Source organism: Oncorhynchus gorbuscha, linkage group LG18, assembly GCF_021184085.1.
Source record: "Oncorhynchus gorbuscha isolate QuinsamMale2020 ecotype Even-year linkage group LG18, OgorEven_v1.0, whole genome shotgun sequence".
NCBI lineage: Eukaryota > Metazoa > Chordata > Actinopteri > Salmoniformes > Salmonidae > Oncorhynchus > Oncorhynchus gorbuscha.
This window is the reverse complement of record NC_060190.1, coordinates 37,410,190-37,554,368: the sequence shown is the minus strand read 5'-3', so window position 1 is coordinate 37,554,368 and position 144,179 is coordinate 37,410,190. Positions and strand designations below refer to the sequence as shown.

General features: G+C 43.5%; 4 protein-coding genes across 7 annotated transcripts; 1 reads left to right on the top strand and 3 right to left on the bottom strand.

Annotated features, from left to right (window-relative positions):
- Positions 1 to 26,458: 26,458 nt before the first annotated feature.
- LOC124004274 (prolargin-like) lies at positions 26,459 to 32,297 on the bottom strand. Its single transcript, XM_046313056.1, has 7 exons — positions 32,141 to 32,297; positions 28,733 to 29,168; positions 28,427 to 28,612; positions 28,103 to 28,260; positions 27,640 to 27,836; positions 27,343 to 27,421; positions 26,459 to 27,194 (listed from the first exon to the last, which is right to left on the bottom strand). The coding sequence occupies exons 2-7, from the start codon at positions 29,162 to 29,164 to the stop codon at positions 27,104 to 27,106; spliced, it is 1,143 nt and encodes a 380-aa protein (XP_046169012.1). The 5' UTR covers positions 29,165 to 29,168; positions 32,141 to 32,297; the 3' UTR covers positions 26,459 to 27,103.
- Positions 32,298 to 70,462: 38,165 nt separating this feature from the next.
- Positions 70,463 to 94,353, bottom strand: zgc:113307 (uncharacterized protein LOC553753 homolog). The gene is made up of 8 exons (XM_046312932.1): positions 94,292 to 94,353; positions 87,394 to 87,459; positions 86,883 to 86,894; positions 77,296 to 77,437; positions 76,617 to 76,941; positions 76,279 to 76,429; positions 75,658 to 75,824; positions 70,463 to 71,217 (listed from the first exon to the last, which is right to left on the bottom strand). The coding sequence occupies exons 1-8, from the start codon at positions 94,351 to 94,353 to the stop codon at positions 71,066 to 71,068; spliced, it is 1,077 nt and encodes a 358-aa protein (XP_046168888.1). The 3' UTR covers positions 70,463 to 71,065.
- LOC124004051 (fibromodulin-like) lies at positions 87,977 to 102,891 on the top strand. Of its 4 annotated transcripts, none has more exons than XM_046312807.1 (6): positions 87,977 to 87,998; positions 99,882 to 100,311; positions 100,458 to 100,580; positions 100,893 to 101,033; positions 101,161 to 101,428; positions 101,813 to 102,891. In XM_046312807.1, the coding sequence occupies exons 2-6, from the start codon at positions 99,940 to 99,942 to the stop codon at positions 101,962 to 101,964; spliced, it is 1,056 nt and encodes a 351-aa protein (XP_046168763.1). In that variant the 5' UTR covers positions 87,977 to 87,998; positions 99,882 to 99,939; the 3' UTR covers positions 101,965 to 102,891. The 4 variants fall into 4 exon arrangements, with proteins under 4 accessions (XP_046168763.1, XP_046168761.1, XP_046168762.1 ...); XM_046312805.1 differs by lacking the exon at positions 87,977 to 87,998 and adding an exon at positions 98,821 to 98,965; XM_046312806.1 differs by lacking the exon at positions 87,977 to 87,998 and adding an exon at positions 98,885 to 98,969.
- Positions 102,892 to 126,436: 23,545 nt separating this feature from the next.
- On the bottom strand, positions 126,437 to 130,395 carry LOC124003608 (acidic mammalian chitinase-like). The gene is given in 12 exon segments (XM_046312009.1): positions 126,437 to 126,864; positions 127,022 to 127,160; positions 127,486 to 127,608; positions 127,819 to 127,961; positions 127,964 to 128,003; positions 128,163 to 128,286; positions 128,415 to 128,539; positions 128,904 to 129,069; positions 129,154 to 129,210; positions 129,595 to 129,796; positions 129,945 to 129,974; positions 130,303 to 130,395. Coding segments are annotated over 12 exon segments (1,473 nt in total). The 5' UTR covers positions 130,343 to 130,395; the 3' UTR covers positions 126,437 to 126,580.
- Positions 130,396 to 144,179: the final 13,784 nt, after the last annotated feature.

Sequence of the window (144,179 nt, the reverse complement as noted above, 5' to 3'; positions counted from 1 at the left end):
TCTGGAGTAAATTCCACACGTCCGACTCATTAAAGAAAATGTTTTCATCCAGTTCAAGGTGAATAATCGCTGTTCTGATGTCCAGAAGCTCTTTTCGGTCATAAGAGACGGTAGCAGCAACATTATGTGCAAAATAAGTTACAAACAATGCGTAAAAACAAACAAAATAGCACGGTTGGTTAAGACCCCATAAAACGGCAAGTCTATTTTTGGGTGCAATGTTCAAACATTCACAGAAGTAGCAACAGCATACACAATCATTCCAAACCGGAAAATGTAAGCTACATTAGTCATAGCGCTAACTGAAGAAAGATTTCTAAAACACAAGCGGCCATATTTAGATTACTTTTGGCTGACAGAAACCACAATATGAATTAGCTAATAGCAATGGCTATTTATAATTAATCACATCACGGGTAAGCTCATCATTGATTGAAATAATTGAGTAAAACACTTTCTAGAAATCTAAAGTAATCCAATGATGGGTAGATTGTGCATGCCGCCATGTTTGTTTTTTCCGCATCTACCAAAGATAGTAAGAGGAGACAAGATGAGTTTTGTCTGTTTGCAGTATGCATGTTGAAGGGGGTGTGTCGTCTACAAACATTCACTTCCTTCATTCACTTCCGGGAAGTTTACCCGAGAGATGAGCGAGCCATTCCTTCACCACATTACAACATCTTTGATCTGACAGACATTTACGTGACACCCAGGGCTACTAGCTTAGCATTAGCTTATTATAATCAGTGCAAACGTCAAAAAAGTATTTTACACACATCATAGATGTCCATTACGATCTATGAAATAATTGGAATACATTATTTGTCACCAGTACTTGAAAACATGTGACTAAAACAGTAAATACATTATGCTCCATACATAAATACATACATCATGCTATAGTAGAAACAACAACACGATATACAGAAAATAAGGCACTAACTGTGATGGGAACGCACACATGTCCAAAGCTATTATTTGTAAGGAAAATAACAATGGAGGCAATGCGAGTGCCAGACAGAAAATGTGACAGTTCGTGCAAGACTGCACAAATGTCTGCATACCTGATGTGCGGATAAAACGGGGAAGGGCTCTCCTCGAAGAGGCTCAGTAAAGCCTCAAACATAACACTGAAATGGGCTACTTCTATGTGAAATAATGAGGAGGAAGAACACACCTCAATTCAAACTGCTGTTAGAAAATAAAACTTGTTAGAAAATCATTTGAAATTGACAAGTTGAAACATAGCCTATAATTAGCAGGCAGAGAGTGTTAACTGTCCTGTTGCATAACAGTCACACTGAGTGCATTCTGACATCACGTGCATAAAACAACTCACACTGGACAACCATTAGAGATATTTGGAACTCACGTATGAAAAGGTTTTAAAAAAAACATGTGAACTGCTACTAAGAAACAAAAAATACATATATAATAATACATTAAAAAGAAGCAACGCTCTCGTTAGGCTCTAAGACACTAATTGCTATGGTTGGCTGCTCAGTTGCTCCTAGTGGTTCTCTCTCCATTCTGGGGACCAAATCGAATCATCCATTAAATGTTATAAGAGGAACCACTTAATACAAATGAAGAGTCATGGAACATTCAAGATGGCCTCCAGATTGTGTGTAGAAACACATTTCCATATCCTATGTCCCAGGTGTACAGAGAAGATAGGGGTTATATCCAGAAAGGGTGATTCTCCACACAGAACCTTATTAATGTATTTATATATTTCTTAATTCCATAATTATTTGTGTGTATTGTTAGATACTACTGCACTGTTGGAGCTAGGAAGACAAGCATTTCGCTACACCTGCAAAATATATATATATTTTTAACTAGGCAAGTCAGTTCAGAACAAATTCTTATTTACAATGACAGCCCACCAGGGAACAGTGGTAGAACGACAGATATTTACCTTTTTAGCTCAGGGATTTTATCCAGCAACCTTTCGGTTACTGGTCCAACACTCAAACCACTAGACTACCTGCCGCTGAATAACTATGTGTATGTGACCAATAAAATTAGATTTGATTAGATTTAGTTTTGTTGTTCCTCTGTTTGACAAAAGAGGGCTGATGCAGTAAAGAGGCCAGGTCAGTCCAGTGCGGTGCTTACTAATTAAGACACACATAGGGAGGAGGACTCTCTTTCTCTCTCTGTCTTGCTCTCTCTTCGTACATATCCTGTCAATACTCTACGTTGTAGCTCTAAAGAGCAAAGGCCTCTGGGAATTCAATGTCTCCTTGTGATCCCCATTGTTCAAGGCCTACCAACAGACCACTGCGCGAAGCAGGAGGAAGGTTGACGGTTGCAATACACAGTCATTTTTCCGTAGCTGAAATCCACCACAGAAATCCACAAACACCCAAGTCCACACACATGCGGACACACAGACAAAGATACACATTTGTTTTACTATCCTTGTGTGGACCAAACAAATGATTCCCATTCAAAATCCTATTTCCTTAGTTGTAACCCTAAACCCTTAAGCCTAAAATAGCCTTTTCATGGGCGATTTTAGCATGTAAATCTTTTTTTTTTAGATGCATGCCAGCAATGCCACAACACAACACAAAACAATACATTAATTGCACTATAATGGTGACAAACAGTGCCCACAAATGTCATTTATGAATCAGCACAAGACATTTTTGGACCCCTGTTGTTGTGATGTGTTTGAACAGGAAAGCGGCACGGCGGTCCTTTGTGGGCAAATTTTGTCATCAAAGAGAAAGATGCCGGATTTACAATTCCAAGATGAGAAACTGTTCAAAACGTATTTGCAATGCCAGTTGCAATGCTTGCAGTTAGCCACTGTCACCGATTCCTTACAAACCACTCATTGTTGAATTTGTGATCTCCAAATTGTTTATGTCCAGTGGCCGATGAGCACCATAGCGTTTTATCTATATTTTCTCTTCATTATTTCTATTCATATGACAAGAATTAAAAAGGATTTGCCAGTAGACTTGATTCATGAATCATGATGATGACTGCTAGCTAAGATTGTGAAAGTAAGATTTTGACATGATCAGTCCAATCAAAGCTACTGTACATATAACGTGATTTGACGTAATTTTTGTGGCCAATGACCTTGAGCCTTCTTGGAAGGGAACTTCTAATCTAAGTCTATGGCAGGACACAGGAGGGCTCACATTATTGATGTCTACCCTTACTAAAGGTTGGTGACATAGTGTCCCATAAGTGACAGAACACCGAGCCAATCACGGTACAATATTGAGCCAATCTTGGTGCAAGGCTCCTATTTTCTGCTGGCCTGCCACAACACCACAGGAAGCACTGAGCTAGTCTGAAACACCTGCATTTTGGAGCTGCCTGATGCTATGTAACTTTATTAACTCAATGATACATATATTTTTACATTGTTTTCACACTGATATGTGACACGTATTAATGCCAAAATAACATGCAAAACAGGCAAGCCCCCCCCAAAAAAAGAAATATCCACCTGCCCTGAATGACGGTCGCCACTGAGCCTTTTCCCTTGTGGGGATCGAAATATCTCCAGTTATTCTCCACTGTGTGCCCTCTTATCCAGAATGTGTTGCCAAGTATATGTTTTTGTACTTCCCCATCTATCATGGCTGGGGGAAGCACTGGTGGTTCCTGAGGAAGACAAGCTACCTTATCGTGGCGCATAACTGGTTTGAGACCGTCATCATCTTCATCATCCTTCTCAGTAGCAGGGCGTTGGTAAGAAGGTTAAGGGCATACACACACACGTTTTACTATCCCTGTGGGGACCAAACAATTGATTTCCATTCAAAATCCTATTTTCCCTAAACCCTAAACCTAATCTTAACATTAACCCTAACCTCAAATCCCTAACCCTCTTAACCAAATCCCTAACCCTAACCCCAACCCATAAACCTAACCCTAAACCAAACGGCTTAGCCTAAAATAGCCCTTTTCCTTGGGGGGGACCTGCAAAATGTTTCTACTTCCCCACTTCTGGTCCTCACAAGGATAGTGAAAATGAATGTGGGCACTCGGGTGACTGGTTAGGCCAGGAGGATGACTCAGTGAACAGTTGAACCACGGTTAGATTGTTTGGTGAAATGGAATGAAAGGACACTGAGAATTGCATATTCCTTAGGCTCATTCTTGTTTAAGTTATTCAGCGTGTGTGTTGGAAAACAGGAGCAAAAACAATAATATGCCATAATGCATAAGCCAAATTATCCTAAATATTTTCACATTTCAATAATGGAAAATAAATATGCACACATTTATGAGTAACAATAATTTCTAGAACCAGATGATAATAACAGGAATTCATAAAATCACTCATTTCAGCACTGATATAAGTTAAATCATTTCGAATATAACAATCAGAATTCATCTGAGTAATTTCATAACTCAGACTGGCAATATAAAGTACTAATTAACAGTCATTAATGAAAGCGCTACTAAAAGAGAGCACAGACTCTACGCATCATAGAATACTACAAACCAATTTACCTCCAAAAATGACAAAGGGAAATGTGGTCCGGGAGCTGCATTTATAAACAAACGTGAGTCAACTTAAACAATCACCCGCATCATGGAAAACAGTCAAACCAAAATACATTTATATTTCCTCACATTATGTCTTGGACACACACAGGAATCTAAAGGATTAGGTTGCTGGAGAAAATGGCAGAGATTAAACAACAGTGAAGGTAGAGTATAATGCCAGCCTTTCCTGACAAACTTTTTTTCCCAATGTCTTGACTCGACATTCCACTCCAGGTATGTACTTGGTCACTTACCAACAGGCCACAAGGCACAAGGTGATTGAGGGTCAACCACCATGACTACTTGTCCAACATTCATGTTTTCCAATTCGCCCTGCCATTTCTCACATTGTTGCAGGCCCAGCAGGTAGTCCCTGATAAAACTGGCCCAGAAATGATCCGCCAGGATCTGGCTATGGCGCCAACTGCATCTGCAGATAAGGTTATTGTTGGCAAATATGGCCTGGGGGAGAGAAGAGTCTTGCAGCCCCATCAGGAAAATGATAGGGGCGGTAGGATCCGGGTCTGCGACATCTGCAGAGATGTAGCCAAGGATCTTGAAGTTCAGCATCCTGTCCACTTCAATTAATACAGTGCGAAATACGCTTCAGATACTGTCGGCTCCCCAGGACCACCCGGAGAGTGGTTTTGATGGACTTGCTGCAAAAATGAAGAGCATTAGGGGTGTTAAACTTGAAAATCGCCTGTTGGTCAGCCAGCAGTTACTTGAGAGAAGGCTCCATAGCTTAGTATGTACCCTGCAGCTCAGCATCTTCTCTCTGAAATTTGTCCTCCTGTCTGACAGAACCTAAAATGGGTTTCCTTGGCAGGAAATGAAGCAATGGAGTGACATGAGGAATGCATCAGTGTCAAGTAAATCCAGGTGGACACATCGAGTGGTAAGACATTTGTGGCAGTCTGTGCAGGAGAACTGATGCTTCTGAATGTCACATTGGCTCCTCAACACCCAATAATTCCACCTCATCTCACCCTAGATCCTCTCTGGGCCAGGGTGTAGTAGGGTTTCATCACAACGCTTAATGATGAGCTTGGTGAGAGGATGGTTGGCATCCAGAACTATAATGTGGATTGTGCAAAGTCCTAAGTCCTATGATCAGGCCTAGAGTCTGGTTGAACATTGGAGGGAGGGCATGGAGATGAGTGCTCTTCGGTATGCTCTTAACGATCAACTGAGTGGTTGCAGCCAGCAGGTCTTGGAGCGTTAGATAATGAGAGGGGTCTGAAAGTGTTCGACTTTGCCCTACTGAGACGCTGTAATGCTGTAAATTGGGCAGATTTCTTCTGTGCATTAATCTCTGCCAGTTGATGAAGAGGAACAGGAGGTATTGGCATGTGTCTGGCACTGCCTCCTATCTTAACTTATAGAACATATTCTGGGCGATCTGCCAGATGGTCTTTAGGAGGGGGTCAAGTCATCCCCCTTATATCTTTACCAAGCACAGGCAGGAAGCAAGGATTATTTATGACACTAAATCAAGATTAACATTATCAAGGCCGTCTCTTCCCAAGATATCATTTTTCATCACATTCCATCTTCTTATCAATTGTGTGATTAAAAATCATTACATTTTAAAGGTAAGGATTAGATTTTGGCTTCTATATCAAAATACATCTATATCAAAATATATCACAATAAATAACTTAAACCAGACCCCTCTCACCCACATCACGCCATGTTCTAAATCAAGGAGAGAAGATTCAGGTCTCCCTCTCAAATGTTCACCAGAGGTAATGTGCCTTTGTTTCGAAGACTTTTCCAGATGAAACACTAACATATACTAAAGCGAACTACTCAGAGGTGATCTAAAGAACACTAATGACATTTAATTTGTTATTTTGTGATGTCATTAAGTGTGTAGTATACAGTATGTCAGTATGGGTATTCAAACACAGCTATGTGTGTGTTTGTGTTTGATGACATTCCATTAGATCCGTTCAAGACATTATTATTAGCCGTATTCCCCTCAGCAGCCTCCACTGGCTCCTTCTCCACTCCAGAAGGGATTGACCCTGTTCCTGGCGGTGTAGGTGCGCCCCTGTACCGGGTTGAGTGCGAAATTGTGAAGAATATGACAATTGGGAGGACCGTGGTGGGAATCTGGCACAGAATGGGAGTCACTAAGTGGACTGGCAGGTATATGTGTCAGGATGTGAGTTTGGAATCCTGCTGTGGGTTAGACGCAGGTGTGATAGATGGAATAGGACTATCGGCCATATCACTGTCTTGCCCATTCTATCTTTCGTTCAGGTAAAGCTGCATGTGACTGTTCATCCATCTGCTAACAGATATCATCAGCTTCCTTTTCATCCTCAATTTGATGCTGTATCTCTTCCAAATCCATCCGTTTTATCTTATCCTTTAAAGCAGCTGTCTGAGAGTCACCGAGGGCCACTGAATGCTGCTAGCTGGCAATGCTCTCAGAGGTGCCACTACAATATGTGGAATCAGAAGTGGAGCTCCCACTCTTGAAGTGTCTGGATTTGGACTTGGAGCCCTGACCTGTGTGTCTAGATCCTGAGTGTTCTGTGGAACTGGACCTAAAGGAGGGCGGCCTTGAGACTACTCCTTGTGGTGTGGTATTGGCCTTTGATACCAGTGGCTACACTTCAATGGAATTGGATAAAGGACTAATTGACGGGTTGGACAAGGGCAAGGGAACTCGCCTTCCCATGACCCTGTGCGGGTTCCCCAAAACCTGTCCTGCGATGTGAGCCACTGTCACATACACTTGTCCTTGTGTGTCCTCCTCAAATGTTCCTGAGAGGTGGGTTAGTGGTGATGGGAGGGTTAAAGGTGAAATCAGCAGTCAGAGGATATACTGCCTCATATCCATAGCCTGGGATGTCTAGGTCTCTGCCAGCTCTTGGCAATGTTGCTCCAAAATGATTTGGTAAGGGGGAGGGAGGCGTTTCTCACGTTGGAGCCTTGATAGTCCTCCTGGAATGGACATGGATACATCCTTGGTTCTAGTCCCCAGGGAATGGGTAGTGTTGTCCTCGAGTTGGTATTGTGGCTATGTTTCCATTCCACCATCTGCCATATTATCTTCCTCCATCTGGTTCGAAGGACCCTTGAAAATGAGTGTGGGCACTCGGGTGACTGGTTAGGCCAGGAGGAGGACTCGGTGAACAGGTGAACCACGGTTAGATGGTTTGGTGGAAGGGAATGAAAGGACACTGAGAATCGGATATTCCTTTGTCATCACTCTTCAGCGTGTGGACTTGAAATCAGAAGCTAAAACAAACCTAAACAGCCTATCTGGTGCAAACAAACACAGAGACAGAAACAGGAGGTGCTGAAGGAGGGGGTGCTGGAGATGAGGTGGGAAGGCCACTCCTCTCCCATCGATCCATCCTCTCCATCATTTGGTCCATGGCCGAACCAACCCTATGAAGAACGCTGGTATGATGGAGGACCCTCTCCTCCATCGATGGGAGAGGAGATGCGGCTGCTCCTGCTGATTCCATGTATTTTTTTGCGGGATTTCTGTCACGGGATACTAGGAGTGGTGGGTTGGAGTCAGGCGCAGAGAGCAGGGTTCAGTATATCGTGATTTATTCTCCTCCACAAAAACGGTCGCGCCAATATACAGGGCGCATAGACCAGACCAAACAGTCCGGAGAATACACACATGGAAACCACAATCCAACAGAGTAACAAAAACAATCCCGCACAAAACAAGGGCGGGACAACCTACTACATATAGGGAAGCTAATTAAATTAAAATACACACAGGTAAAACAAATAAGACAAAACCAACAGACAAATGAAAAAGGGATCGGTAGCGGCTAGTAGGAAGGTGACGACGACCGCCGAGCACCGCCCGAATAGGCAGGGGAGCCAACTTTGGCGGAAGTCTTGACACCCTTAATCATGTCACAATCAACTTTTACCAGTTGAATGTACACACAAATATAACACTTTTATGTAATACAATTTTTCTGAAATATTTTATTAAAATATACAAATGAGTAGATATCTCATTAAATATGCATATATTTGTATATCACTGTATGTCAATACATTTTTTGGGACACTGGATGAAGTCAGCCTAAATATTTTGGTTTCATTTTCTTAAGACACTCCAGGACCGATCACATTGTGGATGAATACTTTTCTCATCCTTCTATCTGTAAAATACTCTTTTTGGCATGTATCTAAAATAAATATTTTAAAACATATCAACATTTCCCTCTGGGAAAGTCTGGGGAATATTTCTAAGGATAACCACACAACGTTTGGTGCTTTTGAAGCTGAGAAAAATGTGTTGGTAGCCCTTTTCTGCAGTCAAATTACCAAATCCCCCTCTAGTAGCCTCATGGTTGGAATGCTATTCCTATTTTTCATAATGATTTTGTTATATTTCAGTCTTCTGTGATGTAAAAGTGCCTTCGGAAAGTATTTGGACCACTTGACTTATTCCACATTTTACTACATTACAGCCTTGTTCTAATCTGGATTAAATAAATACAAATCCTCAGCAATCTACACACAATAACCCATAATGACAAAGTGAAAACAGGTTTTTAGAAATTGTGGCAAATTTATTACAAATAAAAAACTGAAATACCTTATTTACATAAGTATTCAGACCCTTTGCTATGAGACTCAAAATTGAGCTCAGGCGCATCATGTTTCCAATGAACATCCTTGAGATGTTTCTACAACTTGATTGGAGTAGACCTGTGGTAAATTCAATTGATTGAACAGGATTAGGAAAGGCACACAACTGTCTATATAAGTTCCCACAGTTGACAGTGCATGTCATAGCAAAAACCAAGCCATGAGGTCGAGGGATTGTCCGTAATGCACTGAGACAGGATTTTGTCGAGGGACAGATTTGTGGGAGGGTACCAAAACATTTCTGCAGCATTGAAGGTCACCAAGAATACAGTAACTTCCATCATTCATAAATGGAAGAAGTTTGGAACCACCAAAACTCTTCCTAGAGCTGGCCACCCGGCCAAACTGAGCAATTGAGCAGAAGGGCCTTGGTCAGGGAGATGACCAAGAACGTGATGGTCACTCTGACAGAGCTCCAGAGTTCCTCTGTGGAGATGGGAGAACCACCCAGAAAGACAACCATCTCTGCAGCACTCCACCAATCAGGCCTTTATGGTAGAGTGGCCCGACGGAAGTCACGCCACAGTAAAAGGCACATGACAGCCCGTTTAGAGTTTTCCAAAAGGCACCTAAAGACTCTCAGACCATGAAAAACAAGATTCTCTGGTCTGATGAAACCAAGATTGAACTCTGGCCTGAATGCCAATCATCACATCTGAAGGAAACCTGGCACCATCCCTGCGGTGAAGCATGTTGGTGGCAGCATCATGCATTGGTGATGTTTTTCAGCAGCAAAGTAGAGAGAGATCCTTGATGAAAACCTGCTCCAGAGTGTTCAGGACCTCATAATTGGATGGAGGTTCACCTTCCAACAGGACAACGACCCCAAGCTCACAGCCAACACAATGCAGGAGTGGCTTTTGGACAAGTCTCTGAATGTCCTTAAGTGGCCCAGTCAGAGCCCGGACTTTAACCTGATCAAACATTTCTGGAGAAAATAGCTGTACAGTAACGCACCCCATCCAACCTGACAGAGTTTGAGAGAATATAGATACTATATAAATTGTAAGGTAATGAAGCACAAGCCATTTCCTGGACATTGTAAAACTGAGTACAAGAAGCCCTCTTTAGATTCTGGGTAGTGAGCGCACTCTAGTATTCTCAAAATGGTGTAGGACTGAGGAAATATCCTATAAAGATTGGAAAAACAAACTTTAGTGTTGCCTGGACATTTAATGGGATTTTTGTAGCAATTTAGTTTCTGTTTGCAAATGGAGGCCCCTGTGGAGTGGATCTTTTAGCCATTTCAAGGTTCACAGCGGGGCATGCCGGACAAAGAGACACAACTACAAATCCAGGCCACTCTGCCCTCTGGGAGATCGATGGACTTCAAAAACAACTTTGAACGTGATCCCATTTATTAATAATTTCACATCTACTTAAGATGCACCTCACACTTTCTCCTCTTCTCCCCCTCTTTTCTCTCCTTTCCTCTTTCCCTCTCCACTACCGTCTTCCCCTCTCTCCTCCCTCTCCTCTTCCTCTGTTCTGTTCTCTCCCACTCTCTCCTCTCCCCTTCTCTTCCCCTTTCATCTCCTCTCTGTTTCTTCTCCAGCCCACCCCTAATGGTGAGATAGCCTTTTCATCTTCGGTCCATGCTCAGACATCAAGTCTGGTGCTAAAATACTCATAAATTGGTCTCACGGAGCCAATAGGGATTGTGTTCTGTGAGGGCTGTTGTTGAATTGTGGCATCAGGATGCATGGGGACATTCTGAGACTGGCGAGTGGGAGTGGGGTGATCGAGGAGTGGGAGTAGGGTGGGTAGTGGAGTATGTTTGTCGGGGGATGGGACTGGGGCACTCTCATCCTACAGTAATAAAAACAAGCATATTGAATCCCACCAAGAAGGTCCTTGAAGATAAGGCTGAATATGTCACATGATATGCCTCTTGGAGGGTCACCTCCACCAGTGTTCCACCACCTCTCTAGAGGTTTTGGCACAATGAGAAACAATCAATCATACCCACAATCACAATCATACCCACATCCTGTAGTGTACTGAAAACCGGTTGAGTCCGTTGTCGCGGTAACATGGACTCTTTACAAAGTGATGAAACTTTGTTGCTCCTTGCTGAAAAAAGCAAGGTATTATAGCGAACAAGTCTTTGGTTGCCAAGGCAACACCCCCTCCCTGTAGTTAGAAGCGGAGGAGAGGAGAAAATGTGCATCTTTCAAACGATTATAACGATGACCATGATCATTTTTCTGACCAATAACCATCATCCAAAATTCCATGACCATCACAGCCCTAGTCATCTCCCTCAGAGTTCACCCCACTTGAAAATCCCCTGGGTGGAGGAATAGTGGTGGGCAGACTGGGACAAAGAGGGAAATCCCCAGCCTTTGTCCTACAATGAGATGTTCAGGTTGTGGAGGAGAGGAGAGGTATGAGAGGGGCTTTACACCTGGTGGTGTAAGCTGTTTGAAGGGAGGGAGGGAGGAAACAGAACAGTTGCACCACCACCGTGTATCTATAGCAACCAGGAGCACCCTTTTTCTCTAAGTATTTTCTTTCCACATAGGAAGTGATTAAAAGGAGAATCCAAGTATAAACGATGGAGAAAAGAAGATTCTTCACTGAACTGAAAACCAACCTTTAGTTTATCCTCTCCTCTGAAAGGTGTGCTTTTGAAAATGTAAAATTCCCCTTCCATACAAAATCAACGGATGTTCTCTGAGTTTCAAACACTATTCCATCTCTGGCTGTGTCTGAAATGGCACCCTTTTCCTTATATATTGTATTTCTTTTGACCAGAGCCCTATGAGCCCTGGTTAAAAGTAGTGTGCTACATAGGGAGCCATTTTGGATGCAGGCACTTTTCTTCTGTCAGCCCCCCACCCTTACTCCGGGTGGCCCAAAGATTTCTCTGGGGGCTTCTGACCTTGGGAACGGGTCAAATCCTAGGGTTTTAAAACTAACAACCTGAGATCGAATAGCAGTCCTAGAACAAAGATGGTGAACAATTGAATTATATAATCTGAAAGTAGTTGGGATGGACAGAAGAACAGTAAGCTGAGCAATAGGGGGCTACGATTGCCACTCTACTGTGGACTCTAGAGCAGAGGAACTTTACCAATCTCCCTCCATACCAGTCAACTGAAAACAGAGGCAGCACATCTGTCTCAAGTGGCCTTTCCCTGTTCCACTCCTCATCTCTTTCAGGCGGAGCCAAGATAACCAGAAAAAAAAAACTCCAAGCCACGGAGTCTTTATGGGGATTGAAATCAACTTCACTGCATGTCCTGGGAGACACCTGAGAGGGTAGGTGCTAGGTAGGAGGATTGGGTATCAGGAAACAGGACTGATCAAACAGGGAGTTTGAGGACCCTGTGCTGCTAACAGATAGATAACAAGAATTTGGAAGGAGAGAGAGGGGGGGGAGAGGTTAACAGAGGTTCACAGTCTTCACACAGGGAACAGTAGTAGGCTGGAGAAAGAGACACAGAGACACCCAGCAGGTTAGTGGATGGTGTTGACACCGCAGCTGGGTGGGAAGAGGAGGAATGGAGAGGGGGCAGCGGGGGTGGACCGAGGAGTAACAAGCAGGAAACCATATTTACATGTGATACAATGCATCACTCAAAACCGTAGGGGACAGAAGCTGTGTTAACATAGACATTGATTTAAAAATAAAGGAGAGCCGCTCACTCTAGGAGCTCAGATGCAAAAAAAGCATTTTATTTCATTTTTAATTTTTAATTTACCAACATTTCGACAGCCAAGCTGTCTTCATGAGGGTATGATCAAAAACACGGCGGGATGGCCCGTTTATATAGTGTCAAGACACACAGGTGTCTGTAATCATGGCCAAGAGTGGCCTAATATCATTGGTTAATTTCTCAAATATTAAAATGGCATAGAAAGAGCAGCATACAAAAAAATACAAATGGATAGCATACGATCATAGATTATTATTTGTTTCTTTAACATAGACATTGATACCTCCTGACAGAAACACACAATACCACAACATCCCTTTCCAGACGTTCTCTGGTATTATTGAGCTTCGTGTGAGACTGACATATCATCACACTTAATGGCTGAGCCCATATGAGACATTTAAAAGCTCAAATTATGATCATCTATATGTGCAAAGGTGAAATCACTTCGAATGACCAACACCACCACTTCTGAGTCTGAGTACGACCTGCACATTAACACAATAGGCTGGTATTTGGTTCAAGGTAGGAGACCTATAGTCCATATTTCTGGCTTTGCTCAGAATGCTTGGGTATGGAATGGATACCCTGGGAAATTGACCATATGCATCTTTTGTAACTCAAGAATAGCTGATTATATGCAAAAAGAAGAAGAAACAATATCAGATGTGGTAATTCCTCCTGGAAGTTATGTTCATGCTAACATATTCCACCCACTCATTTCCAAAGAGGTCTGTGTTCTTTCTGATGGACCAGAGCCGTACTATTATCGCCATCTAGTGGATAATGAAGTAAATTACAAATCCAATCTGAAAATACACCCTGGTAGCAAAGCTTCGTACTTATAACTAACCCAAGATAGGTCATCTGCGTTGTTTACAATGGGAGCAAATTAACACAGTGGGCAGAACCAGCAATGATGTGAGCATGTACAGTGAGCTCCAAAAGTATTGGGACAGTGACAAATGTATTGTTTATCTGGCTCTGTACTCCAGCACTTTGGATTTCGATTGATAGAATGACTATGAGGTCAAAGTGCAGATTGTCAGCTTAAAGAGGGTATTTTCTTCCATGTAGGGAGAACTGTTTAGAAGTTACAGCTTAGTTCCCCCATTTCCCCTAGTTCCCCCACTTAGGTCCCTGGTCATTTGCGTGAACGTGCTTTAGGCATGCTGCAAGGAGGAATGAGGACTGCAGATGTGGCCAGGGCAATAAATTGCAATGTCCGTACTGTGAGAAACCCAAGATAGCGCTACAGGGAGACAGGACGGACAGCTGATTGTCCTCGCAGTGGCAGACCACATGTAACAACACCTGCACAGGATCAGTACATCCAAACATCACACCTGCGGGACAGGTACAGGATGGCAACAACAACTGCCCGAGTTACACCAGGAACGCACAATCCCTCCACCAGTGCTCAGACTGCAAAAGGCTGAGTGAGGCTGGACTGAGGGCTTGTAGGCCTGTTGTAAGGCAGGTCCTCACCAGACATCACCGGCAACAACATTGCTATGAGCACAAACCCACCGTCGATGGACCAGACAAGACTGGCAAAAAGTGCTCTTCACTGACAAGTAGCGGTTTTGTCTCACCAGGGGTGATGGTTGGATTTGTGTTTATTGTTGAAGGAATGAGCATTACACCGAGGCCTGTACTCTGGAGCGGGATCGATTTGGAGGTGGAGGGTCCGTCATGGTCTGGGGCGGTGTGTCGCAGCATCATCGGACTGAGCTTGTTGTCATTGCATGCAATCTCAACGCTGTGCGTTACAGGGAAGACATCCTCCTCCCTCTTGTGGTACCCTTACTGTAGGCTCATCCTGACATGACCCTCCAGCATGACAATGCTACCAGCCAAATTGCTCGTTCTGTGCATGATTTTCTGGAAACAGGAATGTCAGTGTTCTGCCATAGCCAATGAAGAGCCCGGATCTCAATCCCATTGAGAACGTCTGGGACCTGTTGGATCAGAGGGTGAGGGCTGTGGCCATTCCCCCCAGAAATGTCCAGGAACTTGCAGGTGCCTTGGTGGAAGAGTGGGGTAACATCTCACAGCAAGAACTGGCAAATCTGGAGCAGTATATGAGGAGGGAATGCACTGCAATACTTAATGCAGCTGGTGGCCACACCAGATACTGACTGTTACTTTGGATTTTGACTCCCCCTTTGTTCAGGGACACATTAGTCCATTCCTGTTAGTCACATGTCTGTGGAACTTGTTCAGTTTATGTCTCAGTTGTTGAATCTTGTTATGTTCATACAAATATTTACACATGTTAAGTTTGCCGAAAGTAAATGCAGTTGACTGTGACAGGAAGTTGATTATTATTTACTATATAAGTGACTGCAAAATGACACAATACATTATTTCCAATTCATTTCTTTTGGGCACAAAAAATCTGAAACTCAACCAAAACTAATTTCAAATGCATCCAATAAATTTGTAGAGTCATAAGCTTAATGTAGTCACTGCTTGCTATGAATTTGGGACCAGGTACTTAAAGAGAAACCACTAGACACTATTTTGGTGTTTCTCCAGTTACACTACATCATTTTGAGTGATGATGGTGTTTCAGACATAATTATGCACTATAGCTGGGAGAGTTGAGCCTGCTGTCGAGCTAAAAATGAATGGAGTCATGTTTTGTTGCAATAATTATGGCTTTTGCATTTCGCCGATTGCATGATCACGCTATCACATGAGAAGATATGGTTATCCTTGTTTAATAAAGCCATTGTACTTCTGCCAGGATCTGCTAGGATATTGCAGCATATCTAGGTTGACTCATTTCCCCGGGCTTTGTAAAGAGTAAATGCAACCTGACGGGGGCCATACTTTCTTGTATCACCCTAGAAGGCAGACTTTTCAAAACAAGGGGGTGGTGCAAGTTTACAGATTCACAGGAGCTATGTTCCCGTGCATTGTCTATCCGAGACTGCTATATAATGAGGTACAATCGCTGCTTCTAATTATTCCTCTTTCCAAGAAGAGCTGGATGACTAAACATTTGTTTTATGTTAATTTACATTGGAACATACAGCCCTATTTATTTGAGCCAGAATACACTGAATAGGTGTTGAGACAACGAGAAAATAATTGTGAGACCAGCAAGAAGCGGCGGCAGCCTAGACCAGCTGGACCAGGACTAAAAAAGGTAAATGACAAACGAGTAAGTTGTTTTGGTAAGAGCTTTTCAAAACGGGGCTTACTAGTGCCAAGCTGTTTAGCTAATCTAGCTGTTTTGTTTGCTATACCTAAAATGTACTGCAGTCTAATTGTTATAGCTAGCTAGCTAGCGAACTAGCCTAGCTAGCCTCAGCGCCTCTCATTATGAGCAAATCTGGAGAAATGTTTTGATGATGACGGCCGAGAGTAAAGGAATGACTTTGGCTTGATGACTCACATAAATCTTGGAGTAACTATACTTGTGTGTTGTAATTAACTATCTAACATATGTCTCATATTTTACACTATGCTGCTACAGTAGGAATGCAGACAGTACACAATGATTGCCCATGAATGTGTAATAGCGTTTTCGTCTTCCTCTCACAGACAATACCGCTTGCATACAAAGAAGTTGATTACTCTCAAAAGGAGATGTGGAAGGTACCATAATAACTCCAAAGTGACTCGGAACACCTCCCTGCACCACCCAAACACACCATATGCATGTATTCCCTTTGAAGAACTGTAGAACTTACAGTGCCCTGCGAAAGTATTCGGCCCCCTTGAACTTTGCGACCTTTTGCCACATTTCAGGCTTCCAACATAAAGATATAAAACTGTATTTTTTTGTGAAGAATCAACAACAAGTGGGACACAATCATGAAGTGGAACGACATTTATTACTTTCAGTGCAGCAAACTCTCTCCAGAAGTTCAGTGAGGATCTCTGAATGATCCAATGTTGACCTAAATGACTAATGATGATAAATGCAATCCACCTGTGTGTAATCAAGTATCCGTATAAATGCACCTGCACTGTGATAGTCTCAGATGTCCGTTAAAAGCGCAGAGAGCATCATGAAGAACAAGGAACACACCAGGGAGGTCCGAGATACTGTTGTGAAGAAGTTTAAAGCCGGATTTGGATACAAAAAGATGTCCCAAGCTTTAAACATCCCAAGGAGCACTGTGCAAGTGATAATATTGAAATGGAAGGAGTATCAGACCACTGCAAATCTACCAAGACCTGGCCGTCCCTCTAAACTTTCAGCTCATACAAGGAGAAGACTGATCAGAGATGCAGCCAAGAGGCCCATGATCACTCTGGATGAACTGCAGAGATCTACAGCTGAGGTGGGAGACTCTGTCCATAGGACAATAATCAGTCGTATATTGCACAAATTTCATATTGCCTTTATGGAAGAGTGGCAAGAAGAAAGCCATTTCTTAAAGATATCCATAAAAAGTGTTGTTTAAAGTTTGCCACAAGCCACCTGGGAGACACACCAAACATGTGGAAGAAGGTGCTCTGGTCAGATGAAACCAAAATTGAACTTTTTGGCAACAATGCAAAACGTTATGTTTGGCGTAAAAGCAACACAGCTCATCACCCTGAACACAACATCCCCGCTGTCAAACATGGTGGTGGAAGCATCATGGTTTGAGCCTGCTTTTATTCAGCAGGGACAGGGAAGATGGTTAAAATTGATGGGAAGATGGATGGAGCCAAATACAGGACCATTCTGGATGAAAACCTGATGGAGTCTGCAAAAGACCTGAGACTGGGACGGAGATTTGTCTTCCAACAAGACAATGATCCAAAACATAAAGCAAAATCTACAATGGAATGGTTCAAAAATAAACATATCCAAGTGTTAGAATGGCCAAGTCAAAGTCCAGACCTGAATCCAATCGAGAATCTGTGGAAAGAACTGAAAACTGCTGTTCACAAATGATCTCCATCCAACCTCACTGAGCTCGAGCTGTTTTGCAAGGAGGAATGCGAAACAATTTCAGTCTCTCGATGTGCAAAACTGATAGAGACATACCCCAAGCGACTTACAGTTGTAATCGCAGCAAAAGGTGGAGTTACAAAGTATTAACTTAAGGGGGCTGAATAATTTTGCACGCCCCATTTTTCAGTTTTTGATTTGTTAAAAAAGTTTGAAATATTCAATAAATGTCGTTCCACTTCATGATTGTGTCCCACTTGTTGTTGATTCTTCACATAAAAATACAGTTTTATATCTTTATGTTTGAAGCCTGAAATGTGGCAAAAGGTCGCAAAGTTCAAGGGGGCCGAATACTTTTGCAAGGTACTGTATTATAAACATTCATAGTATATTTTTATTGTCATTTGTATATCTCATACATTGCCATGACTGTGCCTGCACACTGCTATGTAAACTCACCTCGGTCTCCAGAGCAAATAAATGCTGTCTTGAATACAAGCCATGTCTACTTACTTGTCATATTGACAGATTCTTCTATTGTTTTATTAATACATGTTTACTTGCCAACAAATTAGTTTAAATGATACTCATGCAGAGAAAAGAAACATGCATCTTTCTGGTAAGAAGAGGGGCGGGGGGGGTATGTCTTATTATTAACGAGATGTGGTGTGATCATAACAACATACAGGAACTCAAGTCCTTCTGTTCACCTGACTTCCCAATTAAATGTCGACCGCATTATCTACCAAGAGAATTCTCTTAGATTATAATAACAGTATATATTCCCCCCTAAGTAGACATATCGTTGGCCCTGAACAAACTTTATTTGACTCTATGCAAACTGGACACCACATATCCTGAGGCAGAATTGATTGTAGCTGGGGATTTTAACAAGGCTAATCTGAAAACAAGACTCCCTAAATTCTATCAGCATATCGATTGTGCAACCAGGGCTGGTAAAACCCTGGATCATTGTTATTATAACTTCCGTGACCCATATAATGCCCTCCCCCCGCCCTCCTTTCGGAAAAGCCGACACGACTCCATTTTGTTGCTTCCAGCCTACAGACAGAAACTAAAACAGGAAGCTCCCACACTCACGTCTGTTCAACGCTGGTCCGACCAATCTGATTCCACGCTTCAAGACTGCTTTGATCACGTGGATTGGGATATGTTCAACATTGCATCCAACAACAACATTGATGAATACGCTGATTCAGTGAGCGAGTTCATTAGAAAGTGCATCGGCGATGTCGTACCCATAGCAACTATTAAAACATTCCCAAACCAGAAACAGTGGATTGATGGCAGCATTCGCACGAAACTGAAAGTGCGAACCACTGCTTTTAACCAGGGCAAGGTGACCGGAAACATAACCGAATAGAAACAGTGTAGCTATTCCTTCTGCAAGGCAGTCAAACAAGCTAAGCGTCAGTATAGAGACACAGTAGAGTTGCAATTCAATGGTTCAGACACAAGAGGTATGTGGCAGGGTCTACAGTCAATCACGGATTACAAAAAGAAAACCAGCCCCGTTGCGGACCAGGATGTCCTGCTCCCAGACAGACTAAGTAACTTATTTTCTCGCTTTGAGGACAATACAGTGCCACTGACACTGCAGCCGACGTGAGTAAAATATTTAAACGTGTTAACCCTCGCAAGGCTGGAGGCCCAGACTGCATCCCCAGCCGCGTCCTCAGAGCTTGCACAGACCCGCTGGCTGGTGTGTTTACGGACATATTCAATCAATTCTTATCCCAGTCTGCTGTCCCCACATTCTTCAAGAGGGCAACGATTGTTCCTTGCGTGGTAATTTCCTATATTACTAAGTGAAAGGAGAGTTTACAAACCACACATAAGTCAGAGTTATACTTTAAACTCCATATTTTAATAATATGAGCTTCACCATAACCCTTTGACTCTCAGATCAATTCAGTGTCTAAAAATGAATTCTGAGAGTGTCAACATAATGGCAACTGAGATCTTTTATAGCAAAGACCAATGGCACATATCAATTGTCATTTATAGATAGTCCCATCTCAAATACCTCCCTCCTGGATAAACTCAAGGAGAGTAGTGAGCCTCTAGGTCATATACCAAATCAAGATAAGTTTTGACATCAGAGGGGACATACAATGGTTCCAGACACTGCCCTACTCCCCCCACCCCCAATGGAAAAAGTAGGGAGTGACTGGTGACTGGTGACTGGTGTACAGACACTGTGGTTTAACAGATACCCTCACATATGAAGACAATCCTGACCCCTCCCCTCTCTGGGCCCCAAGTGACCTTTCCCTGGAGAAGAAAGCGGAAAATGCAACTGCCAACAGTATTATCCAAAAGAAGACATTCTAATGACAAATATCTCACATAAGCATTATTATGTAAATAAAACATCTTATTTATCAATGTTACCTAACTAATTCTGATTCTGCTTTGACATCCTGTTCCCAAGAAGCTAAAGTAACTGAGCTAAACGACTCAGCACTCACTTCCGTCATCATGAAGTGCTTTGAGAGACTAGTCAAGGACCATGTCACCTCCACCCTACCTGACACCCTAGACACACTCCAATTTTCTTATGTCCCAAATAGCTCCACAGACGACGCAATCACAACCACACTGCACACTGCCCTAACCCATATGGACAAGAGGAATACATATGTGAGAATGTTGTTAATCGACTAGGGCTCAGCATTTAACACCATATTACCCTCCAAACTCGTCGTCAAGATTGAGTCCCTGGTTCTCGACCCCACTCTGTGCAACTGGGTACTGGACTTCCTGACGGGCCGCCCTCAGGTGGTGAGGGTAGGTAACAACATCTCCACCCCGCTGATCCTCAACACTGGGGTCCCACAAGGGTGTGTTCTGAGCCCTCTCCTGTACTCCCTGTTCACCCACGACTGCGTGGTCATGCACGCCTCTAACTCAACCATCAAGTTTGCGGATGACACTACAGTGGTAGGCTTGACTACCAACAACGACGAGACGGCCTACTGGGAGGAGGTGAGGGCCCTCGGAGTGTGGTGTCAGGAAAATAACCTCACACTCAAAGTCAACAAAACAAAGGAGATGATCGTGGACTTCAGGAAACAGCAGAAGGAGCATCCCCCTTATCCACATCGACGGGACAGTAGTGGAGAGGGTAGTACGTTTTAAGTTCCTCGGCGTACACATCACGGACAAACTGAATTGGTCCACCCACAAAGACAGCATTGTGAAGAAGGTGCAGCAGCGCCTCTTCAACCTCAGCTGCCAGGAATAGAATCCCTGCCATTTATTTTTTACACTGAACAATAGTGGGCAAGTATCTGCTCTTGTATGTAGTGTGAGAAGTGACTAGAGGAAGCACAACTCTCTGGCTGATGTTTTCCTGTGAATTAATAGATGGATGGATGGATGGATTGATGGATGGATGGATGGATGGATGGATGAGCCATGAGTGTCTCATTCCAATGCTTATATGCTCTTAAGGTACTATTTATAGCTGTTAAATTGACTTAGATTTTTTTTTATGTAGTTGTGCCTGCAGGACATTATGTGGCTCGTTTGCCTTTTGTTCAACTACTGAAGTGCATTCTGGTACGCTTTCATTCTATCACAACAATGTATTTTAAATACAAATGTTACATTTTGGGGATTTTGAAAAGTGCTTTATGAATGGAATACAGTTATTAAATAATGAGTATTTAGTCCGTGTCTTTCAAATGAGTGATCTACAAATGTCATATTGTACACTTGTTCTGTGTTAAAACATTGTTAAAACAATGTTTCAACCCAAATGTAAACCATTACTGTATGGCAAGAGCATGGTGTATGTGTGCCTTCACCTAAGATAGCCGAAGTGTGTCAGTGAATGTGAATATCTATTGATTAGCTCTGGCACTGTCTGATAGACAGATCTGTGTTAATACCACTTAAGTGGTTTCATTAACACTTTTTTGGTTACTACATGATTCCAAATGTTTTAGCGCTTAGTGTTGTTGTCTTCACTATTATTCTACAATGTAGAAAATAGTAAAAATAAAGAAAAACCCCTGAATGAGTAGGTCTGTCCAAACTTTTGACTGGTACTGTATGTATGGAGCTTAATGTATTTACACATGTTTTCAAGTACTGGTGACAAAAAAAAAATTCAAATTATTGCATAGATTGTAATGGCCACCTATGATGTGTATAAAATACTTTTGTTGTTGTTTTGTTACACTGATTATAATGATTATAATTGTACGGATTATAATGAGATAAAGCTATTTGCCAGCTATGTGTGGCGCCGTGTTTGTTGACATTATACAAAGCATTATGGGTGTCACGTAAACATCTGTCAGACCAAAGATGTTGTAATGAGGTGAAGGAATGGTTCACTTATCTTTCAAGTAATCCTACGGAAGTGAATGAAGGGAAGTGAATGATCGTGGACGACACACCCTCTTCAACGTGCGTACTGCAAACAGACTAAACTCCTATTGTCTCCTCTTATTGTCTTTGGTAGACGCGAAAAAACAAACATGGCGGTGTGCACAAACTACCCATCGTTGGATTACTTTTGATTTATAGAAAGTTTTTCACTCAATTATTTCGATCAATTTTGAGCTCACCCACGATGTGATGAATTATAAACAGTAATTGCTATTAGCTAACTCATATTGTGGTGTCTGTCAGCCGAGAGTTAAATATGACCGCTTGTGTTGCCACGGATCTTTCCTCAGTTAGCGCTATGACTAATGTAGTCTATATTTTCCGGTATGGATGTTTGTGTATGTTGTCACTACTACTGTGAATGTCTGAACATTTTATCCAGAAATAAACTGGTCACATTCAGCACATAACTTTGTAAGGAACATGTTTGTGCAAAATGTTTCTGTGAAAAAAACAGTGTGCCTAGCTCAAGTGCTGACTGTTGAGTAAATCGAAACGGGATGTTCTAAATAAGCATTCTAATCACACCGGTTTGAGCGTAAGTTGCAGGGACCACTGTAGAATGATCTCACCCATTTGTAGGTACGTGTGAGAAGATTAAAAGTAGGTGTAGCTGCATTCCACTTCGTAATTCCATGATCAGAATACGAAAGCTGCATGAACTATCAAGTCTAGGCACGTTTTGTTTATGCATGTGATGTCAGAATGTACTCACTGTTCCAAGATATAATAGTTACGCAGCAGGACAGTTAACCTGTGCCGCCCTCAAACCTGTGCTGCCTGCTAATTATATAAAGGATTTGTTTCAATTTGTCAATGTCAAATTATTTTCTGGCAAGTTTTATTTGATGTTTTCATGTTTTCAAGTATTGGTGACAAACCATGCATTCCGATTCTTGCATAGATTGTAATGGACATATGATGTGTGTAAATACTTTTTCAAAAGGTTGTACTGATTAAGATGAGCTGAAGATAAGCTAAATGCCACCTATGTGTGGCGCCATGTTTGTTGACATAATACAATGCATTCTGGTTGTCACGTAAATGTCACGTACCACTATGTGATGGTACAGTCGACTGACTTAGAGTGCAACTATCGTTTCTCGGGTTTGTCAGCTCAGACCCTCCCCCCTTTCCAGGGGTTTTATTTCTATTTAGCTTACAAACTGTTTGTCCCAAAATTATTGATAAATTCAACATCATAGTAAAGTTTCCTGCATCATACCCCTCCATGATACCTTCCCCCATTTCTACCCCCCATGGACTCAAAATGAAATTCCTCCCACAAACTGGTTAAAATGGTTTCACCCATATCTGGCAACCCTGTTTAGCTTTCGCACAAGGGTTAGACTAGGCAGTAGGCTTTTATTTGAAGTGTTAACATTTTTTGTGCATTGTGATTTGTCAAAAACTGTAAACGACTTGTCAAGTCATGTGCTCCGGTTCCTGTTTACACTGTTACAAGTACATCGAAGATTTGCAATATGCTGAAAGTGGCCAAACCAAGTATACATTTTCAGGCAATGGGCGGAGCCATCTTTGACTTTGTTTATTTGCGTTTTATAGTGAATGGCATTCTGGGATTAGGACATTTTCCCTTGTCAAATATAAACAAACATGGCTTCCATCATAAAGAATGTAGCTGCTGTTAGTTTAGCTGACACGCATCTCTTTTCGAAACAAAATTACATTTCTCCCTGATTCTCACCAGAGATATGGTATATGTTGTAAACAAGTCTAGCTGTTAGGTCGCTAACTTATATTTGGTTTATTTGTCAGCGCAACCTGATATTTAGACTGGTTTATGGAATGAGTTTGGCTTTGCAATAAAAAAAAAGAAAGTCGCACACTCATCTCTTACTTTGTGGATGTATTACCAACGGTTCGGCTCAATAGCCTCCATCCCTTTGTAAAATCCACAAGCAAGGAGAGAAGAGAATGCAACTCTTTTTCATTGCACAGTTGTTCTTCCATCAGTAAGTACCTCCCTTTGAGGGTGTGCGGGTCTTTCAATTATTTTTCAGTGATGTAATACATGTCCTAACCATAAGAGGTCAGCATTACAGTGTTTATTTGAGCGAGTTTTGGTCCCCCTGGATAAAAGGTCCTAGGCCCCACCGTGTACTTGTACCCCGTTGCAGCTGGGAGAGATTGAAATCTCCTGATTAGAACTCTCTCGGTCAGTTTTGCAGAACCCAGATTGATTCAGACTCCTGGACTATAAAAGCACGTTGGTTACACTGTATTTGACAGTGTCACTGCAACATGGAAACGAAGGTGCACGTCTTAGTGACACCGTCAAATGAAGTGTAAACCAACACTTTCATGCATTTACCGTAATGTCTCCCTCTAAACTCAACAAGTCTTCCTCTCAGAACCGCTTTCCCGCTGTAGACTGTTTAAGCCCTAAGTTTCCTGGAGTGAACGAAATGTTTACAGTAACTTTTGCTGATCATGTTATTTCCAGGACTCCTGCTGGATCATCTAGCATTTCTTGACATTTAATAGAATGTTACATAACTTGGCAAAATATTATGGCAATGACACAACAAGAGAGACGAAAAGTAGTCTCTACTGTTTTTTTGACTGTTGAGTCAAAAAATGGTGTGAGTTCATTTCATTTTCGCTGGCGTGTCTTAAGGAATGTCATCTATTGCACACATTATGTGGATCGGTGTGTGTCTATGCTTACCATTTGTGAAAGGTGTTTGTGGTGGTTTACATTTGCAAACTTATAGAAAGGATATTTTTTCTCCTTTCCTTGTAATGTAGTCTGACCTACGTTTCAGGTAAGCAGGGATGGGCATGAAGCACTCAATTTCGGCAGTCATTTTGACTGCACCCTTTTCAGCACAATGAATGGTCCGGTATGAATGTAAAACTTTTATGATACACATATGCATCGTCAACAAGGACTCACCCTTCCTTCCAATGTTTATTTGCTGATGTAACCTGAACCTCTCATGACTGCGTATGCGTGTTCTTCTCAAAATAGCTCTTTCCAAAATATCAACTGTGTCATCGTCTTGTGTATGTGTGTGTGCGTGCGCGCCTGTATGTTTACATATTCTGTACATACCGTATGGTTCGACAGACAGACAGGTGGATATGGAGATAATAATGTACATCATATGGCAGGAATGGGTCTGCTATGAACAGGGATCACAGGGATTATAGCAGGGGTGTCCAATTTTGCACACCTGATTCTACTTTTTAGCTGCTTATCAAGACCTTAACTAGCAGAACCAGGAACTCAGATGGATAGGAATGATGTGGATAGGAAAGGATGCATGATTCAACTAGCTGAACCAGGAACTCAGATGGATAGGAAGGATGTGGATAGGAAAGGATGCATGATTCAACTAGCAGAACCAGGAACTCAGATGGATAGGAAGGATGTGGATAGGAAAGGATGCATGATTCAACTAGCAGAACCAGGAACTCAGATGGATAGGAAGGATGTGGATAGGAAAGGATACATGATTCAACTAGCTGAACCAGGAACTCAGATGGATAGGAAGGATGTGGATAGGAAAGGATGCATGATTCAACTAGCTGAACCAGGAACTCAGATGGATAGGAAGGATGTGGATAGGAAAGGATGCATGATTCAACTAGCTGAACCAGGAACTCAGATGGAGAGGAAGGATGTGGATAGGAAAGGATGCATGATTCAACTAGCTGAACCAGGAACTCAGATGGATAGGAAGGATGTGGATAGGAAAGGATGCATGATTCAACTAGCAGAACCAGGAACTCAGATGGATAGGAAGGATGTGGATAGGAAAGGATGCATGATTCAACTAGCAGAACCAGGAACTCAGATGGATAGGAAGGATGTGGATAGGAAAGGATGCATGATTCAACTAGCTGAACCAGGAACTCAGATGGATAGGAAGGATGTGGATAGGAAAGGATGCATGATTCAACTAGCTGAACCAGGAACTCAGATGGATAGGAAGGATGTGGATAGGAAAGGATGCATGATTCAACTAGCTGAACCAGGAACTCAGATGGAGAGGAAGGATGTGGATAGGAAAGGATGCATGATTCAACTAGCTGAACCAGGAACTCAGATGAATAGGAAGGATGTGGATAGGAAAGGATGCATGAATCAACTAGCTGAACCAGGAACTCAGATGGATAGGAAGGATGTGAATAGGAAAGGATGCATGATTTAACTGAATCAGGAACTCAGATGGATAGGAAGGATGTGGATAGGAAAGGATGCATGATTTAACTGAATCAGGAACTCATAAGGATAGGAATGATGCGGATAGGAAAGGATACATGATTTGGCAAAGAGCAGATTTGATTTATTTTATTTGTACACAACTGCTTTATACAAGAAACAAGGATATAATTTTATATTTTTTTTATAAACAAAGTACCTCAAAAACACAGATTCCCCAAGGGCATTTTAAACTACATGGTAGTAACTGCAGATACATCCATGCTTCAAAGATGTAGTCAATGCGACGGCTTGGTTCTTAGTTTTATAAATATTTGTTTAGACGAGTGAAATATTCCTGAAGTTGTCAAAGCCGTACAGCTAGCATTTCACTCAGGTTATTTGGCACCATTTCACCCATCTGAAATAGTCGTGTGTGTGTGTGTGTGTGTGTGTGTGTGTGTGTGTGTGTGTGTGTGTGTGTGTGTGTGTGTGTGTGTGTGTGTGTGTGTGTGTGTGTGTGTGTGTGTGTGTGTGTGTGTGTGTGTGTGTGTGTGTGTGTGTGTGTGTGTGTGTGTGTGTGTGTGTGTGTGTGTGTGTGTGTGCGTGTGTGAGTGTATGTGCGTGTGACTGCGTATGGGCAAGCATGTCTGTTTGTGTCCGTGCGTTGCCTTGCGTACATCTGCGTAGGTTTGCTGCCGTTTGCTGACTGTGTCTGAGTGCGCGTGTGTGCATGTATGTGTATGCGTCCTGAAGCAGCCCCTGACTCCAGGCCTGGTTCTAGACAACGATGGACTTGAGGTGTCTGAAACACATGATGACATCTAGAGGGACAGGAGGACTCAGGTGGTTCCCATCCAGACGTAGGTACCTGGTGGGTGTCAATTAATCAATCAATCAAGCAAACAAGCAATGAATTGATCGATCAATCATTCAATCAAAAAATCTAAGACACAATTAATCAGTCAATCAATCAACCATGCCTATTGTGTTATGTACTGTATATGAAGTTTTATTACCTGAGCCTGGGCATCAGAGCTTCATCAGTCAGACTCTCAGAGGACAGACTAAATGGACACAGCTGGGTCCCATTAATACCTGACACACGCACACACACACACAAACAAGTTACTCACTCTCAATGCTGCTGTGGTTACGTTAGCTACTTGTGGTTGTACTGCCATTGTGTGTTACTCACTCGCGATGCTGCTATGATTGTGATGTGTTTGGAGTCATGATGTGTGTCGTGTTACTCACTCTCTGAGGTGTTGATGTCATGTTACGGACCTATTACAGCCTTATATCAGGCTACTCACTCTCGATGCTGTTGTGGTTGAGGTGCAAGTGCTCCAGCTGGGGGTTGAACAGGGGGACGGAGGTGAGCTGGTTGTGGGCCAGGTGAAGGTCTAGCAGAGTGGATACGTTGAACACAGCCTTAGGGACTCCCTTATCACTCAGCTGGTTGTAGTTGAGCCTCACAAACGCCAGGTTGGAGAAGCCTTGGAAGTAGTCCCTGAATGGAGAAGACAAGCGGGTTTATTTAGAGGGTTCTTACTTTAGCACGCTCATGTATTATCCACATTGTTGAAAACAACGTTTGTATTCCAGGTGCATCGGGGATAGAGAGTTGAGCACAATGTCATTGATGATTTGTTGTAGCTCACACCAACGTTTTCGGTCAATAGATCATGCGTGTGTGCGTATGTGTGAGCGCGTGTGTGTGTGTGTGCATACGCGCTTGCATGCTTGCCTCGTGCTCCCGTGCCTGAGTGTGCTTACTTAGGGATGTTGTCAATGTTGTTCCTGTCCAGGAATAGCTGTGCGATGCCGTTGGGGATGTTAGCTGGCATCTTCTTCAGGATGTTGTGGGCCAAGTTCAGCTGAACCAGGTTCTTCAGGTCTTTAAAAGTGTTCTTCCCCATGTCACTGTCACTCAACTAAACACAACAGAGAATACACAAAGTGTGGGAGTGTGTGTTTATATGATTTATGTGTGTATGTTTCTACGTGCATGCACTCGCGTGTGTGTGTGTGCTTGCGCATTTGTGAGTGTGATTGATTGATTGCACATGTGTGCTTGCTTGCATGGATGTGTGTGTGTACCTTGTTGTGGTGCAGGTCGAGCAGAGCGAGGTGCTCCATCTTGCCGAAGGCTCCAGATGGGATCTTGGAGATCTGGTTGTGGCTGAGTCTGAGCTGCTCCAACCCAGCTGGCAGGTCATCAGGAACCTCCTTCAGTTGGTTCCTCTCCATGTAGAGAAACAACAGACCAGGTACCTTCTCAAACACCTGAGAAAGACAGACGGACGGACAGACATATAGAGCAAAAAAAATATATGAATGAATATAACTGAATACATGACTAAATTCATCAAATACTAAAGAAAGAAAATCAAATAAAGCTCTCACCTGCTTGTCCACTTTTTTAATGCGGTTGTTGGCCATGTTGACCCATCTCAGCTCTGTGGCATTGTTGAAGGGTTCCGCCGTTACCTCGGAGATGTAGTTGTTCTGCAGGTATAGGTATTGTACTCTGGACGGGATCACAGGGACCGTACGGAGGTTCCGGTTCTCGCAATAGAGGGCATTGGGGAAGGATGGGGGGCAGAAACACTCCCGGGGACAGTCAGAGAACATGGAAGGGGGGCCAACAACGGGAGGGGGGAAATCTGTGGGCTCCTGGGGTTCTGGTTCCTTAGGTGGCGGGGCAGGCTTGAAGGAGGGGCGCTTGCTGGGCTTTGGAGGCTTAGGAGGTTTCTTAGGCCGTGGTCTCTGTAAAAACACTGTCCCCATCAGGAGACAGAGCACCAGGGCAGTGTAGAGTCCCACACCTGTCTTCATTGTCCTGGATGGAAAGAGCGGATGAGGATGAGAGAAAGAGGGGATGGAGGAGATATATATATATATATACTGTATGTAAGAAAATGTAAAACTAAAGGGGTAAGAAAAGAGTTATACCACATTTGACATTTGGTAAAGCACAAGATTTCAGGAGACAATCCTTTATGCAGTATGACTGAGCATCTACCGGTAGGTCTTCTAAGTTACGAAGGCATCATTATGCCCTAAATGTTATCAAGTGGTGGATTGCTTGCTAGCAACCACTACAGTCATATTTTCCTCTAGCCTTTTGCAGGGACTTTGTAAGCAGCTTATATAAGGTTGAGTTGAGTGAAGTGACCTGTGCAGGCGAAGGACACAGACATGGTTCTCATTCATGTCTGGGTAAAGCATTAGCTTTTCCTTTACGGCTGTTCAAAATAAGAGGGAGAAGGAGAGAGAGGATGGGTGAGAGAAAGAGAGAAAGGTGGGGATAGCGAGAGGTATAGAGAGGAGAGAGAGGAGTTAAAGAGGGATGGAAGGGAAAGGAGAGTGGATGAGAGAAGGAGAGAGAGGGGTACAGAGAGAGAAGTTGGAGAGGGGGTGGGGGATAAGGGAGTGAGAGGGCGAGAGAGAATGGGGAGGGAGAGAGGATGAGATGGGGGTAAGGTAGAGAGTGGGAGTGACAGAGGGAGGTATCGAGGGAGCTGAAGGATAAAGCCTCCATTGTGTGTGTTGGTCCAGAGAGAGTTTCTTCCTAACGAGGGGGAACAGAGAGGGCTGTATGGGAAGGGCTGTAGCTCCAGAGCGGCTGGAGTTCTGAGACGGGCGGAGGGTTGGTTGTCTAACAGCATAGAGAGACCCTCACTCGGAATCTCCATATACATCTTTCTCTCTCTCTCTTTCTTTCTCTCCCCCTTCTGTCTTTTTCTTACTTCTCTTTAGTAGTCGAACACCTAGAAGCCCACTGCAGATCAGAGGAAAACAGTCGTGGGTAATTCGTTTGAGGCTATTGACCGAGTCCTCAGGATAAATATGGTTACTGTGACTCTGATCCAGGCATTTTTATGTCAAGCTTTCTATTGCCTACTGGCAAAAAGACAAGGTGTTGTGGGTCAGCATCTTACAACAGTGTGGGATTGACTGTGTGTTCCTATGCTTTGTTTATCGTGAGAAAGCCTTCTGGCCAGTTCGATAAATATATGAGAATATCATGAGTCATTAGACAACTATTCCCCCAGCCTAAGTATGTCCAGGCCAGGATAAACATCTCTGAACTTCCCTTCCTTTCAAACTAATCGTGCTCTCTCGCAAGGCCACTCAGGCCAGAGTGGGATTTCACTTTTCTTCTTCTTTTCTTCTTTTCTTCTGTCAGTAGTCCAGAACCCCAACAGCAACAACATCAAGATGTCAGTACTTCAGTATAGAGTCAGGGCTGTTGTTCGACAACGAGAGAGAGGACAGTCTATACCATAGTCACAGCTAAGCTGCGAGCGAGGGTTGTAAAATCAACAAGAGATATATGTTGAGACAACACTCCAATACTCAGGGATCAGCACACCTGGGTCACAAACTGTGTTAGAGTTATCCACTTGCTCCTTGTTCATCCAGGAAAGATTATAAGAATCCTTCAACGATATGAACTTTTCCATTGTTGATTTAATTGAGTCACGATGAAATATCTCGGAAACACTTTTACAGCAGGGTTGGAAACTCTATGGAGACGAGATCTAAAGACGAGTCAGAAATGGGACTGGTAACACGTCAACGTTGCTGGGCTTTGACTCGCCGAAAGCGTTTTAAAGTTTTGTTTTCTGACCACAACAACCCTGTATGATTGTGTGATGTGATGCCCCATTTGGAAAATACTGAGAAAGACAGAGCAGGGGCTGCAGACAAGCAAGGAACAACATTGGACTGCCTGCACTGTTAAAACTACATGAGATGGCAGGCAGACGTATAGCCCGGCTGTCTAAACCTCTGGGTGCCCCATATTTTTCAGGAAATCTTGCCAACTGTCAAATAAAAAACTGTCAGTTCTTTTGGCAGAATGATGTAGATGCTTTATAGAAAGTATTAGACAGCAAATATACGTTGTTCGAACCACAGTGATCCATTTTCACAATGTTCTCCATGCAGCCTGGATTCTTGTCAATAATGAATTCCATTGACAAAGTTTTTTTGTTGTGTAAAAAAACAGATCCAATCCAACCAAACCAGACCAGACCACAGCCCATTATGAAGGAATAAATGTTCCTGAGAATGTTTCTGGAGATTTCAGAAAGCTTTTTCTCTGTTTTGGAAGACTTTGATAAACAAAACTCTGCATATAATTGTGACCTGCCAATCCTAGAAGCTACATGTATACTTTGTCTAGATATGTGACATGTGGCAGAACAGACAGTTGCACAGAGAGACAGACATACGTCTTGACAGACACCAGGACAGTTGTCAAGCCCTATGTAAAGCATAGAGTTGTAGAGGATAGAGTGATACAGTCTCGCCTGCCCCGGCCAAACACAGCACAGCAGTGTTTTCATAAGCCAGACTGTGAAAAGGATCAACTCTGCTTTCTGTTCATTAGCCACCCAGTACAACGCTTCCATCAACTTGAAATAGGAAATCAACATGATTAGCTGAACAAAGGTGAAATGGATAGGTGTGCTGTGTGAGAGAACGTTAGCCGAAGCATCAAGCATTTCAGAAGCAACAAGCGTTCTACAACAAGCTCTCTCTCTGGGAAGAGTTTTCAGCACCGCTCTCATTCCGCACCTCTATAGAAACACACACTGCCAGGCTCTGTTCACGTCCGCCTCTCTGCCAAGACATGCACGCACATACACACGTACACACACACTCCTCGTCCCCACATACACCTCACATATTCTGAGAGACACACACTCTCTCCTGGCCTCACTTTGTTTACATTCTGTTATCAACCGTGTCACATCTATAAGCGCCCCCCCTGGAGAAAAGAAACAACAAACATTGTCTTACCTGCCAATGGTACCTGCCCTCTTTTATCAAATCGAGTTTTCTGTCTCTCTGCTTTTTGTCTCTCCCACCCTTCTCTTACGCCTCCCTCTCTCTCCCCCTCTCTCCCTCCTCTCCTTCTCAGTGGACAAGCCTCCTATTGGGTTGGTTCCCTGGCTATCTTTCCCTCTGAAGGTCATAGTGTTTCCCCCTCTCCTCCACTCCCTCCCTCTCTCCAATCCTCTCGTCTACTCTCTCTCCCTCCTTCCCTCTCTCTCTGACCCTCCACAGCACATTTCATCTCCACTCCTATCCTGTTGAAGGAGGATGTATTCTCACCAGACTCTGTGTGTGTGTGTGTGTGTGTGTGTGTGTGTGTGTGTGTGTGTGTGTGTGTGTGTGTGTGTGTGTGTGTGTGTGTGTGTGTGTGTGTGTGTGTGTGTGTGTGTGTGTGTGTGTGTGTGTGTGTGTGTGTGTGTGTGTGTGTGTGTGTGTGTGTGTGTGTGTGTGTGTGTGTGTGTGTGTGTGTAAGTGTACTGTTACCTGTGCATGTGGGTGGGTGGGTGGGGGAGTGGACAGGTGTCTGTGATAATATAAAAATTTGTTCTGACCCCCATAAAAGCCCTCTCCCATTTGGTCTCTCTCCCAGTATCCTAGTCTCCCTTCCACCCACTCTCTCTATTGTTTGTTTATATAATGTATCAGCATACTGCTTTCTCATGTGTCTTCCATTAGAGTTCTCTCTGCTGATTGTGGCATGTTCCTATGTACTTGTGTAGCGTTCTGGATCATTCCCAAATGGCACACACACACACACAAACACACACACGGGGTGGCAGGTAGCCTAGTGGTTAGAGCATTGGGCCAGTAACCAAAAGGTTTCTAGATTGAATCCCTGAGCTGTCAAGGTAAAAATCTTCTGTTCTGCCTCCGAACAAGGCAGTTAACTCACTGTTTCTAGGATATCATTGTAAATAAGAATGTGTTCTTAACTGACTTGCCTAATATTTTGTCCAGGATTTTTTTTACTCTGTGTCCGGGAAACCGCCCCACTGTGAGTCCTGTGATTCTGCATCAACACACAGGAAGACAGAAGCAGCACGTGTATTACTTATTGAGTGCTGTGTGTTACGCTGAGTACTGTTAAGCTTTGTATTATGTGAGGGAGTTTATTGCACAGAGCAGCTGTGTGGTTAGTGCAATGGGGAGTCGTATTAAGTGTGTGTGTGTTCATGTGCGTGCAGTCATGCGCATATGTGTATCAGGCTGAGGTTATAGACACGTTAACAGTACATTCCTGCAGAATGAGCAGCACGCAGCTCAGGGTAATGAGGAGAACACATGTGGAGAACTGTTTCACACACCCCTTCCTCTCCCTCACTGTCTCACTCCCAGGCTCCCTTGCTCAATCCATCTCACCCCTTCCTCTCCCTCACACTCTTATCCCTCAGCTTCTCCCTCTCTCTTACTCCCTCCCTTTTCCTCCTTTCTTTCACCCCTCCATTTCAAATCAAATATATTTATATAGCCCTTCGTACATCAGCTGATGTCTCAAAGGGCTGTGCAGAAACGCAGCCTAAAACCCCAAACATCATGCAAAGCAGGTGTAGAAGCATGGTGGCTAGGAAAAACTCCCTACAAAGGCCAAAACCTAGGAAGAAACCTAGAGAGGAACCAGGCTATGAGGGGTGGCCAGTCCTCTTCTGGCTGTGCTGGGTGGAGATTTTAACAGAACATGGACAAGATGTTCAAATATTCAGAAATGACCACCAGGGTCAAATAATAATAATCACAGTGGTTGTAGAGGGTGCAACAGGTCAGCACCTCAGGAGTAAATGTCAGTTGGCTTTTCATAGCTGATCATTAAGAGTATCTCTACCACTCCTGCTGTCTCTAGAGAGTTGAAAACAGCAGGTCCGCGACAAGGTAGTATGTCCGGTAAACAGGTCAGGGTTCCATAGCCGCAGGCAGAACAGTTGAAACTGGAGCAGCAGCACGGCCAGGTGGACTGGGGACAGCAAGGAGATATCATGCCAGGTAGTCCTGAGTTATGGTCCTAGGGCTGAGGTCTTCCGAGAGAGAGAAAGAAAGAAAGAGAGAGAGAATACTTGAATTCACAAAGGACACCGGATAAGACAGGAGATGTACTCCAGATATAACAGACTGACCCTAGCCCCCCGACACATAAACTACTGCAGCATAAATACTGGAGGATGAGACAGGAGGGGTCAGGAGACACTGTGGCCCCATCCGATGATACCCCCGGACAGGGCCAAACAGGCAGGCTATAACCCCAACCACTTTGCCAAAGCACAGCCCCCACACCACTAAAGGGATATCTTCAACCAACAACTTACCATCCTGAGACAAGGCTGAGTATAGCCCACAAAGATCTCCGCCATGGCACAACCCAAGGGGGGCGCCAACCCAGACAGGTTGACCACATCAGTGAATCAACCCACTCAGGTGACGCACCCCTTCCAGGGACGGCATGAGAGAGCCCCAGTAAGCCAGTGACTCAGCCCCTGTAATAGGGTTAGAGGCAGAGAATCCCAGTGGAGAGAGGGCAAACGGCCAGGCAGAGACAGTAAGGGCAGTTCGTTGCTCCAGAGCCTTTCCCGTTCACCTTCACACTCCTGGGCCAGACTACACTCAATCATATGACCCACTGAAGAGATGAGTCTTCAGTAAAGACTTAAAGGTTGAGACGGAGTCTGCGTCTCTCTCACCATTCCATAAAAATGGAGCTCTATAGGAGAAAGCCCTGCCTCCAGGTGTTTGCTTAGAAATTATTGGGACAATTAGGAGGCCGGCGTCTTGTGACTGTAGCGTACGTGTAGGTATGTACGGCAGGACCAAATCGGAAAGATAGGTAGAAGCAAGCCCATGTAATGCCTCCTCCTTCCCTCTCTTCATCACCCCTTAATTTCCCCATACTTACTTTTACTGTACCCTACACCCATATTCCAACTGCAACCACCACTGTTACTGTTTCTGCATTCTAAACCCACTCTATCCCCACTATTAGAGTGGTGACAGTACAGCAGCTGTTTTCCAACCATAGGTCAGTCATAATCAGGCCAGGCAGGAGGGGTAGTCTGGGTAAATGTGCTGCAGGAACGTCCTGTTCCATCATTTAGAAGATGACTGGGATGATTCCACTGTTTAGACCGCGGAGCTCAGAGCTGAAGAACTTAGGCTTCCTCAGTCCCAAATGACACCCTATTCCTTATATAGTGCACTACTTTTGACCAGGGCCCGTAGGATTATTTGGGACTCAGACCTTCGAGTCTGGTGGGTTAGACCCAGAGACCTTAGAGATGCTTGTCTATGGAAAAACACACTGACTGACGTACAGCCAACACCACAATATTCCCACTGTAACTGCAGTACACAGCAATGTGCCTGCACACTGGATACAGCTTTAAAAGAACATAGGCGCGTGCTTAATGTTTATTACCAAAGTATCATCAATTGTGTTCATGGTAAATATATGTTAATGAAGCATAAACACTCCCCATCATCACTCCCAAAGACACAGAACTGACATCTCTAAAGGGCTATGAAATTAAAGTTGACAGTCCAAGTCAGAACAGCCATCAGATTTACTGCTGAACAGGTAAGTACGCATGCTGTTGGCATTTCTACATCACAACGCTTTACAAAGTTATCAAAGTTATCTATCATTTAAACCCTGGACCTGAATCAGCAAAATATATACTGAAAAGTGATGCCAGGCACGTGCACAGATAGAAGTCTAAGCTTGCCTGAGCTCCTGCCCTTTTGACCTCCTATGAGAGAAGTGCCCTTTCAGGTAGGTGGCATTTAAAAATATATATATATATTTCACTTTTTGTCTAATTTCTCTGTTGTTGTTTCAATGAATTGCCCATAAAACTAGATAATTTCCCATTGTTTTATCTTGGAACTTCCCCCTCGCCTTCCCCTCTGCCCCCATGTGAGCGTGCATTGCACTCGTCCTGCAGGCAGAAGCTACCATCACCAAACAGCAGTGTCGTAGTTGCTACCTTTTGAGTTGCATCTGTCATCTTACTGTCAGGAACATGGTTGGCTTCAATTCCATTTTTTGTTAGTAGGCCTAAGAGGCAGAGGTCAGCAGCAGAACAAACTATAATCACAGGTAAAGACTAGATAGATTGTTTCAACAGAATAGCTAATTAGCTAGCAGTGGTGGAGAAAGTACACAATTGTCATACTTGAGTAAAAGTAAAGATACCTTTAATTAATAGAAAATTAAAAGTAAAACTGAAAGTCACCCAGTAAAATACCTCCTGAGTAAAAGTCTAAAAGTATTTGGTTTCACATATACTTAAGAATCAAAAGTCTAAAAGTGTAAAACATTTCAAATTCCTTATAGTAAGCAAACCAGATTGTGCAATGTATTTTTTATTGAACGATAGCCAGGGGCACACTCCAACACTCAGACATAATTTACAAATGAAGCATTTGTGTTTAGTGAGTCTGCCAGGTCAGAGACACTAGGGAGGAGCAGGGAAGTTCTCTTGATAAGTTTGTGAATTAGGAACATTTCCCTGTCAAAATGTACTTTTGGGTGTCAGGGAAAATGTATGGAGTAAAAAGCACATTATTGTCTTTAGGAATGTAAAGAAGTAGAAGTAAAAGTTGCCAAAAATATAAATAGTGTACAGATACCCCCCAAAAACGACTTAAGTAGTACTTTCAAGAATTTTTACTTAAGTACTTTACACCGCTGCTAGCTAGCTAGCTAATTAGCTGATTCTGTATTCGCTATGATCAACTGATAGTCCATCCCTCTTTGCCCTCTCTTTGAGCAGTAGGCTTTAAGCTTGCTTAAGGTTGGATGAGTATGATTTTGCAGGAAAAAAATGTTAAAATTTGGCAACAAGAACATTAGATAATATGTTATGAATCTAAGAAATGAAAGTCAATGTTTTTTGGGGGAGAGGGAACCCTTTTTTTGTGCACAGACCCCTCGAAGTAAATCCATTCAAAAGCAGCCAAAGCATGGTAAAGGGTATCCAAAAGTTTGGAACCAACATCAAAGTCCATACGCATGCAAGATGGGTGAGCCTGCTGACGGACCTCCCACTGCAGCTCATCCATCTATACCACAGCCAGACAGAGGGGCGAGCCAGCCACGTAGGAGGACAGCTAAAGACTTTAACTGACTGACTTACTCACTTAATTCACTTCATTTATGGAGGAACATGGGGCTTGTACTAATGTTTCCCAACTCTGCTTCTGGCTGCTTCCTTTGCTTCTGGCCATGACAAATGGATCTTCTTGAGTTCTACATTCAGACATCTGGGCCAGGTCTTCTGCTGAAGGCTGAAGGCTGTAAGACAGAAGAGAACTAATCATGTGCTTCAAGTGTCAGGAGCTCACCACAGACAATCAATCATCCCTCATATTAGACACAACCAGACCATGACCTAGAGCCGTAACACGAGATAAAAGATCGGACACATAGACAGACAGACCTAGAGCAGTAACACAAGATAAAAGATCAGACACATAGACAGACAGACCTAGAGCAGTAACACAAGATAAAAGATCGGACACATAGACAGACAGACCTAGAGCAGTAACACAAGATAATAGGTCAGACAGAACTAGAACAGCAACATGATAATACAGGTAACTGCTAAAATAAAGCAGTCAGAACAGCTTCAATGTGTATTGGCATATATTCTACAAGTGTTTGTAACTCTATTGGAAGGATGCAACCATTCTTCCACGAGAAATTCCATAATTTGGTGCTTTCCCAGCTAGCACAGTGGATCTGGGCCGATTCTGGCTGAGAGTCTGGGCACCTGGCTGAGAGTCCGACTCGGCATACGTCATGTGACCCAAGTCTGGGACGCGTTCGGCAGTATTACTTATGGCTAGGATGCGGGGATTGAGCTCGGGCTGATTCCAGTGTGAGTTATCTGGCCCAAATGTATTAATTGAGGCTTGGGCCGATTAGTGTCTACTTTCTGGCAGATGATTACACGGGCTGCTTTATATAATTAACATTTCACTATTTATTTTTCCATATTTTCTCATTGTTTCTGTCATCAAAAAATACAATTAACATTTCAATTAAATTCTTGAAGAGTCGTGTATATATTTCCTCCGACACAAAATGCTTTTTTGTTGCTGATAATAATTTGTATGTATAAAATGTATAATAGTCATATTTCAAATTACTAAATCGGGGTAATTTTGTATACGTTTATTTAAATTTGCATCAGGCCACTTCTGGGGGGATTCTGGTAAGATGCGGGCGAAGTCGACTGAATTCCGGAAGACGGAAACGGCCTGATGTACTTGGGTCGATTCTGGGCAGTCATTCAATTTGACTCCGGGCCGAGTCCGACACCCAAGTCCGACACCCGATCCCGTGCCGATTCAATCAATTCCGGCCCCACGGAAGAGGGCCGTTTCTGGGCCGATTCCTCATTGCTAGCTGGGTTGTTGATGGTGGTGGGAAACGCTGTATCAGGGGTGCTTCAGAATCTCCCATAAGTGTTCAATTGGGTTGAGATCTGGTGACTGAGACGCACACACACACCCTTTCAACCCCCTATGATCCTTTGAGACCTCTCTTGATAGTCACTGAGATCGCATCTTCTAGCCATGGTACTCAAAATAATGGGCAACTGGGTACTAAGCAACATGACACTAAGCATGATGGTATATTAATTGCTTAATTAACTCAGGACACCTGCTTTCAATATACTTTGCATCCCTCATTTATTTCCTTTATTTTGAAAGTTACCTGTAGATCATACAGATAGACGGACAGACTTAGAGCAGTGACACACGATAGTAGATACATTTTCATGCAATTGTTTAATTCAAATTGAATGTTTTTAAATAAAACATTTTTTTTTAAATCACCTTTATTTAGACCAGGTAGGCAAGTTGAGAAAAAGTTCTCATTTACAATTGCGACCTGGCCAAGATAAAGCAAAGCAGTTCGACACATACAACAACACATGGAGTAAAACAAACATACAGTCCATAAAACAGCAGAAAAATAAGTCTATATACAATGTGAGCAAGTGAGGTGAGATAAGGGAGGTAAAGGCAAAAAAAAGGCCATGGTGGTGAAGTAAATACAATACAGCAAGTAAAACACTGGAATGGTTGATTTGCAGTGGAAGAATGTGCAAAGTAGAGATAGAAATAATGGGGTGCAAATAAGCAAAATAAATACATAAATACAGTAGGGAAAGAAAGAGGTAGTTGTTTGGGCAAAATTATAGGTGGGCTATGTACAGGTGCAGTAATCTGTGAGGTACTCTGACAGCTGGTGCTTAAAGCTAGTGAGGGAGATAAGTGTTTCCAGTTTCAGAGATTTTTGTAGTTCATTCCAGTCATTGGCAGCAGAGAACTGGAAGGAGAGGCGGGAACTGGAAGAATTGGTTTTGGGGGTGACCAGAGCGATATACGTGCTGGAGCACGTGTTACAGGTGGGTGATGCTATGGTGACCCGCAAGCTGAGATAAGGGGGGGACTTTACCTAGCAGGGTCTTGTAGATGACCTGGAGCCAGTGGGTTTGACGACGAGTATGAAGCCAGGGCCAGCCAATGAGAGCATACAGGTCGCAGTGGTGGGTAGTATATGGGGCTTTGGTGACAAAACAGATGGCACTGTGATAGACTGCATACAATTTATTGAGTAGGATTTTGGAGGCTATTTTGTAAATGACATCACCAAAGTCAAGGATTGGTAGGATAGTCAGTTTTTTAACATTTATTTTACCTTTATTTAACTAGGCAAGTCAGTTAAGAACAAATTCTTATTTTCAATGACAGCCTAGGAACAGTGGGTTATAACTGCCTGTTCAGAGGCAGAAGGACAGATTTGTACCTTGTCAGCACGGGGGTTTGAACTTGCAACCTTCCGGTTACTAGTCCAACACTCTAACCACTAGGCTAGCCTGCCTCCCCGGCTTTGTTGCGAAATAGGAAAGCAATTCTAGATTTAACTCTGGATTGGAGATGTTTGATGTGGGTCTGGAAGGAGAGTTTACAGTCTAACCAGACACGGAGGTATTTGTATTTGTAGTTTTCCACATATTCTAAGTCAGAGCCGTCCAGAGTAGTGATGTTGGACAGGCGGGCAGGTGCAGGCAGCGATCGGTTGAAGAGCATGCATTTAGTTTTACTTGTATTTAAGAGCAATTGGAGGTCACGGAAGGAGAGTTGTATGGTATTGAGGCTCGCCTGGAGGGTTGTTAACACAGTGTCCAAAGAAGAGCCAGAAGTATACAGAATGGTGTCGTTTGCGTAGAGGTGGATCAGAGACACCAGCAGCAAGAGCGACATCATTGATGTATACAGAGAAGAGAGTCGGTCCAAGAATTGAACCCTGTGGCACCCTCATAGAGAATGCCAGAGGCCCGGACAACAGACCCTCCGATTTGACACACTGTACTCTATCAGAGAAGTAGTTGGTGAACCAGGCGAGACAATCATTTGATAAACCAAGGCTGTCGTGTCTGCCGATGAGGATGTGGTGATTAACAGAGTCGAAATCCTTGGCCAGGTCAATGAATACGACTGCACAGTATTGTTTCTTTTCGATGGAGTTTACGACCTTGAGCATGGCTGAGGTGCACCCATGGCCAGCTCTGAAACCAGATTGCATAGCGGAGTAGGTATGGTGGGATTCGAAATGGTCGGTAATCTGTTTGTTATTTTTAGATATAGGTCTGTAGCAGTTTGAGTCAAGAGTGTTCCCCCATTTGAAGTGGGGGATGACCGCAGCTGCTTTCCAAATTTTTTGGGAATCTCAGACGACATGAAAGCAAGGTTGAACAGGCTAGTAATAGGGGTGGTAACAATTTCGGACAGATACATTTAGAAACAAAGGGTCCAGATTGTCTAGCCCGGCTGATTTGTACGGGTCCAGATTTTGCCACAGTTTCAGAACATCAGCTGACTGGATTTGGGTGAAGGGGAAATGGGGAAGGCTTGGGCAAGTTGCTGTGGGGGGTGCAGTGCTGTTGAATGGGGTAGGGGTAGCCAAGTGGAAAGCATGAACAGCCGTAGAAAAATGCTTGTAGAAATTCTCAATTATAGTGGATTTATCGGTGGTGACTGTGTTTCCTATCTTCAGTGCAGTGGGCAGCTGTTCTTATTCACCATGGACTTTACAGTGTCCCAGAACCTTTTTGAGTTTGTTGCAGGAAGCAAATTTCTGCTTGAAAAAGCTAGCCTTGGCTTTTCTAACTGCCTGTGTATATTGGCTTCTGACTTCCCTTAAAAGTTGCATGTCACGGGGGCTGTTCGATCCTAATGCAGAACGCCATAGGATGTTTTGTGTTGGTTAAGGGCAGTCAGGTTTGAAGGAACCAAGGGCTATATCTGTTCCTGGTTCTAGATTTCTTAAATTGGGCCTGCTTATTTAAGATGGTGATGAAGGCATTTAAAAAAATAACCAGGCATCCTCTACTGACGGGATCAATATCCTTCCAGGATATCCCGGGCCAGTTCGATTAGAAAGGCCTGCTCGCTGAAGTGTTTCAGGGAGCGTTTGACAGTGATGAGTGGAGGTCGTTTGACAGCTGAACCATTACGGATGCAGGCAATGAGGATGCAGTATTCGCTCAGATCTTGGTTGAAAACAGCAGAGGTGTATTTAGAGGGCAAGTTGGTTAGGATGATATCTATGAGGGTGCCCGTGTTTACGGCTTTGGGGTGGTACCTGGCAGGTTCATTGATAATTTGTGTGAGATTGAGGGCATCAAGCTTAGATTGTAGGATGGCTGGGGTGTTAAGCATGTTCCAGTTTAGGTCACCTAGCAGCAATAGCTCTGAAGATAGATGGGGGGGCAATCAGTTCACATATGGTGTCCAAAGTACAGCTGGGGGGGCAAAGGGTGGTCTATATCAAGCGGCAACGGTGAGACTTACTTTTATTTTTAACTAGGCAAGTCAGTTAAGAACAAATTCTTATTTTCAATGACGGCCTAGGAACAGTGGGTTAACTGCCTGTTCAGGGGCAGAACGACAGCTCGGGGGTTTGAACTTGCAACCTTCCAGTTACTAGTCCAATGCTCTAACCACTAGGCTACCCTGCCACCCCTTTAGAGAGGTGGATTTTTAAAAGTAGATGTTCAAATTGTTTGGGTACAGACCTGGATAGTAGGACAGAACTCTTCAGGCAATCTTTGCAGTAGATTGCAACACCGCCCCCTTTGGCCATTCTATCTTGTCTGAAAATGTTGTAGTAAGGGAGGAAAACTTTCAGAATTTTTGGTGGTCTTCCTAAGCCAGGATTCAGACACGGCTAGAACATCGGGGTTGACAGAGTATGCTAAAGCAGTGAATAAAACACACTTAGGGAGGAGGCTTCTAATGTTAACATGTATGAAACCAAGGCTATTACGGTTACAGAAGTCATCAAAAGTGAGCGCCTGGGGAATAGGAGTTGAGCTAGGCACTGCAGGGCCTGGATTCACCTCTACATCACCAGAGGAACAGAGGAGGGGTAGGATAAGGTTACGGCTAAAAGCTATGAGAATTGGTCGTCTAGAACGTCTGGAACAGAGAGTAAAATGAGGTTTCTGGGGCGATAAAATAGCTTCAAGGTATAATGTACAGACAAAGGTATGGTAGGATGTGAATACAGTTGAGGTAAACCTAGGTCTTGAGTGATGATGAGAGCGATATAGTCTCTAGAAACATCATTAAAACCAGGTGATGTCATCGCATGTGTGGAAGGTGGAACTGAAAGGTTGAATAAGGTATAGTGAGCAGGGCTAGAGGCTCTACAGTGAAATAAGCCAATAAACACTAACCAGAACAGCAATGGACAAGGCATATTGACATAAAGGAGATGCATGCTTAGCCGAGTGATCATAAGGGTCCAGTGAGTAGTGAGGTTGGTTGGGGTCACGGCGATTCAGACAGCTAGCCGGGTCAATGTATAATTTACATTAAAGTTAGAGTTACGCTGGCAGATCTCCAGTAAACATTAAGCCCAGACTGCACAAGGTCACGCTCCATTTCATTTCGCTCCTATCTTCAGCTGACTCTTACATAAGACTGCCATCCACCTGACAGGTGTGCTGATCTGGATAAATAAGGGGTTTCTCAAAATTGCTACAACTGCTCTCTCTCGCACACACCATACATGTACACAGTTCAAACTACCCATCTAACAACAAACATTCCCACAACTTTAGGTAACGTTTCCTTAAGATTCTCATTGGGTCAATAACTAACTTTTTCATAGGAATGTCCCCATGATGTGCAAGGAATATTTCCAAGAGACCGTTCCCTTAATGTCAACTAGAACTTATCCAAAAAGGTGGTTGCCATGTTCTCAGAATAGAGTATATTAATGTTCTTGACACGTTTCATGGGAACGTGGCAAAAACATGAATGTGTCCATTTTTCTGTTGGTTAGCAGAATATTCCATCAATGTCCAACCAAACATACACAAAACATGTTGCCATCTTCTCAGAATATTGTTCTAGAAAATGTTTATGGGAACATTGCAAGAACATTTATGTCTCCCCCCCAAACAATGTCATTACACATCACGTCTTGTTACTGTTGCCGAGCCAATCAAGGCCCTGATTGGTGATCCACTGATTAAAGCCCTGCACATGCATGCATTTTAAGCCTGAGCCCTAGCCATGCCCGTGATATTCAGGCCCTGCACTACCCAGGCCCGATTTCTTTTGGACCTGCCCGAAACCCGCAATAACTTCCTTTGTTAGTAAATCCATTAGCTGCTCCTGTCTGTCACTCGCTCCCTGCACACAGCTCGCTCTGCATGTGCTCTGCTCATGACAACTCTTCTGTCTGTGAGTATCCATAGCAACGGCTCCGCTTGGGATGCTCTGCTCATTGAAGAGGCACAGGAGAGCAGTTAGCTGTTAGCTACTTTTCGTCACTCTAAACTCAGACAAAACTCAAGGAACATTATTATTTTCTGTGAAATCATCTTTCCTGTCTTATATTTGATGAGGTTGAAGCACTTTTGACACCATGTTATGATCTTAGTCAGATATGTCTGTACAGTCGTGGCCAAAAGTTTTGAGAATGACACTAATATTAATTTTCACGAAGTCTGCTGACTCAGTTTGTATAATGGCAATTTGCATATACTCCAGAATGTTATGAAGAGTGATCAGATGAATTGCAATTAATTGCAAAGTCCCTCTGCCATGCAAATGAAGTAAATCCCCCCAAAACTTTTCCACTGCATTTCAGCCCTGCCACAAAAAGACCAGCTGACATCGTGTCATTGATTCTCTCATTAACACAGGTGTGAGTGTTGACGAGGACAAGGCTGGAGATCACTCTGTCATACTGATTGAGTTCGAATAAATGACTGGAAGCTTCAAAAGGAGGGTGGTGCTTGGAATCATTGTTCTTTCTCTGTCAATCATGTTTACCTGCAAGGAAACTAGTGCAGTCATCATTGCTTTGCAAACAAAGGGCTTCACAGGCAATGATATTGCTGCCAGTAAGATTGCACCTAAATCAACCATTTATCGGATCATCAAGAACTTCAAGGAGAGCGGTTCAATTGTTGTGAAGAAGGCTTCAGGGCTCCCACGAAAGTCCAGCAAGTCCCAGGACCGTCTCCTAAAGTTGATTCAGCTGTGGGATCGGGGAACCACCAGTACAGAGCTTGCTCAGGAATGACAGCAGGCAGGTGTGAGTGCATCTGCACGCACAATGAGGCGAAGACTTTTGGAGGATGGCCTGGTGTCAAGAAGGGCAGCAAAGAAGCCACTTCTCTCCAGGAAAAACATCAAGGACATACTGATATTCTAAAGTCATTTTCTCTGATGAATCGCCTTTCCGATTGTTTGGGGCATCCTGAAAAAAGCTTGTCCGGAAAAGACAAGGTGAGCGCTACCATCAGTCCTGTGTCATGCCAACAGTAAAGCATCCTGAGACCATTCATGTGTGGGATTGCTTCTCAGCCAAGGGAGTGGGCTCACTCACAATTTTGCCCATGAACACAGCCATGAATAAAGAACGGTACCAACACATTCTCAGAGAACAACTTCTCCCAACCATCCAGGAACAGTTGGTGACGAACGATGCCTTTACCAGCAATGGAGCAGCTTGCCATGAGGCAAAAGTGATAACAAAGTAGCTCGGGGAACAAAACATCAATATTTTGGGTCCATGACCAGGAAACTCCCCAGATCTTAATCCCATTGAGAACTTGTGATCAATCCTCAAGAGGCGGGTGGACAAACAAAACCCCACAAATTCTGACAAACTCCAAGCATTGATTATGCAAGAATGGGCTGCCATCAATCAGGATGTGGCCCATAAGTTAATTGACAGCATGCCAGGAAGGATTGCAGAGGTATTGAAAAAGAAGGGTCAACACTGCAAGTATTGACTCTGCATCAACTTCATGTAATTGTTAATAAAAGCCTTTGACACTTATGAAATGCTTGTAATTATACTTAAGTATGCCATAGTAACATCTGACATAAATATCTAAAGACACTGAATCAGCAAACTTTGCAAAAATTAATATTTGTGACATTTTCAAAAACTTTTGGCCATGACTTTACTGCGCAACAGAGCACAAGCAAATGGCTCAGCTTTAAAATGTTAGTGATCAATTTAGTGATAGACGAGCCCTGCCCATACCATAGATATTGATGAAAAAAAGCAAATGAAGGACTTTCTGTATAGTTGCCTATTGTTGGTGGGGAATAGTAACCTGTTTAAATGATACTCCTGAATCACTATGATCAATAAAATATGTTCTTGATTGTGATTTTATTAACAGAGCTGAGATTTACTTCAAAGTGCATTCCATAGAGAATGATAGAGAGAGCATCCCTATATAGTTCCCATTATGGCATCTATGTGTGCCCGGGCAGAGAAGCAATCTCCATTTTGAAGTAGTACATTTTCTTCTTCACTGATCCGTTCTGATTACCAAGTTGGACCTGACTGTAACAAGGTGTTCACGAGGGATCAGCCAATGAAATTGGAAGTCCCACCCAGTTGACTACATTAAAGTTGTGGTAGCCATCAATGGCGCTGCCCATGATAAAATTACATTTTGGCCACTAGAGGCCTCTATCATTCTCTACTGTGAATTTACCCTATGTTGTTTCAGATCTTCTCAAGTGCCTTAGAGAGTAAGAGTTTCTTCTGGACAGGACCCATAGGCACGGGACGTAGTTTTGGGGTGGAGGTGCTGTGTTTTAATTTTTTTTGTATTAATTACTCTTCAAGGAGGGTGCAAAAAAATATTTTGGGGGGGCAATACAGAAGCTATATCGGTCTGCTAATACAGCACTATTAAAGGCCCAGTGCACTACTTTTTTCAAAATATTTTTTGTTATTAATATTTTTTATTCTGATTTTCTAGGGGGTGCTGCAGCAACCTCAGCACCCCTACTTCCCGCTTCTATGACTGGGTCTAACACTACTGGCCAAATAAGTACCTGCATTAGAGATATCCATTATTATACAACGGGTGGGTCTAATCCTGAATGCTGATTAGTCAAAACCGCATTCCAACCGGTGCCTATTCCACAAGTTACCAATAGCAAAATCTATGATGTTAAAATGCCTATTTGCTCTGTTCCATCTGACTGCGCTGTAGTGTCTTTACTATGGATAAAATTATATGATATGCTATTTAAATAATTAAACTAGTCATGTAAATGTAATGTAATGTAAAAGTCAGAGCAACACGGAATAATGTTTAAAGAGCTGTTGTCTTCCGGAAAAACTCTTAAAGACCTGGTAATATGTTATATCAATAGCAGTCGATTATTAATCGTCACCTTATTCAGTCTCATCTGAATGTCGTAAAATTATTGGCTAACAAGTTGAATCAGCAATAAAACATTTGGTTTAATTGTTTATTTACTAACTACCTAAATAATCACACAGAATGACATATACACAGGATGGATCATACATTGATTACTAATTATGTCAGAAAAGAAAACGTCCCTAGAGGATGAAACAGATATGACGGCTGGTTACACAAAAAAAGGGGTTGGGTTTGAATGAAAGCGCGGGAAGACTGAGGAACAAAAGGATTGGGTTTCTATCGGCCCTTAAGAAGCTATGCTACTGTAAATACAGAATCTTATGCATTCTGATAACCGCCCATTCGGAAAAGGAAAATGCAAAATACATATTTACTCTGAGCTGAGCTTCGATAGATGGGTCGAAGATGGAAGACAGGTTTTCCCAGAAGAGATCGATATTGTCCTCTGAAGAATATTTTTGGTCTTACTGTTGTGGCGTGGATACATTGAAATACCCTGTCATTCTTAGGAGATTGTCTGTCCTTTCCTAGGCCATGTACGTTTAAAGCTGCAGCTGATAACTCAACGTCTAGGATGTATCTCTTCTTTAGTGAATAACAGTTCAAAGTTCATACCAAGTTGCCGTAATTAGTTTGTGCTGTATTCCGGCTGGTCTAGTCAAAAGTGACCATTCCAGCGTGGTGATCATCATCATCTCCACGTGATCTGGTCTCATGTAAATTTTGGTAGATAGAGTAGTCGTTCAACCATTCGCAACCACAGCCCACGGGGGCTTTTGTACTGGGAAAGAGAAGGGCATGTTTCATCCCTCTCCAACCAATGTCTGTTCACTTGGACTTGGCCACTGAGTGAGCATAAGTTTATTTATGAAAACAATTCTCGCATTTAGAAGCTAAAATCAAATTTTATCTTCTCACAAACAATGGTATATTTAAACATTTAAATTGCACAGCAATTCCATATGAATCTGATCATCACATATAATGTCCCAAACAACAACTGGCCTGACATCCTATTCTTTAGGTACAAACGAAGACTTTCAACTGGTTGAGAAAGGGACATATTATTCCATTCCCCAACCTTTTGATGTTACCATACTTTCTCTGTGGTAACACAGGGCTTTCCAAGAGTCCATTCTGCAGAGTGGAGATAAGTTCCCAAGTTCTCTCACGTCACCCCGCTCCTCCGCTCTCTCCACTGGCTTCCAGTTGAAGCTCGCATCCGCTACAAGACCATGGTGCTTGCCTACGGAGCTGTGAGGGGAACGGCACCTCAGTACCTCCAGGCTCTGATCAGGCCCTACACCCAAATAAGGGCACTGCGTTCATCCACCTCTGGCCTGCTCGCCTCCCTACCACTGAGGAAGTACAGTTCCCGCTCAGCCCAGTCAAAACTGTTCGCTGCTCTGCCCCCCAATGGTGGAACAAACTCCCTCACGACGCCAGGACAGCGGAGTCAATCACCACCTTCCGGAGACACCTGAAACCCCACCTCTTTAAGGAATACCTAGGATAGGATAAAGTAATCCTTCTCACCCCCCCCCCCCCTTAAAATATTTAGATGCACTATTGTAAAGTGGCTGTTCCACTGGATGTCATAAGGTGAATGCACCAATTTGTAAGTCGCTCTGGATAAGAGCGTCTGCTAAATGACTTAAATGTAATGTAAATGTAATAAAAGGGGGTAAGGTATTAATGGGGGTGGCATAAACCTCACCCAACAGGGCAAAGTCATGACAGTCCCCCTTTGTTGGGTTCGATCTTGCAATAATCCTGCATGTTGCAAACCAACATACAAATGACCGTGGTTTGTCTTGGTTGTGGACCATTGTTGTGGTCCCCCTCTGGTGGTTGACCCGGGTAGGGTTTCTGCGAAAGAAGCAAACCGCTCCAAGGCTGGGCAGCGGATGTCCAGTTGGTGATCACTGTTTTTATTTATTTATTTTACATTTATCTAACTAGGCAACTCAGTTAAGAACAGATTCTTATTTTCAATGACGGCCTAGGAACAGTGGGTTAACTGCCTGTTCAGGAAGATCTGGGCAGTAACTTAGGCAGATGTTAACAACGCGCACACACTCGTGAAATGAATAACCACATTTCCTCCCAAATGAGCGGCGTTGTGGCACTAACTGATGTTTGTCTGGGGAAGTTGTTTATGGTTCTCACTTCCTAAGTGTCAAAGCAAATTAAACAAAATGAATAAAAGCCTAAACAAAAAATAAATACAAAATATAGTCCTCACCTCTTAATCATCTCATATTCTATATACGTCCAAGGTCTTGGCAAAATGACTTTCATGGCATTGTCTCTAGTGTCATGTCTAGGGTGTTCCACATTTGGGGTGTGTGTTGCTTAGGTCTCTATATTAAATTAAAAACTACATGATTAATCTACATCTGTAAGGCACTCGTTTTTGGGCAGTCTGCAAGAATGATCTATGGACTTCTGGGGGTAAACTGGTGAGTACGGTAGCTGTAGGGTCAAAGGCCTCAGGGTAGATTTTCAATTTTACCCATGCTGGCGTTTTGCTCAACCCTTCAGTGATCCAAGCATAAATCCTTATTGGATGTTCCATTGTACATATGTGTTTATGCTTACACAAGCCAGCCTGTCAAGGGCAGAAAACCAAGTATCCTGGTAGACTACAACTTCTTCAGAATGAGTCTGACGGTAATCAGATAATTATCAGGTCAATGCCTGGAGGTCAGTCAGAATTGGTGTCGAGGGAGTCTGTAGTGGTTTTTACTACAAGTCACTGTGTCTTCCACTATTAAAGTGGCGATAGGTATAAAAAAGTATATTTCATAGCTATGTTATCCACGGAGGAGATAACCCCACAATGGAAGTATGCGGTGTGATCATGGTTCATGACTTCTAATAACTTTCCTCCTGAATGGAGGGTTTGATACTGTTGTTGAAAGGAGAGGACCAAGGTGCGGCGTGGTGAGTGTACATTTTCTTTTTATTTATAAAAATGACTCCGAACAAAACAGTAAACACTATAAAAACAACCCGTGAAACTTAAGGCCAAGTGCCATCAAACAAAGTCAACTTCCCACAAAGAAAGGAGGGAAAAAGGGCTACCTAAGTATGGTTCCCAATCAGAGACAACGATAGACAGCTGTCCCTGATTGAGAATCATACCCGGCCAAAACATAGAAATACAAAATCATAGATAACAAAACATAGAATGCCCACCCCAAATCACACCCTGACCAAAACAAATAGAGACATTAAAAGGCTCTAAGGTCAGGGTGTGAAAGGGTTATATTTATTAGTGGCATGTGTGTTGACCATCAGAAGAGTGTTCTGGAGATCTCCTTACATGTGTTGCAATCTGTGTGACTACTAACTACCCTGACACTATTATCAAAAGCAATTTAACTTGGGAGGTCTCTAATCCTCCTACTGAATGTTGCTGGACTGACTGTGGTATTGGTACTGGTACTCAAGGGGACCAGTTGTCCTACCGATTTATTCTGAAATGTTATCCTAAAGGAACACATGATTAGAGCAATTTACTATTTGTATTGTAGTTGAACCTACACATGGCAAGACATGACAATTTTTGCCATTTGTTTTGGAGGTGTAAGTCCACTGGACTTATTTTACGACCAGTGTGGTTAAGTTCTAAGATAATCCCTATCTTGTGGCCTGTCTGATCCTCACTGTTCTCATAGCGGAGAACCGGCCTCATCATGGGTCTGGGCTATTATTCCCCCCTTTGTGTCTCTGGACCTCCCCACCAGCGGGTGGTGTTTGTATCTGAGGCACAAACGAAAAGGTCCGACCCTATGTACAAGTTATCAGCGACTGCGTTATGAGAATGGCTGTAACCTTTCAACCAAATCTCCTGGTGTTTGTGCTTTGAGGCCTGTCAGTCACCATATCATCCACGTGTGTCAACCTCTTCAGTTTCTGCGAACTGAGACAAGGATATCTGTCTGTGATATCACAAAGTGTTTGGTCTTTGGGTCAGTTGCTGGACTGACGCCAATAGTGTCATTGAAAGGGGTGACAGTCCCACACAAAGCGAAAGATATATCATCGGAAGCAAAGTGCCCTCTGCACATCACTTTTTTTCTTGCTGAGAAGGCCGCAGTGCTTGCGGAAGTGTGCGAAGAGCAAGAGAAGTTCATCTCAACTACAGTATTGCACGACTTCAAGGAAGAGAAAGGTTGCTCATTCACAGAGACTGCTGGCTCGAAATCATGAAAATAATGGTCAATCAGGTTGGCTGATGGGATGTGTCGAGATATTGTAATAACTCCTTGGATCGGATTCTGCACCAAGAGGTTTCGAAATGTCTTTTTCCCCAAGGGGTGCTTTCCACAGATACCCCTCCTGGATGACTACATTGCAGCTAGCGTGAGGGGAAGACAGTGTGGTCAGTGGAGGAGGCACGGTGGCCTGTGACCATACAAGGTTGGTTTTCCAATCCATCAGTGGGAGTAACCGATCCATCAAGTCTGCTCTGAGTAGCAGGGGTTCAGATTCAAGGCTGGTAACATACACAGGGTGAACGATCGATACGTCTGGGAAGTGTAGTTTCATCATGACTCTTAATGTGAGAGGCAAGGTAGTCAGAGTGAAACCTCAAAGTGTAGTGTCGCATCATTCCACTTTTAACCAACGTTTATTTGGCTTCAAAGCCCTTTTGAGATCATTGAACAATGTTTGAGAGATGAGCGATATTGTCGCGCCCGAATCAATTAGCACATGACAAGTTAGTAATCCCCTAGGAATGTTTCTAGGTATGGCCGTTTTAGAGTCGCGTTTAGTGGACATATTCCTCACAAAGTGGAGTGGTCATTCACAACGACGTGATGTGCCATTTCTGTTCAAGGTGAAAGCAGATCGACTTTTCGGATTTTGAGTGGGCTTGGCTTTAATGAAGCTTTTGACCTTTATCATCGCAACCTTTGTATCAGAGTCTACAGACAAAGCCTGTGAGCTTGTTTCTTGGCCATGCCGGCCCTGGATAGGGTCTTGAGTGAGAACGGGAGAAATTGAATTTTTAACATCCTTGATAAGGGATGTTAATTCTTGCGGATCTAGGCCTTCTGACTTATCATTGACCCTTTTCTCAAAATGTTTTCACTTTAGGTCTTCACGTCGTGGAACTTCTAGAGAACATTGGTCTACGTTTTGATAATCTTTTAACCCTTTGTTACCTTTGTGCTCTGACACTTGGTGTGAGTTGGGTGCAGGAACGCAGGGAACCGGTCGATTGTAGCGGTAGTCGTTTCGATGGCGACATACTTGAGTTATTTTGGCCACGGTGGTTATGGGATTTGTGGTAGAAACCGTTGTTGTGCGTAATCTCTCAATGCTACAATACCTTAAGATACTGTTCTAACTTTAAACATCATCCTAAAAAGGTTCTCAGAAGGTTTTTCCTAACATACAGTGCCTTCAGAGAGTATGCATGCCTCTTGACTTATTTTGTTGTGTTACAGTCTGAATCCAAAATGGATTAAATGTATGTTGTTCTCACCCATCTACACACAATTGTCCATAATGACAAAGTGAAAAGATGTTTTTAATTATTTTAGCAAATATGTTGCAAATGACATACAGAAATGTCTCATTTACATTCGTGTTCACACCACTTAGTCAATATACTCTAGAATCACCGATGGCAGCGATTAAGCTGTGGGTCTTTCTGGGAAAGTCTCTGAGATATTTGCACACCTGGATTGTGCAATATTTACATTTTCTTTTTCAAACTCTGTCAAATGTATTGTTGATTATTGCTAGACAGCCATTTTCAAGTCTTGCCATAGATTTTCAAGCCAATTTAAGCCAAAAATGTAACTAGGTCACTCAGGAACATTCAATGTCGTCTTTGTAAGCAACTCCAGTGTATATTTGGCCTTGTGTTTTAGGTTATTGTCCTGCTGAAAGGTGGATTTGTCTACCAGTGTCTGTTGGAAAGCAAGCTGAACCAGGTTGTCCTCTAGGATATTGCCTGTGCTTAGCTCCATTCCGCTTTTTTATCCAGTGCAGCCACCACCATGCTTGAAAATATGGAGAGTGGTACTCAGTGATGTGTTGTGTTGGAATTAATCCAAACATAACACTGTGTTCAGGACAAAACAGTGAATTTCTTTGCCACATTCTTTGCAGTTGAACTTTAGTGCCTTATTGCAAACAAGATGCAAGATGCATATTTTTTAATCTGTACAGACTTCCTTCTTTTCACTCTGTCTATTAAGTTAGTATTGTGGAGTAACTACATTGTTGTTGATCCATCCTCAGTTTTCTCCTATCAATGTCATTAAACTCTGTAACTGTTTTAAAGTCACCATTGGCCTCAGGGTGAAATCCTTGAGCGGTATCCTTCCTTTCCGGCAAATCTTAGGAAGGACACCTGTATCTTTGCAGTGACTGGTTGTATTGATACACCATCCAAAGTGTAATTAATAATTACACCATGCTCAAAGGGATATATTTGTTTTCACCCATCTACCAATAGGTGCCCTTCTTTGTGAGGCATTGGAAAACTCCTTGGTCTTTGTGACTGAATGTGTGTTTGAAATTCACTGCTTGATTGAGGGACCTGACAGATAAATGTATGTGTGGGGTACAGAGATGGGGAAGTCATTCAAAATGACATTTTAATACTATTATTGATCACAGAGTGAGTCCATGCAACTTATTATTTGACTTGTTAAGCACATTTTACTCTTGAGCTTATGTAGGCATTGCTATTACAAAGGGGTTAAATACTTTATGACTCAAGACATTTCAGCTTTTCATTTTGTATTAATATGAGAACATTTCTTAAAACACAATTCCACTTTAACATTATGTGGTATTGTGTGTGAAGGCCAGTGACACAGACTCTGAATTTAATCAATTGAGCACAACAAGATGTAGAAAAAGTCATGTTCTGAGGGCATGAATGTTAGAATGTTCCCCTAACTGAGGGAAAACTGTACAACATTAGGGGAACATTACAAAAATCTTCTCTCTCCCTAGAGTTGTTAGCTGGGACACCATACACAGATGTTTTGTTTTATTTAACCTTTATTTTAGATGCACACATGCATGGTCGACACAAAACACACATGCATGGTCGACACAAAACACACATGCATGGTCGACACAAAACACACATGCATGGTCGACACAAAAACACACATGCATGGTCGACACAAAACACACATGCATGGTCGACACAAAACACACATGCATGGTCGACACAAAAACACACATGCATGGTCGACACAAAACACACATGCATGGTCGACACAAAACACACATGCATGGTCGACACAAAACACACATGCATGGTCGACACAAAAACACACATGCATGGTCGACACAAAACACACATGCATGGTCGACACAAAACACACATGCATGGTCGACACAAAAACACACATGCATGGTCGACACAAAAACACACATGCATGGTCGACACAAAACACACATGCATGGTCGACACAAAAACACACATGCATGGTCGACACAAAACACACATGCATGGTCGACACAAAACACACATGCATGGTCGACACAAAACACACATGCATGGTCGACACAAAAACACACATGCATGGTCGACACAAAACACACATGCATGGTCGACACAAAACACACATGCATGGTCGACACAAAACACACATGCATGGTCGACACAAAACACACATGCATGGTCGACACAAAAACACACATGCATGGTCGACACAAAAACACACATGCATGGTCGACACAAAAACACACATGCATGGTCGACACAAAAACACACATGCATGGTCGACACAAAAACACACATGCATGGTCGACACAAAAACACACATGCATGGTCGACACAAAAACACACATGCATGGTCGACACAAAAACACACATGCATGGACGCATGTACATACTGGAAGGTAGTTGTGTGCTGAGCTGTTTCTTTGCCAGCATGAACTGTCTCTGTGAGTGTGTGTGTATGTGTGTGTGTGTGTGTGTGTGTGTGTGTGTGTGTGTGTGTGTGTGTGTGTGTGTGTGTGTGTGTGTGTGTGTGTGTGTGTGTGTGTGTGTGTGTGTGTGTGTGTGTGTGTGTGTGTGTGTGTGTGTGTGTGTGTGTGTGTGTGTGTGTGTGTGTGTGTGTGTGTGTGTGTGTGTGTGCATGGGTGTGTTACTGTAAGCCACATGTGGTCAACGTATGAGATTGTGTGGGTAGATGAGATCATTTTAGACCATCAATACATTGAGAGAAAAAAAGAAAGAAGCAAACAAATGAAGTTGTGCAGGACACAGAGAGCTCAGCAGAAGTAGAGAAACAAAGAAAGCCTTTGTGACTCCAGTAGGGCGAGGAAGGAAAGGAAAATGAAAAGATCAGTTGATAATGAATCCAAGATGATTTGAGTGTTTATTCTCAGTCAGAGAGACTCCTATGAGGCTCCAGCTGAAACTAGTGATTTAAATCTACTTTCCTTCCTCACATGCATCACTCCCAATGTAGTATACCAATGTTGTGAATTAATTTAATACAATTTTTGTTTAATTTATTAGACTTGTTTTATGTTGATATAATTATGATATATTATAAATACAACAATATTTTATATTATAACTATTAAAGGCCCAGTGCTGTCAAAAACATGATTTCCTGTCGTTCATATATATTTCTACACTATGAAGTTGGAATGATATTGTAAAATTGTGATAATTATGCTAATGAATTTTTAGTGTAAGAGTTGTTTGTAGACTGCCTGAAATCTCAGCCTGTTTCAAGTTTGAATGTCAAGTGCACAAGTACAGTGAAATACCTTTCTTGCAAGCTCTTGCAAGCTCTCAACAATGCAGTAACCAATATCAATCTAGTGCTAAAAAACATAAGGTAGAACAAAACAGATGGGATATACAAATATGAAATAAGAACACGAGAAAGTAAGTCAGCTACAGTACATACCGGGTCAGCTCCAATACCATATTTTCAATGTGCAGGTATACTGGTCTTCCATGATGTCTTCACCATGCGGTAAATTAGTTAACTGACCAATAAGAACGAGAGTTCCAAAGCTCTCGGCCAATAACAGCTAATTTTCTTGCTTGAGATATTGCTAAGCTTCCTTTGCTAAGAAGCTATTTTGTATCTTATTGACCATTTGAATTCAAAACAATCACAGTAGCTCTTAGCTGTGTTGGCTAAGAGTCCCCTGTGGGACAGTTGAGCTAACGTAGGATAATGCGATTAGCCTGAGGTTGTAAGTAACAACAACATTTCCCAGGACATAGACATATCTGATATTGGCAGAAATATAAAATTATTGTTAATCTAACTACACTGTCTAATTTATAGCAGCTATTACAGTGAAATAATACCATGCTATTGTTTGAGGAGAGTGTCAGGATTTGGCCAGGGTTGTTCCGGTATTTGGTCACTAGATGCCCCCATTGTGCCTTTTGACCTTTTGTTTTCCCTTGATCCCCATTATTATTTGCACCTGTGCCTCGTTTCCCCTGATTATATTTAAACCCTTTGTTTTCCTCAGTTCTTTGCTCTGTGTTTGTATGTTAGCACCCAGCCCTAGTACTCTGTGAACTCTTGGTGATCCCGGTGGACTCTCTTGTGGAATTCTGTTTTTTGTTCGTTTGTTTGTTTTTGTGTATCTTTTGAGGCTTTTTGTGCTTTACCTTCCACCTTGTGGATTTACCTTTTTTGTCTTGGAGGATTACCTTTGTTCTTGTGGAATTCCTTTTGAGGTTGTGGAGTTACATGTTTTCCTGAAGAACTTCACTTTTTACTTCATTAAATACACCGTCTCAAGTACTGCTGTGTCTGCCTCATCTTCTGGGTTCTGCCGACTATTCGTGGCTCAGTTGGTTAAGTGACTGTTTCTCACTCCGGAGACCCGGGTTTGTAACCGGGTCCTGACAGAGAGTGCACAGTTTTAAACAAGAAAAGTTATTAATAAACAAATTAGTCACACTTGGGCAGTCTTGATACTTCATTTTGAACAGAAATGCAATGGTTCATTGGATCAGACTAAAACTTTGCACATATACTGCTGCCATCTAGTGGCCAATATCTAAATTGCAGCTGGGCTGGAATAATACAATATGGCCTTTCTTGTTCATTTCTAGGGTGATGGTACACAAATACAAAAACATGTTTTTTTGTATGATCTTTTACCAGATCTAATGTGTTATATTCTCCAACATTCCTTTCACATTTCCATAAACTTCAAAGTGTTTCCTTTCAAATGGTACTAAGGAAGTGCATATCCTTGCTTCAGGGCCTGAGCTACAGGCAGTTAGATTTGGGTGTCATTGTAGGCGATACTTTTTAAAAAAGGGTCCGATCGAGGTTAATATATTTTATGTTGACATAATTCTCCAGATGGTCTGGGTTTTCAATTACACAACATTGTTTTTGTTGAACTAGTGACATTTTGATAGATGTCCCTGCTCTTGTGTTGACAGCCAGAATGTTTTCCCTTACCACTCAGACTTTATGATAGTGTTATGATATAAATACTTCCGGCGTCATGAAGTGTTGTGTGGTGTTGAGGACAATCTGATTAACTGGTATGTTGTCCATGCTGTGAAGTAACAATGAAGGTCCAAGTCAATCACAGGAAGCAGATGTTTGGGGTGCTGTAAACCCATATAATGTCCATATAATTGTCAAAAGCACACATTAAAGGAACCCTGAGATCCGAGTCAGCATTCCTCTGTCTTACAAATGAGATGAGATCCCAGCCTTGTTAAACAAGCCTATAAATCTGTATGCACACAAACAGCAGTGTCTAGCAGGGAGGCCTGAAACATGAGCAGACAGTGTCATTAAGAGCTCATTAAGTGGAAAAAAAGCTCACATCCCACCCAGTATATATAATAATAATATATAATAGTATATATGCCATTTAGCAGACGCTTTTATCCAAAGCGACTTACAGTCATGTGTGCATACATTCTACGTATGGGTGGTCCCAGGAATCGAACCCACTACCCTGGCGTTACAAGTGCCATGCTCTACCCAGTGTAAAGCAGGGTGTTAACAGGTACAGTGTGTTAAAACCAGTGGTAAAATAAAGCAGGTCAGCATTGAACATTGGTCGAAAATTACAGGTGGCGAGTGGCATAAATGCTAACGTTTATGCGTGTTGGCTCTCCACTACATTGCCGAGTTCACTTTTCGAAAATGTTCAACACTGGGGAACTGGTTTATTGAGAGGCGAGTCAGAGCTGAGTGTCTTACTTTTCCAAAGCTGAATTTGGGAACGGTAGAGCTGTGTTTGGTTCTGAAGAGTAACTGCATAACTGTAATTGATTCTAAAGTTATTTGCTTTCTCCATCCCCCCTTCCCCCTCCTTCTCCCGCTGGTTCATTAATTTCCTCTTGGTTCACTCTTTCCCCTGTCTTAAGTGTCCACAAGGGAGCCGCCCTGCTGCCTTAAGGGCTCAGAGGATGGGGAATGCAGAAGCCAGGCCAGGCTAGGAGGATGGAGGCACGGGGTGAGAGGATGAAGGGAGGGCTTGGAGAAGGGAAAAAAGTGGGATGGGTGTGAGGGAGGGAGGGCTCAGGTGTCTGGGGTAAGCGGGGGGGGGGAGGTGAGCAAAGCGGAGGTAGAGCGTGAGCTGCTGGGACTTATACACCAACAGTACAACAGAGGGAACAGCTAACCCAGGATACTAAATAGACCAACACTACAGGCCAGACTCACACAACAGAGGCAGGGAGTAGCGCCACAAATAGAAGAACAGACAGAGATGGTTCCAGGCCAGGGAGACAGGAGCTTAACATTCAATAACTCTGCAACCCAGAGAACAGCGAAATATAAGCCAGGGCTCTAAACACTCTAACACTACAGAGCCAGGGAATGCAGAAACAGGTTGTGTGGAATATACCATGTCGCCTCTGAACCAGAAAACAGAGGAGGCTGCAAACCGGTTCCTGGTATAGGTCCAGGCCAGGGAGACAGTGGCCTTGTTTGAATACCTGTGCTTGCGTTGTAAATAAAAAACAATTCAGTATCCATAATTGTCATACTCATTTCAGTTTGCATCTAGTAGAGTTCGCTGCACCCGTGTGTCTGGCAACAGTTGAAAATCAGCTGAGGGAACGTGCTGTACCAAAACAAAAGAATGGCAGAAATCCATGCAATTGCGCAATGATATGACATATTCTCAGTAGGATGAAATGCTGTTATTTGTTGCTAATTTTTACTAAACTGTATGTTCTAAATAGTATGTAGTACCATTAATACAGCGTATGCAGTTTATGTAAGTAGTAGGCAAGCCAGATTTCAGAAACAGCCAGTATCTTAACATTAAGTAACTCTACAACACATAGAACAGCAAAGCAAGGCCTCAATACACTCCAATAGCACCAGGCCACAAACTTGATGGAAATATGCCTGTGTCCTGACAGGAACAACAGGAGAGTTGAGATGTGGAAAATCAGTGTAATGTAGCTGTTACGATGTTGTGTTTTAGGGAGCGTGTACAAAAATGTGCCCAGGACCATGATAGAACCAAAGCGTTTCCTTACACAGCCCTCCTCCCTCCTCACCATGACTTAATCCCTGCTAGAGTGCAGTCATCGCTGGCATGACATTTCATAGGGCTCTGCTCAAAAGTGGTGATCTATGTAGAAAATTGCATGCCATTTGGGATGGAGCCACAGGCTTTTATGGCCAGTGGCTTGTGTGATGTGTTGAATGTCTTGAGTCAAAAAGTATTCAACCGCTTTCTTATGGCAAGCATAAATAAGTTCAGGAGTAAATTGCAATGACTCTGTGTGCATTAATAGTGCTTAATATGATTTTTGAATGACTACCTCATCCCTGTACCCCACACATTAAATGATCTGTAAGGTCCATCTGTGAATTTCAAACACAGATTGAACCACAAAGACCAAGGAGGGTTTCCAATGTTGTAATGTTGTTCGTCTGCTGTTTGAAGAGAGTCAGACCGAAATGCAGCGTGTAGGTTACTCATGACTTTTAATGAAGAAAATAGCGGTACATGAAATAACTGAAAATACGAAAACAACAAAAGAGTGAAACTAATACAGCCTATCTGGTGACTAACACAAAGACAGGTACAATCGCCCACGAAATACAACGTGCACTCAGGCTGCCTAAATACGGTTCCCAATCCGAGACAACGAGAATCAGCTGACTCCAATTAGGAATCGCCTCAGGCAGCCAAGCCTAACTAGACACACCCCTAATAATACACAATCCCAATTAATACAACCCCAATACGAAATACAACATATAAACCCATGTCACACCCTGGCCTACCCAAACATATAACAAAAACACAAGATACAATGACCAAGGCGTGACAAATGTCTTGCAAAGAAGGGCACTTATTGGTAGATGGGTAAAAAAACAAAAGCAGACATTAAATATCCCTTTGAGTATGATGAAATTATTAATTACACTTTGGATGCTGTATCAATACACACAGTCACTACTAATATACAGGCGTCCTTTCTAACTCAATTGCTGGTGAGGAAGTAAATAGCTCAAGGATTTCACCCTGAGGCCAATGGTGAGTTCAAAACAGTTACAGTGTAGTGGCTGTGACAGGAGAAAACTGAGGATGGATCAACATTGTAGTTACTCCACAATACACTGGCACTGGGAGATGAATTCACCTTTCAGCAGGACAATAACTTAAAACACAAGACAGAATCTACAATGGTGTTGCTTACCAAGAAGACAATGAATGTTTCTGACAATTTTGACTTAAATCTACTTGATAATCTATGGCAAGACCTGAAAATGGTTGTCTAGAAATGATCATCAACCAATTTGACAGAGCTTGAATCATTTTAAAAAGAGTAATGGGCAAATGTTGCACAATTCAGGTGTGGAAAGCTCTTAGAGACTATAATTTTTATTTTTTATTTTTTTCACCTTTATTTAACCAGGTAGGCTAGTTGAGAACAAGTTCTCATTTACAACTGCGACCTGGCCACGATAAAGCAAAGCAGTGTGACACAGACAACAACACAGAGTTACACATGGAGTAAACAATAAACAAGCCACTAATACAAACAAGTCAATGACACAGTAGAAAAAAGAAAGGCATGGGGAGGTAGGCAATAAATAGCCCATAGGAGCGAATAATTACAATTTAGCAGATAAACACTGGAGTGATAAATGAGCAGATGATGATGTTCAAGTAGAGATACTGGTGTGTAAAAGAGCAGAAAAGTAAATAAAATAAAAACAGTATGGGGAGGAGGTAGGTAGATTGGGTGGGTGGGCTATTTACAGATGGACTATGTACAGCTGCAGTGATCGGTTAGCTGCTCAGATAGTTGATGTTTAAAGTTGGTGAGGGAATAAAAGTCTCCAACTTCAGTGATTTTTGCAATTCGTTCCAGTCACTGGCAGCTGAGAACTGGAAGGAAAGGCGGCCAAAGAGGTGTTGGCTTTGGGGATGATCAGTAATGTCATGTTTTGTCTTAGATTGTCTTGTCATTTTGCTTTTCCCTCTGTTCATTTTCCCCCTGCTGGTCTTTTTAGGTTCGTTCCCCTTTTTCTCTCTCCCTTCCTCTCTCTCTTCTCTCTATCGTTCCGTTCCTGCTCCCAGCTGTTCCTATTCCCCTAATCAATCATTTAGTCTTCCCACACCTGTTCCCGATCCTTTTCCCTGATTAGAGTCCCTATTTCTCTCCTTGTTTTCCGTTCCTGCCCTGTCGGATCCTTGTCTATTGTTCACCGTGCTGTGTCTATGTATCGCCCTGTCGTGTCGTGTTTCCCTCAGATGCTGCGTGGTGAGCAGGTGTCTGAGTCTGCTACGTTCAAGTGCCTTCCCGAGGCAACCTGCAGTTCTTGATCAAGTCTGCAGTCTGTTCTCGTCATTACGAGTAGTATTATGCCTTTTGATTGTAAAGTTACTTTACTGGATTAAAAAGCTCTGTTTTCGCCAAGTCGCTTTTGGGTCCTCATTCACCTGCATAACAGAAGGATCCGACCAAGGAATGGACCCAGCGACTACAGATGCTCGTAACACTGCCGTCGAGATCCAAGGAGCCATGCTCGGCAGACACGAGCAGGAATTGTCTGCTGCTCGCCATGCCGTGGAGAACCTGGCCGCTCAGGTTTCCGACCTCTCTGGACAGTTCCAGAGTCTTCGTCTCGTGCCACCTGTTACTTCCTGGCCTGCCGAGCCTCCGGAACCTAGGGTTAATAACCCACCTTGCTACTCCGGGCAGCCCACGGAGTGCCGCTCCTTTCTCACCCAGTGTGATATTGTGTTCTCTCTCCAACCCAACACATACTCTAGCGAGAGAGCTCGGGTTGCTTACGTCATTTCACTCCTTATTGGCCGGGCTCGAGAGTGGGGCACAGCTATCTGGGAGGCAAGGGCTGATTGTTCTAACAATTACCAGAACTTTAAAGAGGAGATGATTCGGGTTTTTGACCGTTCAGTTTTTGGTGGGGAGGCTTCTAGGGCCCTGGCTTCCCTATGCCAAGGTGATCGATCCATAACGGATTACTCTATAGAGTTTCGCACTCTTGCTGCCTCTAGTGACTGGAACGAGCCGGCGCTGCTCGCTCGTTTTCTGGAGGGACTCCACGCAGTGGTCAAAGATGAGATTCTCTCTCGGGAGGTTCCTTCCAGTGTGGACTCTTTGATTGCTCTCGCCATCCGCATAGAACGACGGGTAGATCTTCGTCACCAAGCTCGTGGAAGAGAGCTCGCGTCAACGGTGTTTCCCTGCTCCGCATCGCAACCATCTCCCTCCTCTGGCTCAGAGACTGAGCCCATGCAGCTGGGAGGTATTCGCATCTCGACCAAGGAGAGGGAACGGAGGATCACCAACCGCCTGTGCCTCTATTGCGGATTTGATGGACATTTTGTCAATTCATGTCCAGTAAAAGGCCAGAGCTCATCAGTAAGCGGAGGGCTACTGGTGAGCGCTACTACTCAGGTCTCTTCATCTAGATCCTGTACTACTATGTCGGTCCATCTACGCTGGACCGGTTCGGGTGCTACATGCAGTGCCTTGATTGACTCTGGGGCTGAGGGTTGTTTCATGGACGAAGCATGGGCTCGGAAACATGACATTCCTTTCAGACAGTTAGACAAGCCTACGCCCATGTTTGCCTTAGATGGTAGTCATCTTCCCAGTATCAGATTTGAGACACTACCTTTAACTCTCACAGTATCTGGTAACCACAGTGAGACTATTTCTTTTTTGATTTTTCGTTCACCTTTTACACCTGTTGTTTTGGGTCATCCCTGGCTAGTATGTCATAATCCTTCTATTAATTGGTCTAGTAATTCTATCCTATCCTGGAACGTTTCTTGTCATGTGAAGTGTTTAATGTCTGCCATCCCTCCCATTTCTTCTGTCCCCACTTCTCAGGAGGAACCTGGCGATTTGACAGGAGTGCCGGAGGAATATCATGATCTGCGCACGGTCTTCAGTCGGTCCCGAGCCAACTCCCTTCCTCCTCACCGGTCGTATGATTGTAGTATTGATCTCCTTCCGGGGACCACTCCTCCTCGGGGTAGACTATACTCTCTGTCGGCTCCCGAACGTAAGGCTCTCCAGGATTATTTATCTGTGTCTCTTGACGCCGGTACCATAGTGCCTTCTTCCTCTCCGGCCGGGCGGGGTTCTTTTTGTTAAGAAGAAGGACGGTACTCTGCGCCCCTGCGTGGATTATCGAGGGCTGAATGACATAACGGTTAAGAATCGTTATCCGCTTCCCCTTATGTCATCAGCCTTCGAGATTCTGCAGGGAGCCAGGTGCTTTACTAAGTTGGACCTTCGTAACGCTTACCATCTCGTGCGCATCAGAGAGGGGGACGAGTGGAAAACGGCGTTTAACACTCCGTTAGGGCATTTTGAGTACCGGGTTCTGCCGTTTGGTCTCGCCAATGCGCCAGCTGTTTTTCAGGCATTAGTTAATGATGTTCTGAGAGACATGCTGAACATCTTTGTTTTTGTCTATCTTGACGATATCCTGATTTTTTCACCGTCACTCGAGATTCATGTTCAGCACGTTCGACGTGTTCTACAGCGCCTTTAGAGAATTGTCTCTACGTGAAGGCTGAGAAGTGCTCTTTTCATGTCTCCTCCGTTACTTTTCTCGGTTCCGTTATTTCCGCTGAAGGCATTCAGATGGATTCCGCTAAGGTCCAAGCTGTCAGTGATTGGCCCGTTCCAAGGTCACGTGTCGAGTTGCAGCGCTTTTTAGGTTTCGCTAATTTCTATCGGCATTTCATTCGTAATTTCGGTCAAGTTGCTGCCCCTCTCACAGCTCTTACTTCTGTCAAGACGTGTTTTAAGTGGTCCGGTTCCGCCCAGGGAGCTTTTGATCTTCTAAAAGAACGTTTTACGTCCGCTCCTATCCTCGTTACTCCTGACGTCACTAGACAATTCATTGTCGAGGTTGACGCTTCAGAGGTAGGCGTGGGAGCCATTCTATCCCAGCGCTTCCAGTCTGACGATAAGGTTCATCCTTGCGCTTATTTTTCTCATCGCCTGTCGCCATCTGAGCGCAACTATGATGTGGGTAACCACGAACTGCTCGCCATCCGCTTAGCCCTAGGCGAATGGCGACAGTGGTTGGGGGGCGACCGTTCCTTTTGTCGTTTGGACAGACCATAAGAACCTTGAGTACATCCGTTCTGCCAAACGACTTAATGCCCGTCAAGCTCGTTGGGCGTTGTTTTTCGCTCGTTTCGAGTTTGTGATTTCTTACCGTCCGGGTAGCAAAAACACCAAGCCTGATGCCTTATCCCGTCTGTTTAGTTCTTCTGTGGCTTCTACTGATCCCGAGGGGATTCTTCCTTATGGGCGTGTTGTCGGGTTGACAGTCTGGGGAATTGAAAGACCAAGCACTCACGTCCGGGTAGCAAAAACACCGCACACTGTTTGTTCTTCTGTGGTACTGATCCCGGGGATTCTTCCTTATGGGCGTGTTGTCCTAGTAACCTCCTTGTCCTAGTTCCTGTTTCCACTCGTCTGGCTGTTCTTCAGTGGGCTCACTCTGCCAAGTTAGCTGGTCATCCCGGTGTTCGAGGCACTCTTGCGTCTATTCGCCAGCGCTTTTGGTGGCCGACTCAGGAGCGTGACACGCGCCGTTTCGTGGCTGCTTGTTCGGACTGCGCGCAGACTAAGTCGGGTAACTCTCCTCCTGCCGGTCGTCTCAGACCGCTCCCCATTCCTTCTCGACCATGGTCTCACATCGCCTAGACTTCATTACCGGTCTGCCTTTGTCTGCGGGGAAGACTGTGATTCTTACGGTTGTCGATAGGTTCTCTAAGGCGGCACATTTCATTCCCCTCGCTAAACTTCCTTCCGCTAAGGAGACAGCACAAATCATCATCGAGAATGTGTTCAGAATTCATGGCCTCCCGTTAGACGCCGTTTCAGACAGAGGCCCGCAATTCACGTCACAGTTTTGGAGGGAGTTCTGTCGTTTGATTGGTGCGTCCGTCAGTCTCTCTTCCGGGTTTCATCCCCAGTCTAACGGTCAAGCAGAGAGGGCCAATCAGACGATTGGTCGCATACTACGCAGCCTTTCTTTCAGAAACCCTGCGTCTTGGGCAGAACAGCTCCCCTGGGCAGAATACGCTCACAACTCGCTTCCTTCGTCTGCTACCGGGTTATCTCCGTTTCAGAGTAGTCTGGGTTACCAGCCTCCTCTGTTCTCATCCCAGCTTGCCGAGTCCAGCGTTCCCTCCGCTCAAGCGTTTGTCCAACGTTGTGAGCGCACCTGGAGGAGGGTGAGGTCTGCACTTTGCCGTTACAGGGCACAGACTGTGAGAGCCGCCAATAAACGCAGGATTAAGAGTCCAAGGTATTGTTGCGGCCAGAGAGTGTGGCTTTCCACTCGCAACCTTCCTCTTATGACAGCTTCTCGTAAGTTGACTCCGCGGTTCATTGGTCCGTTCCGTGTCTCCCAGGTCGTCAATCCTGTCGCTGTGCGACTGCTTCTTCCGCGACATCTTCGTCGCGTCCATCCTGTCTTCCATGTCTCCTGTGTCAAGCCCTTTCTTCGCACCCCGTTCGTCTTCCCTCCCCCCTCCCGTCCTTGTCGAGAGCGCACCTATTTACAAGGTACGTAGGATCATGGACATGCGTTCTCGGGACGGGGTCACCAATACTTAGTGGATTGGGAGGGTTACGGTCCTGAGGAGAGGAGTTGGGTTCCGTCTCGGGACGTGCTGGACCGTTCACTTATTGATGATTTCCTCCGTTGCCGCCAGGATTCCTCCTCGAGTGCGCCAGGAGGCGCTCGGTGAGTGGGGGGTACTGTCATGTTTTGTCTTAGATTGTCTTGTCATTTTGCTTTTCCCTCTGTTCATTTTCCCCCTGCTGGTCTTTTTAGGTTCGTTCCCCTTTTTCTCTCTCCCTTCCTCTCTCTCTTCTCTCTATCGTTCCGTTCCTGCTCCCAGCTGTTCCTATTCCCCTAATCAATCATTTAGTCTTCCCACACCTGTTCCCGATCCTTTTCCCTGATTAGAGTCCCTATTTCTCTCCTTGTTTTCCGTTCCTGCCCTGTCGGATCCTTGTCTATTGTTCACCGTGCTGTGTCTATGTATCGCCCTGTCGTGTCGTGTTTCCCTCAGATGCTGCGTGGTGAGCAGGTGTCTGAGTCTGCTACGTTCAAGTGCCTTCCCGAGGCAACCTGCAGTTCTTGATCAAGTCTCCAGTCTGTTCTCGTCATTATGAGTAGTATTATGCCTTTTGATTGTAAAGTTACTTTACTGGATTAAAAAGCTCTGTTTTCGCCAAGTCGCTTTTGGGTCCTCATTCACCTGCATAACAAGTAAGATATACCTGCTGGAACGTACCCACTATGGGTGGGTGTTGTTATCGTGACCAGGGAACTGAGCTTTACCTAGCATAGACTTATAGATGACCTGGAGCCAGTGGGTCTGGCAACGAATATGTAGCGAGGGCCAGCCGACTAGAGCATACAGGTCCCAGTGGTGGGTGGTATAAGGTGATTTGGTAACAAAGCGGATGGCACTGTGATAGACTGCATCCAGTTTGCTGAGTAGAGTGTTGGAAGCTATTTTGTATATGACATCGCCGAAGTCGAGGATCGGTAGGATAGTCAATTTTGATAGGGTAAGTTTGGCGGCGTGAGTGAAGGAGGCTTTGTTGCGAAATAGAAAGAGGATTCTAGATTTGATTTTGGATTGGAGATGTTTAATATGAGTCTGGAAGGAGAGTTTACAGTCTAGCCAGACACCTAGGTATTTATAGTTGTCCATATATTCTTGGCTGGAACCGTTCAGGGTGGTGATGCTAGTCTGGCGGGCGGGTGTGGGCAGCGAACAGTTGAAAAGCATGTATTTGGATTTACTAGCGTTTAAGAGCAGTTGCAGGCCACGGAAGGAGTGTTGTATGGCATTGAAGCTCAATTGAAGGTTAGTTAGCACAGTGTCCAAGGAAGGGCCAGATGTATACAGAATGGTGTCGTCTGCGTAGAGGTGGATCAGGGAATCGCCCGCAGCAAGAGCAACATCAATGATATATACAGAAAAAAGAGTCGGCCTGAGAATTGAACCCTGTGGTACCCCCACAGAGACTGCCAGAGATTCAGACAACATGCCCTCCGATTTGACACACTGAACTCTGTCTGCAAAGTAGTTGGTGAATCAGGCTAGGCAGTCATTAGAAAAACCAAGGCTATTGAGTCTGCCAATAAGAATACGAGTCGAAAGCCTTGGCCAGGTCGATGAAGATGGCTGCACAGTACTGTCTTTTATCGATGGCGGTTATGATATCATTTAGTACCTTGAGCATGGCTGAGGTACAACCATGACTGGCTCGGAAACTGGATTGCACAGCGGAGAAGGTACGGTGGGACTCGAAATGGTCAGTGATTGGTCCACGTTTTGCAGCTCTTTCAGAACATCTACTGTCTGGATTTGGGTGAAGGAGAAGCTGGGGAGGCTTGGGCGAGTAGCTGCGGGGGGGGGCAGAGCTGTTGGCCGGGGTTGGAGTAGCCAGGAGGAAGGCATGGCCAGCCGTTGACAAATGCTTCTTGAAATGTTCGTTTATCATGGATTTATCAGTGGTGACCATGTTCCCTAGCTTCCGTGCAGTGGGCAGCTGGGAGGAGGTGCTCTATAACAAAAACACAGCTGTAATCTCTGCCAAAATGTGATTCTAACATGTATTGACTCATGGGGTTGAATACTTATCTAATCAAGATACATTAGTGATTTATTTTCCATAAATAAAATTAAATGTAGACATTTTTCTTCAACTTTGACATTGCAAAAAGACTCGCAGCTGTAATTGCTGCCAAATGTGCTTTTACAAAGTATTGACTCAGGGGTTTGAATTCTTATGTAAAATAGATATTTCTGTATTTAATTTTCAATACATCTATAAATATTTCTTAAAACATGTTTTCACTTTGTCATTATGGGGTATTGTGTGTAGATGGGTGAAAAATAATCCATTTTATCCATTTTGAATTCAGGCTGTAACACGACAAAATGTGGAATAGGTCAAGGGGTATGAATACTTTCTGAAGGCCCTGTAATTTAGCTTAATAAGCACACTTGAATAATGACACATGGCATGTAGACATATTGAAAATGTTCATTAACTTACTGTTTGGCAAAACAATGTCCTTATACAGGGTACACCAATTTACAAAAAAAAGATACCTGGTAGCTTGCTAGTTAGCTAGCAAAAGATGTTACATTCAGCTGGCTAGCTTACAGCTAAAGCTAATGTCAGTTTACTACCCTAAAACTTGATTTGTTATAATATGCAAACCATAACCCAAAGCAAGCTGATTTTCTTCCAAAATGTTCAACGTGTTAAATGACTTTCTCTGTCTTGTCGAACTGTTGTATGTGACAGAGGAGCGTCTGGATCTGCAAAATGATTAAAGTGTTAACGAGACAGCGCACCTCTTTTATGAACGAAGAGATTAAGTTGCTTCAAATAAAGTATAATTGTATTCATAATATACTGTACTTCGTAAAGGACAAAGATGTAGACTAACAGTGAAATGCTTACTTATGGCCCTTCCCCAACAATGCAGAGGGAAAGAAAATGGAGAGATAATAGAAAAGTTAAACACGTAGTAATAAATACACAATAGCAGCAATAACTTGGGTACCAGTACCGAGTCGATGTACGAGGGTACGAGGTAATTGAGGTAGATATATACATAGAACTAGGAATAAAGGGACAGATACTAAAGGGTAACAGCAGTGTGTGTGATGAGACAAAAACGTTAGTGCAACATGGTAGATGCAAATAGTTCGGGTAGCTATTTGGTTAACTACTTAACTAACTATTTATCAGTCTTATGGCTTGTGGGTAGAAGCTGTTCATGGCCATGCGATAGCTGAGAGAACAGTCTGTGACTGATACAGAGCTCCAGGATGGCAGGCAGCTTGGCCCCAGTGATGTACTGGGCTGTACACACTACACTTTGTAGCCCCTTGCGGTCGGGTGCCAAGTAGTAGCCATACCAAGCAATGATGCAGCCAGTCAAGATGGTGCAGCCGTAGAACCTGTTGAGGATCTGAGGGCCCATGTCAAATCTTTTCATTCTCCTGAGGGGGAAGAGGGAATGTTGGGTCCTCTTCATGATTGCATTGGTGTGTGGACCATGATAGATCCTTCTATGCACATTTTGTTGATCAGTAGGCTAATATAAGTCCCAAATGGAAGGGCAACTGATTGCTTGTCATCTGTAGCACCATGGACTCCACTGAACAGGAAAAATGCTCAATAACTCAATGCATGCACACACTCCTATTGAATACGCATTCATCGGTATTGTGAGTAGGCCGAAGCCACCTTGATTTACCCAGTTTATTAAGATATTTACCATTCAAATACAATTGTGACTATTATTTTGGTATGTAGTTAGATTGGTAAAAACAAAGTCAAATGTATTGTTTGATCTGAAAATGTAACCCCAAAAATTGGTATCGGCATCTGCCCTAAAAAAAATCCATATATAGCCATTTATCACAGGCTTTCCATAAACACACTTAGAGACACAGACACACACACACAGTCACACAGACATACACTCAGCCACAGTTTCCATTGCATGTATGCTGTTGGTCCAGATGTAATACCCCCTGAACGGCTGGGTCTGCAAAGTGCAATGTCGCCGGTAAAATGTTGGTATTGACATTAGTACACACACGTGCACATGCACACGCACACACACTTTCCCCTATAGGTTCAGAGATATGGTAAAGTCATTGGAACACTGCATGTTAAAATTCCACTCATGGGGTAACCTATACCTCTATTAATGTGTGTCTAGGGATAGGGTTATATTATGTGTGGTTTCTAGGTCTATGAAACTGATATTCAGGAATAACAAACCTTATGTTACCATGAATATAACAGCAGGCCGTTATGGGCTGTGTTCATAGTGAAGGTATAGTTGTTGTGTCTCTCATACCGAGCGCTAGCTACCCATAGAGCAAACAGGAACAGGATCTAGACTAATGAGACCAATCTAGGTTTATAGAGACTAACGCTCTGGATTGACAAAGGTTTTGTGTTATATGAAACAGATAGTATTTCATGTCTACGTCACTAGTAAAAACACAGTAAAAAGAATCGATAATGGTGTAACTTTTATTGTTCTGTTCATATGCAAAAAGAATGCGTTACAGTCATACATCCGATAAAGCACATCATTTGACCTTTTAGCAAAACATTGACGATATTGTAAAACTTTACAGTAACAAAACGCATACAATGTGCGTGTTGGATCAGTTCAACTCCAAGTTGACTCTACAGTACTGTGACGTATTAACAAGCCCTGGTGGGTGATGTTTGTGGATGATTTGAATGACTATGTGCTTCATACACTGATCAGACTGTGTTACAGGATGAAGTGGTTACGGTGAGACTAGCAAAACAACATTAAATGAGCCTCAGCTCTACTCCTGGAGGATAAAAAAAATAACAAAAAAAATTAATGTATTGAGTATTGAAGATCTGTTCTGAAGAGCATGTAAGCGCTTGCTTGTGTTTGTGTGTGTCCAAACGTGCGTCCGAGTGGGCTTGAGTGATGTGTGTTTGAAGGATGTGCGTTTGAAGGACATACTTGTGTGCATGTCTGTGTGTTCATTTCTGAATGTTCGGACCTGTGGAATCTTGACAGAATCTTTCCAGGTAAGCTTCAAAGCAAGGTTGTGGCAGGGTCAGGGGGTTAGAGGTACGAGGTCAGGGTTAGATGTATATGTGGTGCAGGACTCGGAGGCAGTAGACCCATTCAGGTGGTAGTAGATGATAGGACATCTTGTTGCCGTCCAGACGAAGGATCCTCATCCTGGAGTACGACAGAGGACCCACCTCCCGACAGAAACTAGAGATGTTAAACTCTGCAATGGACAAAGAGCAGAGCGAGGACAGAGAGGATAGAAATGATAGAGGACAAAGAGAACAGAGGACAGTAATGGTTTTTACATGCACTCACACCCTATACCCAGTAATGGAATTCCCACTCATATACGCTTACTTCACAAAGTATATTTTTACAATATGTGAACATAATTTAAACCCAGTTCCTCCTATTTAGAGTTGTCACAGTATTTTGAGTGTACTGCCATCATTGTTCCTGAAATGGCAGACTGTATGAGGAGTATTTGCCTGATCAGAAGCTGGATACAGCTACAGTATCCTATTCTATTAGGAGCAGAAACCACAACATGCTACAGTAGTTGATGCCAAATCCAAAAAGCAGCTACACCTATCTTAAAAAAGAGGAGGAGAGAAAACATAATCTCCTCTCTACCTCCTGTTCCTGCCTATAGCTATTGGCAGAAGGGTACATTTGGCAGAGGGTAGACAACAGTAGCTAGCTGTCGGGATGCTAGACAGTGAGGTGAGTGTTTTTCTCTCGGTGAATGTCTTGTGTTTAGCTCTCTGTCAGACCAGACCAGACACACATACCAGGTTATTGTGCTGACTCATGTCTCCTGGAGAGCCTTGCGGAAAACAAGCTCACACTCCATCTTTATTTCTCTTGCTTTCTCGCTGTATTTTTATTTCTGTGTCTCTAACCCCGCCTCTCTGTCTGTTCCTCTACAGTTGCCTACAAAAAGTTTTCACACCCTTGACTTTTTCCACATTTTGTTGTGTTACAAAGTGCCATTTTTTGTCAATGATTGACTTAAAAATACTCTGTAATGTCAAAGTTGAAGAACATTTTTAAAATGTTAATAATGGAAAATAAAATACTAAAATATCTTAATTAAAGGAGTATTCAACCTCTTGAGTGAATACATGTTAGAATCACCTTTGGAAGCTGTCTTTCTGAGTAATCTGTGTAACCAACGAGCGTCTGCGTTGCCAAGGGCTTAGAAGTCAGTTCTAATTGTGACGCAGATCGCGCTGCAAGTCCTGCCACTCCCATCTCCTCACTGGTTTATAGAAGCAGGTACCCGCGTGCCATCTCCTCATCGGTTATACCCACATGGGTGACTGAAAGACGAATGAGGTAGGTGGTGGTAATGCACCTAATTTATGAAAGTTGCTAATCGCAATATAAAATCGAGAGAAGAAAAAGCCTGAAAGGAGGAGAGATGAAAAGAAACGATTCGGTTAACCATTTTATGTGTGGATTAATTTTTGGAGTAGAGGACCTTGTGCATTTCAGGTAAAATAACAACTCAATGTTTATGTCCCAGGACAAATTAGATAGCAACAGCAATCAAGCTAAATAGGACAAATTATCTAGCAAGTGCAAGCTAGCTAGATAAATTGCCATAAATATTGAATGCTTTTTGACCTGTCCCCAAATTAATGTAATTGGTTGAGATTTTGTTTTGATATTTTAACCTGCGTGTCGTGATTGCGTTTAGCGTGGTTGGGACAAAATACATTTACACACGATGGAGCACGCGAGCAGCCGGTTTGGGTTCCGTGTAAGTCTCTAAGAGCTTTGCAAACCTGGATCGTACAATCTTTAAAAAATCTTCAAGCTCTGTCAAGTTGGTTGTTGATCTTTGCTAGACAGACTTTTTCAAGTCTTGACATTGATTTTCAAGCCGAGTTAAGTCAAAACTGTAACTAGGCCACTCAGGAACATTCAATATCACCTTGGTAAGTAACTCCAGTGTATAGTTTGGCCTCATGGTGGTTTTCCTCCTCTCCGTAAACTGAGTTAGGAAGGATCTTTGTAGTGACAGGGTGTATTAATACACCCTCCAGAGTGCAATAATAACTTCACCATGCTCAAAGGGACATTCAGTAGATACAGTATGTTTCCATGAACCTCTCCCTTGATTTTTTTGTCGACATTTAGAAAGCTTGCATGGAAAATAGATGTGACAAATGCCTGCTAGGGTGCATTTCCATGTATCTACCTTGTGTCGATATAAACAGCTGGATGTAACAACGTCACAGCTGGACGTAATGATGTTGAATCAAACTGTAGTGTTTCCACTACCCATTTAGGCAAGTTGCGCATTAATAAATTGGCAACAGCCTGTATTCCCTCCCATCTATCTGTTTCGTGTCTCAGGTAGCCGATGAAAGCCAGCATGGGATAGAATTCAAGAATAGACTAGTGTGCAATATAATGTGCCACAATATTGCCACGGTCTGTGCCATTATGAAACTTGCACAGTAAATAATTGGATGTTGAAACTTGCATCCAGCCAACCAGAAAAGCAATTTGAAGCAATTCAACCATTCTTGAAAGTCAGGACAAGGATCCTGCAAAGAAACACTATTTTGATAGTTAAAAAAATGGATTTAGCAGGCATTTTAGAATGAAATGTGGAGTGGAGCTTGTGATGACGTCACGTGCCGCGCGTATCTTCAAAATTATTCGGCAATCATCGTTTAATCGAAAAACACAGTTTCCATCATCATTTGTCGCAATAAAGAAAGATTTCCAAAAGAAAAATCCACCCCTGTCGAATGGATAAAAATGTTGTTGATCTTTAGAAAATGCTCACCTATATCTGCCGTCTCCATTACACATAAACCTGGGTCAATGGAAACCTCCTTACTCTCTGGTTTTTAAAATGTTTTAGCCATCAACCAATAGGTGCCATTATTTGCAAGACATTGGAAAACCTCCCTGTTCTTTGTCTTTGAAATTGTGCTTCACTGCTTGACTGAAGGACCTTACAGATAATTGTTGGTGTGGGGTACAGAGACAGGGATGGTCATTTAAACATCTTCTTAAAACCATTATTGAGGACAGAGTTAGTCAAGCAACTTATTATCAGTCGTGGAAAAAGTACCCAAATGTCATATTTGAGTAAAAGTAAAAGTTAATAAAAAATGAAAGTGAAAGTCACCCAGTAAAATACTACTTGTATACTACTTGGTTTAAAATATACTTATCAAAAGTATATTTTGATAAGTATCAAAAGTAAATGTAATTGCTAAAATATACTTAAGTATCAAAAGTAAAAGTATAATAATTTTGAATTCCTTATATAAAGCAAACCGGACAGCATAATTTTCTTATTTTTAAAATTATGGATAGCCAGGGGCACACTCCATCACTCAGACATCATTATAAATGAAGCATGTGTGTTTAGTGAGTCCGCCAAATCAGAGGCAGTAGGGATGACCAGGGATGTTCTGTGTGAATTAGACAACTTTAATGTCCTGGTAAGCATTCAAAATGTAACGAGTACTTTTGGGTGTCAGGGAAAATGTATGGAGTGAAAATTACATAATTTTCTTTAGGAATGTAGTGACGTGAATGTAAACGTTGTCAAAAATATAAATAGTAATGTGAATAGTAATGTGAAGTTCAGAAACCCTACAAAATGACTTAAGTAGTACTTCAAAGTATTTTTTACTTAAGTAGTACTTTAAAGTACTTTACACCACTGCTTATTATCTGACTTTTTAAACAAAGGGCTTGAATGCTTATTGACTCAAGTAATTTCAGCTTTCCATTTATTTTAATTAATTTGTAAAATGTCTAAAAACTGTGAATACTTTCTGAAGGCACTGTACCTCTACCTCTGTTTTTCTCTCTTGTCATTCTCTCTCCCTCTCTCACTCTCTCCCCCTCTTTCCCTCTCCCTCTGTAGCCCAAACATCCAAGCCAGAACAGGAATCCAGGAATCCTAACAGTGTTTTGTCAAGGAGACACGGCTGAGCGAACGAGTGGCCAATTGTGAGATTCACAGGTTTGTTATTGAAGATGAGGCAGGAAGTTAGATCCACTTCTCATGTGCTGATTTGCAGTTCAAGAGAAGCATTCAAGTGTTCATAATTTGATCAGCTTCGTCATTTGGAAATATTTGGAGGAACAACACGAGGATTGTTTTTCTCAGAGAGAGATGGAAAGAGCATGATATTTGGCTGATCTTACCATCGAGCTCTCAAAGTCTCATGTCAGAATTAGACGTTCATCCATGTTTCTCGAACGTCAAATTCTGCAGTTGTTCCAAATGTCAAATTTTGAAGTGTTTAAGGTTAAGTTTAGGCATGAACTCAACATTTTAAGTTAAGTTGAAGCATTAACTCCGAAATCTTGAGGTCATGCATTAACTCCATTAATTAATGGTTAAGGTAAGTTTTAAGGTTTGGGATAGGCTTAAAACAAAAATCTCAAAACAACTTTTGATCGCCGGATTCGAACAAAAGATGCTTACGCCCCTAGTGGCCGGTTTCCACATCATCTCCCTATGTCCTTCGACATGGATGGACGTCGAATACTGACTTGTTTCACGGGTGACCTGGCTGGATCTTACTCCCCTGGTCAACCCCTCACAGATGTTTTCTCCACTCCTTAGATTGTCTATGTGTGCACGTGCGCGTGTACGGGAGTGTATGTGTAGTCTTACCTTGTATGTGGTTGGCCTCCAAGTACAGGTACTGTAGTGTGAGGGGAACCAGGGGGATGGTTGTCAGCTTGTTGTAAGAGAGATCCAGCTCCACAAGGGAAGACAGGTTGAAGGATTGGGGGTGGAGGGAAGGGCTCACTAAACCACAGCGGCTCAGACGCAGGTACCTACACACACACACACACACACACACACACACACACACACACACACACACACACACACACACACACACACACACACACACACACACACACACACACACACACACACACACACACACACACACACACACACACACTACATTTACATTACAGCCACATTCTTATCCAGAGCAACTTTCAATATTAGAGAACAAAATAACCACAATTTGTGATAATATCAGAGGTGTGATGCAGATCAGACTGAAATAATGTGTGTGTGTGTGTGTGTGTGTGTGTGTGTGTGTGTGTGTGTGTGTGTGTGTGTGTGTGTGTGTGTGTGTGTGTGTGTGTGTGTGTGTGTGTGTGTGTGTGTGTGTGTGTGTGTGTGTGTGTGTGTGTGTGTGTGTGTGTGTGTGTGTGTGTGTGTGTGTGTGTGTGTGTGTGTTTGCATGCTTGCATCTGTACGTGTGTGTGTTACCTGAGATTAGTGAAGCCCTGTAGACTTTCCTCCCCCAGGCCAGACAGAGAGTTGTTGGAGAGGTAGAGCTGCTGGATGGAGGGAGGAAGGTGGGAGGGGAAGGAGGAGAAGAGGTTCCCGCTCAGGCTCAACAGGTTAAGAGACACCAGGCCTGGTGGGGGAGGAGGGAGAGGTGGAGGGAGAGGGAGAGAGGGAGGATGGGAGAGAGGGTACCAGAACAAGCATGTTAAGAGCTGTTACCTTTGAGGCTGTTATTTTTAAGATATGTCAGAAAAGGTGTCATATGTTCTGGCATAAAATATAACATCTCAGAATGGAAGCAGAGCGAAGGCACTTACCTGTGAAGTCAGTCTCTGTAATCACGTTCAACCTATTCCCCTGCAGTAGCAGCAATGCAAGATTATGTAAGTTCCCGAAGGTTCCTGGGGAGATGCTGGTGATGAGGTTGTGTGCCAGTCGGAGCTGCCGCAGGCTCCTGGGCAGGCCAGAGGGCACGACAGTCAGCTTATTGTGGTTGAGGAACAGGTATTGGAGCTGGGTCAGGTTCTGCAGCGTGGAGGTCTGCAGCCCGTCTGTCTGCAGACGGTTATCATCCAGGATGAGCCAGCGGAGTCCTGAGGAGTTGGTGAGAGAGGAGGAGGGCAGGGACGAGATGTTGTTGCCCTGAGAAAACACACACCCATAAACTGTGTGTTACCTATAGATGTAGGATCTTAATTTTGTTGCTGAGAATTTTACTGCACAGCAGTGTATTCAAGGTTTAATAAGGCTTCTAAAGTCTGTAATTTCCACTTTATAATGTCATATTTGATTTGCTCTAACGAAAAATGTATATAACCCCTATAAAAAATGTCCATGACTTCTAATATACATAATAATTTAAATGTTCTCTTGCTGCAGGATTATTGGCTCAAATTAAGATCCGACACCTGTATAGGAACCGTGTGGTGCCTGGCAGTCTTTCAGACAGGTGTCTCAGACCCCTTTGTGCATGTGCTTGCATGTGGTGTGTATTACCTGCAGGAACAGGTATTGTGTATTGTAAAGCATGCTGTCCGGCAGCTCTCCAAGGTCTCTGTGGTCACAGTACAGAGCTGAGGGCCACTGGATAGGACAGTCACACAGGTCAGGGCAGGACTGGGGGTTGTTGGCTCTGTACCTGGATCACACACAGAGAAATATCTGTCTTTACTCGGATATTACATATGTAAATAAAGTAGGAAATGATACTTTGCCATTGAATGATGTCTAAACATTACCCAAAATACGCATGCACACGCATAGATGACAGAGACTGCATCATCAGGGTGTCCTTAAACTGTAAGTCAACTGGACTTCAGAATGGTAACATTCAAATTCACAGTCGCATGATAAACACCTCTCATTGAGGTAGGGGCAGTTTGGATTATAGCACAGTCATACACATCAACATTATTCTGCCTGTCAGTAACAACATAAGATACAGACATTTATAGCCTGCAGTAACTGCAATTATACATTTGCCAGTATATTAATCAACGCATTTATTTTCCACTAAATCTCACTTAACACTCACAAAAACATTCACAAACACCACATGTACATGAAGGAAACCGACAAAGCACACATACCTTCTTTATGGGTTCAGGTTTGTGGTTGTTAGTATTCCTGAGCTGTGGTTCCATGTACAGTAGCAGTAGACAGTAGTAGTGGTTCACTGTCTGCACAGATGAGCATGTGGCACTGAATGGGCGTGAGCGTGTGTGTGTGTGTGTTCAGGCTACCTGCAGTATTTACCCACTGCCAAATACATTCCTGAGGCATACACCCCAGGCCTTAGACATCCTCCATATTCGTCCCTCTCTCCTGGCTTTCTCTTCTCCCTCTCCCTCTTCCTCTTCTTCTCTTTCCTCTCTCCTTCTCACCCTCTCTCCTTCTCTCCCTCTCTCCCTCTTTCTCTTCTCCCTCTCTCCCTCTTTTTCTTCTCCTTCTCTTCCCTCTCTCCCTCTTTCTCCTCTCCTTCTCTTCCCTCTCTCCCTCTTTCTCATCTCCCTTTCTCTTCTCCTCTCCTCATTCCACTCAGACACAACACCCTATAGTAACTGTTCAGCCTGCAACATTTGGTGGAAACATGTTCTTCAAAAACAAGAGAGAGTGGGGGGAGAAGGATCAAAAGGATGAGGGAAAGTAGAGGTCTGATATCAGGGCATAGGGTTTGAATTATAATCTGGCAAAGTTTTCAAAGGCTGCATGCCATCAGGATCACATGGTCTTTGGTCAATCCTTTATCTGCACACACTGTACTTTATCAATACGCAAAGGGCCAATGTGATTATGATCCAGGCGACAGCCCAAAGCTTTGTGTGTGTGTGTGTGTGTGTGTGTGTGTGTGTGTGTGTGTGTGTGTGTGTGTGTGTGTGTGTGTGTGTGTGTGTGTGTGTGTGTGTGTGTGTGTGTGTGTGTGTGTGTGTGTGTGTGTGTGTGTGTGTGTGTGTGTGTGTGTGTGTGTGTGTGTGTGTGTGCGTATCTTTTGGGCATTTCGGGATGCATCTCAGCTGAGTACACTGGAAAGATTCCAGGGTTACTGCTGAAAGTTATGGGGACCGAGAGAAAGGAAATAACACAGTAGGAGAGCTGGAGGGAGAGGGGGGAGTGTCGAGAAGAGGGAGGCAGTGGGGACAGAGAGTAGAAGGGAGGGTTGGAGAGAGGGAGGGACTGGAAGAGCGGGATCTTGTGGGGGATTGAGGGAGAAAAGGAGGTTGGGAGGACTGAGGGAGAGCGGATGTGGGGACTGAGAGAGAGAAAAACACAGGAATAGCGCCCCTATAGCACAAACAGATGTCATAAGACCATCAGTTCCAAAGTGTTAGTGTGTGTGACTGTGTGTGCACACGGATACATGTGTGAACACTTTCCCCTACCTATTAGTGTCATCCAGGCATGTTTTTCTGTGTATGTTGCCAGAGGGAGAACCACAGGGTTTTACATGACAGTATCCTCGGGGGAGCTGTGTAACCCTAGGTCTGACATAATGCCAGCCAGGCTAGCCATGACTCACAACAATAAGTGGAGACTAAAATGGGAACTATTATGGGTACTGCTATTAGGGGACTGAGAGAGGGAGCTAAAATAGGGGATTGTTAATAGGGAACTAAATAGGGGAATATTATTGTGATATCTGATTCCTTAGCACTACAATAATATGTTTAGGTATAAGCTTGTAATGCCATTGAGGGAAAGCTTGATGAGAAAACAACAAGATTGAATAACTTCATAAGGTTTTGAAATCATTTGTCTCATCTTTTCCATCATAACAGAACGTTGGGCCCATGATGGTATTGTTCTTCAATAACATTTGTTATGAAATAGGTTTGGCGCTCTGATTTATAGTGGAATGAATGAGGAACTTGTTTCAGAAACATATTTGAAAAAGATTGACTGAGCTGTGACTTATTTTAGGACAGACTGAGTGTAAGGGTTTTCTTCTGGTGAAAGAGAGGCGGACCAAAATGCAGCGTGGTGGTTATTCATGTTTAATTTATAAAGACACTATACATTAATAAACTAACAAAAACAATAAATGTGCGAAAACCTAACCAGTCCTATCTGGTGCAAACACAGAGACAAAACCCAACACAAAACAGGCTACCTAAATATGGTTCCCAATCAGAGACAATGACTAACACCTGCCTCTGATTGAGAACCATATCAGGCCAAACATAGAAATAGACAAACCAGACACACAACATAGAATGCCCACCCAGCTCACGTCCTGAAAAACACTAAAACAAGGAAAACACATACGAACGATGGTCAGAACGTGACACTGAGCCTACAGGTAGCACATACCATTCTAGAGTACTACACACACACACTATCGCACACACACACATGGACACACACGCACACGCACACATACACACACACTGGCTGGCTGATGGCTTTTCCATAAACAGAAGAAGGAAATGAGGAAACCTTCCATAGTCTCTTGGCCAGGTTCTCTCTGCAGCAAAATCTGTCTTTTCACCAGCAGGCAGCCTGTGAGAGCCAGCTAACCACTAGAATATATCAAAATCGAATCAAATGTAACTTTATTTGTCAAACGCACCGAATACAACTGGTGTAGACTATATACACAGGGAGTACCAGTACCAGATCAATGTACAGAGGTACAAGTTATTAGAGGTAGATAAGTACTGAAGGCGGCATCGGGACAGTGACTTGGCCTCAGGATAGATAATAATAAGACTAAAATAAAGAACAGAGTAGCAGCAGCAAATGATGCGTGTAAAAGTGTGTGTTCGTGAGTAATGTGTATGTATGTGTGTTTGTGTTGTGTATGTGTGTGCGTGTGCGTGTGCGTGTGCGTGTGTGTGTGTGTGTGTGTGTGTGTGTGTGTGTGTGTGTGTGTGTGTGTGTGTGTGTGTGTGTGTGTGTGTGTGTGTGTGTGTGTGTGTGTGTGTGTGTGTGTGTGTGTGTGTGTGTGTGTGTGTGTGTGTGTGTGTGTGTGTGTGTGTGTGTGTGAATGTGTGTGTGCATGTGTGTGGGCTTGTGTGGGAGTGTCAATGTAGCGTGTGTGTATATGTTGTGTATATACTGTATAGTGTAGTGAATATGCGTAGGGTCAGTGCAAGATAGAGTGCAGAGAGTTCAGGTACCATTAATTGACTACTTAGCAGTTGGGCTAAATCACTCCGTCAAACACCTGCATGGGTCTACAGCAACAGTAGCAGGCAGTAATATTCACTTTTCACAACAACAACATTCCTAAATTTTAGTACAGTAACCGTGTATGTTCCAGGCTCATTTTCAAGCAGGACTTGAACCATCAACCTTGTGATTACATGAGACAAGGGAGCTAGAGGGCAAAGTCATAAAGAAGAACAGTATACAGTGAAGGAAAGTTAGGACACACTAAGAGAGAGCCAAACCAAACCTTGTGAATGTGGGAGGACAAAGTCCATAGGATTTCTCCAGGCGGACAGTGAAAAAGTGAAGTCATGGCTATCTGCTTAAATTAAAAACTATCTTTCCTCTCTCCCTCACTCTTCCCCCTCTCTCTCTCTCTCTCTCTCTCTCTCTCTCTCTCTCTCTCTCTCTCTCTCTCTCTCTCTCTCGCTTGCTCCTTTATCTCTTTCCCTCCCTCCCTTCCCTCTCTCCTTCTCCACTCTCTCTCAGGCCGGGTGATACCTAATCTCCCTGCCCAGACACTCCTAAACCCCACACTCTCCCCGTCTCCCCTCTCCCCCCCACTCTCTCCTCAGTCTCCTATTTCCCTCCATATGTCCCCAGCCAACCCTCCCACTATCTCCATCCTCACCAGACATATGGGTGTGTACAGTATGTATGTAGGAGGATATGTAGTGGTTGCACTAAAGTCTCTAGAACTCTGCTTATGAGGTCATACATAAAAAAAGACATAGATAACTGTCTGTGATCTGATGTTGGACCATATTCGCTGACACCCAGAGGCACACACGCAATCCAGATGTACTTCTCTCGCAACTGCTGGGTTGCAGAAAGACAGACCTACCTGCCTTATACAGCGCATTCGGGAAGTATTCAGACCCGTTGACTATTTCCAAATGTTATTACGTTACAGCTTTATTATAAAATGGATTTAAAAAAACATGTTCCTCGTCAATCTACACACAAAACCCCAAAATGGCAAAGAGAAAACAGGTTTTAAAAAATGTTTGTAAATGTATTGAAAATCAAAAACAGAAATATCGTACTTGCATAAGCATTCAGACTCTTTGCAATGAGACTCGAAATTGAGCTCAGGTGCATACTGTTTCCATTGCTCAGCCTTGAGATGTTTCTACAACTTGATTGGAGTCCACCTGTGGTAAATTCAATTGATTGGACACGATTTCGAAAGGCACACACCAGTCTGTATAAGGTCCCACAGTTGACAGTGCATGTCAGAGTAAAAACCAAGCCAAGTTGAAGGAATTGTCCGTAGAGCTCCGAGACAAGATTGTGCCGAGGCACAGATCTGTGGAAGGGTACCAAAACATTTCTGCAGCATTGAAGGTCCTCAAGATCACAGTGACCTCCATCATTCTTAAATTGATTCATTTCGGAACCACCAAGACTCTTCCTAGAGTTGTCGTCCGGCCAAACTGAGCAATCGGGGGGAGAAGGCCTTAGTCAGGGAGGTGACCAAGAACCCGACAGAGCTCCAGAGCTCCTCTGTGGTGATGGGAGAACCTTCCAGAAGGACATCGATCTCTGCAGCACTCCACCAATCAGGCCTTTATGGTAAAGTGGCCAGACGGAAACCACTCCTCAGTAAAAGGCACATGACAGCCTGCTTGGAATTTGCCAAAAGGCACCTAAAGGACTCTCAGACCATGAGAAACAAGATTCTCTGGTCTGATGAAACCAAGATTGAACTCTGAATGTCAAGTGTTATGTGTGAAGGAAACCTGTCACCATCCCTACGGTGAAGCATGGTGGTGACAGCATCATGCTGTGGGGATATTTTTCAGTGGCAAGAACTGGGAGACTAGTCAGGATTGAGGGAAAGATGACCGGAGCAAAGTACAGAGAGATCCTTGATGAAAACCGACTCCAGAACGTTCAGGACCTCAGACTGGGGCGACGATTCATCATCCAACAGGACAATGACCCTAAGCACACAGCAGTGGTGTAAAGTACTTAAGTAAAAAATACTTGTAAGTTCTACTTAAGTCGTTTTTTGGGGTATCTGTACTTTATTATACTATTGATATTTTTGACAACTTTTACCTTTACTTCACTACATTCATAAAGAAAATGATATACTTTTAACTCTATACATTTTCCCTGATACACAAAAGTACTCGTTACATTTTGAATGCAGGTCAGGAAAATGGTCTAATTCACACTTATCAAGATAACATCCCAGGTCATCCCTACTTCCTCTGATCTGGCTAAACACATGCTTTGTTTGGAAATGATGTCTGAGTGTTGGAATGTACCCCTGGCTATCCGTTAATAAAAGTATTTACAAAATGTATACTGTCTGGTTTGCTTAATATAAGGAATTTGTAATGATTTATACTTTCACTTTTGAACTTTAGTATATTTTAACAGTTAAATTTACTTTTGATACTTAAGTATATTTATAACCAATAAACCAAGTATGTTTAAAACCAAACCACACTTTTACTCAAGTAGGATTTTACTGGGTGACTTTCACTTTTACTTTTTCTATTAAGGTATATTTACTTACCTTTTCCACCACTGGCACACAACCAAGACAACACAGGAGTGACTTCGAGACAAGTCTCTGAATGTCCTTGAGTGGCCCAGCCAGAGGCTTGAACCCGATCAAACATATCTGGAGAGACGCTCCCCATCTAACCTGACAGAGCTTGAGAGGATCTGCAGAGAAGAATGGGAGAAACTCCCCAAATACAGGTGTGCCAAGCTTGTAACGTCATAACAAAGAAGACTTGAGGCTGTAATCGCTGCCAAAGGTGCTTCAACAAAGTACTGAGAAAGGAACTGAAAAATTATGTAAATGCAATATTTCCGTTTTGAATTTTCAATACATTTGCTGAAAATGTATTTAATTTTTATAGATTATTTTGTCATTATTGGGTTTTGTGTGTAGATTGTGTGTAAAAAAAATATTTATTCCATTTTAGAATAAGCCTGTAACATAGCAAAATGTTAAACAAGTCAAATGGTACGAATACATTGTGAATGCATTGTACAAGAGCTTTGTGCTGACTTCTGGCTGATTCCCAGTCCTTTTGATTCCAGTTCCTGTCACACCCTGATCTGTTCCACCTGTCCTTGTGATTGTCTCCACCTCCCTCCAGGTGTCAGCCATCTTCTCTATCACCCTCAGTGTATTTATACCTGTGTTCTCTGTTTGTCTGTTACCAGTTTGTCTTGTCTTGCCAAGTCAAGCAGAATTTTTCCGAGCTCCTGGTATTTCCTAGTCTCTCATTTTATAGTCTGAAGTAGCTCTTCATGTATTTTAATGGTGGCTCCCTACAGGGAGACCGGAAGGACTAGAAAAGAGAGACTAGGAAAACCAGGAGCTTGGAAAAATGCTGGTTGATTTGGGAAGTCAAGACAAACTTGCAAGCTGTTGCCATGGAGGAGTACATTGAGGACTCTCTGGCTGCTGGTAGCATTCGTCCTTCTGTATCCCCTGCCAGCGCAGGTTTTTTTTGTGGGAAAGAAAGACAAGACCCTGTCTCCATGCATCGGCTACCGGGGCCTCAATGCCATCACAATTAAGAATCGTTACCCCCTGCCAATCCTCTCCTCTCCTTTCGAAATCCTTGTCTTCTCCCGGGCTGACCAAGAACACATCCTCCATGTCTGACAAGTCCTAAGTGCATCCTGGAGAACCATTGCTTGTGAAAGCTGAGAAGCACAATTTTCCCCGCTCTACTATCTCCTTTCTGGGATACGTCCTCACTAAAGGAAATGTCCAGATGGATCCTGAAAAAGTGAGAGCGGTGGTGGATTGACCCCAACCCATGTCCAGAGTGAAATTGCAATGTTTCCTGGGGTTTGCTCATTTCTACCGCCACTTCATCTGTGGCTACAGCACCCTGGAAGCTCCCCTCTCTGCACTCTCTTCTCCCAAGGTACCGTTCACTTGGTCCCCAGCTGTTGACGGGGCTTTTTTGGATCTGAAGCATCAGTTAACTACTGCCCCCATCCTTGTCCATCCGGACCCGTCCCGTCAGTTTGTGGTTGAGGTCAATGCTTGGGGGGGGGCATCCTGTCCGAGCAATCTGCCCAGGACCAAAAGCCCCATCCCTGTGCCTTCCTGTCCTTTTGTTTCAACTCCACTGAGAGAAACTACGACGTAGTTAACCAGGAACATCTGGCGGTCAAGATGGCACTGGAGGAACTGTCTGGAAGGAGCGGAACATCCATTTTTGGTTTGGACCGACAATAAGAATTTGGAATTTCTCCGCACAGCCAAGAGCCTTAACTCTAGGCAGGCCCGTTGGGCTCTGTTATTCACCAGGTTCAACTTCACCATCTCCTAACGCCCAGGGTCTAAGAATGTGAAGCCAGACGCTCTCGCTCTCGCCTGTACAGTTCCTCTGCCACATCCTCTGACTCTGAGAACATCCTCTCTACCTCTCTATTTTAGAGACACAAGAGAAGAGTGCTTCTTAGGTATGTAGTCAAGTAGTTTAGTTAGGGTTAGGGTTAGTGCTCTTTGATCATAGGATGAGATACAAAATAATACAAATAAGTTGTCGGACACCACTATTGTTTGTCACCCTGATGAAGACTGTTGTAGCCGCAAAGCCTCGGTGTATTTTTATTCTTGCCATGCATAAGCGAGTATAACAATGAAGGCTTTTAAATGTTTTTACTACATGAAAGTGCCTTGATTCATTCTGGAAGTTCGTTTTGCACAAAGGCTATTTTTGCATTGTTCATTATCCAACATCAACTTATTTTTATTCAGTTTACTCTATTTTAGTTCCAGCACATTTGATTCAAATAATATTGGCCTTGATTATTTGAATTGATTAGGTGGTTGATTTGGTTGATTATGTGAATCCGAAGTGTTTGTGATGTGTTTGGAATACAAAAAATATTCAACAAATTGAGAAACAACACTGTAGACAATTTGGGTTAGTTTATTGTTTGGCATCACACATCAGAACACTCCCTCTTACTTGGGCTAGAGGGCATCATTTCATCATGAACTATCATTGTAGTCTAGCATAGAACGCGGAAAGAGAAAGGGGATACCTAGTATCCTGAATGCATTCAAACGAAATGTGTTTCCCGCATTTAACCCAACCCCTCTGAATCAGAGAGGTGCGGGGGGGGGGGCTGTCTTAATAAATGTTCACGTCATCAGTGCCCGGGGAGCAGTTGTTGATGGGGGTTATGGGTCAGTGATGTTACATTCAGAGTAATAGTTGTTCTATTCAATGCACGTATATGCTGTGGCACTCTACCAATCAGTCAGGAAGAGCTTCCATGAGTACACTGTTTAATTTTTCCACCAGAGGCTTTTAATCACAAACATCTGTGTGTGTGTGTGTGTGTGTGTGTGTGTGTGTGTGTGTGTGTGTGTGTGTGTGTGTGTGTGTGTGTGTGTGTGTGTGTGTGTGTGTGTGTGTGTGTGTGTGTGTGTGTGTGTGTGTGTGTGTGTGTGTGTGTGTGTGTGTGTGTGTGTGTGTGTGTGTGTGTGTGTGTGTGTGTGTGTGTGTGTCTGGCATGCATGTGTGCTGAAGTGCCTATGTGTATAAGTGTGAAATTGTGTAACATAACTATGGAACATGGCCTGACTCAGTCAACCACACTTCCTCATCGTGTGTGTGATTTTCGGGCTTGTGTCGTCTAACACTACTTCCCAAACAGACACGTGAACTGTCGACAGCTCTGCAGGACCTCTGGAACGTTCTAGCCACTCTTTTTTGTACTGTTTTTGAATCAATGAATATCAAACCCAGGTCATACATTAGCCTCAAGACCACTTGGCCCACTGAACTAAAACCTATAGGAATTCATTTGCAGGCAAACACCAGCCTTCAATACATTGTGAAATATGAAATTAATTATCGAGCTAGCAAAGATATTATATCATTGGTCTAGGTTTATCCATTGCCGTTATTACAGACCGCAGTGCATACCGTTACACTTGAGATCCTCTGCAACGAGAGCACAAAAGAGAACGTTTAGGGATTCAGACAGTGAAGTTCCTGCGTAGAAGGTGAAGCAGTTGTGTGATGTGATGAACAGACATTTTTGGGGAGGGAGAGGTCTGTCTGACCCTCTGGCTCGGGTTACTACAGGAGCCACCCAGTCCAACTCTTTGTACCCTTAAGGTGTGTGTGTCTGCATGTACGTCCTGGTAACCTAGCAAGTGATGATAGAGGGTGGTACAGTAGCAAAGTAAAGAGGAAGGGGGAAAGAGAAATAAGAAAATGAAAGGGAAGAAAAAACAAAGAGAGAGGGAGGAAGTAGAGAGAGAGAGGGTACAAATGTTGTGTCTTAATTTAATCATCATGTTGTTGCAGGAATTGTCGTGTACGGCAGGAAATGTACACTTGTTTTGTTTTGTAATTTCAAATTAAAAATGCCAGACTTGATTGCCCTAGTGAAGAATATATCAACCCCTACAAAAAATGAACATGACATCTACCCTACTTAAAAACTTCCTGTTGCTGCAGGACTTTTTTCCTGCTGTGTGAAACCGGCTCAAAGATACGGCATCTGTAAAAGAAAAAGAGAGGCAGACAGAGAGACGGCAAGAGATAGACACACACATGCACACATGCACACAACAGTCACAAAAAACCAATACGGTATATACACAGACAGAGAGTCTTAGTTGTGTATTGATGAGGGTGCAGTAAAACCAAACAGCCACAAAAAGCCCTATAAAGCTCTGCTGTCCAGAGTGGGTCAATGAGGCAAACATCAGGGGGGCAGAGGGCGGGGTGCTAGTGGCTTTGGGGTGTTGTTTAGGGTGAGTATTTTGGATGGTGTGTAATGTATGTTTGGGGTGTTTTTTGGAGTTGTGGTGTTGTTTGGTTGGGTGATTTGTTTTTTGTTTTCATAAAGATGGGTGGTACAGGGAGAAACGTTGTGTAATAATATCTGTGTGTGGACATCTTGAGGGGGAACCCATGTGAAATGGTATATGTGGTTCTGAATGTGTTTCAGAAGAAAGAGTGAATTCTAAATTCCACTGTGGAACTGGACGTGTCTCAGCATCACAGTGATGGGATAAAGACCTGTGGAATGAGAAGGTAATTGAAAAGGAGAGGAGAGAACGGTCACACACTCTTACCGGTACTCACCCACGCACACAAACTATCTCTCTCTCTCTCTCTCTCTCTCTCTCTCTCTCTCTCTCTCTCTCTCTCTCTCTCTCTCTCTCTCTCTCTCTCTCTCTCTCCTCTCTCCTCCCTCCCTCCCTCCCTCCCTCCCTCCCCTCCCTCCCTCCCTCCCTCCCTCCCTCCCTCCCTCCCTCCCTCCCTCCTTAAATCAGCTGTCAGTTTTAATTTCATAAAGAAAACACACACACACACACACACACACACACACACACACACACACACACACACACACACACACACACACACACACACACACACACACACACACACACACACACACACACACACACACACACACACACACACACACACACACACACACACACACACTTCTGTATTTCAGTGCCCTGCCGCCTCATGCCCCCGGCCCTTAATACAGAGAGACAGGAAGGAATGTAAAATGTTTCCTGATGCTGCAGAGCCAACTTCAACTCTAAATACAAACACACACACACACACATACCCACATGCAAACACAATCACGCACACAGTCCTTCATGCTAGTCCTTCATGCATGACGCATATTTCAGCGTGCAGTCCCCCCACAAACCTAAACCAGTTCAACACTACCCGAAACCTGTGTGTGCTGGATATGAATATTAAATTACTGGTCCCCTTGATACAAACATAAAATCCATCTCCTCCCCAGTATATTTACAGTAAGGGCGGGCATCTACAGCCTATAGCCATTCTCCCTCAGAGGTGCTATATAATGTGCGTACAGTGTATAGGAAAGGTTTATGTTCTGATTATACCCCCAGCCAAGTCTTTGTCTACACCAGGCCTGTGTCAGAGGACCTGTCACAATCAGCCCTCACAGTTTTATAGGCCTGACATATTTATTTATCAATGCACTTTCAAATAAATGTAGAAAATGTGTAGAAATGACTGTGTCCAACACTCTAATAATCACTGAAATGAAAGCTAGACAGTCAGAGAGCATCTACAATCAAATAAAAACGATGGACATTTTGACAGCGAGGAAATGAAACATAATTTCAGTGCCAAATAATAACAGTGCCAAATAACAGTGCCAAATTTCAGTGCCAAATAACTTTGACACCCCTGCTGTACAGTTTGCTCTGTGTAACCCTGTAGCTTGTTCCAGAGGGGCCTAGTCTTAACAAGACCCGTGGCTAGCTTTATGGACTGTGGGTAGCACAGGGGTACTGAACGGATGTGGATAGCATCTATTTCATTCAACCTTCTTGTATGCAGCACATGCAGCATGTATGCTATATGCATGTAAACACGTACTGTATCAGAGGGCAATGCTAACTAATTTAGCTTATTGGCTTATGGGCCTTGTGAAGGTCTGTGGTTTTGTATTGGACTAAGATACAATTGACAGAAGTCTAGTATTTTATATAGATGTACGGATGTTAGGCGTAAAGACATGATGGCCTATGTGAGCATACAGCGCCATGGAACAAGAGAAGCGATTTATGATACCATGCTGACCCCATCTTATTTACAAATATTTGTGTTATAAAAAAAACAGATTGCTTGTTTACGTGTTATTTTATCCGTTTTTTTTTGTAGAAATGCCTTCTGCAACATGTAAACTTTCTTGTGCCTTTATAACAAACTTGTATGCCATCTGTAAATACGAATAAAATTATAAAATTATGAGCCTAGTTGGTTTAGCCACGGAAAAATATGTCAAAGCAATGATTGGCTGAGATAATAAGTGGGCTGGGCATGCCGAGAGATGAGTTCGGATTGGTCGGCAATGTAGCATGCTTCGTCGTTCTATAATATGAGCTGGTCAGTATGTGTAGGTAATTCTTTCTAACGCTGCTTTTTTGAAAGATATTGTGTAGTAGAACTGCATAAGTGTTGCTCTCCACTTTCTGGAGGACAGAGGTTTTGAAATCAGTGGAATTAGAGTATGAAAGCTAAGGAGATGGATACTATTCTGCCTTTTGATTGCAAATATGCTGACGGAGTCGAAAAGAGAACACACAGAAGGCTGTTGTATTAAACAACTGTCTCTGGATTACATCTTCAAGCAAAGGGCAACCATGGCATCCGTGACAAAGGGGGAGAAGCGTCCATCCATGTATATGGGTAAGAGAGTCTAGCTAGCAAAATTTTCAGATGTTACATGTTTCACATTTTGTCAGAAAGTCACTTTCATTTCAAGTTAAATTGTACTGTTACAAGCTAGAAAATGTTAGCTGTCTGGCTAGCTATCTAACGTTACATGTTTGATCTGTATAGTAATATTATTTGTATCTCAGAGAAATTTGCATTGCTAGTTATAGCCTAATGTTAGCTAGCTAACGTTTAACTTTGTTAGTTATTTACCTGAAGATTCATGGACAGTAGTAACATTATGAGTTGGGATTATGGTTCATTGTTTAGCTAGCTAAACTACATGTCTCAACAAAAGACTCCACTATGCAAGTAACTATTTTAATATAATGTTTATGATCTTACTGCGACAACTGTCGATACATATAGCTTGTAACTTTGAGCGCAGAATAACTGACGAATTCACAACACCAGTTGAATATGGCTGTTGTCAGTAAAAGTTGGCAAAAAGCTTCAATAAATTGTTGCCAGCAGCACAGTTGCAGTCACCAACGCTCTGGATAACATAAAATCAGCAACCAGCTCTGCTAGGGTGAGTAAAATGGTCAGTGTGAGCTGTTCTCTCATTTGTGTCCGGAAGAAGCTAGCAAGCTAGCCAATGTTAGCCAGTTATTTTTGGGTGCTTGACTGCTGTTGTTAGGCCAGAACGCTCAGATCAGATACTTTTCAGATACTTTTCAGCCAGAGCATCCAGTGTGTGGTCTGAATGCTCCGAGAGTGAAACGCTCTGAATTTACAAACGGCCAAAGTGACAACGTCCAGATTAAATTTACAAACACACCTGTAGTATAAGCCAGCCCTTAGTCTTGAAATCTTTGGTTGTTTTGTACATAGCCTCACATGTGAATCCTTAAAGAAATGGGTGGGGCTAATGCTGAACGATGCTGAATGGGTGTAGACAAAGAAGAGCTCTCCAGGAGGTACCAAAACATTCAAGGGCCATTTTCGCAAAAGTGAGGCTGCAAGTTTAACTTTCAAAGCAGAATTACTTTCCCATTGTTCCTTAATTATTATTTTTTTCAATTTTCGCCTAAAATAACATACCCAAATCTATCTGCATGTAGCTCAGGCCCCGAAGCAAGGATATGCGTATTCTGAAAGAGCTGCAAAACCTGGACCCGTATAAATCAGCTGGGCTTGACAATCTGGACCCTCTATTTCTGAAACTATCCGCCGCCATTGTCGCAACCCCTATTACCAGCCTGTTCAACCTCTCTTTCATATCGTCTGAGATCCCCAAGGACTGGAAAGCTGCCGCAGTCATCCCCCTCTTCAAAGGGGGTGACACCCTGGACCCAAACTGTTACAGACCCATATCCATCCTGCCCTGCCTATCTAAGGTCTTCGAAAGCCAAGTCAACAAACAGGTGACTGACCATCTCGAATCCCACCGTACCTTCTCCGCTATGCAATCCGGTTTCCGAGCCGGTCACAGGTGCACCTCAGCCACACTCAAGGTACTAAACGACATCATAACCGCCATCGATAAAAGACAGTACTGTGCAGCCGTCTTCATCGACCTTGCCAAGGCTTTCGACTCTGTCAATCACCATATTCTCATCGGCAGACTCAGTAGCCTCGGTTTTTCGGATGACTGCCTTGCCTGGTTCACCAATTACTTTGCAGACAGAGTTCAGTGTGTCAAATCGGAGGGCATGTTGTCCGGTCCTCTGGCAGTCTCTATGGGGGTGCCACAGGGTTCAATTCTCGGGCCGACTCTTTTCTCTGTATATATCAATGATGTTGCTCTTGCTGCGGGCGATTCCCTGATCCACCTCTACGCAGACGACACCATTGTATACAATTTCGGCCCGTCATTGGACACTGTGCTATCTAACCTCCAATCGAGCTTCAATGCCATACAACACTCCTTCCGTGGCCTCCAACTGCTCTTAAACGCTAGTAAAACCAAATGCATGCTTTTCAACCGATCGCTGCCTGTACCCGCATGCCCGACTAGCATCACCACACTGGATGGCTCCGACCTTGAATATGTGGACACCTATAAGTACCTAGGTGTCTTGCTAGACTGCAAACTCTCCTTCCAGACCCATATCAAACATCTCCAATCGAAAATCAAATCAAGAATCGGCTTTCTATTCCGCAACAAAGCCTCCTTCACTCACACTGCCAAGCTTACCCTAGTAAAACTGACTATCCTACCGATCCTTGACTTCGGCAACGTCATCTACAAAATTGCTTCCAACACTCTACTCAGCAAACTGGATGCAGTTTATCACAGTGCCATCCGTTTTGTCACTAAAGCACCTTATACTACCCACCACTGCGACTTGTATGCTCTAGTCGGCTGGCCCTCGCTACATATTCATCGCCAGACCCACTGGCTTCAGGTCATCTACAAGGCCATGCTAGGCAAAGCTCCGCCTTATCTCAGCTCACTGGTCACTTTGACAACACCCATCCGTAGCACGCGCTCCAGCAGGTGTATCTCATTGATCATCCCTAAAGCCAACACCTCATTCGGCCGCCTTTCGTTCCAGTACTCTGCTGCCTGTGACTGGAACGAATTGCAAAAATCGCTGAAGTTGGAGACTTTTATCTCCCTCACCAACTTCAAACATCAGCTAGCTGAGCAGCTAACCAATCGCTGCAGCTGTACATAATCTATTGGTAAATAGCACACCCATTTTCACCTACCTCATCCCCACAGTTTTTATTTATTTACTTTTCTGCTCTTTTGCACACCAATATCTCTACCTGTACATGATCATTTATCACTCCAGTGTTAATCTGCAATATTGTAATTATTCGCCTACCTCCTCATGCCTTTTGCACACATTGTATATAGACTCCCCTTTTCTTCTCTGTGTTGTTGACTTGTTAATTGTTTACTCCATGTGTAACTCTGTGTTGTCTGTTCACACTGCTATGCTTTATCTTGGCCAGGTCGCAGTTGCAAATGAGAACCTGTTCTCAACTAGCCTACCTGGTTAAATAAAGGTGAAATAAAAATAAAAAATAAAAAAATTCTTGACCCAAGGAAACACTTTGAAGTGTGTGGAAATCTGAAAGGAATGTAGGAGAATATAACACGTTAGATCTGGTAAAATATAATACAAAGAAAAAACCAACAGTTCTTTAGGATTTTTTTGTACTATCATCGTCAAAATGCAAGAGAAAGTCCATAATGTATTATTACGGCCCAGGTTCCATTTAGATTTTGGCCACTAGTTTGCAGCAATGTATGTGCAACGTTTTTGACTGATCCAATGAACCATTGCATATATGTTCAAAATGTTGTATCAAGACTGCCAGAATGTGCCTAATTTGTTTATTGAAACTGAGCAATGGCATGGTATCCTTTCACTGTAATAGCTACTGTAAATTGGACAATGCAGTTAGATTAACAAGAATATAAGCTTTCTGCCAATATCAGATATGTCTATGTCCTGGGAAATGTTCTTGTTTCTTACAACCTCATGCTAATAGCATTAACCTACATTAGCTCAACCGTCCTGTGAGGGACCCACCAATCCTGAAGAAGTTGATATACCATTTATATATACCATTGAGTCCATAGAGTCCATATACCATAGAGTCTCTACTTTTATCCAATGTAAAAAACGGCATTTCAAATGTTGTTATGTAAGACCGAATCGAGCCAGTCGGTCAAAATTGATCCATAGCCTATAGGCTATAGTCTACGAAGTGCATGCTCAGAGAAGCATAGAGCCAAGTTATATTTCTAAGATAGATGCTAGAATGGTCTAAATAAAACTAGGCTGATATTCCAACACTGAGCCCCGCCTGCTCTGCTCTTGCTGATCCCCAAGAAAGGTGTGTGCTGCCTAACCAATGGTTGCGCTGTCTGGGCCTACGGTGGCAGTTCAGGAGGAGAGTCAAAAGCTTCTTCCAAAATTAATTTTTAGTTTAGTCTAAAAATTGTACTCTGTTGTGCATGGACTATTCTATAGCCTATGTTCTGTTCAGCTCGAGAAGAGGAGCACAAAGATGAGAAGGAGGACCGGAGGTCAACTTTGATAGCTTGCTACTGCTATGATTTTATGAAAAACATGATGTTTCTTGCCCATGATGTGTTTATCAGAGGTATTGACCTCACAGTAAGTCAGAATCGAGTAACTTACATTGTGGTGCTGAAACTTGAAGCTGCAGACACAGCACAATCAGTCAGAAAGGGAGAGCTCATGGTGCTGAAAGTAAGCAAATTTGAGTAGGCATCACTCATTTCAACCATCTTCATTTTAATTTACTAACAACACGAGGGCTTTGTATTGGAGCCTATTTCTTCCTATTTAATAAATAGGAGGTAGGCCTACCTGTTTGACAGACTAAATGAGGGTATAATGCTGATATATCGTAGATTTGTTGGTCAATTCCTGCACCCAACATGCACCCTTTAAATAGCTTACATCTGTGTCAGTGAAGGGCTGTTAAGTTAAAACCAAGACTCAAATTGAGGGGGTATGAGAGGGTATGCCATAGGCGTACTTAAAAAAAAAATTGCAAAAAGCACAGGTATTGACAGTTTAAGATTTTAAAAAAGGGAGTTGATTACAAAAAGTTACCTATAACATCACTTTGATCCGCAATGCTTTATGCTAGAAACAAACTGTAAAATACCTGTGAAAGATGTGACTCCAATGCATATGTGTCACACCCTGACCATAGTTTGCTTTGTATGTTTCTATGTTTTGGTTGGTCAGGGTGTGAGCTGAGTGGGCATTCTATGTTACATGTCTAGTTTGTCTAGTTCTATGTTTGGCCTGATATGGTTCTCAATCAGAGGCAGGTGTTCGTCATTGTCTCTGATTGGGAACCATATTTATATAGCCTGTTTGGTGTTGGGTTTTGTGGGTGATTGTCCTTGTTACTGTCTCTGTGTTACTTTCCACCAGTATTATGCTGTTTTGGTTTTCGTGGTATGTTTTTGTATTTTATTCGTGTTTACTTTGTTTCGTTAAACATGGATCGCAATAGCCACGTCGCATTTTGGTCTGACTCTCCTTCACATACAGAAAACTGTTACAGAATCACCCACCACAACAGGACCAAGTGGTGTGGTAACAGGAGCAGCAGCAGCAGCAGTGGGAGAGGCTGCACTACTTGGAGAATATGGACTATACTACTTGGGAGAAAATAGACAGATGGGCGGTCGACCCAGGGAGAGTGCCGGAGCCCGCCTGGGATTTGATGGAGCAGTGCGCGGAAGGTTACAGGAGAATGAGGTTGGCGAAGCAAGCACGGCGGCGCGGACGGAAGCCCGAGGGTCAGCCCCAAAAATGTATTGGGGGGAGGCACAGGGGGAGTGTGGCAGAGTCGAGTCAGACCTGAGCCAACTCCCCCGTTTATCGTGAGGAGCCAAGGAGGAGCTCAGAACCAGAGCTGGTGTTGGAGGTGAGCGACGCAGAGACTGTGAAGGAGTTAATGGGGAAATTGGAGGAGAGAGATATGAGGGAGTTGCTGATTTGGTGCATGAGGCACGACATTCGCCCGACGGAGCGTGTCAGGGATTTAATGGCACCTGGGTCAGCTCTCCATACTCATCCTGAGGTGCGTGCTAGGGGTCTGGTGAAGACTGTGCCAGCCTCACGCACCAGGCCTCCTGTGCATATCCCTAGCCTTGCACGTCCTGTGCCATCTCAGCACTACAGTGCTCCTAGCAGTGCTAACCGTGGCAGGCGTGGTGCTGGTCAGGCACAGTGTTATGCGGTGGTTCGCACGGTGTCCCCAGTACGCGTGCTTAGCCCGGTGCGCTACACCCCAGCTTCCCACATCTGCCGGGCTAGAGTGAATATCCAGCCAGGGCGGTTGGTGCCAGCCCTGCTCTCAAGATCTCCAGTACGCCTTCACGGTCCGGTCCATCCAGTGCCACCTCCACACACCAGCCCTCCGGTGGCAGCTCCCCGCACCAGGCTTCCTGTGCGTGTCCTTGGCCCAGTACCACCAGTGCCAGCACCACGCATCAGGCCTACAGTGTGTTCCACCTCTCCAGTGCTGCCGGAGCCTCCCGCCTGTCCGGCGCTGCTGCCGGAGCCTCCCGCCTGTCCGGCGCTGCTGCCGGAGCCTCCCGCCTGTCCGGTGCTGCTGCCGGAGTCTGAGGCGCCAGAGCCCCTCAGCCCAGAGGCGCCAGAGCCCCTCAGCCCAGAGGCGCCAGAGCCCCTCAGCCCAGAGGCGCCAGAGCCCCTCAGCCCAGAGGCGCCAGAGCCCCTCAGCCCAGAGGCGCCAGAGCCCCTCAGCCCAGAGGCGCCAGAGCCCCTCAGCCCCCTCAGCCCAGAGGCGCCAGAGCCCCTCAGCCCAGAGGCGCCAGAGCCCCTCAGCCCAGAGGCGCCAGAGCCCCTCAGCCCAGAGGCGCCAGAGCCCCTCAGCCCAGAGGCGCCAGAGCCCCTCAGCCCAGAGGCCCCTCAGCCCAGAGGCGCCAGAGCCCCTCAGCCCAGAGGCGCCAGAGAGCCTCTGTCCCGAGCTGCCCCTCAGTCCAGTGTCATTAAATAGGGTTGCCGTGGCTAGGAGGCCGCGGAAGCGGACAAGGTGGGGGACTAAGACTACGGTGAAGTGGGGGCCACGTCCAGCACCAGAGCCGCCACCGCGGACAGATGCCCACCCAGACCCACCCCAATAGGTTCAGGTTTTGCGGCCGGAGTCCGCACCTTGGGGGGGGGGGGTTACTGTCACACCCTGACCATAGTTTGCTTTGTATGTTTCTATGTTTTGGTTGGTCAGGGTGTGAGCTGAGTGGGCATTCTATGTTACATGTCTAGTTTGTCTAGTTCTATGTTTGGCCTGATATGGTTCTCAATCAGAGGCAGGTGTTCGTCATTGATTGGGAACCATATTTAGGTAGCCTGATTGGGAACCATATTTAGGTAGCCTGTTTGGTGTTGAGTTTTGTGGGTGATTGTCCTTGTTACTGTCTCTGTGTTACTTTCCACCAGTATTAGGCTGTTTCGGTTTTCGTGTTACGTTTTTGTATTTGATTCGTGTTTACTTTGTTTCATTAAACATGGATCGCAATAGCCACGCCGCATTTTGGTCTGACTCTCCTTCACATACAGAAAACCGTTACAATATGGGATATATTTGACTTTCTATAGCGGAGGAGACCTAAATTAGACTTTGCTTGGGAAGTAATCTTTTTTTTTACTATCAATTGATTAAGCTATTCACTTTATGTACAATAGATGCTTAAACCCAGGCAGCTTTTAGGGAAACACTTGAGACCGTCTCTTTGGGTTAAGCCACGGAAGAAGAGTAGCCAGCCGCTAAAAGAAATTCTGCGTCGGCACGCATACTCTGTCTGGGGTGGAAAGGTAGGCCTAACTTTTGAAAGTACCATGCTCAGATTCCTAATGACATCTCAGATTGAGTTATTTGCAAACAGGGACAGTTTAGATGGAGATATACGATATGATAAACACATGGTGTAGGCCTATCTCTCTGTCTTTTCTAATTTCGGTAATTTGTGTGGTATTAAAAAATATTCTGCTAATATGTAGAATTTCATGACATTTTTTATAAAAGGCCATTTTTTTCGGACAAGCAAATACAATGATTGATTCATGCAATGCTTTTAATATAAAGGAAATATTTCCACCTCTCAACCTTCTGGTCTGCAGCCCTGTGTGCAATTCCTGCATTGCATTGTAAGGCTTACTGGACAGAGAACAGTTTCTAAAACTGCATATCTAAGTTTCTGGTCTGTCCAAGAATTGAGGGTAAACATGTTCTCCTCTATCCACTTGTTTTCTAAGCATTCAGGGAGGATTTAGGTCAAATATATTTTGCTGAAGGTAGGGCCATCCATTTTCATTTCAGAGGTCTATTTTTCACCATGTAAACCTTATGTTCACGCCCTAAGAGGAAGGCCATGTTGGTGTCAGTTATTTTCAGTTTATCGTCCAAACTCTATTGCAATGCACTTCATTATTACAGATGTGAGAGCTACAGGGTGGTAGTCATTGTGGCAGGATGCCTTAGAGTTATAGCTCTACCACCAGCACTTAGATTTACCATTGTACATTTGTTGAACCTTCAGCATCTACGAGGTCAATTATAACCTAGGTGTGTTCTTCAACCTTCAGGATAGGTTTATAGGGTAAATATCAACACTTTGGAGAGAGAGAGGAAGGTTGGGCTGAAGGTGGGATACCCCAAGCAGGTAGGTAAGTTAATGTAAGCCCCTGGGTAAGGGCAGGGGGAATGCATTTAGAGCTGTTATGAGCCTGTACTAAGAACAAAAATGAGAAGATTGGAGGCCAATTTGGAACTGACTGTTTAGTACAGGTACAGATGGGGGTGTTTAGCGGGGACAGGCGACTGAGGGCCTTAACATGCTCCATAGATGAGAGCAATACCGCAGGCACAGCCATCCCACAGCAAAGCACTCTATCACTCTCTTTCCCACACTCAACCTGGAGGAGAAGGAGACCCCGGTACAACTGGGTTTGACAAAGGGTATAGGAAGGAGAGAGATGGAAGGAGGGGGAAAAACAAGAGCTGGGCAGGTTTGAAGGGGCTGATAGGAGAAGAGAGGAGGGAGCAGAGGGGCAGGGTTGTGTGAGTAATAACAGGAAAGGGTGAGGTAGGAAAGAAAAGGGAGGGGGAGAGAGGGGGAAGCTAGCAAAGTGTCGCGTGAAGGGGGGTCGAGAGGGAAGGATCGGTGGAGAGAGGGATGGAGGAGGGAAAGAAGTCTTGGAGAGAGAGCGAGAGAGAGCGAGCGAGAGAGGTTTTCACAAAGTGTTTGGCAAAGTCCCTCTCAGTCCTGCACAGCCTCTCAAGAGGAGGGACTAGTTCTCACTGATCAGGTAGGTAGGTAGGTGGTGTGTGTGTGTGTGTGTGTGTGCGTGTGCAAGTTTGTGTGTCTATTTTAAATCACCACCTAATGTTATAGAAAAGGAGAAAAACAGAAGGTAACGTCTTTTGTTTTTATTGGATACTTTTCTTTCTTTTTTTGCATTAAAGGACAAAGGACACTTGTTGTTGTTCGACATTTCTCTGCAGAGTGTGCTGCTTTGGCACCAGCGTGAATACTTATACAAAGACTACATTCATGGGATATATTCTTCCCTTTTTTCTTCCCTCTCTGGACCAATTACTTCATGGAGAAAGAGCCCTAAATTCTGTCTCTGCAGTAACATACAGTATTTAACATGCAGTATATCCAGTGTTGAGTCAATATTGCCTGTTGTTTGGCTGATCAGCTGCTCTTTGACATGAGCTCTGTGCTGGGATACCTTTGATTATGATTGGTTATGGTGTTTTGATGTTTCTAGTCATGTTGCAATAGACTGTAAAAAAATGACAGTATCTTATAGTGCAGATTCCAGTAGTACATTATGGTGCAGACTCCAGTAGTACATTATGGTGCAGATTCCAGTAGTACATTATGGTGCAGAGTCCAGTAGTACATTATGGTGCAGAGTCCAGTAGTACATTATGGTGCAGATTCCAGTAGTACAGTATGTGTTGCTTTTACAAAGAGGGGCAGAGAAACATCTATCTATTTAATGGAAATGTATGTATTCAAACTCCTAAAAAGGAGAGTCCATGGGTCTTTACAATGTGCTCTCATTTCTTTGGGGCCCTTTTCTTGTAGTAGGGCAAGGTTGGTTTGATTTTTCCACTGATATTTGGAGTCTTTCCCAGTTTGTTCAGGTATGTTTTACTCACATTTCCGAACTCTGGGTAACTAATCTGTCTCCTCTCTTTCTCTCCTTCAAGCTGAGGTAGACTTGTGTGTAAGCTCTTTTCTGCGTGTGTGTGACCTGCGTCTGTGACCATGAGGGGATTGTGTGTGTTCCTCTTGGCGTGCGTCCTGCCGCTATCCCTCACCTCGCCAGGCAGGCAGGACCCGTTCCTCTGGCTGTCCGCCCTGCGAGGTCGTGGTTATGTCGAGGGCTCCCTATTGGCTGACACCACCGGAGGGGAGTGTCCTGCAGAGTGTGACTGCCCGCCCTCCTTCCCCATCGCTATGTACTGTGATGGGCGTGGCTTGACAGCCATGCCCAATGTGCCTTCTAGGATGAAGTATCTGTACCTGCAGCACAATGAGATCTCCGCCATGCCAGACTCTGCCTTGGCCAACGCCACCAACCTTGTCTGGGTCATGATGCATCACAACGCTCTGTCTACGGACAAAATCGGCAAGAGGGTAGGTTACTCTACCCAACACAACATGACACTGAACTTCACAAAAAGATGTTCGGAACATGTTCGGAAACCCTGCTCTGCACTGCCCTAGGCCTTGACAAATCAAACATACTTTTATGTTTGAGCAAATATATCCTTATATTCTAGGTGTTTGCCAAGCTGCAGGGGTTGGAGCGTCTGTACCTTCAACATAATAACCTGACTCGTGTTCCCCCCAACCTGCCAAGCTCACTACGGGACCTCAGACTCAACAACAACAACATCAACAAGGTAACAACACTCAGACTTCTCACCACTACTGGCCCTTCAAACACTTTCATTCATCTTCCTCTGTCTTCAGATGTTTTTATGTTGATTGTAAAGTGGATCCAGAGGTTTTTCAATCAAGTGTCCAAGCCACATGTAAAAACAATGTTTAAAAAACACACTCTTGGAAAGACAACACTCATCCTTGTGTCAAGTATGACAGCACCAGGCCTTCTTACTGTTTCTATCAATAATTTAAATACAGCATGTTTTGTTGTTGTTGCTCAGAAGTTTTAAATAAAGTTAATAAAGTTTGTATTTTTTGTGAGTGCCTAGATAACACCAGCGGCCCTTGATGGCATGGAAAACCTGACCATCCTGTATCTCCACGATAACGCTCTGACAGATATGGGCACGTCTCTGAGGGGTTTGAACTCACTCACTCTGCTTGATGTCAGCGGCAACAAGCTGAAGAAGGTATCGTAATGTAGAGTGTGTGTGTGTGTGTGACTGTTCATTGAAGCCAGCGATGGCAATCGAATAGCCTTGCAAGATTGATTAATTCATTGAATGATTAATTGATCGACTGACGATCCATGTCCAGGTACCAGATAGTCTCCCAGAGCGCCTCCACCAGCTGTACATGGAGTCCAACGCCATCAGTGCTGTCCCAGAGGGTTTCCTCAGTAAGTTATCCCAGCTGCAGTACGTCCGCATGGCCCACAACCAGCTGACCGACAATGGCATCCCCCCCAACACCTTTAACGTGTCTGGCCTGGTGGAGCTGGACCTCAGCTTCAACCAGCTGGAGAGGATCCCCCCCGTCAGCCAGACGCTTGAGCACCTCTACCTGCAGGCCAACCACATCAAAGGTGTGTAAAGTGGGCCTGCAAGCAGTAAACACACTCGTGCATGTACACACGCACACCGTCTTTGCTATTAATCGAAGTCGATTATGACCATTTTTTTGTTGGAGTTAGTGGAGGGGTGAGTGACTCTGGTTCCACTTCATGTGGCTGTGGGGGGTGATATGGCTGCTGCAGGTGGGGCACGATTTGAGTGATTCGTATGACGTGGTTTCAGCAACCCTTTGAAGTTAAACAAAGTTCCTTTTTGTTTGAATGCCAGAATGTAAACAATAGCTCCTCCCCCTCTCTCACTCCCATTCGTCCCTTTTAATTTTCTGTCTCCCACTCCTTTGTCTCCCTTCCCTCTCTCTCCCTTCCTCGCCATCTCTCCCTCCTCTCTCTCTGTAGAGTTTACCCTGGGGAGTTTCTGTGATGTCGTGGACGTAATGAACTTCTCCAAGCTAAGGACACTGCGTCTGGAGGGGAATGAGATCAGCATCGGGGATGTCCCCTCGGAGTCGGCCCTCTGTCTGCGTCTGGCTAACACCATTGATGTGTAAAGCACCAATTTCACCACCGGGCGGCAGCATCATCTCACCATCAGAGCATAGTGCAGCAGTCCTTATTTTAGCCTAACATTTAAATTCCCCAATCTCACCAAGAAGGGGCAGTAAAGGGCTGTAAAGGCACAAAGGCCCAGGTGCTCCAAGTTTATCTGTTGTTTTATCTCTTATCATTCAAAGGACATTATGATAGATCTCCATATCAGGTCATATTTCTTTCTCTAAGCTTTAGATGCATAGATCATTCAAAGCATGTTGAAAGTGCTTCTTCCAAAGTCAACTCTGGAGGAAAGATAACTTTATATAAGCTACGTGAATATTGTATACTTCTGTGGTGATGATTTCAAAGCCACATTTGTTGGTATATGTGAGTGTGGATGCTCACATTTCTAATAGGATGTGTGTACCAGAGGAAGCAGGTGGGAGGAGCTATAGGAGGACGGGATCATTGTAATGGCTGGAATGGAATCAGTGGAATGGAGTCAAACGTGGTTTCCATTTGTTTGATGTGTTTGATACCATGCCATTGATTCCATTCAAGCCATTACAATGATCCCGTCCTCCTATAGCTCCTCCCACAAACATCAACTGGTGTGTATGTTGTCTGTGTATGTGTCCCCATTTGACAGTTACTGTCTTTTTACAATAAATGTTATAATATGATGATGATATGTATGAATACGTATGCAGTTCATTCTCCATAATCCTTACTGTAAAGAGACTAAGACCACACAAAGGCAGATGAAATGCATGAAGAACGCACTACGCATTCATCTATCCGCCAAAAGTGTAACTTTTGACACTCTTATGGACAAAATTATGGATGAGTGGCGGTTGACTGTCCATCATTTGAAGGGTTTCATTCCAAAACTCTATACATCCGTTTTCAGAAATGTTAATAAATGATATTTTATTGTTTAACAACACATTTTTGGAGTGGTTAAAAAAAAATAGTTTTAATGACTCGACACGCTGCAACTCCTGCCTCTCCCATCTCCTCATTGGTTTTTAGGAGCATATACCCACATACCATCTCCTCATTGGTTTTTGCCGTATACCCACGTGGGTGATTGAAATATGAACTGAGGTTCACTCTCCATTCCAGTCGGTCGTGATAATGCGCCTGCGCCTTAAAGTTGGATGCCAACCGCCATATAACGTCCAAAGAAGAAGCCTGTAGGAGGAGAGATTACTAGAAACAAACTCAGTTTACCTTTTTATCTGTGGATTAATTGTTGGAGTAGAGGACCTTGTGCATTTCAGGTAAAATAACAACTCAATGTTTATATCCCAGGACAAAGTAGTTGGCAACAGCAAGCTAGCTAGCTAAATTGCCATAAATGTGTAATGCTTTTCGACCTGACCCCAAATTAATATAGTTAGTTCAGAGTTTAGATTTTTCAACCTGAGTGTCCTGATCGCGTCTGGTGTAGGGGGACAAAATCAAGATGTGCTCGATGGCGCACGTGTGTCTGGTCAGCATCTAATGGCCAAGGGGAAGGGGTAAAGATTTAATTGGGACTGGCTGTAATACTGTTTTTTTGCTTCTCTCTATGTGTTTTAACTTTGTGTAAGCAGCCAGCCCATTATACCACTGAATCAATCATATTGACCTTAGGGGAGATTGGTCTCACGTTTATTTAAACAGTGTAGTAATGACTAAGGCTATTTAACATCTGCTAACCATGTGTGTGACCAATTATTATTATTCTTTTTTTATTTGACCTGAACCTAAACTCTTTATGGGCGGGAGTTCCGGGAATCTATCCGTACAGCCACAGGGCTAACCCTAACTCTAAGGTTGCCAGTCCATTTATATACCCAACCTCTTGGTTAACATATGTAACCCTACGGCCAATCATTTCCTTACCCAGCCCCAGATTCAGTGGGTCACTCTGTCAGACTAGCCTCTACAGGTAAACTGACAAAATTAAGGAAACATTTGAATAAATGAGGGATACAAATGATATTGAAAGCAGTTGCTTCCACACAGGTTTGGTTCCGGAGTTAATTAAACAATTAACATACCATCAGGCTTAAGGTCATGTATAAAAATGCCCAGTTGCCCTTTATTTTGGCTACCATCGCTAGAAGAAAAGGGAAATGGACTGTTGTGCTGACTCAAGCCCCAATGGAATTGTCGACCCATTGTCCACCCGTCTTGGAACACCTGATGGTAAAATGTTGACTCTTCCACCTCCTGAGGGAGTTTTCAGCTGTTATATTGACTGCTGTATACATTCCACCTCAGGACAAGAAAAATAACAAGCTGACACTTAACGAAATGTACAGGGCAATAAACAAGCAGGAAAACTTACATCAGGAGGCTACTTTTCTGGTTGCCAGTGATTTTAATTGTGTCATTAAGACATGTGATGCCCAACTTCCATCAACCAGTCTCCTTCAACACTAAGTCCTAGACCACTGTTGTTCTACCCACAAGCAAGCATACAAGGCCCTCCCTATTCCGCAATTCAGCAAATCAGTTCATGACTCTGCAATCCTGCTTCCTGTTAACAAGCAGAAGCTCAAACAGGAAGTACCCATTATTCGCTCCATTGACAAATGATCACCAGAATCTTAGATTATGCTACAGGACTGCTTTGCTAGCACTTATTGGAATGTGTTTCAGGACTCCGCTGAGAACATAGACGAGCTAGACACCTCTGTCACAGGCTTCATTAGGAAATGCATCGGCGACATTGTCCCCACAGTGAAGGTTTGATGCTTTCTCAATCAAAAGCCCTGGATTAACAGCGAGGATGGTGCTAAACTAAAGGACAGAGCTACCGCACACAGGGCTATCACAGGCAATCCTGAGGCTACGGCTGAGGACAGGAACAAGTACAAGAAGTCCCGCTGTGACCTGCGCAGATTCATCAAATGAGCAAAAGGACAATATAGGAATAAGGTGGAATGATATTACACAGGCTGCGACGCCCACCGCATGAGGCAAGGGCAACGATGCCTCTCTACCACACAAACCCAATGCATTTCATACACACTTCGACAATAACAACATTGTGCAAGGTGAGGGCCATCACCGACGTGAGCATGAACCCATCCACGGGGATGCAGTGGAGCCGGTCTAAAGCTTCAAGTTCCTCGAAATCCAAATCACTGAGGGCTTAAAATGGTCCACACACACTCGTACAGTAGTGAAGAAGGCACGACAGCACGTCTTCCCCCTCAGGAGGTTAGAGGTTTGGCATGGGACCTCAAAGTTCTACAGCTGTACCATTGAGAGCATCTTGACTGGCCGCATCACTGCTTGGTAGGGAAATAGCACTGGCCTCGATCGTATGGCGCTATAGAGGGTGGTGAGGACAGCACAGTACATCACTGGGGCCGAGCTCTTTGCCATCCAGGCCCTCTAATATCAGGCGGTGTGAAAGGAAGGCCTGACACCTGCTAAATAGTTAACAAAGTGGCTGAGTTTGCCATTGTAATTTATTTTTGCACTGGCTATGCACACTCACGTGGCCCTACACACTCACACACGCTGACACAATTCATAAAATATGCACACATCTTTATACTGATTACACACACGCACACGCACACCCACCATTTACACTGCTGCTACTCTGTTTATCATATGTCCTGATGCCTAGTCATCTTACCCATATACATATCTTCCTCTATCATTCCAGTATCCTTGCACATTGTCAATATGGTACAGGAACTGATCCTGTATATATTATGCTTACTTACTTTCTCATGTTCTTCTTGTTTTTATTTTGTGTGTATTTTTGTTCTACATGATCTTAGGTTTAGTATTACATTGTTATTGATTACTGCATTGTTGGGTTTAGAACTTGCAAGAACGGCATTTCATTGTACTTGTGCACATGACAAAACATGAGTCTTGATCTCAGTCACTGTAACGGCCATATTCCTTTTATTTAGGATGACGCCGACAAAAACAATAAACACCACAAAACAACCGTGACGCTTAAGGGCTATGTCAAATTTCAATTTTATTTCAAATTTATCAAATTTATTTATATATAGCCCTTCGTACATCAGCTGATATCTCAAAGTGCTGTACAGAAACTCAGCCTAAAACCCCAAACAGCAAGCAATGCAGGTGGAGAAGCACGGTGGCCAGGAAAAACTCCCTAGAAAGGCCAAAACCTAGGAAGAAACCGAGAGAGGAACCAGGCTATGTGGGGTGGCCAGTCCTCTTCTGGCTGTGCCGGGTGGAGATTATAACAGAACATGGCCAAGATGTTCAAATGTTCATAAATTACCAGCATGGTCCAATAATAATAAGGCAGAACAGTTGAAACTGGAGCAGCAGCACAGCCAGGTGGACTGGGGACAACAAAGAGTCATCATGTCAGGTAGTCCTGAGGCATGGTCCTAGGGCTCAGGTCCTCCGAGAGAGAGAAAGAAAGAGAGAATTAGAGAGAGCAAACTTAAATTCACACAGGACACCGAATAGGACAGGAGAAGTACTCCAGATATAACAAACTGACCCTAGCCCCCCGACACACTACTGAAGCATAAATACTGGAGGCTGAGACAGGAGGGGTCAGGAGACACTGTGGCCCCATCCGAGGACACCCCCGGACAGGGCCAAACAGGAAGGATATAACCCCACCCACTTTGCCAAAGCACAGCCCCCACACCACTAGAGGGATATCTTCAACCACCAACTTACCATTCTGAGACAAGGCTGAGTATAGCCCACAAAGATCTCCGCCACGGCACAACCCAAGGGGGGGCGGGGGGGGTGCCAACCCAGACAGGATGACGACATCAGTGACTCAACCCACTCAGGTGACACACCGCTCCCAGGGATGGTATGAGAGAGCCCCAGTAAGCCAGTGGCTCAGCCCCTGTAATAGGGGTAGAGGCAGAGAATCCCAGTGGAAAGAGGGGAACCGGCCAGGCAGAGACAGCAAGGGCGGTTCGTTGCTCCAGAGCCTTTCCGTTCACCTTCCCACTCCTGGGTCAGACTACAGTCAATCATATGACCCACTGAAGAGATGAGTCTTCAGTAAAGACTTAAAGGTTGAGACCGAGTTTGCGTCTCTGACATGGGCAGGCAGACCGTTCCATAAAAATGGAGCTCTATAGGAGAAAGCCCTGCCTCTAGCTGTTTTCTTAGAAATTCTAGGGACAATTAGGAGGCCTGCGTCTTGTGACAGGAAGCCAGTGTAGGGAGGCTAGCACTGGAGTAATATGATAAATTGTTTTGGTTCTAGTCAGGATTCTAGCAGCTGTATTTAGCACTAACTGAAGTTTATTTAGTGCTTTATCCGGGTAGCCGGAAAGTAGAGCATTGCAGTAGTTTAATCTAGAAGTGACAAAAGCATGGATTAATTTTTCTGCATCATTTTTGGACAGAATGTTTCTGATTTTTGCAATGTTACGTAGATGGAAAAAAGCTGTCCTTGAAATGGTCTTGATATGTTCTTCAAAAGAGAGATCAGGGTCCAGAGTAACGCCGAGGTCCTTCACAGTTTTATTTGAGACGACTGTACAACCACTAAGATTAATTGTCAGATTCAACAGAAGATATCTTTGTTTCTTGGGACCTAGAACAAGCATCTCTGTTTTGTCCGAGTTTAAAAGTAGAAAGTTTGCAGCCATCCACTTCCTTGTGTTTGAAACACATGCTTCTAACGAGGGCAATTTTGGGGCCACAAACAAAGTTAACTTCCCACACTGAAAGGAGGGAAAGGGCTACCTAAGTATGGTTCCCAATCAGAGACAATGATAGACAGCTGTCCCTGAACAGCTGTCCCTGATCGAGAACCATACCAGGCCAAAACATAGAAATACAAAATCATAGAAAACAAAAACATGGAATGTCCACCCCAAATCACACACTACCAAACCAAATAGAGACATAAAAAGGCTCTCTAAGGTCAGGGCGTGACAGTCAATTTGAAAGAGGTGTCTCAAAGGAGCACAGGCGCATTGACGGTTGTCTGTGTGTGTGTCAGTGTCTCAGCCACCAGAACTCAGTACAATTGAACACTTATGAGAGATTCTGTGGTGGCTGAGATGGTGTTTTTCCACCACCATCCACAAAACAGTTCCAGATACTTGTAGAATCTATGCCAAGTTCATTAAAGCTGTTCTGGTGACTCATGTTGGCCCAATGCCCTATTAAGACACTTTATGTGTTTCCTTCATTTTGGCAGTTACCTGTAGCTGTTTTATGAGCCAGAATACAGATCGCATGGTAAATACGTTACTCAGTTTTGGGGTTACTCAGTGTAAATCCTTCTACTGCTATTGTTTATTTATAGAACTGTCTAGGGTCATGTTTCCAAATCCTGGTCCTGGGGAACCTTAACCTAACGTAACAGGCATAGAAAGACGCCTGAGCCGAGTCCCCTACTTTCAGCTTTTCAGGGGAAATGGAACTGGAAGTTAGGTTGAAAATACTCTAGCCCTGAAAAACAGAAACATCCACTTTCTGCTTCTAAGGGTGGGACAACAAAAATGTACCACCTTGGGTCCTCAGTACAAGGTCTAAAAAGAACACTGGTCTCGGGTGTGCATGTAAGCAAATTCTTAGTCATACTTTTTGTTTGGGGTTGGCGTGTTTCTTTCCCTACCTTCCCTACCCTAATTGGAGTAAACTAATGGACAACAATACTTCTACTGCTACTTACCGCTATTTCGCTCAAATGTCCAGTATCTGTAGTTAAATAATTATACATCTATTCCTAATTTCTTCTTTGTTCAAGTGCTAGATTTTCACCCACACGGTCACAGTCATACTTGTTTGTGACTCATCTATTTATTTATTTTCATTGCCATTGCAGTTACTGTAGCGCGTGCTGTGTTGGATAAATGACACACTTATCACACTTATCACATTCTCTGCCAGGTCTTAGAGAATGTTTACCTCAAAATGGAGCTTCCTTGTTTACATAAATCTGAAGAAAAGGAACTACAACGTGACAGGTTGACCAGTACACCAGGAATCAATGGTTCAGTACACCAGGAATCAATGGTTCAGTACACCAGGAATCAATGGTTCTGACTGTTTGCCTCGGGCTGAATCAGTATGTGGTAAAGATGGAACTTCACAGACCTGCATGTTTTGTCAGTGAAGTGACTTTGCTATCAGGGATAGGGAAGATTCACCTCAATTAAATCTATGCCGGAAGTGAAGTGAAATTCAGATTCAAATATTGAAGAATCCTCCTTGATAATAATCAAACAGCAATTATTTTTAACCCTTCATCCCTCTCCCTCTCCTCTTCAGGTGTGTGTTGCCATGGTTTTGGTCAGTACCTTAGTAGACATCTACTATAATGTCATCATTGCCCACGGTCTCTACTACATGTTTGCATCCTTCAAGTCCCCTCTGCCATGGAGCGACTGTTTCTACTGGTCCAACAGCAACTGTAGCCTCACACCTAGAGGTACCTGTTTTATAATGTAGCATCACATCTAAAGATGTGGGGAAGTGTCCATGTTGTGCAGTTTTTACTCTTCCATCGTGTAAACTAGGCTCCAAACAGAAGAAAACCAGTATTTTCAATTTTCAATTGCTAAACATGTAAAAACATTTTCCACTGTGTGCTTTAATGAACATGATCCAGGTGAACCAGGAAAGAGTGCCCAGTAACTCTACCACTTTGACCAATGAGTTCTGACCTCTACAGAAGTGTGCAATGTTACAAGAGTTTCCAATTGGAGTGTGCCAGTACTTACAGCCAACATGACGCTGTGGGAGAATGGGACCTGCCCAGAGGGAAATATCAGCATTCCAGTACAGAGTACCAGTGAACAGTACTAGGAGTGAGTATCAAACCCACACACACACACACACACACACACACACACACACACACACACACACACACACACACACACACACACACACACACACACACACACACACACACACACACACACACACACACACACACACACACACACACACACACACACACACACCTCAATTCTATTTCATTTTTGCTCGCAGTCAGTTCAGTGGGAGCACAGGTTGTGTTGAATGCCAGGTTGCCTGTAAATGCAGTGGGTAAGCTGAGCCTGTCTGTTAGACAGGTTAGTGTTTTTCACCATGAATCTTGTTCTGGAGGCAGCTCTACAGAGTGGTCAATAGTTGACACAGCCACAAAGTCATACAATTCGATTGTATACCTAACCCTAACCTTAACCACACTGCTAACCCTAAGGCCTAACCCGAACCTTAAATTAAGACCAAAAAGCACATTGGTGGCCTTACAAAGATCTAGTAGTTTGGATGAGACTGGTCCGGTGGTCTGGCATCTGGCTCTCTGCCTGCTGCTGGGATGGCTGCTCATTGCTGCTGCCCTATACAAAGGCATCAAGTCCTCAGGAAAAGTCTGTATCACCCAGATCATTTTGTGTGTGTGAGTTGGTCCTGTCTTTCTGATGTGTGTGTGTATGTTGTCAGTCTAATAATTGTTTGTGTGTCTGTCCCTAGGTTGTTTATTTCACCGCTACGTTTCCATATGTGGTCTTGCTGATCCTGCTGATCCGTGGAGTGACACTAGAGGGTGCCAGAGACGGCATTGAGTTACATATCGGCTGTGCGAGGCAGAGGTCAGGGACTAACCTCTCACATATGACTATGACCTTTCTACTCATATCTACTCAGGAACAAACCACTACCCTTTAACCCCACTAGGTCAGGGTTCCTCTCACCATATCTGCCACTGATCAGCTGGAGAGGCCGTATTAGTTTACCAGTTAGTTATGTTGCTCACAGAGCAGGGAAATCACCCTAGTTTGAAGTCCTAAGAACGTCTGGGATTGTCGGGGAGCACTATTGCATTCAAGTAGGCTGGCAGCTTGCTATGGTGTTGTGGACATGAATGGGCGTATAAACCACAATCCAATGCCAAAGGTTTCAAGGCAATCCTTTTTTTTGTTTTATGCCTTTCCCTAACTTTAACCCTTAATCGCTCTGAATTCATTCCTAAACTTAACCCTATTTTTACCTTATCCCCAAACCTTATCCCTTAACGAGATGTAAATCCTCAGCTCGACTCAAGTGTTTTCGGTTTCATTTTTGTGGAGTTCTGTCACAGTGTCTCAACTTAAACATCAAAAACCATTGTTTACCTTAACTTCACCCTTAGATGTTTGGAGAAACATGAACAAACGTCAAATTTCAAAGTCAAACTTTGATACCTTGTAGCAAATAGATGGTTCACTCAAAATGCCTAACTGATTGCTGTTAAAAGTTACTGAGGCTGACTGTGTCATCTATGATTGTGTCTGTGTCTGTGTCTGTGGCAGGTGTGGAGGGATGCAGCGATACAGATGTTCTATTCGCTGTCGATAGCGTGGGGTGGAGTCACAGCCTTGTCCTTTTTAAAACAAGTTCCACAACAATGTGTTCAAGGATGCGCTGATCGTCTGCCTCACCAACTGTGGTATGGAAAACACACACACACCAGACTGATGCCAATTGCATCATAGAAACTATGAAATATACATTTAAGAACACAGTTCCAGTTGTTTCATTGTGTTTCATTGACAGTGTGTTTGATCCTTATTAACTAATGTCACCGTATAGGTACCCGTGTGTGTGTGTGTGTGTGTGTGTGTGTGTGTGTGTGTGTGTGTGTGTGTGTGTGTGTGTGTGTGTGTGTGTGTGTGTGTGTGTGTGTGTGTGTGTGTGTGTGTGTGTGTGTGTGTGTGTGTGTGTGTGTGTGTGTGTGTGTGTGTGTGTCAGTGGAAGCTGCTGAGGAGGACGGCTCATAATACTGGCTGAAACGGAGAAAATGGAATGGCATCAAACCATGTGTTTGATGTATTTGATACCATTCCACTCCTTCCGATCCAGTTATTACCACGAGCCCGTCCTCCCCAATTAAGGTGCCACCAGCTGCATGTGCGTGCATGTGTGCGTGTCTGTGTGCACGTGTGTGCACTAGATGACAAATCTGTCATTGTGCCCTTGATTAAGGCAACAAGCATTTCGCAACACTTCCATTAACATCTGCTAACACATGTGTATGTGACAAATACAATTTGATTTGATTTAACCCTAATTGCTCATGTAAGTCACTCTGGATAGGAGAATCTGCTAAGTGACTCAAATGTAAATATGCTATCACCAATTAAATAAGATTTTTAAAACATTTCATACGTACACTCCCCTATGTATTTAGTTGGACAGTGAAGCTGCTATGTCACAGAATGCCACCTTCTTTTTGAAGGTATTTTCATACATATCTGTTTTACCGTTTATTTATTAATACACTTCATGTATCAAGTCCCCTCATTTGAGGGTGTCATAAGTATTTGGACAAATTAATTTGTCATTTATATTCCGAGCACGCAATGACTACATCAAGCTTGTGATACTCAAAAGGTCAAATAAGGGGTGCCTATATTTATCCTGCACGTACAAGTGAGTAACTTGTACAAGTGTGAAATGAAAATGTGTTTTTTGTATATCGCAACTCCCCCTGAGAGTCGTGTCACAGCCAGGGATCAGCCATTATTGACAGGGAACCTGGCGCAATTAGCGTTAAGTGCATTGCTCAAGGGCAGATCAATTGATTTTTTTATCTTGTCGGCTCTGGCATTCATAATATCAACCTTTCACTTACTGTTCCAACGCTCTAAACACTGTCATCTCTAGGCTACTTGCCGCTCTCTACAACCTTGTTGGATGCATTTGCAGTTCGTTTTGGTTGTGTTTCATGATGTTGTGCCCAATAGAAATGAATGCTAAATAATGTATTGTGCCAGTTTTGGAGTAACCTTTATTGTAAATAAGAATAGAATATGTTTTTGAACACTTCTACATTAATTCTACCATAATTAATAGTGAATAATGATGAGTAAGAAAGTGGACTACAAAAGTTGACTACTTTAGTACATTTCTCCAAATACTTGACATCTTCAAAATGGTGGACTAGATACATAAAGTGATTTCATTTTTAAACAGCAAAACTGATATGTATGAAAATTCTCCGCTAAAATAAAATGAGACATTCTTTACTGTTGCCTCATGTAAAACATTTGTAGAGCCAAATTAAAAGTTACTTTTACTGTCCAAATAAATATGTAAGGGAGTGTATGTGTGTATATCATATGTGTGGTGTCATCATTATGATTTATTGTGATTTATTATAATTAAATAAATTAATAATTAATAATTAATTATAATTATGAATTCTTAGTTTCACTTTGTACTGTGGTCTTGTCTGTTGTTTTTAATATTTTAATTCATAAAACCACAGATTTGACATGAAGTTGAAGTTGTACATACGATGGGGAGTCAACAACCAATCGTATTCACTTGAAGCAAACTAAAATCACGCCTAGCAGGTCAATGGATGCCTAGCCCGCCCTCGAAGCCCCACCTTCATGGCTATAATACCAGGGCTCGCATCCATTTCCTCAATTCTTCACTCTTCAGCTCGCTTGAAGGAAGAACATGTCACGCAATTTGCAAACTTTTTAAGCACACAAAGGCTACAAGGTTCGGCTCCGACTTACAGTTTTTTTCGATTGCTAAACGACAGTGGGCACAACTGGTGTCACATGTGCAAAACTCTAACTACATTCTCCACTACCAACAGTCACCTGAGTTAAACAGTTCACATCACCTGCAAAACTCATTCCAAGCAACACAACTCTTAACACATGGCTCAAAACACGCTCAGTGCAGCCAAACACTATGCACAACCCTCACTGAGATAACACACACTGTCACTCAGAACACACTGAGAGTAAAAACACTAGCATCAAACACCAATACAGAAAATACAAACTTTTCATCTTTACATTCTGAACAATTTCAGTGACTTCATACAAAGTAATATTTTCTTCAAAGAAAAGAGTGACATTCTTTCAAATTTTTAGAACATAACAATTCTTTAAGATAAATTAAAATTAGCAGTTTGCTTCAATAGTCTGTAGTAATTTACCGAATTACAGTAATGAGAAAAAAAAGGTAGAAACTAAAAGTACATACTGTAATTCAAACAAATAATTGAGGGGCTAATCCTGCCTCTCTCTAGCATCAGGCCACAGGTTTTCTTCAACATTACATCTAATGTTTTCTCTTGCCATGCACCTGGGGAAGAACCTTCTGGAGTGCCTTATCCATCCCTGGCAGTTCTCTGGACTCGTTTCCTCACATCTGGCACGCATGGCTTCCAAAAGAGACATTTGGTCATGTGGGTGGTGACCAAACACTTTCCACCTCCAGGCAGAGAAAAACTCCTCTATTGGGTTGAGGAAGGGTGAATATGCAGGCAGGTACAAAACCATACATCTGTGATGTGCTGCAAACCAATCTGTGACAGCTGCAGAGTGGTGAAAAGCAACGTTATCGCAAACTATGACAAAAACTTGGGGGTTTCTTACTGGCTCCCCCTGTTCTGCTGGCACTAGCTGAGCATAGAGCTTTTCTAGGAAAGCTATAAGCCTTTCTGTGTTGTATGGGCCAATGAGTGGTGTGTTGAGAAGCAAACCATCATTGGCCATTGCAGCACACATGATATTGTTTCCCCCCCTTTGGCCTGGAACCTCCACAGTGGCCCTTTGACCTATAACATTCCTTCCTCTGCTCCGTGTTTTGGCAAGGTTAAATCCAGCTTCATCGATAAATACAAATGAACGTGGTCTTTCCAGTGCTTCCACCTCCATTACTCTCTGAAAAACAGTAAGTGCACAGTTTTACTGTAGAAATGCTAGTGTTTTTTTTACTGTAAATATTTTGTATAGCTGTGTACGTAACCTCAGACGTCTTACCTGGACATATTGGTATCTTTGCTCTTTTACCCGTTCACTGTTTCTCTCGAACGGTACAGTGTATAACTGTTTCATTGTAACTTGGTGTTTCTTTAGGACTCGAGCAATAGTTGTTGTGCTGACAGAATTAACATTTTCAAATATATCATTATCAGCCAGCACTCTATCTTGAATCTCCCGCAGTTTTATTGCATTGTTGACAACAACCATGTCAACAATAGCATTTACTTTATGCTCTGCATGTGTAGCTGTTGCCTGGAGTGTTTCTCTGTTAGTTTTCAGAGTCCGGATTCCAGGGATGATGTACTATCCCTGATTGGCTATGGAGGATTTGGAGTTACTCCAGGTTTGGGGGAGGTATTTACCTCTTGTCCCTGCAACTTTGAAGTGTCACATACCCCTGTTTAAAGACTTTGCCGATGAGTTGCGAGTTACTTAGCTCCAGAGGCTAAAAAGGGGGATAATCCTAGCATGGTGCTTCAGAGTAAACAGCACCGGTTCTTGGGATTACTGTGACGGACAGGCAGATGTACTTGGATGCGCCAGTTTTGCCAACAAGTTTGTATGGCTCTGGGCCTTCATCCCCAAGCATATACTGTTCTAATAGTGCTCCCAAGTGGCTCAGTCAATGGGGGCGAGTGACTTGTTGCAGAGATCCCCATAGCTGGAGTTTGCCTGGTATCAGAATGCAGTTCCTTCCCCACATTCGGACACACGATTGTCAAGAGTGGTGGATATGAAAACAAGCATAACAAAATATAATAATATATATTATCCCAGTAGTCAGGGTGGCCTTTTACCCCTTCAGGAGCTAATTTATGGTAGACTGGCAGCATGCTCCATCCAGTGGGGGGCATACAGAGTTTCACCATGGGTGATGAAAACTGTGACAAGGGGGTAGGGTCTGCAGTTTGCTGTGCTTCCTCCTCATTTTCGTGGTGTCATTACATCATTGGGTCCCCAAGGTCCTAGCGACTGTCTTGAGAGAGGAGATTTCCTCTCTCCTTCAAAAGTAGGGTATTCAGTTGGTCCCCGTGTCAGAAGTACAGAGCGGTTGGTACAGCCGGTACTTCTTAGTTCTCAAGAGATATTTAATGTTGCATCCTATCCTGGACTTGCGTGTTATAAACAAACACCTCAAAACGCTCACACTTCACCCGCTATTGGTTCATGTCCATAGATCTGAAGGAAACATATTTTGATGCGCTATACATCCTCACCATCTACCTATTGCCTGCACCTTTTCTATAGTGGTGGAAGCGGCTTTGTGACTGGTGTGGTGCCAGGGGATCCGAGTATTTGCCTCTCTGGGCGATTGGCTGGTCGTGGCGAAGTCAAGAACCCAGGTGCCAACAGCATACCACCCTGCAGCCCATTGCTGGCTTGCCTCTGAAACTAAGCTGGGTTGGTCCTGATTGGTCCCTGGATAGGGGACCAGACACTGCTGGAAGTGGTGTAAGAGGGATGGTAGGAGGGACTTTTTTTCTGGTTTAAAAAAATATACCAAAGCCCCAGGGCTGTGATTGGGGACATTGCCCTGTGTAGGGTGCTGCTTGTGTGGAGCGGTGTGAATTCCCTGTTACTCAGGGCAACGTATCTCCCCAGATCTTGTTTATAACACGCAAGTCCAGGATAGGATATAGCCCTTGGTTCACTCCAGACCTAACTGCCCTTGACAAGCACAAAAACATAATGTGGCAGACTGCAATAGCATTGAATAGTCCCTGTGATATGCAACTTTTCAGGGAGGTCAGGAACCAATACACGCAGTCAGTCAGGAAAGCAAAGGCTAGCTTTTTCAAGCAGAAATTCACATCCTGTAGCTCTAACTCCAAAACATTTTGGGACACTGTAAAGTCCATGCGGAACAAGAGCACCTCCTCCCAACTGCCCACTGCACTGAGGCTAGGTAACACTGTCACCACTGATAAGTTCATGATAATCGAACATTTCAATAAGCATTTCTCAACAGCTCTGGCCCCCCGCAGCTACTCGCCCAAGCCTCCCCAGCTTCTCCTTCACCCAAATCCATTCAGCAGTCTGAAAGAGTTGCAAAAGCTGGACCCTCTCTTTCTAAAACTATCTGCTGCCATTGTTGCAACCCCTATTACCAGCATGTTCAACCTCTCTTTCGTATCGTCCGAGATCCCTAAAGATTGGAAAGCTGCCGTGGTCATCCCCCTCTTCAAAGAGGGTGACACCCTAGACCCAAACTGTTACAGACCTATATCCATCCTGCCCTGCCTATCTAAAGTCTTCGAAAGCCAAGTTAATAAACAGATCACTGACCATGTCGAATCCCACCATACCTTCTCCGCTGTGCAATCCGGTTTCTGAGCTATTCACGGATGCACCTCAGCCATGCTCAAGGTACTAAACGATATCATAACCGCCATAAGACAATACTGTGCAGCCGTCTTCATCGAACTGACCAAGGCTTTCGACTCTGTCAATCACCGTATTCTTATTGGCAGACTCAATAGCCTTGGTTTTTCTAATGACTTCCTCGCCTGGTTCACCAACTACTTTGCAGACAGAGTTCAGTGTTTCAAATCGGAGGGCATGTTGTCCGAACCTCTGGCAGTCTCTATGGGGGTACCACAGGGTTCAATTCTCGGGACGATTATTTTTTCTGTATTTATCACTGATGTCGCTCTTGCTGCGGGAGATTCCCTGATCCACCTCTACGTAGACGACACTTTTCTGTATACATCTGGCCCTTCCTTGGACACTGTGCTAACTAACCTCCAAATGAGCTTCAATGCCATACAACACTCCTTCCGTGGCCTACAACTTCTTTTAAACGCTAGTAAAATCAAATGCATGCTTTTCAACCGTTCGCTGCCCGCACCCGCCCGCCCGAGTAGCATTACCACCCTGGACGGGTGTTACATAACTATAAATACCGGGTGATACCTAACTATAAATACCTAGGTGTCTGGTTAGACTGTAAACACTCCTTCCAGGCTCATATTAAACATCTCCAATCCAAAATCAAATCTAGAATCAGCGTCTATTTCGCAACAAAGCCTCCACTCATGCTTCCAAACTTACCCTAGTAAAACTGACTATCCTACCAATCCTCGACTTCGGCGATGTCATCTACAAAATAGCTTCCAATACCCTACTCGGCAAACTGGATGCAATCTATCACAGTGCCATCCGTTTTGTTACCAAATCACCTTATACCACCCACCTCCGAGACCTGTATGCTCTCGTCGGCTGGCCCTCGCTACATATTTGTCGCCAGACCCACTGGCTCCAGGTCATCTATAAGTCTATGCTAGGTAAAACTCTGCCTTATCTCATTTCACTGGTCACGATAACAACAAACACCCGTAGCACACGTTCCAGCAGTTATATCTCACTGATCATCCCCAAAGCCAACATCTCATTTGGTCGCCTTTCCTTCCAGTTCTTTGCTGCTTGTGACTGGAACGAATTGCAAAGATCGCTGAAGTTGGAGACTTTTATTTCCCTCACCAACTTTAAACATCAACTATCTGAGCAGCTAACCGATCGCTGCAGCTGTATATAGTCCATCTGTAAATAGCTCACCCAATCTACCTACCTCCTCCCCATACTGTTTTTATTTTATTTACTTTGCTGCTCTTTTGCACACCAGTCTCTCTACTTGCACATCATCATCTGCTCATTTATCACTTCAGTGTTAATCTGCTAAATTGTAATTTTTCGCTCCTATGGCCTATTTATTGCTTACCTCCACATGCCTTTTGCACACACTGTATATAGACTTTCTTTTTTCTACTGTGTCATTGACTTGTTTATTGTGTTATTGGCTTGTTTATTGTTTACTCCACATGTAACTGTGTTGTTGTCTGTGTCACACTGCTTTGCTTTATCTTGGCCAGGTCGCAGTTGTAAATGAGAACTTGTTCTCAACCTGCCTTCCTGGTTAAATAAAGGTGAAATTTAAAAATACATTTAAAAATTTTAAAAATCTCTCAACGTGTGTGCAGATCAACTTTCCAGGTGGTCCTATCTCTATGGAGTGGAGACTGCACCCCTCGGTTGGAGCCAAGATATGGGATCGGGCCCAGACAACCCTGGTTCCCGGAGATCATCCGCCTGGTGGTTCCGTTTCTTCCTGATGTATTGTCCCAGGCACACGGGAGGATTTGGCACCCATGAAGGTTTAAGATTTTTATGGCAGCCATTTTGGTGTTTCATGTAGGGATGGCTCTACCCTGGGATCTCATCCTCTGGTGGTGTGGTTCCTGAAAAGCCCGGACCATAGAGTCTAGGCGTATGACACCGACCTGGGACCTGCCGTTGGTCCTGGACGCTTTGTATGAGCCTCCGTTTGAACCATTGGAGTCTGTGGACCTGAAGGTCCTTTCCTACAACACTGCCCTGCTCATGACCTTTGCGTCGGCCAAGCTCGTTGGGGATCAGTACACTCTTCCTGTTCAGTTTGCATCTGTCTACTCCAAAGTGTGGTTAAGTCCTAATGCAGTTGCTCCTAAGTTTATGCCTATGAGTAGGGTGGCTCCTATCTAACTATCTTTCACAACTCGTTGATTTATGAGGGGGGCGGGACTTCCCTAGGATTTGGGATTCTAGGATTTGAATATCACAACCAGGTGTGGTTTCACACCAGGATTTAGTAAATATCATACCCATTGTTCTGGTTGGATGGGGCATTACCACATGTTGTATATAAACATCACACCCCACTGTTCTGATTACAGTATGACATGTTGTGAAATGTATTGGTGGGGTGACAGAGACTATTGTGTTGAACAAGGGGCTATTGTATTGGGGCCTATGGTGACACCGTAGGGGTTGATGTGATGGGTTAGTTAGGATGAGAGTTCCATGTCTTGGCATAACACTTATACTCCTTTGTCCACATTTCTTAAGTGAGAAGGCTTGAAGTTGTGATGGGCTAGTCAGGATGGAGGTCTGTGTGTTTGTGTGTATAGGTGGGGAGAGGCTGGTGATGTGGGTCTGGACAGTTCAACTGTAAAAATGCTTGGTTGACAAATCTTGTGATTTATTAGGGGGTGGGAGGTCATACCAAGATGCTCTTATCCAGAACGACTTACAGAAGCAATTAGGGTTAAGTGCTGTGCTCAACACACACTCTTATCCAGAACGGCTTACAGAAGCAATTAGGGTTAAGTGCTGTGCTCAACACTCAGACACTCTTATCCAAAACGACTTACAGAAGCAAGTAGGGTTAAGTGCTGTGCTCAACACTCAGACACTCTTATCCAGAACGACTTACAGAAGCAAGTAGGGTTAAGTGCTGTGCTCAACACTCAGACACTCTTATCCAGAACGACTTACAGAAGCAAGTAGGGTTAAGTGCTGTGCTCAACACTCAGACACTCTTATCCAGAACGACTTACAGAAGCAAGTAGGGTTAAGTGCTGTGCTCAACACTCAGACACTCTTATCCAAAACGACTTACAGAAGCAAGTAGGGTTAAGTGCTGTGCTCAACACTCAGACACTCTTATCCAGAACGACTTACAGAAGCAAGTAGGGTTAAGTGCTGTGCTCAACACTCAGACACTCTTATCCAGAACGACTTACAGAAGCAAGTAGGGTTAAGTGCTGTGCTCAAGGGAATCAAGTCATATATGGATGTGGCTGCACTACATCATCATTCTCCATCTGCCAGTGTGCTTCAATAGGACAAAGTGGCAAGAGTCACTCATGTGCTACCATTTGGAATTGTAGCGTACTATAAACTGGGTGGTTCGAGCCCTGAATACTTATTGGATGAAAGCTGTGTTATGTCAGACCGTATGCCACAGGTATGCCAAAATATTTATTTGTACTGTTCTACTTATGTTGGTAACCAGTTTATAACAGCAATAAGGCACCTCAAGGGTTTGTGGTATATGGCCAGTACACCACGGCTATGGGCTGTGTACAGGCACTCTGTGTTGAATTATAAACTTGATCTCCACTATAAAAAACATGTAGACTTTCAATCTCCAGCCCTCCCATAGTAATGAATGTGTCAGGAGTCGGGACAAGACAGACAGGCAGACAGCTTCTCTCAGCCATTCGAAATCATGAATCAGCGGGCATTCATTTTTAAACAAAGAAATATCAATAGAAAACAGGTAAAACCAAATGAAATGTAGCTAGTTTACAGTCTTTCCAGCTTCAGTTTGAAGTGATTGTGTTAGCTGTGCTGTTGGCTAGCTCCTCTGAACAAGTGCCCTGAGGAGAGAGCACATTTTCTATGGCAGGCGAAATGGCACATCATTTGCTCATTGTTATGGATGTATCGAAATAAATAAACAGCTTCAACAAACACAAGTGCAGCTACTTTGCTCTTATTCTGGCTGCACTGTATGATGTGACCAGCCAGTATGACAATGGAACATTTAGAACAAACGACTGGGTCATGTTCATAGATACAGAACAAAAATAATTAACAACTTTGTCGCATCTCTGGCAACTGAACCGATAAAAGAATGACTAGCCAACTTTGGGTAGCAATCTTAGATTCATGTCAGGACTATATCTCATGGAAGGATGAAGTAGTATGAATAAATTCATCTAAATAGTGTTTTTTATTTATCTTAATTTAACCAGGCAAGTCAGTTATGAGCAAATTAAAATTTACAAAAACCCTCACTTAACCAATTGTGTGCCGCTCTATGGGACTCCTGGTTGTGACACAGCCTGGGATCGAACCCGGGTCTGTAGTGATGCCTCCAGCACTGTGATGCAGTGCCATAGTCTGCTGTGTTGCTCGATCCCCGAGTTAAAATATGTCAATCATTATTTGAATATGTTGGTAACCCGACTTCGTCTTGGGCCTAACAACACCCATACCAATATATCCTCCAAACACCGGCTTCGAGGGAATTATCACTTAAATGCCACACCCCCTCGTGCTTTATTGCTCAAGTGTTAAAATTGCTTAAATTACCTGAGTTATATAAACTCTGCAAAAAAAGAAACGTCTCTTTTTCAGGACCCTGTCTTTGAATGATAATTCTCACAATCCAAATAACTTCACAGATCTTCATTGTAAAGGGTATAAACACTGTTTCCCATGCTTGTTCAATGAACTATAAACAATTAATGAACATGCACCTGTGGAACGGTCGTTAAGACACAGCTTACTGCTTAGGCAATTAAGGTCACAGTTATGAACATTTAGGACAGTAAAGAGGCCTTTCTACTGACTCTGAAAAACACCAAAAGAAAGATGCCCAGGGTCCCTGCTCATCTGTGTGAACGTGCCTTAGGCATGCTGCAAGGAGGCATGAGGACTGCGGATGTGACCAGGGCAATACATTGCAATGTCTGAACTGTGACATGCCTAAGACAGCGCTACAGGGAGACAGGATGGACAGCTGATCGTCCTCGCAGTAGCAGACCATGTGTAACAACACTTGTAAAGGGACGGTACATCCGAACATCATACCTGTGGGACAGGTACAGGATGACAACAACAACTGCCCGAGTTACACCAGGAACACACAATCCCTCCATCAGTGCTCAGACTGTCCGCAATAGGCTGAGAGTGGCTGGACTGAGGGCTTGTAGGCCTGTTGTAAGGCAGGTCCTCACCAGACATCATCGGCAACAACGTTACCTATGGGCACAAACCCACTGTCGATGGACCAGACAGGACTGGCAAAAAGTGCTCTTCGCTGACGAGTCAAGGCTTTTGTCTCACCAGGGGTGATGGTTGGATTTGCGTTTATCGTCGAAGGAATAAGCGTTACACCGAGGCCTGTACTCTGAAGCGGGATCGATTTGGAGGTGGAGGGTCCGTCATGGTCTGGGGCGGTGTGTCACAGCATCATCGGACTGAGCTTATTGTCATTGCAGGCAATCTCAACGCTGTGCGTTACAGGGAAGACATTCTCATGTGGTACCCTTCCTGCAGGCTCATCCTGAAATGACCCTCCAGCATGACAATGCCACTAGCCATACTGCTCGTTCTCTGCGTGATTTCCTGCAAGACAGGAATGTCAGTGTTCTGCCATGGCCAGCAAAGAGCCCGAATCTCAATCCCATTGAGCACGTCTGGGACCTGTTGGATTGGAGGGTGAGGGCTAGGGCCATTCCCCTCAGAAATGTTCGGGAACTTGCAGGTACCTTGGTGGAAGACTGGGGTAATATCTCATAGCAACAACTGGCAAATCTGGTGCAGTCCATAAGGAGGAAATGCACTGCAGTACTTAATGCAGCTGGTGGCCACACCAGATACTGACCGTTACTTTTGATTTTGACCCCCCCCTTTGTTCCGGGACACATTATTTCATTTATTTTAGTCCCATGTCTGTGGAACTTGTTCAGTTTATGTCTCAGTTGTTGAATCTTGTTATGTTCATACAAATATTTACACATGTTATGTTTGCTGAAAATACACGCAGTTGACAGTGAAATAACTTTTTTTTTCTAACAAAATATTCCACTCATTATCTGAATTTCATTCATACACATATGATGTTCTTGTCATTTGTTAACAATACAATTAACTATCACTGGCCTAAACCCACTCTAATTCACATACCGCCCCAACAGATCCACAGATGACGTAATCAATCGCACTCCGCACTGCCCTTTCCCACCTGGACAAAAGGTACACCTATGTGAGAATGCTGTTCATTGACTACAGCTCAGCGTTCAACACCATAGTGCCCACAAAGCTCATTACTAAGCTAAAGACCCTGGGACTATACACCTCCCTTTGCAACTGGATCCTGGATTTCCAGATTTGCCACCCCCAGGTGGTAAGGGTGGTAAGGGAAGCCAAAAACACGTCTTCCATGCTGATCCTCAACACTTGGTCCCCACAGGGTTGCATGCTTAGTTCCCTCCTGTACTCCCTGTTCACCTACGACTGAGTGGCCAAACACGACTCCAATGCCATCATTAATTTTGCTGACGACACAACAGTGGTAGGCCTGATAACTGACAACGATGAGACAGCCTATAAGTAGGAAGTCAGAGACCTGGCAGTGTAGTGCCAGGACAAACACCTCTCCCTCAATTTGAGCAAGACAAAGGAGCTGATCATGGACTACAGGAAAAGGCAGACCGAACAGGCCCCCATTAACATTGATGGGGCTGTAGTGGAGCGGGTTGAGAGTTTCAAGTTTCTTGGTGTCCACATCATCAACAAACTATCATGGTCCAAGACAGTCATGAAGAGGGAGCGACAACACATTTTCCCCCTCAGGAGACTGAAAATATTTGGAATAGGTCCCTTGATCCTCAAAAAGTTATACAGCTGCACCATCGAGAGCATCTTGACCGGTTGCATCACTGCCTGGTATGGCAACTGCTCGGCATTTGACCGTAACGCACTACTGAGGGTAGTGCGTACATCCCAGTACATCACTGGGGTCAAGCTTTCTGCCATCCAGGACCTGTATACTAGGCGGTGTCAGAGAAAAGCCCAAGAAATTGTCAAAGACTCCAGCCACCCTAGTCATAGACTGTTCTCTCTGCTACCGCATGGCAAGCGGTACTGGAGTGCCAAGTCTAGGTCCAAAAGGTTCTTTAACAGCTTCTACCCCCAAGCCATAAGACTGCTGAACAATTAATGAAATGGCCACCATGGACTATTTACATTGACCCCCCTTAACCCCTACCTACATGAGCAAATTATCTTGACATTACCAGAAACCAGTACCCCTGCAAATTGACTCGGTACAGGTACCCCTTTATATAGTCTCGTTATTATTTTATTGTGTTACTTTTTAGAAATATTTTCTTCACTCTTTCTTGAACTGCATTGTTGGTTAAAACGTGTTAATGGTACAGGTTCCCCAAGGGGTACCACCCCCCCCCCGCTCAACTAAAACAGTGGCGCACAGAATGCAAAAATATTCTTAGAAATATTTCTACCTCCACACATTAACAAGTCCAATAGCTCAAATGAAAGATAAACACCTTGTTCATCTACCCAGCAAGTCAGATTTCTAAAATGTTTTACGGCGAAAACATAGCACATATTTATGTCAAACCACCACCAAAGACACAGCTAATTTAAATAGCCATTTTGTCGAACAAAAGATGTAATCACAAACGCAGGATTAAAAGAAAAATAATTCACCAACCTTTTGAAAATCTTCATCAGATGACAGTAATAGGACATGTTACACAGTACATTTATGTTTTTTCAATAATATGCCATTTATATCCATAAATCTCTGTTTACAATGTCGACATGTTCAAAAAATGCTACTAAAATGTCCGGAGAAATTATGATAACTCCACCAGATAACAGCAATACACATCATAAACTTTGACTAAATATACATGTTCTACATATAGTTAGAAAGATACACTGTTTCTTAATGCAACCACTGTGTTACATTTATTTTTAACGTTACAGAATTCGTTCACTAGGCAATAATCTGAGACGGCGCTCAGACATTAGCAATATTTCTCCGCTATGTTGGAGTCAACAGAAACACAAAATTACCACATAAATATTCCCTTACCTTTGATGGTCTTCGATAAGAAGTCGTGCAAGGAGTCATACTTACCAAAAACAGCGTTTGGCTTTCAAGTCTGCATCTTTGGGTTATCAAACGCGACAAATTCCGGCTAAAATGCAGCCAAAATTCGAGGAGTTGCGCATCAAAACTTCAAAATTCCATATAATATGTCGACAAAACTGGTCAAACTAAGTGCAGAATCAAGCTTTAGGATGTTCTAAACGTGCAAAACAATTATCAACTCGAACAGACAAACTCACATCGTGTAATGATTCCTGGAACAAAGGGATCTCCAGACGCGACGTGCACATGAGAGTGCATGTATTTTCACGTGACCCGAATGTTTTAGCCCGCCAAAGGGTGAGAGAGCGCGCTGTTTTTCACAAGGAAACGCCCCATTGAAAGGAGACATCGCGCTGAAGACATAGAAACTGTTCCCAGATCCGTAGCTGGTTGGGAAGGGTGGGGGCGATGACGTCAAAGTTGGCCCAACTTTACTGCTGACAGAGAGTGTTTGGGAGAATGGCTGCCCTGTGAGTTCTGCTTTACATACAGACATAATATGAACGGTTTTAGAAGTTTTAGAGTGTTTTCTATTCAATAATAATTATTATATGCATATATTAGCAATTTTGGACAGATTTATTTTCTGTTTACTATGGGCACGCAATTCCTCCAAAGGGGGCAGTATTCTGCCTAGCTCTAACTGGTTATTAAGGGCTTGTAAATTAGCATTTCACTGTAAGGTCTACCTACACCGGTTGTATTCGGCGCATGTGACCAAGAGTTTGATTTGATTTGAAATAAAACAATGTGCATGTCAAGTTATATTCAAATTCTGTAAAGAAAATAACATTTACTATATATTCTTTCTTTTCAGCATTTCAAAAAGAACAGTTTTGAAATGTGTGTCTTGTATTTTTGAATTTGGATGAAATGGTAGTTAAAAAGACAAATGGTGAGCCTATCATTATGTCATGTTAATGATGAGTCAGTCTAAGCTCTGCGTGCTTTATACCGTGTCTGTCAGCCTGGTAAAGTTTGACTGCAGTAAAGGACTACTGCGATTCTCTGTAGTGGAATGAATTGTATAAAAACTAAACTGACAAAAGGTGTTTGAGGGAATCAGTTTGAGAACGGCGAGGAGCAGAATTGCTAATCTTGTTCAGATAATGACTAGCTATGTGGGATTCAAGGTGATTCTGCTCAAAGTGCAATGAAGTTGACCTCAAACCCACACAGAGCAGAATAAATACAATTTCTGAGAAAACAGGATGCATTCATATGTTGGGAGTTTATTAGAGTGGATTTGACATGTTAAATGGAGCTGATGTTACAATAGGACATGACAACAGTGGCCCTAACAACCACATAACCTTTAGACCCAGCTCCTTCATTAATAAGGGGAATTCTGGTTTCTTAGGCCCAGTTGCAGCACTTGCAGCTGGCGTCGAAAACCAGGCCGGCAGCACACTGCTGGTCGTAGGTCTTGCCCTGGCTACAATTGTAGAAGTGGTTGGAATTGGTGGGGTCAGGGTATATTCCGTCAGCCTTCCCGGCGCAGAAGCCAGATCCGCTGCTACTACTGCCACCGCCACTGCTGCCACCGCTGCTGCTGCCACCTTGACCGCCGGGCTGTGGGGGGTTAAGTGGGTGCTGGGTAGGGGTCACTGGGGCGATGGGGACCGTACGGGCGGCACAACCTGGGAGAGATGGAGGACATAGGAGTGGGGGAAGGGGATTGAGATAATTTGAGATCATTTCAACTACATTTCTACTACTATTTGAGAGAGTGATAGAGAGGATTGCTGTTGAATGTTTGTGTGTGCATGCAGGCATGCATGTGTCTGTGTCACTCACCGGCTCCGGTTCCCAGTCCAGACTTGAGGGTGTTGATCAGTGGGTATCTTCCCTGTCCACAGAAGGTTCCAGAGAAGTCATCCAGATCCAGACTCCACACCATGGCTCCTCCGAAGCCAGTGTTCTTCAGCCACTCAATCTGTAGGGGAGAAAGAGAGGGGAGAGGAGGGTTTACTTAACGGGGTGAAATTGGATAAATATGTATAGGTGATAGAACTTCATCAATTGCCCTATGTTGCTCAGTTGGTAGGGAATGGATCTTTCAATGACAGGATGGTGGATTCGAATTCTCGCTGGGGTCACCTATAACAAAATGTATGCACTCACTACTGTAAATCACGAAGAAAAAAGCTACTGTTGAATTCCATATATTATAAGGATTATTGTAACAGAGTAGGATGCTACGCCATTACTCCCTAGTTATATATTTCCTCCAACAGACAAACACCCCCACAAACACAGACCTTGTCCTGGAAACTCTTGACGTTGTCATATCCAACCCAGATGTTCTGCTGGGTGTAGGCGTAGGGCACCATCTGGGCACCGTCCCAGGCCTGGGTAGCTCCCTGCTTCAGTAAGGTGCATATCTAATGACACACACACACACGTTAGGGTTGCAAGTTGCATGATTCAGGAAGCTGCAAATGTAATCACTCAAAAACATACACTGGGTTTGCGTCCAAAATAACACCCTGTTCCCCAGGACACTTCCTTTGACAAGAGCAGACAAGTAGTACACTGTGTAGGGATTGGAATAGGGTGTAATTTCTGACCAATCTTAATCCTGTGTCAATTACCTCATAGTAGGCCAGGAAGCCAGACTGTCTGGTGAATGGTCCGGCCGGGCCGGGGCCATTGGCCGGTGCGCCTACCCCAGTGTTAGAGCCACTGGCCAGCTTGAAGGTGTGGCCATAGGTGGGGAATCCAACCAGGAGCTTTCAGCGGGGGCACCACTGCTCTTCCAGTACTTCATAGCATAGTCCTGAGAACACACAAAGTATGTGGTAGTGAGAACACTGGAGAGAGAATAATTATTAAGAAATGTGGAACTCACTCTCAGCTCAAAACTAAATAGGCAGGAAGAGATAAATGAGCCGAGTAAGACAGAGAGGAAGAGATGAGCATGGAGAGAGAGACTCACCACATCGAAGTAGATGTAATCTCCCTGATCAGCTGGTCCTCTGTAGAGAGGGCTGTTTTCTCCAGTGTTGTGTTCCCAAGATCCATGAAAGTCATAGGTCATCACATGCAGATAGTCCAACACCCTGAGAGGGAGAGGGAGAGAAAGAGAGGGAGAAAGAGAGTTTCCAAAATGCCAAGAAGTATTTGATAGATCATGCATGTTTTAATGTACAAATAATGTATGAATGAGATCCAGTGTGTATGTACTAACGATCCAATCTCGGCGATCTGGTATCCAGAGTCGATGGTTCCCTTTCCGGCAGAAACAGCTGCAGTCAGCATCAGACGAGGACGGTTGGTGTTCTTTCCTTCAGCCTCAAAGGCAGCCATCAGCTCCTAGAGGGAGACAGTGCACAGAGGAATGTTTGTGTTCATGAGGGTGTTCAAGCGTTCATTCTTGTCTGTGTGTTCATTTGTTTGTGCATGAGCTATTTTGTGCGTGTGTGTGTGTGTCTGTATGTGTGATTGTTAATCCGGGTGTGTGGGTGTTTATACATGTGTTTGTTCATTCGTGTGTGTGTGTGTGTGTGTGTGTGTGTGTGTGTGTGTGTGTGTGTGTGTGTGTGTGTGTGTGTGTGTGTGTGTGTGTGTGTGTGTGTGTGTGTGTGTGTGTGTGTGTGTGTGTGTGTGTGTGTGTGTGTGTGTGTGTGTGTGTGTGTGTGTGTGTGTGTGTGTGTGTGTACAGGTGTTTGAGTCTAACCTGCAGCAAGGTGGTGAATCTGGCCTTGTCTGCAGGTGGGGAGCCTCTGGATCCGGGATACTCCCAGTCAATGTCCAGGCCGTCAAACTGGTACTGTCTCAGGAACTTGATAACGCTGCTGATGAATGTCTGGCGGTTGGCTGCACTGGACACCATTGCTGTGAACCTGGGTACACACACACAGCTCAGACACAGGGTGTGTGTGTAAATGTGTGTGTGCAATTGCATGTTTATATGCATCTCCACTTACGGCTGAGTGCCAAAATTCCATCCTCCAATGGCCAGCAGAGTCTTCAGGTTGCTGTTCCTGTTACCAAATACAAGACTTAGGGTTATTACTGGCTTAGGGGTGCATGTGTGCACCACGGGAGGCTGCTGAGGGGAAGAAAGCTCATAAAAATGTCTGGGATGGTGGAAATGGAATGGCATCAAACACATAGAAACAATGTGTTTCACATATTTGATACCATTCCACTAATTCTGCTCCAGCTCTTACCACGAGCCCGTCCTCCACACTTAAGGTGCCACAAACCTCCTGTGGAGTGTACATGCCTGAATGAGAAAGTGTTTGCCTGCATTTGTCTATGTGTGTGCGTGCCTGCATGCATGCATGCGTATGTGCATGTGTGCATGCCTGCTTGAGTGTGTGTTTGTGTGTGCGTGTTTGTGCATGTGTGTGTCTCTCTCTCACTGGTTCTTGAGAGCCTGGAACTGTCCGTAGAGTTTCTCATCGTCCCATTCATAGGTCTTGATCTCGTTGTTGGCCATGCCGGCAAAGGCATAGATCAGATGGTCACAGAGACAGGGGTCCACGTTGGTGGGGAAATACTTGCCGGCTCCTGGCCGGTACTGGCCCCAGTTAGTGAAATAACAGGATAGGATGTAGGAGGATCCTATGGAAGGGTAGTAGTAATGTTAGAGTTTGGAGTTAGGCAGTTTTAGAGTGATGGTTGTCATGCTCTGTAAGTTGAGTTATAGTTCTCTTATTGGCTACTTATCTAGCTGCTGGCTAAATGTAAATTAAATGTACTTAAAACTTACCTAGCTGTGCATGCAGCAGGAGAGCCAGTCCTAGAGAGGGAGAAAAGGAGAATGGTGAGAGAAAGCGAGAGAGACAGAAGTAAAGAAAGGAGAAAGACAAAGGGAGAGATTTTATGTTACATTAAACTTTTTTTAAAGTCAACATAATTCAGAACTGTAATGATCATGATATAAAGTGCAGTTCTTCCCCTCAGACATGAATATAGATGGGTCATGGTGCTGGCAACCTCAGTCCTTAGAAACAGACATTGAACACAGTAGCATTGACAAAATGCATAGCTAAATGTAAATAACATGTTTGAAATAAAGAGCAATAGTACAGTTATAAGCTAAATAAGCCAAAATAAATTCCACTTACCAACGCAGATGAGTAGTTTGCCCATGGTTGCTCTGTACATTGCTCCATGGGCTGCTGAACCCTTTTATACTCTCAACGACCACTCCTATCTCACTCATATCTCTAAGACTTTCCCATTTCGCAGCAAAACTCAATCAGCCTCAATCACTTGTTTGAACATGGGTTTCCACTGCCTTAAAAAAACACTGATAAACTTCATATGTCCTTGTTTTAAGACATCATAAGCTGACAATAAAAAAGCAAGTCTGTTTTGGGCTGTAATAATTTGGTGAAACTGACACTGAAATTGATAATTTGGTGAAACCATAGAGATGGGTGCATTAGTCACCCCTTAGCCTCTTCAGTACATCCCCCACAACTAGCCCCTGCACCCTAGCTAGCACCTTTCTCCTACCACCAAACTCCCTATATACTTGTGGAGATTGCTTATTGTTCCTCTATATATTTTTATTTGTATATATTCTTAGTCCAATCCTTTACTTAGATGTATGTGTATTAGGTAGTTGTTGTGGAATTGTTAGATAACTTGTTAGATATTGCTGCACTGTCAGAAATAGAAGCATTTTGCTACACTAACCATGTGTATGTGACCAATATATTATCATTTGATTGAGATTGACCTTGAAATGGGATAGATGTAAAGAATATGGTGACCATTCTACCAAGTCAAGCGCAAGGTTGAGATGTCCCCATAATTAATTGATCTATCTTTTGTTTCAGTTGTACTAGCGGTGGGCTGAAGGTTGGGGGGGAGTGAGAGATATTGTTATCCACGTCGGCACCAACGATGTTAGGATGAAACAGTCAGAGATCACCAAGCGCAACATAGTTTCAGTGTGTAAATCAGCTAGGACCAAGCCTGACATGCTGAGAGTGACGGACTCCATCCTGGCTGGAGGGGTGCTCTCATCTTATCTACATAGACATAGAGAGGGCTCTAACTCCTCTAGCTCCACAATGAAATATGGTACATAGACATAGACAGGGCTCTAACTCCTCTAGCTCCACAATGAAATAGGGTGCAGGCCAGGCAGCAGGCTGTTAGCCAGCCTGCCAGCATAGTGGAGTCTGCAACTAGCACAGTCAGTGTAATCACCTCAGCTATCCCCATTGAGACCGTGTCTGTGCCTCAACCTAGGCTGGGCAAAATTAAACATGGCGGTGTTTGCCTTAGCAATCTCACTAGAATAAAGAAAGACCTCCTCCATTCCTGCCATTATTGAAAGAGATCATGATACCTCACATCTCAAAATAGGGCTACTTATTGTTAGATCCCTCACTTCAAAGGCAGTTATAGTCAATGAACTAATCACTGATCAAAATCTTGACGTGATTGGCCTGACTGAAACATGGCTTAAGGCTGATGAATTTACTGTGTTAAATGAGGCCTCACCTCCTGGTTACACTAGTGACCATATCCCCCGTGCATCCCGCAAAGGCGGAGGTGTTGCTAACATTTACGATGGCAAATTTCAATTTGCAAAAAAAAAAGACGTTTCATCTTTTGAGCTTCTTGTCATGAAATCTATGCAGCCTACTCAATCACTTGTTTAAAGCTACAGGCCTCCTGAGCCATATACAGCGTTCCTCACTGAGCTCCCTGAATTCCTATCGGACCTTGTAGTCATAGCAGATAATATTCTAAGTTTTGGTGATTTTAATATTCACATGGAAAAGTCCACAGACCCACTCCAAAAGGCTTTCGGACCATTATCGACTCAGTGGGTTTTGTCCACCATGTCTCTGGACCTACTTACTGTCTCAGTCATACTCTGGACCTAGTTTTGTCCCATGGAATAAATGTTGTGGATCTTATTGTTTTTCCTCATAATCCTGGACTATCGGACCACCATTTTATTAAGTTAGCAATCGCAACAAATAATCTGCTCAGACCCCAACCAAGGAGCATCAAAAGTCATGCAATAAATTCTCAGACAACACAAAGATTCCTTGATGCCCTTCCAGACTCCCTCTGCCTACCCAAGGACTTCAGAGGACAAAAATCAGTTAACCACCTAACTGAGGAACTCAATTTAACCTTGAGCAATACCCTAGATGCAGTTGCACCCCTAAAAACTAAAAGCATTTGTCATAAGAAACTAGCTTCCTGGTATAGAGAAAATGCCCGAGCTCTGAAGCAAGCTTCCAGAAAATTGGAATGGCAATGGCGCCACACAAAACTGGAAGTCTTTCGACTAGCTTGGAAAGACAGTACCGTGTAGTATCGAAGAGCCCTCACTGCTGCTCGATCATCCTATTTTTCCAACTTAATTGAGGAAAATAAGAACAATCCTCAACGTATTTTTGATACTGTTGCAAAGCTAACTAAAAAGCAGCATGCCTCAAGTGAAGATGGCTTTCATTTCAGCAGTAATAAATTCTTGAACTTCTTTAAGGAAAAGATCATGATCATTAGAAAGCAAATTACGGACTCCTCTTTTAAATCTGCGTATTCCTTCAAAGCTCAGTTGTCCTGAGTCTGCACAACTCTGCCAGGACCTTGGATCAAGAGAGACACTCAAATGTTTTAGTACTATATCGCTTGACACAATGATGAAAATAATCTTGGCCTCTAAACCTTCAAGTTGCATACTGGACCCTATTCCAACTACTGAAAGAGCTGCTTCTGTCACGCCCTGGTCTTAGTATTTTGTGTTTTCTTTATTATTTTGATCAGGCCAGGGTGTGACATGGGTTATTTTATGTGGTGTGTTTTGTCTAGGGGTTTGTTGTAGGTTATGGGATAGTGGTTAGTGGGGTTGTCTAGATTAGTCTATGGCTGCCTGGAGTGGTTCTCAATCAGAGGCAGGTGTTTATCGTTGTCTCTGATTGGGAACCATATTAAGGCAGCCATATTCTTTGAGTGGTTCGTGGGTGATTATTCCTGTCTCCTATGTCAGTATTTGTACCACACGGGACTGATTCGGGTTTTCACGGTTCTTGTTTTTGTAGTTTATTCATGTATAGTTTCTTTATTAAAACCTCTTCAGTCTACCCTCTACTTTTTCGAACATTCTGTTAAAAATCGCGCAACATTTCAGCGCCCTGCTACTAATGCCAGGAATATAGTATATGCATATGATTAGTATGTGTGGATAGAAAACACTCAGACGTTTATAAAACTGGTCTACCCGGTTCAAGGGAATCGATTCCCTCCGGTCTCCGACCGGATGTTTTGGTCGAGCTCTCTCCGGCCATGTTTTTTTCCAGACGACACCTATAGAATTTACATCGCCTCCTGATGAATTTTATCGCTTATTAACGTGTACTAATACCTAAAGTTGCATGACAAAGTATTTCGAAGTGTTTTGTGAAAGTTTATCGTCGACTTTTTGAATTAAAAAAAGACGTTACGTTATGAAACGCTATTTTTTTTTGTTTATCACACAGTCTACATAGAACGATATCTAGGCTATATATGGACCGATTTAATGGAAAAAAAGACCCAATAGTGATTATGGGACATCTAGGAATGCCAACAAAGAAGATGGTCAAAGGTAATGAATGTTTTATATTTTATTGTGCGGTTTGTGTAGCGCCGAATATGCTAATTATTTTGTTTACGTCCCCTGCGGGTCTTTTGTGGTGTTACATGCTATCAGATAATAGCTTCTCATGCTTTCTCCGAAAAGCATTTTAAAAATCTGACTTGTTGCCTGGATTTACAACGAGTGTAGCTTTAATTCAATACCCTGCATGTGTATTTTAATGAACGTTTGAGTTTTAACTAATACTATTAGCATTTAGCGTAGCGCATTTGCATTTCCAGAGCTCTAGATGGGACGCCTGCGTGGCAGGTAGGAGCAAGTGGTTAAAGACCCATGAATTATCACCATGCTGCATTTTGGTCCGCCTCTCCTTCAACGGAAGAATCCCGTTACAGCTTCCTGTGCTTGGTCCTCCTATGTTGAACATAATAAACGGCTCTCTATCCACCGGATGTGTACCAAACTCATTAAAAGTAGCAGTAATAAAGCCTCTCTTGAAAAAGCCAAACCTTGACCCAGAAAATATAAAAACTATCGGCCTATATCGAATCTTCCATTCCTCTCAACATTTTTAGAAAAAGTTATTGCGCAGCAACTCACTGCCTTCCTGGTCCTTCTGTAGCTCAGTTGGTAGAGCATGGCGCTTGTAACGCCAGGGTAGTGGGTTCGATTCCTGGGACCACCCATACGTAGAATGTATGCACACATGACTGTAAGTCGCTTTGGATAAAAGCGTCTGCTAAATGGCATATTATTTATTTATTATTTAAGACAAACAATGTATAATATAAGAAATGATTCAGTCTGGTTTTAGACCCCATCATAGCACTGAGACTGCACTTGTGAAGGTAGTAAATTACCTTTTAATGCCGAGGCTCTGCATCTGTCCTCGTGCACCTAGATCTTAGTGCTGCTTTTGATACCGTCGATCACCACATTCTTTTGGAGAGATTGGAAATGCAAATTGGTCTACAAGGACCAGTTCTGGCCTGGTTTAGATCTTATGCGTCGGAAAGATATCAGTTTGTCTCAGTGAATGGTTTGTCCTGTAAATTGTAAATGTTGGTGTTCCTCAAGGTTCCGTTTTAGGACCACTATGGTTTTCCCTATATATTTTACCTCTTGGGGATGTCATTTGAAATCATATTCTTAACTTTCACTGCTATGCTGATGATGGGGCGGCAGGGTAGCCTAGTGGTTAGAGCGTTGGACTAGTAACCAGAAGGTTGCAATTTCAAATCCTCTGAGCCGACAAGGTACAAATCTGTCGTCCTGCCACTGAACAGGCAGTTAACCCACTGTTCCTAGGCCGTCTTTGAAAATAAGAATTTGTTCTTAACTGACTTGCCTAATTAAATAAAGGTCAAATAAAATAATAAAATAAACACACAGCTGTACATTTCAATGAAACATGGTGAAGCCCCAAAATTGCCCTCGCTAGCAGCCTGTGTTTCAGACACAAGGAAGTGGATGGCTGCAAACGTTCTACTTTAAAACTCGGACAAAACAGAGATGCTTGTTCTAGGTCACAAGAAACAAAGATATCTTCTGTTGAATCTGACAATTAATCTTGATGGTTGTACAGTCGTCTCAAATGAAACTGTGAAGCACCTCGTCATTACTCTGGACCCTGATCTCTCTTTTAATGAACATATCAAGACTGTTTTAAGGACAGCTTTTTTCCATCTACATAACATTTCAAAAATCAGAAACTTTCTGTCCAGAAATGAAGCAGAAAAATGTATCCATGCTTTTGTTACTTCTAGGTTAGATTACTGCAATGCTCTACTTTAAGTCTTTACTGAAGACTCATCTCTTCAGTGGGTCATATGATTGAGTGTAGTCTGGCCCAAGAGTGTGAAAGTGAACGGAAAGGCTCTGGAGCAACAAACCGCCCTTGCTGTCTCTGCCTGGCCGGTTCCCCTCTCTCCACTGGGATTCTCTATCTCTAACCCTATTACAGGGGCTGAGTCACGGGCTTACTGGTGCTCTTTCATGCCGTCGCTAGGAGGGGCGCGTCACTTGAGTGGGTTGCGTCACTTGAGTGGGTTGAGTCACTGACGTGATCTTCCTGTCTGGATTGGCGTCAACCTCTTGGATTGTGCCTTGGCGGAGATCTTTGTGGGCTGTAGTCGGCCTTGTCTCAGGATGGTAAGATGGTGGTTAAAGATAGCCCTCTAGTGGTGTGGGGGCTGTGCTTTGGCAAAGTGGGTGGGGTTATATACTTCCTGTTTGGCCCTGTCCGGGGGTATGATCGGATTGGGCCACAGTGTCTCCTGACCCCTCCTATCTCAGCCTCCAGTATTTATGCTGAGGTAGATTATGTGTCGGGGGGCTAGGGTCAGTTTGTTATATCTGGAGTACTTCGCCTGTCTTATCTGGTGTCCTGTGTGAATGTAAGTATGCTCTCTCTAATTCTCTCTTTCTCTCTCTCGGGGGATCTGAGCCCTAGGACCATGCCTCAGGACTACCTGGCATGATGACTACTTGCTGTCCTCAGTCCACCTGGCCATGCTGCTGCTCCAGTTTCAACTGTTCTGCTTGCGGCTATGGAACCCTGACCTCTTCACCGGACGTGCTACCTGTCCCAGACCTGCTGTTTTCAACTCTCTAGAGACAGCAGGATCGTTAGAGATACTCTTAATGATCGGCAATTAAAAGCCAACTGACATTTACTCCTGATGTGCTGACCTGTTGCACCCTCGACAACTACTGTTATTATTATTATTTGACCATGCTGGTCATTTGTGAACATTTGAACATCTTGGCCATGTTCTGTTATAATCTCCACCCGGCACAGTCAGAAGAGGACTGGCCACCCCTCATAACCTGGTTCCTCTCTAGGTTTCTTTCTAGGTTTTGGCCGATCTAGGGAGTTTTTCCTAGCCACCGTGCTTCACGTCCGGATGAAATGCATGCCCAAAATTCAACTGCCTGCTACTCATCCCCAGAAGATAAGATATTAATATTATTAGTAGATTTGGATGGAAAACACTCTGACGTGTCTAAAACTGTTTGAATCATGTCTGTGAGTATAACAAAACTTATTTAGCATGCAAAACCCCGAGGACAAACCATTCAGATTTTGTTTTTGAGGTCACTCTTTTTTTCAATGGGGTTTCATTGGGAATCCAGATTTCTTAGGGACCTTCTCGCAGTTCCTACCGCTTCCACTGGATGTCACCAGTCTTTACAAATTGGTTGAGGATTTTCCTTTGTGTAATGAAGAAGTAGCCCTGTTCAAAACGAGGGTCACTTCAAGTGTACTGTTTGATAGAGGCGCATGACCTGAAAGCTAGCTTCAGTTTGTTTTCCTCATGTATTGAACACAGATCATCCCGTCTTCAATTTGTCAATTATTTACGTAAAAAAATACCTAAAGGTGTATTGCAAAAGTAGTTTGAAATGTTTTGGCAAAGTTTACAGGTAACTTTTGAGATATTTCGTAGTCACGTTGCACAAGATGGAACCAGTGTTTTTCTGGATAAAACGTGGCAAACAAATGGACATTTTGGATATATATCGACAGAATTAATCAAACAAAAGGACCATTTCTGATGTTTATGGGACATATTAGAGTGCCAACAAAAGAAGCTCGTCAAATGTAAGGCATGATTTATATTTTTATTTTCTGCGTTTTGTGTCGTGCCTGCAGGGTTGAAATATGTTTTCTCTCTTTGTTTACGGAGGTGCTACCCTCAGATAATAGCATAGTTTTCTTTCGCCGAAAAGCCTTTTTGAAATCTGACATGTTGGCTGGATTCACAACAAGTGTAGCTTTAATTTGGTATCTTACATATGTGATTTCATGTTATTTTTATAGTAATTCATTTGAATTTGGCACTCTGCATTTTCACTGGCTTTTGGCCAGGTGGGACGCTAGCCCGCATATTCCAGAGAGGTTAAATGACACCGAAAAAACAACAAAATACAAAACCGACCGTAAAGCTGCATGCAGTGCAGAAAGCAACTACACACAAACGTAGTCAAGATCCCACAAACTAAAAGTGGAAAAAAGGCTGCCTAAGTATGATCCCCAATCAGAGACAACGATAGACAGCCTCTGATTGGGAATCATACCCGGCCAACAAAGAAATAGAAAAACTAGAATGCCCACCCAAATCACACACTGATCTAACCAAATAGAGAAATTAAAAGGCTCTCCAAGGTCAGGGTGTGACAACTAGAGGGTAAGGGGCAAGGGGTCTATTTAAAATTGAACATCAGGCTTGAGACAGACCTGTATAACCCCATGGTCTGCCTAGCAAAAATGTTGGTACTTGGTGTAGCGTAATTGATAATAGTAATAATGTAGTACAATGCAACCATATAACAAGTAATTATTAAGAAATGAAGTGTACTTTTCAGCATGTTACCATATTTGTTTTAGTATATTGGAATCTGTTATTATTACTAATATTTAAGATTTAGCCTCATTGTAAAAATAAAAAACAATTGTCAGAAAATATATTTTTTAAATTCATTACAGTCACGATCAGGTTAACTTGTTTGTGCTGGTGTTTCTGTAGCTATACCATGAATTGTTCAAAAGGAGTTAAGTGCTCTGATATCTATCTACCTTATCACATTTAACACAGTGTATCAGTCCTTATAAGTACCTTGAATACAATCAATGCCTAAGTTGATATCTTGGTTGAAGGATAGCATTTGCACAGCATACTCTGAGTAAGCATTTTGCTGTCTGCAAAGTTTTAACACATGCAAACTCTGCCTTCTTTGCCCAACGCAGGAAATGTATCAGGAAATAGTAAATGTCAAAGCATTGCCTGAACAGTGATGTGAAGCCTGGAAAGTCAGATTAAAAGTCTGATGACATATCAATTACACAACACCTGTCTCTGATTCATTGGCGAGGGGAATTCTTAGTAATTTATTGGTAGCAAGAACTGATATGATTGGTTGGAGCAACCCAAAATATTATAGACTCAACATTGTCAGTGGGTGCTATACGGGCTCTGGATGTGCTGTCACATTCCTTTTGTGCCAGGGGGGGAAGCACGTTCCGATGGTGAGGAATTGTCTTATGGAACAGTGCAATTATACCATGCCTCCCCTGCATATCTGGTAACTCGTGCTGACTACAGATTAGAATGTTGCATGTTCAAATATGTTGGGGTGGAGGTTTTTATGCCCTCAACCCTTGCTTAAGCTATGTAGCTTTTATTCCTTTTATTGTATTATTCTTGTTTCTGTTTTATGGTCTTTGCTGTAGCACAGTGTCCTTGAGTTTTTTGAATGGCGAGAGACTGAAAAAACAGCTTCTAACTCAAGGCCATCAGACTGTTAAATAGCCATCACTAGCTGGCTACCACCAGGTTACTCAACACTGCCCCTTAGAGGCTGCTGCCCTACATACATAGACATGGAATCACTGGGCACGTTAATAATGGAACACTAGTCACTTTAATAAGGTTTACACACATATACAGTGGGGCAAAAAAAAGTATTTATTCAGCCACCAATTGTGCAAGTTCTCCCACTTAAAAAGATGAGAGAGGCCTGTAATTTTCATCATTGGTACACTTCAACTATGACAGACGAAATGAGAAGAAAATCCAGAAAATCACATTGTAGGATTTTTAATGAATTTATTTGCAAATTATGGTGGAAAATAAGTATTTGGTCACCTACAAACAAGCAAGATGTCTGGCTCTCACAGACCTGTATCTTCTTCTTTAAGAGGCTCCTCTGTCCTCCACTCGTTACCTGTATTAATGGCACCTGTTTGAACTTGTTATCAGTATAAAAGACACCTGTCCACAACCTCAAACAGTCACACTCCAAACTCCACTATGGCCAAGACCAAAGAGCTGTCAAAGGACACCAGAAACAAAATTGTAGACCTGCACCAGGCTGGGATGACTGAATCTGCAATAGGTAAGCAGTTTGGTTTGACGAAATCAACTGTGGGAGCAATTATTCGGAGATCAAATCAAATCAACATCAAATCAAATTTATTTGTCACATACACATGGTTAGCAGATGTTAATGCGAGTATAGCGAAATGCTTGTGTTTCTTGTTCCGAAAATGCAGTAATAACCAACGTGTAATCTAACCTAACAATTCCAAAACTACTACCTTATACACACAAGTGTAAAGGGATAAAGAATATGTACATAAAGATATATGAATGAGTGATGGTACAGAACGGCATAGGCAAAATGCAGTAGATGGAATCGAGTACAGTATATACATATGTGATGAGTAATGTAGGGTATGTAACCAAAGTGTCATAGTTTAAAGTGGCTAGTGATACATGTATTACATAAAGATGCAGTAGATGATATAGAGTACAGTATATACATATACATATGAGATGAATAATGTAGTGTATGTAAACATTATATTAAGTAAGTATTAAGTAGCATTGTTTAAAGTGGCTAATGATGTCACACCCTGGCCTTAGTATTCTGTGTTGTCTTTATTATGTTGGTTAGGCCAGGGTGTGACATGGGTGATTTATGTGTCTTGTTTTGTCTAGGGGTTTTGTAGTCTATGGGGTTGTGTTCAGTTGAGTGTTCTAGGTAAGTCTATGGTTGCCTGGAGTGGTTATCAATCAGAGGCAGGTGTTTATCGTTGTCTCTGATTGGGAACCATATTTAGGCAGCCATATTATTTAGGTATCTTGTGGGTGATTGTTTCCTGTCTCTGTGTTCTCTGCACCAGTTAGGACTGTTTACGGTTTTGCCACGTTTTCTTATTTTGTATTTGTATAGTGTTTATGTTTTCGTCTTTATTAAAGATGCTTAACAATAACCACGCTGCATTTTGGTCCTCCTCTCCTTCCCAGGAAGAAAACCATTAAAAGTGATATATTTGACATCAATTTCCATCAAGTCCCATTAATAAAGCGGCTGGAGTTGAGTCATTGTGTTTTGGAGCAGCCACTCAATGTTAGTGGTGGCTGTTTAACAGTCTGATGGCCTTGAGATAGAAGCTGTTTTTCATTCTCTCGGTCCCAGCTTTGATGCACCTGTACTGACCTCGCCTTCAGGATGATAGCAGGGTGAACAGGCAGTGGCTCGGGTGGTTGTTGTCCTTGATGATCTTTATGGCCTTCCTGTGACATCGGGTGGTGTAGGAAAACCTTCTGGAAATGGAAGACATACCAGACCACTGATAATATCCCTCGATCTGGGGCTCCACGCAAGATCTCACCCCGTAGGTTCAAAATGATCACAAGAACGGTGAGCAAGAATCCCAGAACCACACGGGGGGACCTAGTGAATGACCTGCAGAGTAACACACTATGCCACCAGGGACTCTAATCCTGCAGTGCCAGATGTGTCCCCCTGCTTAAGCCAGTACATGTCCAGGCCCATCTGAAGTTTGCTAGAGAGCATTTGGATGATCCAGAAGAAGATTGGGAGAATGTCATATGGTCAGATGAAACCAAAATATAACTCAACTTGTCGTGTTTGGAGGACAAAGAATGCTGAGTTGCATCCAAAGAACACCATACCTACTGTGAAGCATGGGGGTGGAAACATCATGCATTGGGGCTGTTTTTCTGCAAAGGGACCAGGACGACTGATCCGTGTAAAGGAAAGAATGAATGGGGCCATGTATCGTGAGATTTTGAGTGAAAACCTCCTTCCATCAGCAAGGGCATTGAAGATGAAACATGGCTGGGTCTTTCAGCATGAAAATGATCCCAAACACACCGCCCGGGCAACAAAGGAGTGGTTTCGTAAGAAACATTTCAAGGTCCTGGGGTGGCCTAGCCAGTCTCCAGATCTCAACCCCATAGAAAATCGTTGGAGGGAGTTGAAAGTCTGTGTTGCCCAGCAACAGCCCCAAAACATCACTGCTCTAGAGGAGTTCTGCATGGAGTAATGGGCCAAAATACCAGTGTGTGAAAACCTTGTGAAGACCAAATAATACTTTTCCACCATAATTTGCTGATAAATTCATTAAAAATCCAACAATGTGATTTTTCTGGATTTTTTTTCTCATTTGGTCTGTCATAGTTTAACTGTACCTATGATGAAAATTACAGGCCTCTCTAATCTTTTTAAGTGGGAGAACTTTCATAATTGGTGGCTGACTAAATACTTTTTTGCCCCACTGTATATATATACAGTGTGTTCTATTCTACTGTATTTTAGTCAATGCCACTCCGACATTGCTCGTCCTTATATTTATGTCTCCAGATAAATTCAGCCAGGAGGGCTATACTTCTCAGACAGCAAGGCACACTTGCTTGGTCAACACATAATGCAATTCAGCCTTTATAGGGAGCAGACCTTCAAGTGGATGGTTGAATATGCTCTGGGCTGGTGTATGCTGGTGGCATCGATGCAGAGAGACTCGAGAATCTGTCTCTCAGCCAGCTAGGAGTAACACAAAAAAGCATTCTGCCAATAATATTACTTTCAAGGAGTACCTGGAGCTCCCACCCCATGCACTAATAGATGCACTATTGTAAAGTGACTGTTCCACTGGATGTCATAAGGTGAATGCACCAATTTGTAAGTCGCTCTGGATAAGAGCGTCTGCTAAATGACTTAAATGTAAAAATGTAAATGTAAATCTGCCAGCATCCAGTCCACACCTCAACACGCATCAGTCAGTCTGCTGTCCTCCGTTCCTCTACGTTCTACTCCACCCCCTAGACCTCTGTCCTCCACACCTGTGCAGTACTCCAAACATGTGCTGTCCTCCAAACATGTGCTGTCCTCCACACCTGTGCTTTCCTCCACACCTGTGTTGTCCTCCATACCTGTACTGTCCTCCACATCTGTGCTGTCCTCCACACCTGTGCTGTCCTCCACACCTGTGTTGTCCTCCATACCTGTGTTGTCCTCCATACCTGTACTGTCCTCCATACCTGTGCTGTCCTCCACACCTGTGTTGTCCTCCACACCTGTGTTGTCCTCCACACCTGTGCTGTCCTCCACTCCTGTGTTGTCCTCCATACCTGTGTTGTCCTCCACACCTGTGCTGTCCTCCACACCTGTGCTGTCCTCCACACCTGTGTTGTCCTCCATACCTGTGTTGTCCTCCACACCTGTGCTGTCCTCCACACCTGTGTTGTCCTCCATACCTGTGTTGTCCTCCATACCTGTGATGTCCTACATACCTGTGTTGTCCTCCATACCTGTGTTGTCCTCCATACCTGTGCTGTCCTCCACACCTGTGTTGTCCTCCACACCTGTGTTGTCCTCCACACCTGTGTTGTCCTCCACACCTGTGTTGTCCTCCATACCTGTGTTGTCCTCCATACCTGTGCTGTCCTCCACACCTGTGCTGTCCTCCACACCTGTGCTGTCCTCCACACCTGTGTTGTCCTCCATACCTGTACTGTCCTCCACATCTGTGCTGCCCTCCACACCTGTGATCTAATGTCCCTAACTCCTAAATAATAGTAAGATTAATCAAAACAATACATGGGATTTACAGTGCCATCAAATCAAATCCAATTTTATTGGTCACATACACATATTTAGCAGATGTTATTACGGGTGTAGCGAAATGCTTGTGTTCCTAGCTCCAACAGTGCAGTATTATCTAACAATTCACAACAATACACACACATCTAAATTTAAAGAATGCTATTCAGAAAAATATAAGGTCGAGCAATGTCGGAGTGACATTGACTAAAATACAGTAGAATAGAATACAGTGTACATATATATATATATGTATGTAACCTTATTAAAGTGACTCATATTCCATTATTAACGTGAACAGTGATTCCATGTCTCTGTATATAGGACAGCAGCCTCTAAGGTGCAGGGTTCAGTAACCTGGTGGTAGCCGGCTAGTGATGGCTATTTAACAGTCTGATGGCCTTGAGATAGAAGTTGTTTTTTTAAGTCTCTCGCAATTCAAAAAACTCAAGGACACTGTGCTACAGCAAAGACTATAAAACAAAAACAAGAATAATACAATAAAAGGAATGAAAGCTACATAGCTTAAGCAAGGGTTGAGGGCATAAAAACCTCCACCCCAACATATTTGAACATGCAACCTTCTAATCTGTAGTCAGCAGATGTGCAGGGGAGGCATGATTTAATTGAACTGATCCATGAGACTATTCCTCACCATCAGAAAGTGCTTCCCCCCTGGCACAAAAGGTATGTGACAGCACATCCAGAGCCCGTATGGCACCCACTGACAATGTTGAGTCTAGAACATTTTGGGTTGCGACAACCAATCATATCACTTCTTGCTACCAATAAATTACTAGGAATTCCCCTCACCGACGAATCAGAGACAGCTGTTGTGTCATCGATATGTCATCAGACTTTTAATCTGACTTTCCAGGCTTCACATCACTTTTCAGGCAATGCTTTGACATTTAGTATTTCCTGATACATTTCCTGCGTTGGGCAAAGAAGGCAGAGTTTGCATGTGTTAAAATC

What these genes read in the sequence shown, in the direction of transcription:
- zgc:113307 (XM_046312932.1), bottom strand. Translation starts at nt 94,353, where the DNA reads ATGAGCTCTCCCTTTCTGACTGATTGTGCTGTGTCTGCAGCTTCAAGT. An exon ending in TCAAGTTTCAGCACCACAAT is followed by an intron (nt 87,460 to 94,291) that starts GTAAGTTACTCG and finishes TTTCTTTTACAG; the next exon opens with ATGCCGTATCTTTGAGCCGG. An exon ending in CACAATACCTGTTCCTGCAG is followed by an intron (nt 76,942 to 77,295) that starts GTAATACACACC and finishes GTGTTTTCTCAG; the next exon opens with GGCAACAACATCTCGTCCCT.
- LOC124004051 (XM_046312807.1), top strand. Translation starts at nt 99,940, where the DNA reads ATGAGGGGATTGTGTGTGTTCCTCTTGGCGTGCGTCCTGCCGCTATCC. An exon ending in GCGGCAACAAGCTGAAGAAG is followed by an intron (nt 101,034 to 101,160) that starts GTATCGTAATGT and finishes ATCCATGTCCAG; the next exon opens with GTACCAGATAGTCTCCCAGA. An exon ending in GCAGGCCAACCACATCAAAG is followed by an intron (nt 101,429 to 101,812) that starts GTGTGTAAAGTG and finishes CTCTCTCTGTAG; the next exon opens with AGTTTACCCTGGGGAGTTTC.
- LOC124004274 (XM_046313056.1), bottom strand. Translation starts at nt 29,164, where the DNA reads ATGAAGACAGGTGTGGGACTCTACACTGCCCTGGTGCTCTGTCTCCTG. An exon ending in TTAAAAAAGTGGACAAGCAG is followed by an intron (nt 28,613 to 28,732) that starts GTGAGAGCTTTA and finishes TGTCTTTCTCAG; the next exon opens with GTGTTTGAGAAGGTACCTGG. An exon ending in GCTCTGATGCCCAGGCTCAG is followed by an intron (nt 27,195 to 27,342) that starts GTAATAAAACTT and finishes GACACCCACCAG; the next exon opens with GTACCTACGTCTGGATGGGA.